At 51.1% G+C, this 121,896-nt stretch overlaps 1 protein-coding gene and 1 long non-coding RNA gene across 6 annotated transcripts; both read right to left on the bottom strand.

Moving 5' to 3' along the window:
* Positions 1 to 9,750: 9,750 nt before the first annotated feature.
* On the bottom strand, positions 9,751 to 40,268 carry Onecut1 (one cut homeobox 1). Of its 3 annotated transcripts, XR_015438771.1 has the most exons (3): positions 38,827 to 40,268; positions 37,509 to 37,932; positions 17,149 to 17,284 (listed from the first exon to the last, which is right to left on the bottom strand). XR_015438771.1 is itself a non-coding variant. In XM_004835377.3 (2 exons), the coding sequence occupies exons 1-2, from the start codon at positions 39,926 to 39,928 to the stop codon at positions 16,995 to 16,997; spliced, it is 1,392 nt and encodes a 463-aa protein (XP_004835434.1). In that variant the 5' UTR covers positions 39,929 to 40,266; the 3' UTR covers positions 9,751 to 16,994. The 3 variants fall into 3 exon arrangements, 2 of the variants coding, with proteins under 2 accessions (XP_004835434.1, XP_087036552.1); XM_004835377.3 differs by lacking the exon at positions 37,509 to 37,932 and having other exon boundaries at positions 9,751 to 17,284; positions 38,827 to 40,266; XM_087180426.1 differs by lacking the exons at positions 17,149 to 17,284; positions 37,509 to 37,932 and adding an exon at positions 17,310 to 18,024.
* Positions 40,269 to 48,395: 8,127 nt separating this feature from the next.
* Positions 48,396 to 52,697, bottom strand: LOC101700585 (uncharacterized). Of its 3 annotated transcripts, XR_015438757.1 has the most exons (3): positions 51,823 to 51,956; positions 51,650 to 51,678; positions 48,396 to 51,359 (listed from the first exon to the last, which is right to left on the bottom strand). It is a non-coding gene; the product is annotated as an uncharacterized LOC101700585 (long non-coding RNA). The 3 variants fall into 3 exon arrangements; XR_015438761.1 differs by lacking the exon at positions 51,650 to 51,678 and having other exon boundaries at positions 51,823 to 52,697; XR_015438752.1 differs by lacking the exon at positions 51,823 to 51,956 and having other exon boundaries at positions 51,650 to 51,816.
* Positions 52,698 to 121,896: the final 69,199 nt, after the last annotated feature.

Below are 121,896 nucleotides of genomic sequence, written 5' to 3'. Positions count from 1 at the left end.
CAAGGACCAGAGTTCGATCCCCAGTACCAAAACAAAACAAAACAAAACAAGAAGACAGATAAAACCCAAACAGAAGTGGTTGGGCATTGTAGGGGTGGAAAGAGAATGGAAAGAGAATCAGACTTCACGATGACAGCCCTGGGCCACCAAGGCCACCATTGAGGGTGACAGGAGATCTGGCCTCTGCCCTCCTGCCTTCTTGAGGGGCTTGGTCCAGGCGCTGGGGCCCTGGGACAAACCTGACAGCTGTGGCCTGCACTGCCCACCCTGCCTGGTACCTGAGGAGGCCGGCCTCAGTTTACCCTGCTCAGAGCCGGCCAGGAGTTTGAGCTTAATTCCTGGACCTGCAGGAACCCCGGGCCTGGTGACTTTGAGGGGACCTTGTGGACTCCATTTCTGAAGGCTGTGGAGTTCAGAGCCACATAGTCTCATAGTTGGCATTTGGCTTGCTATAGATTTACCTTTTCTTTTTGAAGCAACCTCATTACCTAAGTCTAGCCTTTCTCTGAAGAGAAGGGATAATTGTTCCTGAAGGGGAACAAACAAAAATTCTTTGTTATCCCAGCACTTGCTCTTCCATTCACTTGTGGGGATATATATTCGCTTGGTATTTCTGCATCTCTCTCTTTAAAAAAAAAAAAAAAATCTGTAAATTAATCTGGGCACATAGAACATGCTTATAGTCCCATGAGGAAAGAAAAGGAAGTGAACCTGAAGGTCCAGGCCAGCCTGGGCAACACAGCAAAGCTTTGGAGTGAGGAAGAGAGAGAGAGAGAGAGAGAGAGAGAGAGAGAGAGAGAGAGAGAGAGAGAGAGAGACAGAGACAGAGAGACAGAGATAGAGAAACAGAAACAGAGAGACAGAGACAGAGAAAGACAGAGACACAGAGAGAGACAGAGACAGAGAGAGACAGGGAGAGAGAGACAGAGACGGAGAGAGAGACAGACAGAGGGAGAGACAGACAGAGACACAGAGAGACAGAGACAGACAGAGAGACAGAGACAGAGAGAGACAGGGACAGAGAGAGACAGAGAGAGAGACAGAAACAGAAACAGAGAGACAGAGACAGGGACAGAGAGACAGAGAGACAGAGAGACAGAGACAGACAGAGAGAGAGAGACAGAGGCAGGGAGAGATAGAGAGACAGAGAGAAAGACAGAGATCGAGAGACAGAGACAGAGACAGAGAGACAGAGAGAAAGAGACAGAGAGACAGAGAGAGAGAGACAGACAGAGAGACAGACAGAGACAGACAGAGCGACAGACAGAGACAGAGAGATAGAGAGACAGAGAGAGATAGAGAGACAGAGAGACAGAGACAGACAGAGAGACAGAGACACAGAGACAGACAGAGACAGAGAGATAGAGAGAGACAGAGAGAGACAGAGACAGAGACAGAGACAGACTGAGACACAGAGAGAGAGAGAGAGAGAGAGAGAGAGAGAATGCTAGCTGCTCAGGAGGCTGAGGCAGGGAGGGGATGGCAAGTTTGAGGCCTGCCTGGGTAACTCAGCAGGACCCTGCTGACTTTTACAAACAACAATGTTGTTAAAAGGTGGGTGGGCTCCATGCTGGAGGGCCTGCTCAGCATGTGTGAGGTCCTGGCTTTAATCAAAAAGGAAAAAAGTATCTGCAACCAGTCTTCCTGCTTTCCCTTGGGTGAGGAAAACAAAGCCCCCCTTCCCCAGGCCCTGGTCGCTGCTGGAGCACACAGGTTACAGGTGGGCACTGCTTCCTGCCAGATGTGTCACGCATGTGCTGCAGCCTGGGACTCAGGCACCCTCGGAGGGGCCCCGGGAGGCTTCTCTCCCTGGCCTGGTCTCTGTCCTCTCCCCAGGGCCAGACGAGCGTGGCCCCCGCCCAGTGCTTCTGGCCAGGAGCGCAGAGCGACCCCTGCACCTCCCTCAGTGGGGCTCCGGCGGGGGGTTGGTCCCCATCCCCAGGTGACTGCGGCCGTCGGGCAGGACCAGTGCACAGATGCTGGCGACTGTGTGTCACCTCGAGTTTGCCATCTATGGAATTCGGCCTTTTCCACACAACAGAATCCTGGCACCTCAGGAACATTCAACCTGCACCTCAATCTTCCAGGCCTAACGCCGGGTTCGAGGTCACGCACAGAAACGAGTCAGAGGTCGGAGCCCAGAGGCCGGCAATGCAGGTGACCCGGCCACCGCAGCTGAGGAGGGGGAGCCACCAGGACACGGGCAGCTGTGACCCATGGTCCCGTGTGGGGCCCTAGCGCAGACAAAGCAACTGTAAAGGGCATTTCCTGGGACAGTTTGGACACTGTGAATGTTGCCTGGGAATTCCACGGTAGTGAGGAATGCTATTGTATCATATTACTTTTTGCTTTGTCTTTTTGAGATAGGGTCTCTTTATGTAGCCCAGGCTGACGGCCCTGAACTCACAGGGATCCTCCTGCTTCAGCCTCCCAGGTGCTGGGATTATACAGTTTCACTTGGTTAAATGTAAGGAATGTTATTTTGACTCTGAGAGATATTTTCTTTTCAAAGACTACACCGAAGTACAGAGCAACCTTTCTGCCCCTGCCCCTGAGCCCTGACAACTTAGAGGAGGATCCCCAGCTCAGGTCACGTTTTCAGCGTGGGTTTTCACTGTGGCTCCGGTTGCTTAAGATCGGGTGTTGCCACTGCTGCGGGGCCGCGTGGGCAGGAGTCTCAGTGGAGACGCTGCGGGTGGCCGCCTCCCGCGTGGCCCTCCCTGGACTCGGTCCGGCGGCGCCAGCAGGGCCCGGTTCTGGCATCACAGCGGGCCAGGCCTCACTGGCACCTGGTCTGGCACCGGGCAGCGGCCGGGGCCCAGCGCGCCGCGGGCCAGGGACCCGCGAGGACCGGGCCGCCCACCCGCTTCCTGCCCGCTGTGTTCCCGGGGTCTCGGTCCCGCGGCCAGGCGGCAGCTGCGGGCGGGGGGAGGCGGCGTCTCTGAAGCGAGCGCTTTCCGTGTGGCCCGAGGCCCGCAGTCGTGTTTGTGCGGGGTGAGGAAGCCCGGCCGGGCGCTCGGGGCCGCGCCTCGAAGTTTGGGAGAGCGCACGGGCCGCGCTCCGCGGTGCGGCGACGTCTGAAGGGCTCGGGCCCTGGGTTCGAATCTCAGGAAAAGCCCTCGGCGAACTTCGCATCTTCCTCACTGCCGGGCTGGCCGCCAGGGGTTAGGGGAGCTCCTCCCTCCAGGGTTTGCGGTGATTTTCCAGGATTCCCGGGTGAACGGTCAAGACCCGGAGCGCTTGGCCTGCTCTGCTCTCTCCGCGCCCAGGCGGGCGCGTGCTGCCACCTGCTGGCCACGGCGCGGACCGCAGGGAGGCCAGCACCCCTCTGCCCGCAGGGTCCTCTGCGACCTGTCCAGCAGAGGAAGCGACCTCAGCCGCTGCTCAGAGAAGGAACCCGGAACTCGGTTCTTAATCAAAACTTCAAACTTTTTGTAAATGATTTTGGACCCACAGGAAAGTGGGTGCGAAGTGCTGTTTCACTGTGGTTTTGCTTTTTGTTTCCCCAGTGACCGGAAGCGCATTTTCGTGTGTTTATCTTACTTGGAGAAACGTCCTTCCTAAGTTTTTGGCCATTTTATTTTATTTAAAAAAAATTTTTTTTTTTGGTACCTGGCATCGAACTCCGGTCCTTGCGCTTGAGCAGCAGGTGGAGAAACCACTGAGCTAAATCCCCAGCCCCTAGTTGCCCGTTTTAAATCGAGGTATTTGTCTCTCCATTGCTGAGTTGAAAATGATCTTTGCATTTGTGTCTGTCATCTTCCCATCACTGTCACCCGGGGCCTGACATCTAGTCCAGAGGAGAAAGGTTGGGGCTCTGGGTCAGTCCCGGCCAGCGGGCTCCAGGGCAGAAGCAGCAAGGTGCAACTGGGAGGCAGAAGGTGCTGCCGAGGGAGGGCAGCTGCTCCACCCACCGAACCCAGGAAGCCGAGAGCGCGCAGGAGCACTGGAGACCAAGGGGCCAGGGCCGGGCCAGGGCCGGGCCGGGCCCGACGTGTCTCCACGCCTTGCCGGACACGGGAAGAAGGCTGCTCTGCTAATCTCGGCCGGGGTTGCAGGCCAGTCAGGTGGACAGCAGACGGACATCACCACATTCTCTACACAAGTCCCTTGTCAGATGTGGAGTGGCAAATGCCTTTTCTGCTGTGGGCTGTTTTTCACTTTCTCAGTGGCGTCTTTAAAGCTCCATTGAGTTAAAGTTGAATTTATATATTTTTCTTTTGTCACTGTGCTTTTTTTTTTTTTTTTTTTGGTACCCGGGATCAAACTCGGGTCCTTGCGCTTGCGATGCAGACACCGGAACCGCTGAGCTACATCCCCTGCCCTTGTCGCTGAGCTTTTAGTATTGCACCTAGTAAACATCGCTTGATCCAAGGCCACAAAGATCACCCTTTGTTTTCTCCTAAAAACTCTATACTTTTAGGCGTCACGTTCAGGTCAGTGATCCATTCAGAGCTAATTTGTATATGTAGTAAAAGGAAGTGTCAACATCACTTAGCGTGTTGCCCAGCTGCTCTGGCACGACGGGTAAGGCCGCACTGACATAAGCTCAGCAGCACAGGAACTCGCCGCTCCTGCGTCCCTCTGGCCTCTCCTGTGAAGCTTGGTCTTGCGGTCAGCGTGGTTAGCCTCCAGACTCCAGTTATGCCGGTGTGGCTATGTTTGAAGAGGCGATTTCATCTGCACTTTGTTGGAGTTAGTAAAGCAGGTTACCCCACACAGGTGTGCAGAGCTCTTCGGCTCCCTGTGTGTATGTTGGGCCCAGCTTTTCCCTGCAGCTTTTTGGTGAGCTTCCCCATTCCTTCCTCTGTCACTCCCGAGGCAGCTGCAGTACTAAACACTCGTCCCTGATTGTTTTTGATGAAATGACTCAGGATGAGGAGGTGGGCATTGGGTGAGCTCCGAATCAGGTAAAATTTAAAGTCCTGGGATCAGCGACTCCTGGGGAGCTTCCCCAGTGCAAAGGGTGGACTCGGGATGCAGTCGGGCTTGGCAAGTGCTCTACAACAAAGGCGCACCTCCTAGCCCATGGCTGTTGGTTTTGAAGACTGATGCAAGTCTGTGGAGGAGAGAATGGGAAAAGTCCAAGGTAAGGTGTCACAAAGCTGGTTGTCCTTCCTGGCATTCAGCTGTCTTCTCTTTTTCTTTTTGTCTTGTTATTTTGAGAAAGGGCCTCAGTATGTAGTTCGTGCTGGCCCTGAACTCCCTATGTAGCCTCAGTTGATCTCGAATGTGAGGCGATCCTCCTGCCTCAGCCCCTCAAGTGCTGCGATTAGAGGTGTGCAGCACCATGCCCAACTTCAGCTGTTTTCCTTAAACTTTCCTCAGTGTTGTGAGTGAGCTATGCCATCCACATACACTGACACATTTGTGTCTTCCCACAATGTCAGAATTTGTTGAGTATCCGTAGATTTGCAAATGAAGTCAGTCTTATTGGCTTTGCTTAATGAGCATTGCAGAGTCTGCTTGGGGCTGTGACTGTGATGATCACAGGTCCTTTATTCCCTCCAGCCTGTAACATCTGTGGCACACAAGTCATGCAGCTCAGTCCAGGCAGCTGTGGTGGGTTAGGGAAGCTGGGCAGGAGTGAGGAGCCTGTGGATGCAGAGAGTGCCCGAGGCAGTCTGCACACAGGTGTCTCCAGGGTGGGGAAGGGGAAGGAGCTGATCCCGGCTGTCAGGGAGAGGGCAGCCTCAGTGTGAGGAGGCTGAGCTGCAGGGGATGAGGCAGGAATGTAGGACCGGGCCCTCTCTGGGCACCAGGAGTGACAGTGCCGCTGACCCCACTGCAGCCCCGGCGTTTCTCCCTCTGTGTCCCAGACGAGCTGGCTGCACTGTCTCTGGGGTGGACACTGGGCCCTTGAGGGCATCTCCCGGTCAGCTATAAGTGCACATGACAGGGGTAGAGGGATGACCACGCTGGGCACCAGGCCGCCCCAGCATATGTGTGTGGGAATTAAAACAGATTATCAGAGTAAAAGACACACCGCCTGCCACAAGTCTCCCTCAAAATCCCCTCCCCTGGCCTTCCCTGCATCCTATTGTTTCTGCCGATTTCTGAAGCCCCGAGGCCTCTCTCCTGGGTGGCCTTACGCATTGGGATCAAAGTCACAGTGAATGCTCCTGAATGGTGAGAGGCAGGCTCAAAAAACGTGCCTATGCATCCTCGTCCACCCCATTCCGCCACCAGATCTGACAGTGGGGCACTCTGGGTGTTCCCCGACGTCACAGTGACCACCAAAGGTAAACACTTCGCATTAATTCAGGACATCAAGGCAGCCTGGACAGCACAAAGACTCGAGACAGGACTCCAGCGCTGCTGCAGACAATGGCTGGAACGCAAGGATAGGTGTGTTTGAGGGGAGGGAGAGTATTTCAAGGGGGATTCAGGGCCATGTCTTTTATTGAGATAAGTTCACCAGCTATTTTGATCACACCGTGTTTATCTGAGGATGGAGTGTTTGGCTAGCTGGAGGGAGAGAGAGTGTGTGTGTGTCCGTGTGTGTTAGAAGAGGGGCCCCCCAAAGGCAGGCGAATAAATAAATACAGCAAAACCTTGGTTTGCAAGAATAATTCGTCCCACTTGTAATCCAAAGCACTTTATATCAAAGCAGGGAGAGGGAGAGAAGCCAGGCGTGGCCGTGTGGCGCTGGGAGTGATGTACTGCTCGCGCTGCAAGACAGCGCTTGTTTATCGAGTTAAAACTTCTTACAGATGTTTGCTTGTCTTGCAGAGCACTCTGGGACCGGGTTACTTGCAACCCAAGGCTTCAGTGTGATCATGCACTGAGAAGTGTGTGCCGCTGGGCACCACGGGGGAGGGGGGCACCTGTGCCACACGTCAGGCCCTCTGTGGGTGAGGGTGGGGACAGCATGACCGTCGCAGGCCAGGACAAGGCCACAGAGCCCAGGTGGGGTCTCGCAGGCCCTGGGGACCGGGCTCTGGGGACCGGGCCCTGGTTTGCCCTGACTGTGGTTCTGAGGATAAATCTCCTGTTCCCTGCTGTCAGCCAGGGATGAAGCATGAGCAGGAAGGGTGTGAGCGTCGGAAGCAGCACAGGGACAGAGCTGGGGCTGGCCTGGCAAAGCCCTGGTCTCCACGAGCCTGGGCGGACGAAATCCTATGTGGGAAGGAGGGGCGATTACACCACCACCCGACTGTCTCCAGAGCTGAGGGTGCACCCCAGTTCCCATCACCAGGCTCGCTCCATGGCCCTGCACGAGCCCCACGTGTCTGCAGCCAGGGCTGTGCTGCTGGGTCAAGGCCGAGCAGAGAGCCCAGCCTCCACCCTGTCCCGGGAAGCTGCTTCGGGCCTCTGAGCCCGGGCACAGCCCGCTGTGCGTAGGCTCGGGTGGGCCACCTCTCAGGGCCCAGGGTCTCTGGGGATTCTGTCAGAGCTCGGGGTCTGCTCAGTGGCCTGTGTGGGGCTGAGACCTGCATGTCTCATAAATCCCAGCAATGGGGCTGCCACCGCTGCTGCCCTCAGGTGATTTTTAGGAGCAAGACAGGGAGCTGGCGCAGTGGTCTCCCTGTGCTCTGAGACCCGAGCCGAGGAGTAATTAAAAGCAGCATTTGTTAAGCCTTGCTCTCCATCAGCATGCCACACAGGTCCCTTTCCTGTAGGCATTCTGTGCAGGGGAGGAGGCTGCGCCCTGGGACAGGAACCCACAGGCCAAAGCCACCGGGCCACTGCTGGTGCTCCTGCCACGGGAACCTCTCCTTCTCGTCACCTGCGTGGCTTAGGGACCAGAGCGTCGGCTCTAAGTCACTGGTCTCCAGGTGACACCTCAACGGTGAGCAGAGCTTTCTGAATGTCTCCCCCCCACCTCAGGCTGCCACCAGAGGTCAAACGAGGGAGTGGGGACACATCACAAGAAGAGTTTGCTGATGGAAAAGGGAATAAAGTTGATGCCTGGGGTTGAATTTGTGGATGTGTATTTTCTGTTATTCTTTAAAAGTATAGATGTCTATGTTCCGCTAGCTTGTTGCCAGGAGATCGGGTCTTGTTGCCGTTAGTGTTCTTATGTTTTGTTTTGGGAGGTGCCGGGGACCGAATCCCAACCTCATGCATGCTAGGCATGCACCCTACCCCTGAGCTCTACCCCACCCCGTGGTCAGACTTTGGCAGCTGTTTTCTCAGACTGTTGTGAAGAAAAGACAGCCTGACCTACAACTAGACTTTTTGTGTTTTGAAGAGGATTTTCCAGACCTCAAAGCAGAACCCTTAAAGATGAAGCCAAAGGCGAAAATACTCCTGCTTCTTGGTTTCTAAAGAACTGGCTAACCCTACCCCAACCCTACCCCGAATCCCAGCCCTAACTTTAACCTGTGTGGCCCAGGCTGGGGTGGCATTTGCAACCCCTCAGCACGTGCTGGTCTCCTTGATTTTGGTCACCAGTGGGGATGACCCTAGCCAGTGGAGTGCAGAGAGGAGCTGCACGGGCAGGCGGGCAGGCAGGAGAGCAGCGACAGGTTCCGCTGGTTGTGTGTGCCCTGCGTTGGGGCGACACCATTTCCGGAAGCAGGAGAAACACAGCAGCCCTGGAAGGTGCCCATTTCCTTCTGATTCCTCATGCAGGGCTGAATTTGTCACCCTCCCCAGGGGTCCTGTGGGCCTCTCAAGCCTCCTGAAATTAGCTGCACGCTGGGGACAGTGTTTCAGCACCTCCAGCAGCCTCTTTGGAGAAGGCTCAAGGTCGTCTTGCCCTTGACAGACTTCGGCCCAGACGCCTGTGGTTTGTTCCCAGTGTCCTGTTGTCCCCAGTGCCACAGGGGTGGAGCCTCAGCTCACCTTCTGCCGCACAGCCCTCCTGCCACTGCTGGGGCCTGTGTCAAGAAAGCAGTTCCATTTTTATACATGTGCATGAAAACGAAAACCTGGCTTCGGTGTGCTTGTTTCCTGTGGTGCATGGGAACAAATGAGAAAAAATCAAAACCAAAAAACTCTGGACACTGCATTTAACAGATAAGCTGAGGTTACTGAGGATTCATACGCCAGGTACTGTGCTATACTTCACCAACTTTTAATTTCGAATCCTCACAACTCTGGAAAATAGAGGTGCCCATTTTACAGATGAGGAAACCGAGGTGTTGGGAATTAGCAGGAAATCTAGGTCTAGTTCCCTTTGTCCTGAGCCTCTTGCTGGGGCGTTGAGGGTGTTGCTGTTGCCCTAGCCTCCAACTCTTGGGCTCAGGTGGTTCTTCTGCCTCAGCCCCTAAAGAGCTGGGATACAGATGTGCACAACCACACTTGGACCAGGCTTTCTGATCAGTCCCTATTAAATAAGTGTACTCTGTTCCCCAGCCCTCCCTCCTCTCTTGAGGTACACGGACACACACGTGTGCATCGTCACAGGAGCTAAGGGCTGTCATCGCTAATGATCATTTTTATTTCTTTAACCCCTAGAAGCTCAGTGTCCCACTTCTGTTTATTTTTTTCATTAAGACAGAGCCTCGCTGTGTAGTTCAGGGTGGACCTGAATTCACTGTGTCACCCAGGCTGGCCTTGAGCTCATGGTGATCCTCCTGCCTCAGCCTCCTGAGTGCTCTGAAGACAGATGTTCGCCACCACGGCTGGGTCTGTTTAAAGACATCTTCTGGCTCCACTAGAGACCACTTCCTGGGTTTCCCTTGATGGATCTTTCTGCAACCACGGCGGTGGCTTTTATCCTCTCAGCCTCACCCTTCAAAGAAAGCCCACGCTCTGCACACTTGGGACCACAGGTGGAATAAAAACAACAGGCAGCGAGAATTGTCTAAATTTAAAGTGCTGGAAAATCCAACATTTTATTGACTACATTTTGGTGACTACATAAATGCTGAAACATTTTAACATTGAAAAGCATGATGGGTCATCACTTGCTTTTTTTTTCTTTTTTTCTTTTTTGCTTAGCAAACACAGCAGATGATATTGCACGGTGTAAAGCGAGGACAGTAGCGAAGCTTCAAAAGAAACCGAAAGAAACCTTAATGCAGTACAGGAGCTACTCGGAAACAAAGCTGGAGGCGCTGGACGCACGCGCCCCACCACTACACACCAAAGTACAGAGGGAGAGACGACGTATCAGCAAACAACCATAATGGGTACAATAATCATTTCGTCTGAAATGTAGATGCAACATAGAAACTACCACTGTTTCCTAATTGACAAAGAAAACGACAGCAACATTTGTTTTTTTTTTTTTTTGTACCAGGGATCGAACTCGGGACCTTGCGCTTTCAAGGCAGGCGGCGGAACCACTGAGCTACATCCCCGGCCCCAACATTTGTTTTTTATCAAAAGTCTTCTAAGCCCCTCGTGGTTAGGTTTTTAATTATTTATTTATGGTTTTTTTTTCATTGCTAAGGAAGAACTCCCTTTGCTCGAGGAAGATTTTTCTATCCTACTGATCTTTTAAATTTTATTATTATTACCTGATGATTGTCTTAGGCACCCTCCTTACATCCTAAACCATCAAGCTAACTTGAACAGGGAAACTGAGTCACACTCAAACAATAGCTATGGTCAAAGGTGTGCCGAAAATGGGAAAGGGGAGAAGGGACAAGTCCAGGGGATGACGGGGGCTGATTCAGACTGGACACTAGACACAGAGACACATGAAGACAACTACCAAAGCAGCAGAAGACAATGTTTTAAAGTTTATTTTTTAAAAAAATACTTGTCACTTGGTTCAGGCAGCAAATCTAAAGTGAGCCCACAATGATTATGTAACAAATGCAGAACAAACCACAAAGAAATCAAGACGAACACAGAAGCAGAAAAAGTGACCTTGTGGATAGGACCCTGCTCTGCGCTGGCTGCCGAAGGCAGAGGGGATGGAACCCCCAAGCCTGCTGCTGGTCTCGGTGACATCCCCGCAGGGCATCCATAGGAGACACAAGGGACTCACCAATGTCACCAACATGCTAACACACAGCGAAATGTCACTAAGAAAATGTCCCTTTTGACCTGAAATCTAAGCCCTCCCTCTCCTTACCCAACCCAAACACACCTGTGAAAGAAATGAAGGTAAAACTTGTGTGGGAGGGAAGTATTTACATTATCGTGGGTGATGTGCTGCTAGAGAAACTTAGCTCAGCGAAGGAAAGCAAGCGGCAGGCCGGCTTTCCAAGGGTTCTGTGTTCGAGGGAGGGTCCTGTGTAGGGCCCTCTCCTCAGGAAGGGGTGGCGGGGAGCGGAGACGGGGGGCTCCTCCCCAGCCTGGCACCGAGAGGGGCCCTTCCAGAGCAGGAGCTGGGGAGGGTGCGACTGTGGGTAGCAGACTCCAAGAAACAACGTGGAGAGGAATCTGGAACTGTGAAGCCTCTTTCTTAAGTCAGAATGATAAACCGGGGCCAAACAACTCTGCTTTGCTGCTTCCTTGGCCTGCGAGGAGCCCCAGCTCTCTCTACAGGGCCCATGTTGCTTCACAGAGCACTGTGGCTCCAGGCCTTGCCTGGAAGCCGCTCAGGAACCTGGGCAAAGTAGGCAGATTTCCAAATTCAAGTTAGCTTGTCTCTTTACTTCTCATACCTGTGCGAATGACTAAAAGAAAAAGAAGTACCAAAGTACTTCACAAATGGGGTGCTTTGAAACAGGAAAAATGTCTTCAATTCTTTGGAATTTCAGGTCTTACCTGCCAAGTAAGTCTTTTTTCTAAAAACTAGTAACTTAAAGGAAAACATGAATATCGCCTTTCTCCTTTCTGAGCGACGCGTGCTCTTGGGCGTGGGGCAGCGGGGACTGGCAGTGTTTGCAGCGACCTGGATGCCTGCTAAGAAAGAGCTGAAGCACAGCCGGCAGCTGGTCTTAGCACTAAGAACCAGAAGGTCTCAGCGTAAAGCTTTGGCCGTTTTGCCTCTACTATATACACTGTTAGAACTACACAGTCATAAATTAAAGCAGTGATTAAATAAGCTCATATAAAATGTAATTAAATTAAAAAAAATCACAGCACATCATAGAGAAAAATAGGAACCAGTTTCACAAAAAGATTATATATATTTATATATATATATATGTATTTTTTTTACCCTGTGGAAACAAATTTTTTACAAAACACAAAAACCTTTGTAAGTAACTGTTGAAATGAAAAATCTTCTCTTATTCCGTTCTTGCATTTTTATATAACCCTAAACCCACCTGGGGGACATTTCCAGAAATTAAGTCTTCCTTGAGCAACAGAGCAGTTCTGCCGAGAAAATAAACCCCGAACCAAAGGTGGAGGGGAGGGAATATCCCAAACATACAAACTACAAAATAAATAAGAATTATAAAATTTTTCTTAAAAGTAACCTTAACAATTATCAAACTAGTAAGTTCTGCCTTATCACATAGACTCTCTATACAACATAACCCTAGACTTTATTACTATGAGGTATTTGGAGGAATTGGTAAAGGTGACACACGGCTCTCCTGGTGAGGGACCCAGGGGCTCAGGGAGGACTCAGAGGGATCGAGGAGGAGGAGGAGGAGAGGAGGAGGAGGAGGAGGAGGAGGAGGAGGAGGAGGAGGAGGAGGAGGAGGAGGAGGAGGAGCTTTGGTTTATCAGCAAAACATTGGGTTGGGGAGGTCATCCTTTGGTATCAAAGAAAGTTTCATTGCATGGTTGCATGGAAAAAGCACCACGGTGAATAATTATTCCTTTTTTTTTCATTAGTGGCCTTTCTAAGAGGCTGAGGTATTCAAAGAGTATAAGGAGAGAGAGGTTAACAGCGGTTTAACACTTTGGTTCAAGCAAGGCACTCATCCTAGGAGTTACAAAGTTTGCGAAATATTTGCTAGAGATTTACAAGAAGAACTAGCAGTAGTAAGAGCAGTGTTTCCTAACATTGTCGTCGTTGTCATATCATTATTAAGAATGAAGACGAGTTTGTACACTGAGTGAAGAGGGGACAGGGAGGTGGGGACAGGTGGGACAGGACGGGACGGGGGGGGGTTCCCTCTGCAGACAGGCCGTGCACGAAAGTATCTTTGGTATTCTTTGGTATCATCAATGTGATTAAAATCACCAATGGAAATCGAGTGAGGTAGCGTCTTTGGTTCACACTATAAATAGTAGATCTTTACACTTTTTTTTTTTTACACGTGGAAGTAGTTATTTCTTACTTTTCTGCTTCTTTGTCCTTTTACCATTTAGGAAATAGTTACCAAATGTACTGTAAAGCTAACCACACCACAGTAATAATCCAGAAGGCCCAATGGGTCTCAAAACAGCCTCTGGCATTTGAATGCACCCTAAACAACTGGATAGAAAAGGGAGAAGTGCTTTCTCTTTGTTTGCTGAATGCATAGATTTCATCCTTTATGTACAAGGAAGAGAGGATGGCTCCTAGGGAGAATACCCTCGAGCTTGTGGGAGAATGTCCTAGGACTCTTTGGTATAGCAGTTTGCATTTAACCTGCAAAGACGGGTTCTTCATGGGGGTGGCGATGGGGGTGGAATGAGTCCGAGCGAGCGGAGCATAGTGCTTTTGTGTTCCTGGAAAAGAAATGCTTTCTTGGGGATGTGACGAGTGACATGTTGTCAGAACTTCTGTACTTCCCCACACATTTTCTTTGGTCTTTGGGGTCTATTCCAGGGATTGGGACACCCAGTTCCTGATACTTGGATCTCTCTCTACCTGAACTTCTCCTGAAGTCTGGGCTTCTGGGGTGTCCAACATCACCCCCTCCAGCCTTCTTTCAGAAAAGCTTCCTGTTAGGAAAAGACCTGAATGGTTTATGGTGAGAACAGATTAACTTCCATTCTACCCCAAAAAATAAAAAGGTGTTATCTGAAGTGCAGTTTGGTAATTAACAGATGTGTAACTGGGTGAGTGTGGTGCCTTTCTAAGGCGAATTTTGCTACAGGGCAGAACAATGAGTGAGCAGATAGATAGCTGAGATCTGCCCTGTTGCATGTGGTGGATTAAAGAACAGGGGCTTAAATAAAGGCTGCACTAAGCCACCATGCGGGGCCGGAAGCATCTTTTTCCTCATGCCAGTTCAGAAGCAAGTGAAGAATCAGCCATATGTGATGCGAGACGTGCATTGTGGGAAGCAGAGTCTGTCCCTTACGATTTCTAAAAAGCAAAGCTTGTGAGTCTGCGTAGTCAAGTAAAAAGATGCGTTCCAGCCTCTGAGTTGTGCCTCTGCTTATGAGAGAATACATATCTGGCCCTGAAACCGTAAAGGGTGCAAATTCAACGCCGGTATGAAAATCATCTTTGGTGTTAGCAAGTAGGGGAACTGGTTATTTAAAAAACCACGGTGGTAGGATATTTAAAATGTAGTAACATTCTTTTAGACTGTGCCTACATGGGACCAAAATAATTGGTTGAAAATGCAAAATACGGTTGGATTAATTTGGGGTAAATCCAATAAAAACAAATGGAGGTTGTTTGAAATCAGTTTTTGTTTTTCCTGGGGAGGTAGAATTGGGTAAAAACGTGTGTAGACACAGCTTGGATTTCCCTGCTTTTGAATGCCTCATATTTTAAATAAATAAGGCTTTCCTCCCTCCTAAATTATAACTACATTATGTTGCTGCACCCGCGGCTCCCTCCATGTTTTTCTGTTACATTGTTGATAAGATTATATTTTTAGGAAATCTTGAAGGTGGCCTTTGAAACAGTCTCTTAATAGCTGAACTATAATTGTGCCATATTTAGAAGGGAAAAATTTTAGCTGGAATTTTGGATGAAATAAAAAAGTATGAAAGCCAACTACAGCGTGGCAAGGCAGATGCCGTATTCCAAGGGAGGGGAAGCAGGTCGTGTGGGGTCCTCTTGGAGGAGGGACAGAGCTGGCTGCTGGCTGAGCATCACCTCTCAGGTGCTGCCTGTTTAGACCTGGACAGACGTGGAGATCTGACCTTCAGGAGTTAGGTTTTGTGTCACGGTGATTTAATGTTTTGCTTTGGCATTTTACTGAATCTCAGTAAACACCTCACTGAGTTATTAGAACTTTTAGTTTTCTAGCTCTAGTTAGGTGTGGAAATTGACCAAGAGCACCGTACATGTGCAATTCAATTGAGTTCAGAGAGGTGTGGGAATCAGGAGACTCCCAGGGTACCAGTGGGGCTTTTTATTTTGGCCTTGATTTATAGACCCTCAGTTGAGTGATTTGAAGAAATAGAAATTTAAAACATCATATTTGGAAGCTCAGGTCTAGCTTTTTATCTGTCTCTGTTAGAGTGGAATCCATGTTATAAGATTTCCAGCTTAGTGCAGTAGCGAGAGAGAATGTCGTGGGCTTGGAGACTGCGGAATGAAACACACTGCTTCATCCTGACGGAAGCTCGGGCTGTGTCCCACCAGAACGTGCCTCCCCTGTGCAGTTCCATCCGCCCGCCAGTTCTCAGCAGCACCTGCTGTTTTGTGGCTGCTCTAGTCATAGTGCCTGGGGTTATCAATAAATCAGTTTGACTACTTTTTCAGGATGGTTACAAAACACCTGACAACTAATTTAAATTTAATTTAATTTGATTTGGGATAGGATCTCTTCTCTGTTTCGAGGGAGGTCTTGAACTCCTAGGCCCAAGTGGTCCTCCTGCCTCAGCCTCCTGAACAGCTGGGACTACAGGTGCATGCTTCCATACCTATTTTAGACAATTAATTTTAATAATGCACTGGTCTGCTCACTCTGTGTTTGTAAAGTATTTATTTTTTTTGTTTGGTACTGGTGATCGAACTTGGATCCTTGCACTTGCGAGGCAGGAGGTGGAACCACTGAGCTAAATCCCCGGCCCTGTGAAGTGTTCTTTAAAGGCATTTGGTGCCAAATACATAAAGCAAATTTAAGTCAAATTAACCTAAATTCTTATTGGTTGGTCTTTTGCTAAAAAGCATTATTTTAGCTGGGCATGGTGGTGCACGCCTGTAATCCCAGCACTTGGGAGGCTGAGGCAGGAGGATCTTGCTATGAGTTCAAGGCCAGCCTGGGCTACATAGTGAGACCCTGTCTCAAAAAACCAAAAAAAAAAAAAGCATCATTTTGAACCCATTTTCTAATTCAGTTACTTGGCCTTGTTAAACAGATTTCTTGTGTACAAGTGGGGCCCTACTTTGGAAACACCCTGGGCTTCTCAGCCGACAGGAGAGGATGGAGTCCTGCGCATTTCTCTACATAGGTGACACATGTGGGCCACTGGGTGTGTTTGGAGCACGGGCCTCTCCACCACGGTAGTCTCTGGCTCCCTGAAGCTACGTTCTTTCTTGCCAGTTCTGAAAATGCCTATTTCAAAGCTTCAAGAGTCATAAATTATAGTTGTGAGTCTGTGTGGCATGTGTGTTAAGCTAGATCAGTCCATATGTATAACTTTACATAGTATCTTGTGTAAAAATAGCTTTGCTTATTAAAATCGTTGCAATAAAATACCTGCACTATAATATTAAGTGTGTTCTTTGGTACCTAGGTGATTTTTTTTTAATGGATGGGCTCTTGTTTCATTTCTTAAAAAATATCTGAACACTCCTTAACAAACAAAGAGAATGCACTTGTTTGGGTGCTACTCAAATCTCCTCTGGTGGGTCCGGGCCTGCGCCTGGAGGCCCGGCGGCGACATCGCACTCCTGATCCGGCACCGCTCTGCACACCACCCTTCCTGACCACCGGCCCCGCCTGAGTCCCCTCACAGCGGCGTGCACGCGTGCTTGTTAGTGTGACGTGCGTACACGCCGGCGCATAGCACGGCGACACCAGACACCTGGACGTCCACTCCGCGGCTCGGGACCCCGGGCTCCAGGCCACTCACCGGCCGTGTGCGTGCGGCGACAGCAACCGCAGGCTGCAGGTGCTCGAGGCGGTGAAGCCACCCGCCCGTCCTTTCTCTGGCCACGCTGTCGCCCTCCCAAGTGCGCGTCCCCGAACAGTCAGGGTGCAGGGAGCTACGTCTTTGGTTTCTTTGGACTATAAATATCACTTTCTTTCTTCAAATATTTCTGAGTATAAACCTGCTCTCTTGAGGTCCTGGTCTTTAAAAATCTTCTCTTGTAGATTTAAAGCTTTTCCACCGAGGTTCGAGTCTGGTTCCCTTCATGCTTTGGTGCAGGTGCTGGAGGAGGAGGAGCTCCCGGAGGTGGCGCTGGCCTCGTCCTGCCACTTGTCCAGGCTCCTGCGCCGCGCGTTCATGAAGAAGTTGCTCACGGTGCTGAGCTCCAGCCCCAGCTGCTGCGAGATGGTGATCTGCAGCTCTTTGGACGGACGCTTGTTTTCCTTGAAGATGGCGTGGAGAGTTCGGCGCTGAACGTCGGTGAAGACCAGCCTGGGCTTCTTCGGGGCGTTGCCCCGGTCCTTCCCGTGCTCCTGCTCTTTCCTCTTGCAGGCTGCAAAGGAACAGGGACAGTGTTAGGACAAGGTCCCCGCGGTCTGCGGTCGGTCGGGAGCGCACGAGGGTGGGCGGGAGCGTGGGCAGGGCCAGCCACGCCCCCCAGGCCTAGCCTTTCCAGGCTTCCCCTGGTCCGCTGGCCTGGGAGGGGGCTGGGCGAGGCCTGAGCAGCAAGGGGACCGCTCGACACGCGACACGGGCGGCTTCCTCTGGGGGTGCGGAAGGGTCAGTGCCCCGCCTGGGTCCTCAGCCGAGGCCTCAGACAACCGCGCTGATCACCGGGACCTTTTACTGCTCCACCTGCAGAACGGATGTGGGAGCTGAGGTGACAGCACTGTGAGTTCCCGGACAGCCTGGGCAATTTAAACAAAACCGGAAACCGAACAAAATGAGAATGCTTACCTTGCTGGATTGCAGTAGAAGTAGCATGTGTAAAAGTTCATGCTAAAGGAGGCACTTTACAAACGCCAGGTATGAGGTATGATTGCAAAATATGGCGACTATTTAAATATTTTAATTACAGTAAAGGACAGACATATTACACAGAATCCCCCTCAAAATCCCCCCTAGCTTGGAACACACTCATCCCATTGTTCTTGCCTCTTTCTGAAGTCTTCTTGCGTCTTTTAGCTGTGCTGTTACAGCTGCCTCGATGTCCTGGGTGGATTGAGATGTTTCCCTTTCTTGTCATTTGGACTTTGGGAAGGGCCAGGAGTCGTATGCTGCCGGATGCGGTGACTAAGGTGGAAGAGGACGCAGCGTCATGTTTTTACGAGCTGCCTCCTTTGGATGGTGCTCGGCAGCAGCAGTCACCGTATTTCCAGTCTCACTTTGTAAAGACCCTCAGGAAAGAGGCCCCCAGAGCTGCTTCAGAAGGTGCCAGAAGGATGGGCTGTGTTTGAGGCAGGGAGCGCTGTGTAGGGGGTGAATGGTGCCTGTCTTTCACTGTCCTAAGTGTTTTAAATGTAAGCATTATCAGCAGGGGGTGGCGGCTGCTGGAACACGGAGAGCCCAAATGAAAGTTTAAAAGCCTAGCAAAAATTGCACTTGTTTCCAGACTCTGGGCTTGTTCCGGGAAAGCCTGCACCCAAGGCCTCTGTCTGTGGCCTCCCCAGCGTCCCACAGCCCTCCCTGCTTCTTCGTGGGTAGGAACCCCTCTTCCCTGCATCCAGGCTGGGCCGGACATGCCCACGGTCACGGTCACCTGGGGACCGCGTCCTCCTCTGGCTCCTGAAGCCCCACTCCCTCCCCATGCTCTCTGCTCATCTCACTGCTGCACTGTTCTTCCCTGCCCACTGCTGTGGCATTGCCAACTGCCTCCTCCCTCACCCCACCCCCACCCCAGGGGCATAGGACCCAGGTGCAGGCCTGGTGTCAGTCACAGCTCGTGTCCTGGCTCCCATGGAGTGGAGCTCTCGGCCGACACAGGCACGGAGGCAGCGCCACCTTCTCCGACCCGGTGAGCAGTGCCACCTGCTAGAACATTCTCTGTCTCTGCTTCGTGCCTGCTGCCTGGATTCTGCCCTGGGGTCCCCTCCGACCTTGGGCTCCACTCCAGCTACGGGGCTCAGTCCTGGACCAGCTCCAGGGGTAGTGGAAGCCGAAGACGCCTCCAGGCCAAGGTCTCCAGGATATCTCCTCAATGCAGGCTCCTTAGCAGACCTGCTTGAGGCTGGTGGCACAGCTCCGTGACAGCAGCGGCCCAGCATGTGTGAGGCTGGGGTTCTGTCCCCAGCCCCTAAAACAGTGCTGAGTGGGCAGGCCCTCCTGTTATGCATTACAGGTTGTGCAGGAGTCACCATGTGACCTTACATACACATTATAAAGCACACAGGAAATGTAGAATGAGGAAGGGCCAGCGGAACAGTGAACAGACCTGGGGATTCCCTTCTGCACCAGCTCACGCAGGCCCTGGGGGGTCTTCACCCTACTTCCAAGGCATTATTAACAAGAGCATGAGCAGGGAGCACTCCAAGGGTGATGGTGGGAGGCCCTGCCCGGTGGAGCGGTAGCATTCGTCCAGAAGGTGCGTGTGGGACAGCGTCCCTGGGCACCAGCTGTGTCCTGACCCACAAGAGATTCCCGCGTGGTGCCTGCCTGGGGACAGTCGAGTCCCCAAATCCTGTCACACAGGACACGGTGCACAATGCTGGTGCCCTGCTGCCCGGTCACTCGCTCACACCCACTGACAGGCCAGGTGTGGCAGCAGGGTTCACCTCCGAGGGGCAGGAGGGGGCACCTCAGAGGGGACCTCAAGGCCAGCCCAAGGGTAATGGAGGTTTGTGGAGCCAGCAAAAGGGCAGCTGTGTGCAGGCAGGGAACGTCCAGCGGCTGTGGTTGGTGGCCTGGACTCCGGCAGGGAGGATGCTGTGTGTGTAGAGTCAGAGGTGAGCGGGCGACTGGCAGGTTTGGGGCGGGGCTGCGGGGGGGGCCCCCCAAAAACCCTGCTGGTGGTGGCAGGGTCGGGGCCAGGTGCTGTTGCTCTCCCCACAGGCTCGCTGCTGCCAGGGCCCACTCTGGAAGGGGGATTTCAAGGCAGCCCAGCATTCCAGTTGTGGGTGTCGGGCATTCTGTCGCAGCAAAGAGGGAGTAAGGAGACACCAACCACGCAGGCAAGTGTGAGCAGACCGTATACCAAGTTCTCACACTCAGCGGCCCCTCCTGAGGATTCCGGTCTGCTACACAAGGCCCAAGGTCTCTCTTGTCTCTCGGAGTCCACAGCTACTGCTGACTTCCCGTTGCCATGAGCTGCGTCCTCTCCAGATTTTCCAAAAGAGCAGGTAAAGGTTGCACAACCAGCCAGTCCTGCACACAGCCCAGGCCCATGCTCGCTCGCCAGAACGGAGCAGCCGAAGCATGCGGGCCCTTGCCATCTTACGAGAGGAGCATCAGATGAAGCAGTGACAACCCTATCAGCTCACCAGCACACGAGCATCTGTCCTCCCGGGACTCACCGCCACTAAGCAACAGATCCTCACACTGTTTAAACTGAGTCTACGTTTGCATTAAATCGGTGGCCTACAGGTGTGTCCAGCTCCCACGCGGGGCCCATAAAGCGGCCTCCACCATAGATTGTCCGGGTAGACACTGGGGGAGCCTCGGTGACGGTTTGTGTGGCTGTTGAATGTGTAGGGAGGGGCAGGGCGGTGCTGACTCTGCCTGCTCCCACCTCACACTCACACCCAAGCCTCGGGGGTCAGTGTCACCCACGTTTGTGCGACTGGGTGAGTAAAATGCAGCGCTTACCAGCACAGCGCCTCAGACTCTCTCGCGTGCACTGTGAAGACAGCCACTGCTGCCATTAAGCAGAACGGAAGCTTTCAGCTGGCAGCCCCTCCCACCGAACCAGGCAAGGTCAGACACCTCACTACTTTATGCTCAAGTTGCCCTCCTTTTTTACCGTTATAATGAAAATACAGTAAGAAGTAAGGGCCGTTTCCCCAGTGGCATTCTACACGTCTTCCCCTTCACTCCGTGTGGCCCAGGCCAGGTGAGGCAGGCACAGGTCGTGTTGAGGACACTGTTAACCGCGTCCTGACGCTCTGGGCGTCCTGTCCTGGGATCTGCAGAGGGGGAGTGCACCCTGGGCTGGGCGTGATCAGCTGTGCCCTGCCCGGCAGCTCAGGGACGGATGGGGCTGTGCTTCTGGTCCTGTCATTTGTGAGTCAAGCGTCTGGATTAACTCTGTCGCCCAAGCTGGCTCCGGTTCCTTCTGGTAAAATGAAGGGTCTGACCAATGCCCTCCCAGCCCCTTCCAGGGCAGCCCCTCTTCCGGACGGTGCCAGGGCCACAGCACCCCCTGAGGGAGCAGCAGGGACCCACGCGTGTGCAGACACTTCCTGATGGGGCTGGAGGGCATGTGGCTGTGGACACACGACACGGTCTTTGGGCATCGCCGGGCCCTCACCTGCCTCACCTGGGCTACTCAGCAGCCCTTGCCCGGACTTGGTCTCTGAGCGCGGCTCCTGACTTCTGTGGGACTGGCAGCGTCCAAGCTGCACTCAGAGTAGCAGTGCTGCATACCACTTGCGAAACCGCCAGTGAGTTCTGACGGACGTGGCCAAGGACACAGCCTTGCAAGGAGCGGACCCCTGCATGGTCATCGGGAAGCAGTGACGTCCAGGGGAGTGGGCTGGGGCGACACAAATCCGGACTCTCCGCCAGGGAACCATCATGGCCTCGCCCTGCAGAGACACCCAGAAAGCCTTCGCTGGGCCCGGGGACTAGGAGGGATGAGAGGGTGCCCTCCCTTCCTGGGAGGTGGACACCTGAGAGGTGGGCTGACCACGTGGCACCTGGCCAGTCCCCGCCCTGCCTCCCCGCCCTGGGGACTGGGCCCTGGAGCCCAGGCCAAGGTGACGTCCAGCCGGAGGACAGGGCTGGCTGTCAGCCAGGGCTGTCTCCCTGTGGTGGGGAGGACGCTGCGTGCCACCAGGAAAGAGGGCCAGAAGGAAGGGGAGAAGGAGAAAGTGTGGGCACAAAGGGGACAGCCATCCGTGCTGCAGGACGGACTGGAGTGAGCCTAGTGTCCCGAGGGGCGTGGGGAACAGGGGCCAGCTGGCCCTGAGAGGACGCGGGAGATGGGCTGTCCCTGACCTCTCACACTTCCTGGCCTCCTTTGCTGCTGAATGGACTTCCCAGGATGGACACCGAGTCCACCCACAGACACAATTCGAACGGCTGGGGCTGGGGCTGTGGCTGTGCCTGGAGGGGTAAAGGGAGGCGGTTCGCTGGGCCTGAGGGGTGAGCCCTGCGTGAGCAGCTCTGAGGGAGCAAGGCGGGCCGGGCCGGGGTCAAGTCCTCAGGCACAGCCAGGACAGCAGAGAGCCCCACCAGCCCTTCCTATGGGATCCAGGATATCTCCGCTCCTTCCTACAGACAGGGTCCCTCTCTCATATTCTCTGGCATGGGCTGCTGTGGAGCCAGCCCCTGAGGAAGCGGGACTGTCCAGCCCCAGGGACGCTGGCCCTGTCTCCTGGATGACCACCTCCTCTCAATGTGCAGCCTTTTGGGGTCTCAGCCTGGAGGTCCCCAGTGCACAGGTGGGGACCCTGGCCAGCCTGAGGTTCTCCTGCTGACCTCAGAGGCACCGGGGGGCGTGGCCCAGGGTGGCCAGCTCCTGGCTGGAAGGTCAGCTTGAGGATGCTCATCTTAAACTGGAGAGATTACTGATTTCTAAATTCTTAAACTTCTGCTAATGCCTGATCTAAGAGGGTTTTCATACGTCAGAATCTCATTTAAATAAGATCCTCAATAGTTCGCACCCAATAACTGGAAATCCGCACCTCGGATGCCCCAGCTCAACGTTCACTCACCAGTGATCCACATGGATGGCACCCCGATGAATTATGTGCTTATTATGCATTTTCACTTCATATGGGCCTATTGTGAACTGTAAAGTTTATCGATCCTATTTCTATAATTAATAGCTGCATATATTACTTCATAATATTCACAGCAACCGAAAGTTACGAAATGGAATTCCTTTAAAAATCATCTACAGTTTTGACTTTCCATTAGGTCATCTGACATTTTGTACAATTAATTTCAGATTAATGAAGTTTTCCCTTGTTTGGATGTTTGGACAGTTGACTGTGGATTCGAACCCTGAGGGCTGCTCTGCCGGCGACCTGTAGTCTGCAGTGGGGTTCTTCTCCAGCGAGCTCTCTGAGGCCATGCCGCTCTGCCCCACCACCGTGCCCACCGGGCTGCTGCTGTCACCCACAGTTGTGACACTGCCAGCGCGCAGTGGGTGCCAGTGGACACACAGCACAGGCTGCACCTGTTGTCCCTTGCTCCTGCACACAGCACTCTGGCAGGGTGGAGTCAGGGGCTGCTTTCTGAGCTTCTCCACCCCGGGCACCTCCCTCCCCAGCAGAGTGAGTCCCGACTCACGCCACCTCCCCGGGCTGCAGGCCTCTCCCCCTCCTCACACTGGACCACAGATCACTGCCTCGCACACTCAGCACCCTCCTGGGTAAGCAAGCTGGATGTGGTCCCTGAGAAGATAGAGATGCTCATGACGCGCTTTGGCACTGGGTTCTGGGAGAGCCCTGATCCCCTACCACATATTCCTGAAGCAGCAGAACAGTGCTTGGGTGTCTCGGAAGGGGCCTGGGAGCTCCCCAAATGCTGCTGAGCCCTCGGCAGTGGCAGAGGCTGTGCCGCCCGCTCCCTGGGTGGGCAGGGAGAGGCTGGAGAAACGGAGCTGGGGGTGCAGGGGCGCAGCAGGGACCTGGGAATGAATGGAGCTCCGAGTTCCCTCCAAGGACACAGTGCCCAGGCGCGGGGGATGCCTTCCCGGTTGTGGCCCGTGTGTGGCTTGGCTGAATACCCAGGTGAGGAGGTTAGGTTTACAGGGAAGGATGGCGCAGACCCCCGGTCCTCGAGGTGGAAATCACAACAGTAAATTGATGGGAGAACCCGGGAAGGGCCACAGAGAAATTAAATTCGGGGGATGAAGGGCGTGGAGAAAGAATGCTCAGTAGACAGATCAAACTTGCCATGTGCTTCTTGTTCTCCAGCACCTGCCAGGCCGCGGCTTTCTGCTCTCGGGGCCTCTGGCAGCTGGTGCCTAGGCCCTTGCGAGTGCGCCCTCCACCCACCTGCTTTCGGGGCTGCAGGTCTGGGTCCTGGCTCCGGGGAGATGCCAGGAGCAGGGGAGCTTGGGATCCATCTCGAGATGCTGACTGACTTGGCCCACAGCAGCCTTGCCTGGCAAGCCTGAAAGCGCCCAGGGAATTCCAACACACCACCGCAGCTGAGAGGCACCGGGTCAACTCTGCCTGGGAGCTTCATCCCCACCCCCAACACACACACTGAGGATTGAACCGAGCGCTTCACTAGCTTTTTTCATTTTGAAAAATGCTACATTGCCCAGGCTGGGCTGGGACTTGCAATCCTCCTGCCTTAGCCTCCTAGGCCCGCCCCACTCACACTTGAGTCGCATAGACACCTTGTTAAGGTGCTGACTGAGTAGGGCAGGTGGGGCTGGGATTCTGAACATCTGGCCTGAACCAGGGTGCTCCATGCTGAGGAGTGGGGCCTGGACTCCCAGAGAACCCCAGCAGGGTGTGGTCTAAATATGTCAAAGTTGCCCGGGGGCCCGAAAGGCGGCTTATCCGGAGCCCCATCCTAGACCCACGGAATGAGATTCTGAGTGTAGGACTCATGCACAAAGCATTTAGGACAAGCTCCCCACGTAACTGAGACAACCACTAAGGCTGGAGCCACTGCTCTACATTTTGAATTTTTTTTTTGTACTGGGAATCGAACTCAGGTCCTGGCGCTTGTGCAGCAAGCGGCGAAACCACTGAGCTAAATCCCTGGCCCCATTTTGAATTATTTTAAAACTTTCCCAGCGTGCCAGGATCACCCCATATACTTGTCAGAAATGGAGGTTGATGGAGTCAGGATTTGGGGAGGCTGGCCTGGGAGGAATACCAGGGGGCCCTAGGAGCTCGGGTCTCTGGGCATCTGGTTTGTGGGGCCTTGTCCCCCAAAGAGCCTAGAGGTTCCGTCAGTGAGGCCCAATTATCCACCACACTGGCCCTGTCCAGTTGTAGCAAACGCTTGTTGCAGATTTTTGTTTTTTTTTTTTTTTTGGTACCGGGGATCGAACTTGGGACCTTGCGCTTGCGAGGCAGGTGCCGGAACCACTGAGCTAAATCCCCAGCCCTTGTTTTGCTTTTTGAGACAGGGTCTTGCTATGTCATTCAGGCTGGCCTTGAACTCAATGTGTAGCCCAGGCTGGCCTCAGACTCGTGGAGATGTTCCTGCCTCAGCCGGTGGCAGATTCTGAGTCACACAAACGTCACCATGCATTAGGCTCACTTCTTGGGCTTGTTAGACACAGACCCCTGGGTGCTGCCTGTGTCTGATCTAACAGGACCCGGGTGATGCTCCGGCAGCCTTGTGGGCCGGCAGGGGTGGGGCCGGCAAATGAATTCTGTCTACAAAAGCTTATGCGAGTTTATTTATTTTATGAATATGTGCAAAGCAAAGCACTCAGATACATTACCAGATTTGTCAAATAAGTGCGTGGTGTCTGTGAGAGGAGAGAGAAAATGAGAGTTCTCACTGTAGAGTAAAGAACACACAAATAGGGAACGAGTGAAGGCAAGAAAAAGCAGCAACGGGAGGTGGAGGTGCCACTGGCAGAAACCCATGATTTACGGAAACGGCACCAGCATTCACGTCAGTGTGTCTGCAGGTACATGTGGTCGGCGCATGAGATGAGTGTGCATCACATCCTGGCTTTGTCTGGGAGGCTGGACTCTGACACCCTACCCACCAAAATAAGCCAGGGCTCACCAAAGAAGTGGCAGATTCTAGGCTTGGGATGCTGAAGGCTCCAGATGAGCTTGGGACATCTTTTTAGGCCAGAAAGTTTAAAAAAAAAAAAAAAAAAAGGACATGGGAATCTGGCCACAGGGCTCCCATAGGAGTCAGGCCAAAGTGAGACCTGGCACAATTTGAGCACCAAAATATTGAAATGCAGTATGAATTACAAGCCATCAGGGGACAAAGGAAGTCACGAGTCCACTCAGGAGCAAGCAAGGGAGGAGGAGGCTGGTGCTCACTGCAGAAAGCCAGGGCCACCTGTCACATGGCAGGCAGCTGGACAGGGAAAACCACTGTGACAGCCCTGGGATGAAGACTGGATCGAGCGCAGATCAATAGTTATTAGATCTACGGGGAGCATCGAGGAGGAGAGGCAGCTTTGAGTGGTCTTGGAAGGTCTCGCACAGATTGCTTCCCGGCTGCAAGGGAGGGATGGCACCCCGAGATTATGCTGGGGGAGGTCAGGCAGCACTCTGGGTGGTCGGGATTAGCTCTGCCGCTGAGCCAGGGACAGAGTGTGGGCCCTCCGGGTGCGACCCTGAGGACACCCCCCACCACGCAGCTTCCTGGGCAAGAAGGACACCCGGAAACACAGGAGGGGTGTCTCACCACAGAGGGGCGCTTCCCCTCAGACACCCCGGGCCTGCAGGAGGAGACAAAGGAAGGCCACAGTCGTGCGCACACGAGAGGCAGTGAGGGAACAGGGCAGCAGGGCCTTGGGACGGGTGGGGCCCAGGCCCAGGGGACGTTACTTGGTCAAATGACCAAGCTGAGCTATGACCCCAGGAGAAGCTGCCAGAGGCTTGGGGAAAACACGTTTAGAGCGCCAGGGCCATGGTATGTGGAGCTAACCTTCAGACGGCTCTGGGGGAAACTGACGCTGCACAACCGAGAGGGAGAACACGGATAACGCGAACAGAGGTAAAATGTCAGCAACCAGTCAACTGGTTGATGTTAACAACTAGGTGCAGGGTATACTAATTTTCTTTGTTCTATTTCAACCTTTTATCATTTGAAATAACTTCCAAGTAAAAACTTAAAAATCGTGTGTTCAAGTAGTATTTAATGAGATGTGTTCACCTGTAAATTCTCTATCAGCTTAATTTTGTGAAAAAGAAAAAAAATTTAAATGTACTTTATATACGTGCTTTTAAAAAGCTAGAAGGGAACAATCCTATGTATAAGTAGGTATTATCTTTGGGTTATGGAACTATAAATGATTTGATTTTGTTTTATTGTGATAATGCTTCCATTTTTTCTAAGGTTTCTACATGCAACACTAATACCTGGAGAAAAATACTTTTGTAAGAGGAAACCAAATCATGTATAGTGTTTCAAGCTGCTGTCATTAATGATAGCAGAAATGAAACAAAAATATTCAGTGATACTGCAGAAAGGTTATGTGAATTATAATGATTCTAAAATATAGAATCATAAAAATTTGTCTAGCCAGTTTAGGACCAAACTGAAGTGCCTAAAAATAGAGGATTGGCTAAATAAATGAGAACACCTCTGTAAGCAGAAGGCCTAGGGGCAGAGTGCTTTCTGGTATCGAGTGCTGGGCAGCCGGGCAGCGCCTTTCTGAGAGCTGCAGCCGTCTTGGCTCTGTGCATCCCCTGCATCAACTTCTGCTCACAGTGTATTCGGGAGGGGGTGATTTATAAGTCTCGATTTTTCTCGTATGTGTTTTTAAATACTCCATCACAGACTTAGTAACAGGATTTTAGTTTAAAAAATTACAAAACAGAGCTGCCGAAATAGTGCATGTCTGTAATCCCAGCACTCGGGAGGCTGAGGCAGGAGGATCACTGCGAGCTCGAGGCCAGGCCAAACTAAACAGTGGGAGACCCTGTCTCAAAACAAAACAAAATTACAAAATAGTACACATGCATCACCCATGGGGAACAGAAGAAGATGTACACACAGAGAGGTCAGCGCAGGGAGGGCGGCCGTGTGTGAGTCTTGTGTTCTTTTCCCTTGAGTGGGATAGCACACTTTCACCACAGAAAAGAATTTGCATTCTTAAAAAAATTGGAATTAAAAAATAAGTTATAAAAGTAAGATACAAAGTGCTTCAGTTTAGTAAGTAAGCAGCAAATGGTAGGACGGTGTCTACTAAGGCAAGCGACACACCTGAGCAACCAGCACCCTGTGTGAAAATGAAGGCTGTCATGTGACACTGTCGGCGACTGCTGAACAATAAAGAACACACTGTAGGTGTACACAGCACAGGTGAGTCTGGAGGGGATTTTCCTGGAAAATCCAAATTTTTCCAATTTCCCCCGCATACCCATCTATGTTCTTCAACTTTTTAAAAATGAGGAGAAATACCATGTATTGAAACAAGTATGTGTTCACTGGCAGTAAAGTATTCATTGTTCTCGGTAAAAGCAAAACTTGCACACGTTAATGTGCATGTCTGCAGGGCTCATTCCCACCTGCCTGACTCAGGGCTCCAACCCAAGAGGCCAGGGTTGGGGCCTCTGTTTCCCCTCCTGTCCCCTCGCTGAGCGACGCAGGCTCCCGACCTTCTGTGACCACGGTGACCAGGCCGCTTCTGCTTGCTCACAGCAGGGCTGCTGCATGCAGGACTTGGCTCCCCAGCACCAGGAAGGGACAACTGGACCTGGGGAGCCAGGCCCATGCTGCTCGAATCACTGTCTCCGCCCTGCGGGATAGGTGTGGGCGAGGTGCCTCGGTGTACAACAGGCAGAGTGCAGCGCACCTGTCCGTGTCTGAGGCCTCAGTGACGTCACCTTGGCCTCCGGCAAAGGTGCTGCCTGCTCCCAGGCTTTGCCTGGAGACCTGTGCCTGCCCCAGCTGCAGTGACTCCCAGTGACCCCTCCTGCAGCACCACCCGCAGCAGCTTCCAGAAGCACACATCTGACCCTTCTCAGCGAGAGGGCTGCAGCTTCCTTAGGCTCCAGCTGCAGGACACAAGGGGCTCTGTCACCCCGCGGTCTGCTTTGCAGGCTCCTTCCCGCCGGCCCAGAACCATGCCCTGGCCCTGATCCCGCATGTGAAGGGCGCCCTGCTGCTCCCTCCTCTGTGCTCTGGCCGGCCCACCCCACCGAGTCTGGGTGAAGGAAGGCACAGGGACCTCTGAAGTGTGGAACACAGCCCTCGATGGAGCTTCGCAGGCGCGGTGGCCCGGGACTCTCCGGAGGACCTTGTTAAAACAGATTCAGACTCGGGAGATCTGGGGCAGAACCAGAACCTGAAGTTCTTTTTTATTTTTTCCTGCGCTACTGGAGGTGAACCCAGGGCCTCACACATGCTAGACAAGAGCTCTACTGAGTTACATTTCTAGCCCTTTTTCATTTATTCTGAGACAAGTTCTCACAAAGTTGCCCAGGCTGGCCTTGAACCTGCAATCTTCCTGCCTCAGCCTCCCGAATAGCTGGGATTATAGGTGTGCACCAGCCATCATGCCAGACTGAATGCCTGCATTTCTTAGCAGTTCCCAGGCAAGGCTGGCACTGTGGATCAGGACCAGCATGAGCAGGAAGGCCCTACAGAATAGTAATCACCTTTGCAGATGGAGGAGCATGTGGAATCAACCCCTCTGGCAGTGATCTTGAATTGTTAAGTGAATTTTTTGATTTAAAAAGACCAAAAGTCAAAGGTTATATACACACACCACACACCCAGTAAGGAAAGGAGCTATAAGGTTATTCCAGAAATAAAAGTAAAATAAATAAAAATGGTGAGCATACCTGTAATCTCAGCACTGGGGAGGCTGAGGCAGGAGGGTCACTACATGTTTGAGACCAACCTGGACTCCTTAGTGAGTTTTAGGCCAGCCTGAACTACATAATGAGACTCTGTCTCAAAAAAACAAACAAAAAATAAAAAACTCTCTTAAATTCTCAGTGCCAATATTGTAATTCTCACCATGAAGTTACACCAGATTCACCTGGGAAGCTTTTTACAAAGTGACCCATACTATAGTCTCCCCTTGCCTGTTCCACCAATCTGCCCGGTCCCCCGGAGGAATATCATGATACCCTGAAAACTGAAAAGCACTGCCCTGGAGACTCTTTGGTTACTCACAGGAAGGAAGAGTGTCATGGCTGTGCAGGGAGAAGCAGACTTGCAGGCTCCTGGTGATCCAGGTGCCAGAAACCAGAGATGGAGTCTGAGCCGGTGCTACTCCCAGCTGGCCTCTGCTGGGAAACCTCTTCATTTCTGACCCAGGTCTGACCTGTCATCCAAGTCTTCAAAGCTGTCCCTTCATAAGCTGGGGGGCGTGGCCCACGCCTACCAATCCAGCGCTCTGGGAGGCTAAGGCAGGGGGTTCACAAGTTTGAACCCAGCCTGAGCAACTTAGTGACTCAGCAAGAACCTGTCTCAAAATAGTTTTTTAAAAAAGGGCTGGGGATGTAGCTCTGTGCAAAGGCCCTGTGGTCAATTTCCAATACAACAAAACCAAAACCAAACCAAACCTACAACCAAAAAAGACTCCATCACACCTGGCTTCTCCTTCCTGAACACGTACATGAAACACACACACAACATACACAACACACACATACAATCACACATTAAAAGGAAAATGTGAAGTTGTCTTTCTTCTCACCAGAGAAAGGAAGGAAGGAAGGAAAAGAAAGATGAGAGAGAGAGAGATATTTTTGTTCTGAGGACCGGTGTATCTGCCGTTTGGATGTGGCTCAGCAAGAGTGCTTGCCTGGCTTGGGTGAGGCCTGGGTTCTGACTTTTCTTTCCCGGTCAACCCTTGAAGTTGCAGGGAAGTCGGCATCAGCACAGGGTGGGGCTGAACGCATACCAGTGCAGAACGTGCTGGGTTTACTTGGCCCAAACTGTCTGGGTTGGGGGCCAGGAAAAGACAGTTTCTTCCTCCCAGGGTTCAGAGAAGTGGTGTTTGCTGCCTGCAGAACAATGCGCATCATGGAAGACAGGGAGCGGAGGCAGAGAACAGAGGAAGCCACGGCCAGCGAAGACCCAGGACATTCGCCATGGGAGCCCTGCCGCAGGGTTTCTCCTCCACCAGCGCATTCTTCTCCTCCTCCCTCAGCAGTGCCGGAAATGGAACCCAGGGCCCTTGCACATGCGCACAAGTGTTCTGCTCCCCCAGTCCCATGTGTTTCTTAGTTCTTTGCATCACTTCTGTGGGCTTCTCTAAACAGGAAGCTACTTAGCCTTGCTTGCTTTTTAGCTTTTTAAAATGGCACTGTTTTGGCGTGGTTAGCTATCACTCGCTCAATTTTTAAAGTTTAACACAGTTTCTACGATGCCCCCTTGTGCCAAGTCTCCATGTTGGTGCCTCCCACGCTGCAGGAGCACATGGTTACTTAGCTGCAGGTCCCTCGTCAGCGCACACCGAGCCTGCTTCTGGCCTTTGCTCTTGAGAAGGATGCTTCTCTGCGGTCTCCTATGTCTCTGGAACAGCTGTGAGCTTAGCCAGACCAGGCCTGGTTATCACTGAAGCTCTAAAAGGTTCGCCATCGCTGGTCCAGGCTACAGATGAACCAGCAAGGTTCTAGGCACGTGTTGGCTCGAGGTTCTGAGCTGATGCCAACTTACGCTCCCGGCAGAGCGTGCAAGAGTTCCTGGTGAGCCTCACACTTGCCAACAGCTCGAGGTGCCTGGGACAGAGGCAGTCGGTCACAGAATGTGGGGCCCAGGAGGGAGGACCCTGGGGCAAAGGAGCCTGAGGCCCAGGAAGGTCAGGGGCCTCCATGAGGGGAGAGGGTTGGGGACCGCCAGAACCGTTCTCCAGGTTCTCCACCCTTCCCCTGACTCTCCATCCAGGGCACTTTCTTTCCCCCAGTAATTTAAGATGGCAGAGCATGATCCAGAAAATCAGTAATGACTCTACATATTATACAATTAGCAGATTTATTTGTAAAGCAGAGTTGTCTGACTGAAGTGGCTGATGACTGCTGACTGCAGCTTCTTTGCCTGTGACATGCACAGGGTGACAGGTAGGGGAGAAGGAAGGGAGGGAGGAAGACTGCACAACTCTGGCCGAGACACACACATCTCACGACGGCAAAAGGCACAGGTCTTCCGGGAGGAGTCCTGGCCACCTCACTGGTATCTTCCCAGGAAAATCCTGGGTGCATCCTTGAAAAAATAAATATTTTTGTGAAGAAGGCAAACCTCCGACTTCTGAAGCTCAAACTCAGTGTCCCTTTATGAGCATTCATAATTAAGCTATCCCGAGAGGCGAGCAACTGTGGCCTTAGCGGAGAGGCTGCAGTGAATGATGGGTCAGACTTGAAGGGTGTCTGTATGTGAAAGGCCAATTTGCGCACATGTGCACTCCGAGGGCCTCACCTCAGGTGTGGTGTGGCCCGAGCAGAGGAGCCTGTCCCGTCCAGTGGAGCAGCAGGCCGAGGCGGGAGGAAACTTACAGTGCTGGAAGCTGTGGGCCCCGGAACCTCTTTTCCCCATGCTGCCCCTCTGGCTGGCCACTCTCAGACAAGAGCCGCTTTGCATCGAGAACTACCTTCCCACCTAGCCGTGCCTGCAGCTGGTGCTAAGAGCGTCCTGTGAGGCCCCTCTGGGGATGTCAGGAGGCTGCACAGCTTTTACGACCCCAGGGTGGGGGCTTGGGGGGCAGAACACTGACGATGCTGCCCAGGGACGCTGAGTGGGACGCGGTTGCTTCTGGTTCAAGTCCTCCCCCAGCAGTCATCTGAACCAGCGCTAACGAGTGTGGAGTGCCATTACATAATCGCCCAGCTCACTGGATTAATGATGAAAAGAGGAACTGATTTTTCCAGTTGCGTCATTGGAAGTAAATGTTAACTTTCTTTCCGAGTCCTTAGTTAACCGCATTAGTGTGACAAATATGTCTTTGTCTAGCATAAGTAATTAGAATTTAATCACTTTAACTGGATCTTAATTACCCCAAATGAATTGAAAGGACATTTAATAGCAAAGATCAAATTGCCTTAATGAACGATTTTTGTGCTCCATCAATACTGCAATCGCGGAGCCACTCCTCTCGGCCCAGCCCAGGAACCGCGGTGGCCAGTTGGGGTCACTAGGTGGCGCTGCTCTCATTTGTTTACTTAATTTCCCCATTGATCTGTTGCAGGAGACTACAGGAAAGAAAGCGAAAAGCACATAGTTTATTGTGTTCTTCTGATAACCTCTTTTTGGGACTATGAGATCATCACCAGATGTGAAAACGACAGTGACTTCAGGGGCCGTTGATTCTGAGTGCCCATGGCGCACACAACGTCAGGTACCTGGAGACCACACTCCCTCCGGACAGCTGCCAGCGGGGGATGGAGTTTTAGTCAATGCATTACTTTTGGGTGAGCAGAGAGTCCTCAGATGCGAGTGACAGGCATGCTCTGGAACTGGCAAGATGAGACCTGAACACCAGAGCTCCACAGCATGGGAGGATCAGGGTCCTCAGCCCTGCAGGCCTGTCCCCGAGGACCAGCCCTACCTGAAGAGCGCAGCTGACGAGATGGTCTTCCCCATCAATAACTTTAAGTGAACAAATGGACAGAGAGACCTGGGCTCCGAGTCCAGCTCCCTCACTGCTTGCCATTCCCCCTGGCTGCTTCTTCAAGGAGAGCAAAAAAAACCCTCTCATAAGTCTTGAGTCAAAAAGAAATAAGTTTCCATAAGTAACTCTGAGAGCCCCTCAGGGAGGACACAGGCCTCTAATTCGAAGAAGTTTACCATGCATGGGGTGAATAATAAATTGGGGGCGTGTTATGAGGAGTCAGTCACTTCTCACTTCGGTCCACGGGCTGGGTTCCCACACTGGCTACAGAAGCTTGGGGTGGAGGTAAGAGCGTCTGGCTTCGACCCAGGAGTGCTGAGTTCCGCAGGCCCATGTTTTCCAGCTGTGATTCACAAACAAATCATCTACCTCACCGAAGAGAGCAGCAGGGCATGGTACAGCCATGAGGCCGCTGGTTCCCAAACTCACCTGCGCATCAAAATCTTCAGGGCTCTTGTGTCCCATGCAAATGACATCGGATATCTGGGGCACAGGCAGGCACTGTGAGTTTTCTTTCTCTCTTCAAGTCTGTGATCGAGTTGGTGACTCTCGGCATAGGCGGCGAGTGTTATGGGGAAACTCTAGAGCCCTGCACTCCGAACAAATGTGCAGCGCTCACTAAATCCCACACGAGGGGCTGGCACCTGAGGGTCCAGTCTCTTCCAGAGAAGAACGTGTCTAGAAGCTAATTTGTTCAATTTTATGGTACTGTAAGATCTTTGGGGAGAAAGATTTACAGATGACTCCATAGCAAGACTTTATGACAAATAATTTGTGTATTTCCGTCAAAACTGTCAGTTTGTCCTGCGATGGGCCTAGTCACCTCCCACACTCTGTCATCTCAGAGGAAATTAAGATTTAGCACAAGTACCATAGTGATAACACGCTTGCACTAGAATAAAAACCTACTGAAACAGATTTATGATTGTACATTAATTTCATTCACATTAGAAATATATTTTTCCTTTTTATTGAGTGAGGCTGGTATTTCTCATTGGAAACAATGTGCTTTCTTCTAAAGGTGCTTGTCTCACTTAAATAGAGACATGCCAAGAACCGTATTTAGCAAGTATCTGTTGTATGTTTTCCTGCAGCATAAGAAATGGACCCTCTGACAGCCATGGCTTCCACAAGCTCCTCCCTCGGTTGCCAGCCTGGGTTGGGGGCCATTTCAGTTGACCACAGTGCAGAAACCCCGCTCTGTGCTGATGGGCAGAGAAATGAAACCAGTCTTCTCATGCGAGCCTCCAGGCTGAGCCGCCTTGAAGTATGTGCTTAAATATTCCAGCGTGGGAGCGTTCAGGGGAGCAGGGCCTGCAAGGACCAGTTTCTACTGAGGCCAGCGACTGACACCGGGGAATCTCTTTTGAACTGCAAATCCCAATCAGCCTTGAGAATTTTTTCTTTCTTTTAACAAGAAAATCAGGAATCCATTTTACTCATATTTTAAAAGAACTGTCCCTCCTGAGAACTTCGGGAGCAGCCTCTATTTGATGAGCTGGCTTTGTCGAGGATGCGGAAATGATGACATCAAGCAGCTCGTGTACCCACCTCCTTAAAGACCTCGTATATTAGAGATGACTATAGATTTTCCCCAGCACAGATCAAAGGGACGGAATTGAGCGTTTTAGCGTAATGATCCAGCCCTGTCACACCCATAGGGACGCGCATTCGGAGCTGCAGCCGCGCAGGAAAGATCTGCCGCGCAGGAAAGATCTGCCGCCGGATGGCCGCGGGTGGGTTCACCTGCCTGCTGCCCTGGCCCAGCCTGTGTCTCTCCTTGGCGGGGCCTCGAGCGCTCATAAACTCCGGAATATCAGCCACGGATTTCCGATTTCTCACTGCAAGTTTTCAAAAGCTCCCGGGCCGCGGCACGGAGACAGGCGGCGGGGTCCTATCCGGGGTCCTGTCTGGGGTCTTGTCCGGGGTCCTGATGGCGTGCCCGCTCCATCCACCCCGGCAGCAAACAAAGACTTCTGCTCGGCCCGGCCTCCTCCCTCCTGCCTCGGGTCATTTTGCTGGGAGAGGAAACAAGGAAACAAAGGAGCCACTGATCCGCTGCGCCCCGGCCCCATCTCTGAACTGTGACCGCCTGTCACCTTCTCCGCGCCGACCCTGCTTTTCTTAGATAAAAACACACCAGCAAGAGCATCATTCAGACAGAAAACCCACGCGTGCACCTCGCCTGGAGAGGTTAGGGCTGGGGGCATGAAAATGTCTCCATTAGCTGGGTAACCCCAGCATTGTTGGGGACCTCAGGAGAGGCACAGGAAGCCCTCTCTTCCTCCTTCGCGCCCTCTTCCCATCAAAACAGTGACCCCAGCTCCCTTTCTCAAAATAAAGGCATCTCGCGTCCCACCCCTGCTGAGCTGGACAGCTGAGGTGCCGGGCGCCACCCCGCCGGCCCACAGGGGGCGCGCACGGCCTCCGCAGAGGGGAGGCCAGCTTAGAGGAAGCAGAGCCGCAAAAGCAGGGAGTAGGGTGCAGCCATCACGGAGGGCTCAAAGCTCGAGGATAAAAACACAGGCCTTGGACTTCGGGGGCTTCGCTGCTGCAACACAGCTGAGCTACTGCTGACTCCGTGCACCGCAGGGGTCAGCTGCCTGGCTGTGGTGCCCCGTGGGGCTGGGGGTGGGCACCGGGGGCAGCTCTGGCCCCTGGGCCCACTCTTTGCACACTTCTGAGGCGCTCCTGAAGGGCGTGGGGTTCACCTCTGTGGGCATGCTCACTGCAGGGACACCAAGGTCACCGAACAATAGCCGCCAAGTCCAGTCGCATGGGGTTTGGCAGCTCAGAGCTCCGCCACCGCCACCGCCTGTGCTCTCGAACCTGCTGCACTCCCTCTCATCTGAGCTCCCTAGCAGGCACTGCGCACAGGAACGAGGGCTCCTCAAGCTCGGAGACTGGGCCGCACACAGACCCTGGCCGGGTCCCACGAGTTCCTGAGGGTCCCCAGGGCACTGCCCTGGGCAGGCGCTGGAACTTCACAGGATGGGCGGAGGCGGGTCCAGGCCTCGCCCCAGGCCCCAAAGACACGGATGGTCGAGCCCCGCCGGCCCTTTGTTAGAGCAGCTGTGCAGCCCAGATGCGGCTCGGCCTCTACTCCCACCCTGCGCCCGCCTGGAGCTGCCAACTCCCGCGTCCCCACGCCTGGGCTGGCTTCTCTCCAGGGACCAAGCAAATGCAGCTCCTAGGCCTCGTACTTGCCCCGGGCCTGGCTCCCTCGGCCCAAAGAGGCCAGGGGACAGCCGAAAGGTCTGGCCGGGGTGAATAATTAACAAAAAGCAAATGGGCCTGTGTGGGGCTGTTATCAACCAATCTCGCCCAAGGCCATCCATGGCAAACACTGCCCAGGTTGGGCTGCACCAGACTTTCTCATGGGCACCTCCGGGGACAGCCCCACCTTTCTCCCACGGAGGGAGCAGACACTGGGACTGAGTCTGTGTGGGAGGATTCCTCACCTCCCCCAGGCCTGTATCCCCATCCTCGTCCCCAAACCACTGGGAGCCACAGTGCCACTCGGGTGCAGCAAGCATTGCCAGGAGGGAAGGAACACATGACGGTTTAAAGGTGGTTAATTTGGTGAGAACTCCCTCCCCTGTCGCCCGTCTTCCATCTGTGCTGTAACTTGGTGACCGGAAGGCGCTTCTCCGAACGCCCATACATGCAGAGGGGTCTGGAGCCCGGGACCTGGGAGCAAGGACCATGCATGAGGCCGGGCTCTGTGCAAGGGAGCGGGGCTGCCAGCATCCTCAGCCAGAGTCCCGAAGCCAGGCACCTGCTAGACACCTTTTGAGTCTTTAGAAAGTGACCTCGCTTGGAAGAAAGCAAGAAAGCAAACAAGAAAAAATGTTAAAACAAGGCTCCTTGTTATTCAGTGTCTTAGAACCAGGATGCGGCCGTGAGGATCTGCGGCACCAGACTGTTGCTGATGCACTGGCGTCATCCCACCCCTCTAAATTAATGACCCGGCACCGCTCCCTCTGGGCTGTAAGACACCCCTGGGTTTGGGGGGAAGAAGCCCTTCTCCAGCCTCTCACTTTCCACCTTTTCTAGGAAAAGGTAGGGCACCGCCACAGGCTGCTAGTTGTACAGGCAGGCGCCCCGTGATCTCCCGGGTCCCCTGAGCACCTGTCGGGCACCAAGCCCGCGCCTCTCTGGTCCCGAGGTCGGAGGGCCAGGCCCGAGCCTGGAAGGGAACTTGTCCTCCGTCCTTCCAGATGGCCCTAGGCAGTGCAATGCAGTCACCGAAGTCTGGAGTGAGTGCCTCCGGGCGGGCGGCAGGGTTATGCACTTTCCCGCGGGGTTCCCTTCCTCTCCATCTCAGTCCCCTTCCCCACCGCTCGCAGGCTTCGGGGTGAGAGGAGGCCCCACACTACTCTCGGCCTACCTGGGCTGGCTCAGAGGCGGTCCCTGTGCCCGCGGTCTTGGTCCTCCAGCAGCCGAGCGCGCGCGGCGCAGGCGCACAGGGCTGAAGAGCGGACGCGGCGACCGGGTCCGCGGGGCACCGTCCACTTCTACCCGCTTCCCGGTAGCCGAGGGCAGCCGTGGACAGAGCAGGGCTCCAGCGCCGGGCAGGGGCTCCGGGTGCCGCTGGAGTCCTGGGACCCGCCTGTCCCACGCTCAGGGGCGGGCACGCGGAGGGGAGGGCCCGCGGCCTTGCTTTGACTTTAGACTTCGAAATAGCTCAGCGCCCCCAGCTCTGAGCGGATTGACGGTCTCTCATCCTCCGGGGATGAATTAGTGGAGAAGGATCAGTTAATTAACAAGCCCTCATTCCGGCTTTCACTTTCTCTCCGCCGAGGCCTGAGCATCTGCGGAGAGGGGTTGGGGGCGAGGACTCGGAGTCAATCTCAGCTCGCCGCCGGCAGTTCGGGCCTTCACCTCCTCTCTTGTCTCCCTCTTCGGAGGTCTCGGCACCGCTTGGGTCCCCCCCACCCCCCAGCGCCTCTGGGCTTCGCTGTGTCTCGGCCTGTGGGCCTTTAGGGGAGCCAGGTGGGCGGCTCCCTGGGAAAGCCGGTGCAGGTCCGGCGCAGGAGACCCCGCTCAGACTCGGGGCCACTGGCTCATCCCCACCCTCCCGCGCGGACCTTCAGAAGACAACGTGAGCGGCGAAAGGGTCCTGGGCTCGGCTGAGAGGTCCCGGGGCGCTCAGCCCCTCTCCCAAGGACCTCGCACAGCGACCCCCCCCTCCAGCCCAGGAAGACCCAGGCGCAGAGGGCTCGGCAGAGGTCCCGCCGCGCACCTCGCCCCGCTGCGCACGCCTGTAGCGCGGTTCCGTGCAGCCGGCCCTGCGCCCACAGGCTGAGCGCAGCCGCCGAGCGGAGCGGCTGCAGCCGAGGCGGACAGGAGCTCCGCGCTCCGGCTCAGCGCCGGTGCCCACCTGGGCACGGCGAGCGCCAGAGCGCAGCTTCAGGTAGGCGTGTGGCGCCCCCTCCTCCCAAACCCCGGGTGCTGGGCCGAAAACCCTCGCCCGGACAGGTGTCCTGCCAGGTTCCAGGCTTCTTGTGGCCTCAGGCTGGGCGACCCTCCTGCGCTGTCCCAGAGCAGATGCGCCCGGAGCAGCCGAGTCCGGCGCCTCTCTGTCACAGTTCAGCGCACTGAGCCCTAGGGGAGGTGTGCCAGCCCTCCCAAGGACCCCTCTCCATGAAGAGCGGGGGTTCTCCAGTCCCCCCTCGCCCAGGCACCCAGCTCCCCGGCCAGCTCACCTGCCAAGCGGAGCGCCGACATGCGCTGGAACTCTGGCTCCTGCAGCCACTTCCACATCCTCCGGAAGGTCTCCCGGCCGGACTTGAGCTTGCTCCAGGGCTTGGGGTTGCGCAGCAGGTCCGAGAGGGTCCCCTGGGAGCGACAGAGCACCCTCTGCGCAAAGATGGCCTGGGGAATGCTGTAGCGTTTCAGCTCGGTGGTGATGCGTTGCGCCACCTCTTTGGTATTGATCTCTTCCATCTGCCCTGAATTACTTCCATTGCTGACTTGCGCGCCGGTCACCGAGGGGTTGGGCTCCCGGGCTGTGCCCAGGAGCTGTCCGTGGCCCTGGGCGTTGAGGTGGGCATGGGGGTGGTGCGGAGGGAGGCCGTTGATGGGCACCATGCCGGCCGAGGTGGGCGTGAGGTGCTGCTCGCCGTGGCGGCCGAGCATGGCCGGGTGGTGGGCTTCGAAGCCGTTGGGGGTGAGCATCTTGTCGGCGGGCATGGCGGGGCCCGGGTGGGCGTAGTGGGGGAGCCCTTGTTGGGAGTTGTGGATGCCACCCAGGCCCGACCCGGAGAGGGGCGAGAGGCTCTGGCCCATGCCGGCCACGTCCTTGTGGTAGGGGGTGTAGAGGTTGTTCATGGAGGCCAGCCCGCGCTCGTCGCGCATGAGGGTGAAGCTGCCGCTCACGTTGCCCGCCAGGCGCTGGTGGTGGTGCGGGGCGTGGTGGTGGTGATGGTGGTGGTGGTGGTGGGGGAACTTGTCCGACACGGTGGAGATGGGCGGCAGCGGCTGCAGCGGCGTGAGCGTGGTGTAGGTGGTGGGCATGCTCATACCTGGGGGTGTCTCGCAGGCCATGGTCATGGTGGGGTGCAGCGGCCCGGCCAGGCTGTGCTCGGGCGCGCGGGGGTGGTGGTGGTGGTAGTCGCCGCCGCCGCCGTCCAGCAGGGTGGCCATGCCCAGCGAGCGCGGGTGCGCGGGAGCCAGGTGGCTGCCGCGGTGGGCCACGGAGCCGCGCGCGTGGGGGCTGCCGCCCAGCAGGTCAGCGGGGGCGGGCACCGGCTCGTGGCTCACCGCGTGCAGCTCGCCAATCGCCTCCATGGTCAGCTGCGCGTTCATGGTGCTGCGGGCGAGGGCGCGGCGGACACCACATGGAGGGGACGGGCGCGGCGGGGCGCGGGTCCGGGTCACCTCGGCCGCCGGCGGCTGCGCTCCCGGTGGCTCTGCTTCTCCCGCGAGCGTGCACGTCCTGCCTCGCCTCTGCCCCCGCCTTGCCCCTGCGTCCTGGCTGACTTTAAATATTAATTTCCAGAAAGGCTGCGCGCCGTGGGGAGAGCGCGGCGCCCCCAGCCCGCCGGCCCCTCTCGGCCCTCTCCTCCTTAGAACGGCGAGGGGCCCCGCGCCCCCGCCGCGGCCCGCGCGACCGCCGCGGCTGCTGCCCGACCGCGCCGCCCGCCCGCTCGAGCCATGGCTCGGTTACTGTCGCAGCTCTGGGGCCGCGGTCGGCTCTCCGCGCCGCCGCCAGCCCGCCCCACCCCCCCCCCGGGGCGCTGCGCGCATGCGCGGGCGCGGCCCCCGCCCCCCGCCGCGAGCCCGGCCCACGGGCCCGGGTACAAATGTAGCGGGGCCGAGCGCTCGCTGGCGGCGCCCGAGGCCGGGGTGCGGCGCGCACGTGCGCGGGGCGGCGTGGGTCCGATCCCGGCGGCCTCGCTGCCCGCTCGCCGGCGCCGCGGCGCTGGGCTCCTCCTCCCGCGCCCGGACGCTCCCCCGGGCCCGGCCGCCGTGGGCGCGCTGTGAGCGGCAGCCATCGCCCTCGCGCCGCGGCCGCGCCTGAGCTGGGGCCGCGTCCTCCCTCCGCTCCGCACCCGCCGCGCTTCCTTTCCCGAGGGGCTGCCGGAAGTTGCCGCTGTCCCCACCCTTAGATGCTAGGCCGTGGCGCAGGCACCCTCAAGGCGCAGCTTGGCGGCTGCCCACCGCGCCCCCCCCGGGGTCCTCCTCCGCGCCCCGGTGCCAGGGGTCCCGACCGGGCCGTACCTCGTGGTCCAGACCCCCGGTTCCTCTCCCTCTCGGGTCGATAGGGGTGCGCGCCCCGGTGGGCTCCCCGCTAGCTTCCGGGTGCGGGCCGCGGTGGTTCCGAGCTTCTCCTCTGGCGAGCAGCCCCGGCGAAGAGGGTGGACGCGGGCAGGCGGGCGGGCGCGCGGGGCTCCGCCTGGCCCCGGGGACGCCGTCTTCCCGACGTGCCAGCGAAGCCTACAGATTTGAAAATCAATTCAGCGTCGGGCGTAATCGTGCCCTACCACAGTGACGCTCCAATCCGGGATGGACCCTGGTCCCAGGTCTGGTAGGGACTCGTGGGGAGGCCCCCAGTGCGGGGCTATACCCGACCACCACATGCCTTGGCTTTCTTTCATTGACAAAAGAGAGAAAAAATCCGTAACAAAAGGCAGAGCCGTGTCGCTTAGGTGCTTTCATCCCCTTGGAGAAAGGACAGATGTGCCCATTGTCCCGGCCCTTGGCAGTTACGGCCGGGTCAGCGCCGAGCCTCAGCCCAGAGCGAGCGCGTTCACAATGGGGACAGGAGCCCATCGGCCCAGTCCCGGGAGGAAGTGTGTGTGGCCTCGCTGCTGGGCCAGCGCAGATGCGGACTGGGTTGTTAGAACCGGGCCGGGGCCCAGCAGCCTATGTTTCCGCTTCGGATGTTCCTAGACCCTGAGAGGCAGGGGCTGAGTTGGCAGCGGTGGCGGTGCCTAGACCACAGGACAAATGTTTGGGAGGAGCCCCTTGGCCGGGTCCCCACCAGGTAGGGCGGGAGCAGCCCATCGCTCTGTCCGGGTCCTGTCACTGCCAGGCAGCACCATGAGCCAGGTGGATCAAGGTCGGGGTATTCTGGGCTGGCTAATCTGGCTGGCTGGGACCCACACTCTGGTCCTGTCTCAGTCACGTGTCTGGAGGCCCTGAAAGGGGGTCCCTCCCAAGGGACATTTAGGAGCTCGGAGTCTTGCTCCTCCGGAGGAAAAGGCTTTGGGGAACATACACGGCCAAAATGAACTCAGGAAACAAAACGACTGTATTTCAACTTATCTCTATATCCACCTCTTCATACACACAAATATGTAAGCATAAAACATGTTTGGTTTTTTTTGTACCGGGGATTGAACTCAGCATAACACATGTTTTTGATCTAATGGATCACAATATGCTGGTAAGAAATTGAATCATTTAAAAAAATTATTTCTGTTCTTTTTTTCGTATGGTACAGAGCCTCAGGCCTTCATGAGATGACAACAAACAATGGGTTAAAGTATCAGGCAGCCTTTGAGCTAAACTGCCCCCTCTTATTTTAATCCCATGGAAATGATTGATTTGCCCTTATGACAACTCTTCTCACAAGGCAGTGTGTTAAAGAAGTAAATGCCACCACGTGCACAAATTGTCCATGGTTTTCTCTTTGTGTAGCTAATTAGGGACTTGATCCCAGAAACCCTCTTTCCTCTGAGGCTCCTGGCTGAGCCCCTAGAGGCCACTAAAAGAGGTGAGGTGGCATCCAGTGAGCTCACCTCCCTCTCTGCACCCTCCTTTGTGAAAAGGGGACCCCTTGTCAAGTGCTGGTCCCCAAAGGAGAAGGGAAGAGAAAGATCTGGACAAGTGTGTTGAGCCTGCTCAATTCAGTGTTTGACCCTTTTTTCTGAAACATTTTTAAAAAATGCATGTGCAGGACTTGCTTCGGCTTGCAAATCTCATCTTTCTTGGCTTTTCACACCTTTTATTTAACAGCGGTTTCCCTGTCTTTGATGAGTTTTAGTGATTTTTCAGACTTGACCTCTCAAAAGTTTCCCAAGAGGGTGTAGGGAGGAGGATGCTCTTCTTGGGCCTAGTTCAGGTGAGTGGAGGCCCGGGGCACAAGAGGCATTGTCAGCTGCTGGAGGGCTGGAATGGCTTTCTGTCCTTTTGTCCTGTCCACCTGCCCAGCACAATGCCTGGCACCAGTTGGGTGCACTACAGAGGGTGAGAGAACTAACGTTCCTTGGAACTTAGGTCAATGTGTGCATGCTTGGGGGCTGCAGTTAGCTCCTCAGAGTTTGAGTAGCTTCAAGGAGTTGAAAGAAAGAAATAATGTTAACATCAGAAAATTACATACAAGCATATATGAAAAAAAGTGGAATAAGACTATTGACTGGATGCTTGTTGCTGGCAATGTTTTCAGTGTGGAAACAAGGCTTTCAGGATGTTTATTTTGTAAATGTTGAGAGAAGAGTCCTGGAGCAGGGGAGGGGGTATAGTTTGTCTTATGCTGGGTGGGCTAAAAGCTTGCCAGGCAATCCCACCCCGCTTAGAAAGGAAACAGAATAAGGCAGTTCCTCCTAATGTTGGCCACACCGGGCTTCTCTGGAACCTTTGGCTCAGAAGTAAAGTGTTGGGTCTCCTTTAAAGTGATAGGGATGTAGCACCTGGCCCAGCCCCAGTTTTGAATGTTTCTAGCCCCTCATTTGCTGGGCTGGCTCGAAGGGTGTGCCTCCCCACCGGGGTCCATTGAAGACTGGCTTCCTGGCTACAGCCTCAGGATAGGGCTGGGCCACACTGGGACCCTGGGGGTGGAACGTGGGTCCTGCTGGGGACTCCTGTCTTCCTCTCTGTCCTCCTACCTCCCAAAAATGTTAGGAATTGCTGCTGACTTAGAACATCAAGAAATCTAGAAGTCAGTGGCCTGGTGTTTTGCTATCAAAAACTGTTTTTAAAAAACCCCAACTGGTCACTGAGCAGGGGTGCAGCTCATTGGTAAGGTGCATGCCAGGTGCCAGGCCCCGAGTTCAAAGCCAGCACCATAAAGAAAAAAATTAGTGATGGTTTTTCATCTCTAGGGCCAAGGAAGGTTTGTAACCAATTATTCTAGCCCCATTCTTCAATCTTTAATCTTCTATTTAGCCATAGTTTTTACTGTTTGTTCACCCTCTCTTTTCCTTCTTAAGTTATGGTTTTTGCCCATGGAAACAGTATTTTTGACTTGGCATGTTTGTGCTTTCTTCTGTTCCATCTTTTAGTGAAAACTCAGGCCTCCAAATCCCAGAGAGAAGATTCTGTGCGAAGGATGGGCAGCTCTGCCAACAAGAGCAGCTCACTTCAGAGGCCCAGGACCTGCTGAGATCGATCGCCAAGGGGCTTCGGAGAGGCCTGGGCAATTGGCTGCACCCCGGGTGCTTTCTGGGCTGAGGAGGATGCTCTGCTCTCCCAGGCCCTGGGTGACCCACAGGCGGCTGCTCCTGGGTTGCCCACCTTGGTGAGGGCTGGTCAAGGCTCTGGTCCCAGAGTGCTGGAGGAAGAGGGGGTCCTGAGGAGTCTTTGCATGGAGGGGGGCGTTCCTTAGGGTCCCGCACTGAACTGGGGGTCCCATTGGCAGCCACCAGCTGTCAGTGGTGTTTCTTCTGTGGTCATGCCTGTGTATCATGGAAATGTGTCACGAAGGAGCCAGCCCGGGCTGTGGGAGGCGGGGAAGTGTCATGCTTCCCTTTCAGGGCCTGGCATTTGGGGCTGCGGCTCCTGATTAGCCCTGGGCCGGGCTGGAAAGGACTGGCTTCCTGCTGTTCAATAAGGGGAATTTGGAGGGGTGCAGGGGCAGTGTCACCCTTGAGGTCTCCAGGCACAGCTCCTACTCCGGAGGTCTGTGGAAGGCTGGAGCCTGGCTCCCGGGCCGGCCCGGATGCTGTGTGCTGAGCGCACTGTGAGGGGTGAGGCTGACGGCCGAGAGCAGCTGCACCCGGGAAGGAAACTCTTTAAACAAATCATTTTGGTGTCTAATCAATTAGTGTTTGCGCAGTCAAGTACCATAGATTTAACAGAATAATCGTTATTGTCCTTGTCTTTATTTGACCCACAGACACCTAGAAGATTTAAAAATAAAACCCCGGTGTTCCAGGCTCCTCGCCCGCCCCTGGCCTGCGCCTCTCTCCCGCGCCACTTGCCGGGCCTGGCTGGCTGCCTGCTCCTCCTCCCCCTCTGGAACAGTGCAGTTCCACTCTCTCTTTCGGGGTAGGCGCCTTGCGCTGTCCCCTTTGGCCTCAGCACCATCCAGGCGTGGGATTATGGAGTCGGCGGGCGTCCTCGTCTCTCTGGCCCCTGCTCTCTTGCTCCTTCCTGAAGCAGTCCAGGACCTAGGGGTCCTAGGGGTGCGCCTCTGGTTTCCATGGAGCTCAGAAGACCTGCTCTTGCAGGGAGCTGGGGGAGGGGGGCCTTCTGTGACTGTCACCTCCCAGCTCAGCTCTCTGGGCCTGGCTGGCTAATCGGGTGAGGAGCACCAGGGGTCTGGGCACGAGGGTCTCCAGAGCTCCCACTTAGCCAAGCCTGTGTCCCCCACACTGTGGCCCGTGTATGGGCCTGCAGGAGTCCCAGAGGGGTGGAGGGATGATCACCAGGCTGGAGGCCAGAGGAGGGGCTGTGGGGCTGTGGACAACTTTGGGGGAAGCAGGTGGCCAAGGGGACCCGTATCTTCTGGATCCCTCAACATTTAGGGGAGTATTGCGGCAGTAGGTGGAGGCTGATGGGGCAGTGGGGCTGTGTACTATGAGGCCCTTCTAAAAGGGGGAGCGGGGAGTGAGCTGGAAGTGACCACTCCTTCATCCACCTGGGGCCCAGGGCTTGAGTTGGCTTTGGGGGCCTGAGCAGAACTCCCCACTGCTCCTGGACCTGTCCTGCACTTCCCATCTCCATCATCAGCCTGAGAAACTTAGCCCTTAACAATAGATGATTATAATGTACTTGGCTAATGCCTGTATTTTCCTGTTTAACATACATTAATCCAAGTAACAAAAAAATCAATATTGCTAACAACATTGCAAACAAATCCTAGTCTCTCTCACAGAAAACCCTTCTCGGATTTTCAGTCACTCCTACCCCCTTGAAGTTTGTTATTCCCCTTTGGTCCACTGGTAGCTCCTGGAATTTGATCCTTCCTTTGACAGGCCTTCTCTAAAATCCCAGATTTTTATTTTCTTTTGCTATGAGTGGGGGCACATTCTGGGACCCTTGAAGTCCTAGCCTCCTCTCTCCGGGGGGCATTTGAGCACTGGAAGTCTTCAAACTCCGTGTCCCTTTCAGCATAAGAATGCCCAAAGTCGCTGGCCAGTGGCCACAGTTTGTGTTGTTCCCCTGCCTGACAGAGCCCTGGAGGTGCCAATCCGAGGAGCTCTGGGCCTGAGACCCTACACCCAACTCTTCCTGCCCTTCGGCCCATGCTAATGTCAGGGGGGCAGGGGTTCATGATTCTTAGTATTATTGTTTAAAATTGGTGTTTCCACCTGGAGGGAATAAACCAGAAGAGCTGGCTAATGAAGGAACTTAAGTTTGCAAAGCACTGAATAATTTAGTATTGTATTTCAAGGAAAAAAATAGCTTTCTTAAATCATCCCCACAATATAAATTGCAGACTTACAGTATAGTCCTGGCAAGTCTAAATTTTTAAAGGAGCAATATTCAAAGAGACATAGATGTCTGTATTAATTATTTATTCGCCGGTGCCTTCCTCCGTTTCTAACTTATTATTAATTAGGCGCCTCTAGTCTTGCGCACAGCGCTCCACTGAGCCGATTGCAGCTTTAAATATGAATTAAAAGCAAATCCAAGCTACTGTAATGCGAAAATTATTCCGTGTCTTGCATGGCAGAGATGAATAGCTGCGTGGATCAATACCGTGAAACTCGGCTCCCAACGACAGGGTTATTGATAGCTTATATTAATGATGTTAATGATGGAAAAAGGAAAACAACGGTCCACCCGACTTAGAAACTTTTTAGCCGCTGAAACCCCGCAATAAAAACGGGAAGGGGGCAGGAATCGGGCTTAAGTGTAATAAGAAAATTATTTATGAAACCGGATAAATGACTTCAGAGCCCTGATGCATTTGAACCAAAGGCTCCTGGCTCCGGGCAGCCTGGGCTCCGGCTGGGGAGACCGCGAAAGCCCCAGGGCGAGGAGCGGCGCAGGGACCCTGGGCCTCCGGTGCGCGCCTCCGGTCCCTGGGGTCCCCCGGGCGCCGCGCGGGAGCGCCGGGAGGCTGCTCTCGGCCCGGGGAGCCGGGTTAGTGCGGCCCAGGGCCACGGCTTTGGCCCGATTTCCTCACTGGTTGTCCTGGCGCAGGCCGGGAGGAGGGTCCAGCGCCCAGGCCGCGGGGGGCGGGAAGAGTTGGGTGTGAGGTTCAACCCTGCCGCCTTGGCCAGAGCCCGCGGAGCCCCCCAATGCACACCATGGCCGGCACCTGACCCGGAGAGGCCGCTCCCAGGCCGGGCTGAGCCCCCGGTGCCTCAGTGGCCCTGGCTTCGTGGAGCCCTGGCGGCGCCCGGCTCAGAGCAGCGATCCTCGAGGTCCTGGTGGTGTGCGCCCCGCCCCCCGCCCCAATATCGACCACTGTCCCTTTCCCCCTAGCCGAGGGCCACAGAGGGAGGAGGGCGCAGGGTGAGGAAGCGAAAGGTTAAATCCTGACCCCGAGGACGGCAGGAAAGGTCAGAGCTCCAGGGTCAGTGCGGCCGCGGTCCCCTCCCCCTCCGCGGGGTGCAGCGCCATCGGGTCCCCTCCCCCAGGCTGGTGCGCGCGCGCGCGCGAGTGTGTGTGTGTGTGTGTGTGTGTGTGAGCGTGTGTGTGTCCGCGCCCTGGACCACCCTGTGGGCTTGGAACAAGAGCTTAGAGGCCTTGGAGCCCAAAGGGAGCAGCGGCGGCAGCCAGAGGTGTGGCACTCACACAAGCAGCTGCCACCTGAAGCACCTGTCCGGCTCCTCAGCGGGTCTCTTAAAGTCCCCTCCCCCTCCCCTCCCCCTCCCCCTCCCTCCCCCTCGTCCTTCACAACTGTCGCTTCCATTTCTCCTCAGTCTCTTGTTTCTCCTCCATACTGCCTCTCGTTCCTTCTTCCCTTCCCTCTCCGCTTCTCCTTTCTTCTTTCCCTCCTTCCCCTTCTTTTCCTCTACCCTTTCCTTACCTTTGCTCCCAGATCTCTGTCCTCCCGCCTGCCCTTCTCTAGGTCGAGCCTGGCACAGGCCCCAGCACCTCAGGACTCACAGGGCGGTGCCAGCTCCATTTGGCACCAACATAAACTAATGGTGCTCTTGAAAACAGGGAGACAGGTGAGCGTCAGGGTGTGGAGGACACCCCCACGCTTGGGGGACTGAGGCCCTCAGGTGCAGCTCCCCCGTATTGGAGCCCACTCAGGCCTGAGCTGGCCTCCATATTCCTGGAGGGAGGGCAAAGTGCCTCTTGCTAAGATTTTTTTGGGTTATTTTTTATTCTATTAAAAATATTTAAGCAAAGTGAGTCTCAGGATCTATAGCCCTAAAAACACTGGCTGAGCCTTAGCTGTATCTTGGGCACCAGGGATGGCTAAGTGGAAACCATGATCCAGACAACTAGAGGACACCTAGACACCGGGACAGCTAAGAGCTGCAGCTCAGCTCAGCTGCCTGGCTTCAAAGTCCACAGCCGTGGCCTGTTTCAGAGGAGCTGGCTGCACAGGCTGCCTCACCCCCACCGCTCTGAGGCCAGCGGCTCTTTTTCGCAAAAGGAAACACAACAGACACTGCAAAAAATCACTTGATTCTGGAAAAAAAAATCAATATCGAAATTGGATTTATTGTCTGCTTACGTGATTAAAAATGACAAAGTGTTGGCTTTTATTTTCATAAAAAGACAGAGGGCTGAACAAAATAATTTACTATCGAGTTCTGCTGGTTCCATTGGCCTGGCAGGAGAGGCAGGAGGCTGACGGGGTGCTGGGGAGCCGAGAGCTCTGCCAGAGGACCTGCTCCAAGGTGCAGCGAGGAGGAGGAGAATTTCCTCCTCTCCTATGGGCTGAAGCGCCAAGCCAGCTGCATAGCTCTCAGTTCTGCCTCCTTCCAAAGAAATGCTGGGGAGCAGCCCGCCCCTAACTTTTAAACTCCAGTGCAGGTCCCAGTCTTTTTCCCTTAAATAACACTGAGGATATTGCCGCTTTCTTGCTTTCTGGACAAGTGGCAGCGAGTGTTGCTGGCTTGCTCAGCCTGCCTCCTGGATCCACAGCTGCCCGGGAGCCCACGACACAGGTTCTGGGTGCCCTTGTGTGTGTGTCATCTGGCCGAGTGTCCTACGAGGCCCCCAGGCTGTCAGTCTGGGCTGAGACCAGGAGAAAGTGTTCTCTCTGCGGCAGGATGCTCCAAGCATGGCGGGCGGTGCTTGCATTCCAGGAACACCATCGCTTTGGGTGCAGGCAGACAACACACACCAGCGTTATCTATGTTAGAAACAAAAAGGAAAAGCCGAGGCAAATACAGCCCTACAATGCGACCCCGTCCATACTCCCCACCGTCCAGAAGCTGAAGGACCTCCAAGCGAACCCATCTGGGAACAAGGCTCTGCCTAACTGCCCAGCGAGGCCAGTAGTGGGGGAAACAGCACCTGGGACGATCACCCCAAGCCAGTCTGCTGGAGCCCCTGAAGGGATTCGGATTTTGGGAGCTGATGCTGTTGGGGCCGCACTTGCCCAGTGCTCTTTGGAAACCGGCCCTTGGCCTTTCTCTCCATCTGCACCCAACCTCAAGGTGCTGTATCCTCCTCGGAGGCGCCAGGGACAAGGTTCTGCTAAGGGTGTCCATGTCTCTGGGTCCAGGGCTTCAGGGGCCGCAGATGGGACCCAATGTTCTGGAAGAAGGCTGCAGAAGGGCTCGGCTTCGGCTCCCTTTGCCTGGGGGGGGGCTCACACACCCTGGCTGGGTGGGTCAGGTCTTCTGTCCCCCATGATGCCCACCCGCTGGAATAGAGGCCACCTGGTGCAAGGCAGAGGTCGGCCTAGGTTTGGCGGCACTGGCTCCTCCCAGTGCAAGAGGGCTGAATCTGCTGCCAGCAGCTTCCCGGGAACAAACCCTTCAGGTCCTCTCTGTAGCCAGGACAGCTCCAGCCCGACAGCAGCTGGCCTGGGGTCAGAGGTCAGCCTTCTCTGGATACTGAGTGGCCACTGCATGAGGGACAGTGGACCTCATGGCACCCACTCCCTGCTCTGCCCCGCTGCGACAGCATGGGTCTGGAAGGGGTGGAGTGGGATAGGGCAGTGAAATTTAGGAAATCATAGCCAGACAGTAAAGCCTCTCATTTAGACTTTTTTTTTGAGGCGGGGAGGTGTGAATGATTTCTCCAAGTGTCTGTGTTGGGGCAGTGGTGACCAAAGGATCGAGGAGCAATCTGTTTGCATCATTTCATTGCCTACCATGGCCAGAGCTGAAAAGAAGTTGCTAGAAAGGTTCTGAGAGGCAAATGAGTGGGCAGTTTCATTCCAAAGAGGCTGACCTTTTGCTGGCCCGCAGAACAAAAAGCAGATTTCTACACGAGTCCAGTGGGCCCCCGTAAGGAACGCACCTCTGCACTTCCTGGAGCAGAGGACTCTGTGTGCCGTCACAGCCTTGTGGAAGGTTCCCAGCCTCAGCTCTAGCTGACAACAGAGCAGCCAGTAGTTAGAATTCGCTCTCCAACGAAAGCCGTGGTCAATAGAATTCTTGGTATCAAATGAGCAATAATTTGCTGTGGCTACAAGTTGGATAATGAAAGATGTTAGTGGGATCAATAAGAAATGAAAACACTTTTACTTACATCTTGAGTTACTGTTTTAAGAGAGCAAGAGAGGCAACAAACCCAAAGCTAAGTTCAGAGCCTTCCTCTCCAGAACACAGCCAGAGGAAAGGTCGCGTGTGGCCGCCCCTCTGGAGCAGCAGGCCTCTCTACCTTGTCCTGCTCACTGGAGAGACTTCTGCCGAGGTTAACTCCCTAGAAACCACTCTTGATTTCAGTAGAGTGCTACCCCCCACAGGTGGATATAAATTATAAATTGTTTTCCGCCAGGACCAAAGGCCACCTAATCGGCTGTACTTTGCTGAAAGACTATGCAAATGTCCCCAAGCTGAATTGTCACTTGAAAGGCCTCAAATATCCACTTGACCACGCCATCGCCATCCACGCACCAGGGCTTCTGCTTTGGTTGTACATAGAGTGTCAGGGAAGCAATTTCTTTGGATTTATTTCGTATTGTCATTACAATCTGGAAAATTCAGAGCCTAATCTCTTTCTTTTTTTCAGGTAAATTACTCTCCTGTCTTCTGTCACTGTCGTTTCATCTGTCCAGCATATTTCCAGTCGGTGTTGGATTTAATTTTCCTCCCCAGTCTGCTTTCCAACTATCGAATTCCGAATTTTCTTACTTATCTGGTGGTTAAGATATGAAACGATCAGAGAAATAACGTATTTTTAAAAATACCAAGATTTTTCAAATGAGAAAAACACCTCGAGTGATCTGCATAAAACAGGAGAAACGAAAAGGCTCAGGGCCAGACAGGTTCGGAACCAGTATCAGCCACGAACACTCAGGGAAGTACGCCTGGACGCCTCTTTGAGGGTAGGAGAGTGCGTTCTCTCTTCACTAGAGAAACAAAGCAAACCCGAAATTCTGCCACCGCCGCCGGAACGCCCCGTTCAGAGGGACGGCGGGACGCGCAGGGTTGGCCTTCAGTTGCGCAAGGTCAGGCCGGGAGGGCTCGGCTTTCCTGGGGTCGGGCTGGATGTGGAGAGGCGCCAGGTTCAGACGCCGTGTCCCGGACGGGAAGGGCTGCCGAGCTCGTCTGGGGCAATCCCGGGCTGCTCGGTGGGCCGGAGGCGCGGGCGCGCGCCAGGCCCAGCGGGACGCCCCACGCGCACCGCGCGGCCCGGAGCTCACGGACCGGTCGGGGCTCGCGGGGCGGGGCGGAAGCGGGGAGTAGCGCGGGGGAGGAACCCTCAGCCCCGCGAGCCCGGAACCCTCAGCCCCGCGAGCCCCTCCCCGCCGCCCAAGCCCGGGAGGCCCCTTACCCCGAGGGCGCGTCGCGTCCAGGATGCGCCTCCAGGAGGGAGGGAAGCGGGGTCAGTGTGCTCCGTTTCGCGCAGGAGCCGGGAGCGGGAGCGCGGTTCGCAGCCCGGGTCCTCGCCCTGCGGTGCCCACCCCTGCCCGCGGGGAGCGGGCCGCGGCGCCGCGCAGGTGGTACCTGTCCTCCGCGCGGTCCGCGGCGGGGCCCTGGGCGCCCTCGGCTCCTTTCGCGGTGCCGGCGGAGATCGTCTCCCGCCGCGTTCCGCGCTCGCCCGCGCACACGTCTGCGGCCGTGAGCAGCCCGGTCCCCCGGGCACCGAGGGAGGAAGGCAGAGCCCGGGAGCGCCCGGCCTCGCCTGCGCGGTCTCGGCGTGGAGTCGGGCGCGGCGGGGCGCGGGCCCGCTATGCAAATCGGCGCGATCGAAGGTTCGATCCGTGCGCGGAAGTCGATGTCAGGCCCTGTGCATTAGAAGGCCGCGCCTGCGGGGGAGGCGGATTTTTTTTTTTTTTGCTTCCATGTATATTTTCCTGCACTAATTAAAAAAGAAGGAAGGAAAAAAACCAGTGAAGATGGGGCCTAGTCGGCTGGGCCTGGAGCCCACGCGCGCTGGCCGGAGGGGTGGCCGGGTACCAGCGGCGGCGTGCACGGTGCCGAAACCCAGCCTCTGGGCTTCGCAGGCCGGCCGCGGGGGCTGGGCAGCGAGGCCGCGGGCCCTGATGCCGGCTGCGGATCAATACCGCGCTGCAATCCCAGCAATTGTAGGCCCGAAGCTTTGATTTTAAAGAAATAGGAGCCGGCGCGGAGGCAGTGCGGCTGGGCCTCTGGGCGCCCACCTCTGGGCCGCAGGCCCCGCGCAGCAGCGGCCGCAGGCCGGGCGTGCCAAGCGCACCGGGCCCCGGGGCTGGCATCCGGGCCTAGGGCCGGGGAGGCTGGACTCCGGCCCAGAAAAGGAGCGATGGGGGTCCCTGCGCCTCCTTCTAGGGCAGGCGGGGCCACCTCCAGGCTGCCTGGAGCTCTGGACCCCGAGGCAGCTAGGGGACCAGGACTCCGCTCCCCCGGGAGCGCGCAGCCCCGACCCCGTGCCCCGACCCCACTCCAGTGGGGACCGCCTGGCCGAGCCTGGCCATGCCGCCCGCCGCCCGCAGCTTCTGGCTCTCCTGAAAATGACCATCTGTCATTCAATTAAGGTTTCAGGGCAGCTGATGGGGAGCCGGGGTCAGCGACCCCAGGACAAAACGGCCTGCTGCCTCGGGTGGGAGAAGTTCAAATGTTAAATGCGCAACATTGTGCCCCGTCCAGTCTCGTCCCTCACTGGGCCTCGGGTCCAGCCTCGGAGAGCAGCGGGGTGAAGGGCAGCGGTCATTAGCACTTAGATTTCAGCTCCGGACCCGGCTCCTTCTGTTGGGCTATTTTAACCAGAGAACCTTTAACCCTGCACACCGGCCCTCTCCAGGGAAGGACAGATTGTCTAAGGGAGGCAGAGGGGGATCAGAGGAGTGGGCAGAAAGAGGTTGCCGGTCCATTCTCCCTGGCCAAGCTACCGGCACGCCTGCAGGAGAGAAGAGAGTTCATTGTCGCCAAAGCAAGCTGAAAGGTCTTCAGAAAGTTTTATTGTTTGAGTTTCAGAGAAGAGGTGCGTTTCTTAAAGATGACCGGGGCTGCTGGACAGGGTGGCAGTGTGGGTCTGCAAAACTCCCACTTTCCCCCAACCTAGCCAGGTGAGAGTGTAACCAGCTCCAGCTAGCTGCAGGCCACTGGGCTGGGAGTGGGACAGTGCTGTGTCCCTGTGAGGGTCATTTACAGCTGCAAATAGCTGGAGCAGTTGGCCTTACCCTTCTGAGACTTTCCTCTAATAAATCGAGGGAAAGAGAATCGTGAGTAATGCAATTTACAAAAGACAGGAAGCACCCACAGGCTGTGGGCATTGGCATTAATGTGCTTGGCCTCTCCCCACCAGACAGGGAGAAACAGCCACATCCTTAGCAGTTTTCCGTGGAAGATTCAATGTGCCTCTTAATTACTAACCGTGAAGCCTGAAAATAGCTCTATTATCGAGATCCCATTTCAGGCTTGGAGATGGAGGTCCTTGAGCAGGATGGTTAGCCACATAGGAAAGACCTGGGACTCCCAGCGTCCTCCTGTGAAGCCTAGTCCCTACATTTTGGAAGGCACTATCAGGTAATCAATGAATCAATCAGACATTCAGCACTGAAGCACCTTAGCAAATTTTTCATTGGATCACGATGAATAATGCATGGCCCTCCAGTATATTGACTGTGGTAAATGGTCTTTAAGGTAGGGTGCGGCAACAAGTGCCTTTAAATAAAATCAAAATAAAAAGTTTACCACAATCATAATAAATTGCTCAGTCATCTTCTATTGACCCACATCGCATCTTTCTGCAGGAGCATTTGGAGTTATTTCCCCCCCTTACAAACAGACCAGAACAAATTGATGAATTGAGCTTTCACTATGCTAATTTAGACATTATAAATATTTAATTAACATCCCTAATAGCCAGTCATAGAGGGCCTAGCTCTACTTTACACTCTTCTTAATCTAAAGTAAATGCTTTTCCCATTAGTAGCCCCATGCCATTTTAGCAACGTCCTCGGTAAAAGGGCCCTCATCAGTCTAAAAAGGGGGACTCAGCAGCCTGTGTTGGGTGGGGGCTTGGAAAGGACCTGGGAGGGGCCCAGGCTTGTGGACTCCGCCTTTCCCAGTTCCTGTTTAAACGAGGCTGTTCTAGAAGTAGGAAGCAGCGCTCGAGGCCACATTTTCAAGATAAGGTAATCTTTTGAGGTTGAACCAGAATAAAATGTCTTATTATTTTTAAATTTAAATTTTTATTAATCCATGTCTGCCATACACAATGACCACATTCCTCAGTGCATGTATACAACACAGCTCAATTCTTTTTATTCCCCTCCTCTCTCTGCAGTCCTTGACCCCCTTCCCATTTGCAAAAGATTTGTCGCTTGGTTTTTTGTTATCAGTCTTTTATTTTGCTCTTTGCTTTACTAGTATCTTGGGTTTCTCATATAAGAGAAACCATGTGACATTAAAGAGTATGTGTTTCAGTAAGGTTTAGATTAAAAAGTGGATCACACATAACGGATGGGAAATTTCCACCCATGGAATACAACAGGTTTCCCCATAAAGAGTGGTGCAGTGAAAGGCATTCTGAGTCCAGAGTCAAAGAACTTATGTTCACATTTGTGGCCCTCACTAGCGGTGGTGCTCTAGGCGGGGATGCAGCCCCTCTGAGCCGAGGCTTCCTCTTTTAAGGTAGAGATCATTACATCTGGGCCTCAGAGCTGGAGCCTGAACTGGAGAAGAAAGAACTTGCTTGGCCTACAGTACACGCTCAGTAAACCCTGGGTGAATTTGTAAATGATGGTCTGGATTCATTCACCTTTCTCTGTTCTTGTGATCTCTGCAATTCTGTCATTGAAGCACAGTGCTGCAAAAGGGCTTTTGGCAAATGTGGTCTGTCTCATCATTCCTTGGTCCAGTAGGGGAAGCTGGGGCTGACCCGACAAACCTGGCAGAGCAGATACTGGAACCCAGCTGTTGCAAGGCCCTGAGTCATAAACTCTGATTTCTGAAATGTCCTTCCACCACAGTCCTTGTGCAGTTTAGAAAGATTCCAGAAGCAGCATTATATTTCCTTGGGGGCAGGAATCAGGTCAGAACTGAGAGTTCAAGAAATTGGAAACTCTGCAGGCTGCTCCGACTCTGGGGCCAGAATCTGCAGATGCAGGACATTAGCACAAATAACCTGGAGAAGGGAGAAGACGCTGCAGGTGATGTATAGCTTGGGGAAGACAGCCATCCTAGCCGGGGAGTGTTTCTCAAGGAATTTCAGAAAATGGAATTGATTTGTTGCATGTTGCTGGTTATAGAGAAAATAGCAACCCTGAATTATTGTTTTTGTTTGCTAGTGCAGAGTAAATATGTGCAACTTAATATAATATGTGCATCAGTACTGACACAATAGATATTTGTCCAGTTGGAGCAGACATTCTAGTGAAATCACATACTTTTGATTTTGGATGCAAATCATATTCTCCCTTTTGTTTCTGGTGCTCAGTGGAAGGCCTGGCTAGAGAGGCCTCCCGGGCTGGGAGCAGGCAGGAGTGGCCCTTTCTACCTCTGCCCTCTTCCTCCTGGGGCCTGTGTCTCCTCCCTGTCCTTTTCTTTGTCATTCCAGCGCCCAACCCCCAGTATTTTGTTTTGAGACCCCAGGGGAGTGTTTGTGACAAGTGGCCTTCAGGGGTGTGTCCGGGCACCCACTCCGCTCGCTCATGGGATGCTTGGTGTGGCTCAGAGAAAGAACTCGTGCAGGATTCCTGGGCCTCCTGTGCCGTGGCTGAGGGAGGAGCTTTGAGCATTGCCTAGGGAAGGCCGCCCTCAAATTCTCAGAACCAGGGAGGAGGGACAGCCGGAAAAGCTTCAAGCTTGCTTGGCCAACCCCTGCCCAAGAAGTAGGCTCTGTTGCAAATCCGAGGGGTGTGACTGTTGGATGCCTTGCAGAGGTCAGAAGCAGCTTGGAGAGAGGGTGGGTAGGTCCCGGGGGACAAGGAATTGTCCCTGAAGGCTTTTCCTAGGAGCAGCCTTTTCAGTGTGGGGAGAGGGAGCTGGGCAGGTGATGTGAGGATGGGGAGGCTGTAGGGGTCCAGGGAAGCTGACCCCCGGTGAAGGCTGTGACATGTGGTGTAGCCCAAGCAGGAAGCTAGTGGAGCCCATGAGGGAGCTGTGGCGAGGAGGGCGTGGCTGTTATCACTAACGCAGCTGGAACCGCCAAACTTCTTGGCAGGTGAGTCAGAGGACCCGATGTGTTTATTGCTTAGGAAAATAACGGGGACAGGGATGCCAACCTCAAAATGACAACAACAAACGAACACAAAACTGTCATCCACATTTTCGATGTAGAAAACCTTAATCCATGAATGAGTTTCTCACAGTTCTGATCCCATTATCTTCTGATTTCATTGCAGAGAACTGACGGCATCAAACTTGAGGAGTTTTCTGTTTATGACTATTTCTGTCACCTTTCCCTTCCATCACAACACAGGGCCCATGGTTATGCCTTGGGTGCTGCTGTTGCTCTGCAGTGAACTTGGTTTGCTTGCTTGGGGTGGACAATCTTGTCCTGGAGTGGAGATGCTGCCTCAGTCTGAAGCGTAGCTTTGGTGGCAGTGGGAGCCAGTCATAGTCCCCAAAGGGACTCAAAAATCCTCTGAGTAGTGTGCATGTCATTGTCTTCTCAAGAGTGTCCCCAGCCCTGGGGCAGGGTCAGGTGTCCTACACTGAACCCCACACAAGGACTTCTTGTGAGCCACCTGTAGATGTCCCTTCCCCTGGATGTCTCTCAGAGGCCCCTCCTGGCCTCTCTGATAGGTCCCCCCACCCCTGCTCTTCTGCAGGGTCTTTCCCTCTTCTCCCTCAGGCTCACAGGCCACCCCTTTAGAGGCCTGTTCCCAGAGGAAGCCCTATGTAGGGGATGTAGTGTGGGCTCCCTCTCTAGCTGCATGTCTCTGGAAGGGAATCCCCACAGGAATTTTGGGGGAAGCTTCCATCTCCATAGACTTGAGGAATACAATGTACCCCCTACTGTACATGAAATTTGGGGTCAGCCAGGACTGCAGAGCAGAGTGAGAGCCCCTGAGCTCACCTGGTCTGTCTGTCCCCAAGCTCCAGCAGGAACTATCCATCATTATTTTTAGTGCTGGTGGCCAGTGTAGTCCTCCTAAGCTTAGGGGAGTCTGATTCTAAGTAATAATTAAATTCCGTGCCCACTCCATGGCCATTGAACCTTTCTTCTGTGGTAACAAAACCCGTGTGGTTGGACACAGCAATGAGCCCAGGTAGGCAGCTGTATCTCCCAGCTCTCTTGCAGAAAGCAGTAGTGGCTCATGAGAAGTAAGTGGGTATCGTGTGCTAGGACTTCCAGGAAGTGCTTTGAAGGAGCCAGAATCAGGTGAGATGTGTGACCTTTGACCCTTGTCCCCCTTATGCCTGAATCATGGACTTGATGGCTGGAGCTGTAGTGATCTTCTTGGAGTATGAGGCAATTTTGAGGATAAAAGCTGTGTGCTAAAGATGGTGCAGCAGAAAGGTAGAAGGAGTCTGGTTCCCCATGACGATGGCCATCTTTCAGCCCGTGGTGTGCACTCTTTTTCATGAGAGAGAAATAGGCGTCTATCGCATGTCAGCACGGGTTATATCAGATCTGTGAATAGCAGCTGAGCGTGTTCCTAAGTGACGCGACTGACCTTAGAATCTGGTAGTCCTAGCAGGGCTGTGATGATGTTTTGAGTCGCTCCATAAGAAGGACATCGTATTTGTGCACGCTTTTCCCTTTGATAGTCTGCAACTTGTCGTGGAGGGGTGGTCATTTCTCCCTTCCTCTTATTGCATACAGGTGACTTTGGTTTCTTGTTACGAATCCTAACCCTGGTTTATGTTCTACATCTTCCCATTCATATGTTCTCTTTTATTTTCTGTTGTTTCTTGTAAGAAATGGGTTTGGATTTTCTTGTGTTTCTTAAACCAGACTTAATGATTACTGATACTTGTAAGCTTCCAGCGACTTTGTTCGGTCTTCGTTTAGTTATGTCCGAGCATTTCCATTTTGAAGCATCTATTTTCCAATGGTAAAATGTTTTATCTTTATTTCTTCTGTAGTGATGTAAGGCAGAAATAAAAATAAAGCAATTTATGCATGCACTAGTAAGTTATCAGTGGATTTTATTTCAAGACAGCAAAGAGGACATAACAAATACCTAGTACCAAAGAGGGTTTGGGGTCTGGCTGGTTGAAATGCTCTTGGCCTTGCACCTTGCATCATCCCTGGCTGCTGAGGCAGCAGCATCCACACAGGGCTTCGGGCAGTAGGAAGGTGTGCGTGTCCGCTGGGGAGGTGGATGTTGCTGGGAGCCAGGCTGCCATATGTGTGGCCATGAGGCATGTAGTCCCTGTCTCCTCTGAAACTTACAGCATTGGCTTTTCTGCTGTGATACATCCCCTTCCACTTGAAATTTATTGATATAAACAATCCTCAAATCTGCAGAAACTCTGTTCGCCTGCCCTTGGCATTTCTTGTTGCTCTTCCTTTCCTTCTGGAGCATGGCTTCCAGCCATGGACTTGTTACACAGTCGGGCCCAGGCATATGACACAACACTCGCGTCCTGGCTCACGGAACTAAGACAAATTTGGTTTCCTGAAACACATGAGTGAACACACAATCCTTTCCCTTCCTGTATGTGATTTAGAAATTCAAAACTCATAGGCACTGCAGTTGTAGAACCTGAGAGGAGAGTGAATCCTATAAGGGCCAGTAAAATGGGAAGAGACAGAGCCAATGCTTTAAGGAAAAAAGAAACACCCTTAGACATACGGTGCTTCTTAAATTTGTGTTATAAAATCCATTGTTTTAAAATAGACAAAAATAAATGACCAAAAATCAAGTTCCAGCAACTTGTCTGGATTACAGAGCATGGCTCATAAACTTTAGGTTGTTAGGAAAAGCCGGGTTTGAGGGAAGAGAGTGAGTTAGCCGTGCTTTACCTAGTGCAAATCAGAGTGAGAGTCCACTACAGAAAACATGCTAGGTATGAATTTGTTTGGATAGAGAAGGTCTCCAAATGCAATAGGAAGTCGCTGGCCAGTGCTTCATGTTGAATTCAAGCAGGCACAAGTATTTGGAGTTTTCAACGCCTCTGGGTAACCTTATTTTCCTTATTCCTAGAAAAATCTGTGATTATTAACAAGGGATTAAATACAATGAGACATTTTCTTTTACAAATTAACTTTAGGATTCAAATGAAAATAAATTTTGACCCATATTGGTAAGAATATTCTATTTGTCTTTCTGAGGTCTTAGTTTTGTTCTAAAATGTCAAAGATCCCTAACTAGATATTTGACATTAGAAAATTAATGAAAGCCTCTTATCGATGGGGGTGGTTTATGTATTTCAAGACCTTCTTACCATAATGACAATACAAATACAATTTTTCTCCATAGAGATAATCCTGAATTGGGATAATGTCATAATTTTCAGAGATATTAGAAGATGGCAGAGACATTTAAAATGTAGGTTTAAACTTGAATGTAAGAGATGTAACATCCTAGTTCTTAAAATTTTCTGCAAAACAGGACCTACATTTGGTGGTGACTCTGTAGGAAAAATTATATCCTGAAATTCCATTAATGATCAATGTGGAGTAGATATGGCCACTTCATGTGTTATGACCTTTCTATGTGCTTCAATTTTCCAATTGTCGTAACTTGAATTTTTTTTTGGTACAGGGGATTGAACTCAGGACCTTGGTCTTGTGAGGCAGGCAGTGGCACCACTGAGCTAAATCCCCGGCCCTAAATTTTCCTGTTGTCAAAGAAGAACAAGATATTTGCCTGCTTGTTCCAAATTTTAACTTATAAGGCTTAAACACGGGAATAATGTTAGGTTTAAATGAAAAGATAGAGATGGTTGGTCTTAGGACAATTCTTCCTTTTGGCTGGATAATCCTTTTTATTCATTCTTTTTGGATGGTATGCCATCTCCCTTCTGCTAACTCCAACAAAGTTTGAATATATTTGCTCAAAATCAATAAATGTGTCTGTAAGATAGGCTAATTTGATGGTTAAGGCAAAGTAGATGAAGGCTACAGGGGCACAAGGCGAGATGGAAAATCGGGCAGGGGTTGGGCCATGCAGACTATCGCAGACAGTGATGGAGACATTGTGTTGTCTTCCAAGTTCAGAGTGTAGTCATTGAAAACAAAGATGAAAGAAAGAAGAGGGGAAGAAGAAGATGGAGGAGGAGGAGAAGGAAGAAAGAAGAAAGAAAAGGGAGAAGGAGAAGGAGAAGAAGGAAGATTGCAGAGCTCAGGATTGAACCCAGGGCCTGGTACATGCTCGGCAAATGCTGTACCACTGAGCCACATTCCAGCCCTAAGGCCTGCAATAGATTGAAGCATGTTGTAATTTGTGTTTTAAAAGGTCCCCTCTGGCTGCTCTCTGGGGAATAGGAGGTGAGGGATCAAGAATGGAAGAGGGCCATTTGTAGGACTGCTGCAGTCTCACACGAAGGGGAGGGTTTGGCCCAAGGCAGTGGCAATGGTGGGCAAAAAAATGGGAACTTTTGGAAAGAAAGTGAGCTTAGAGCAGCGGCAGTGGGACTGGAAGGCAGCAGTGAGGGAAACACAGGCAACCACGGATGCCTCTGGTGTCATTCAGTGACCCGAGGAGACTAGGGAGGAGTGGGTTTCTTGAGAGGGGAAAGAGGGAGAAGCCCACAGGCCTCACTCCATCTCTATTTGAGGAACCTTTCATACCTCCTTGTCTCTCGCTATGAGAGATGGCGAAATACAGGCAGGCTATGGGGTTCAGCTCAATGCTGTGTGGCGGGCGGAGTTGTGCGCTCATTGTATGCCACACTGGATCTGTTTTTCTGAAGGCCTCATGTTCTAAAGGATTTAAACTCCTCTACATAAGCATTCTTAGCAGCGATGTTCCTAAGAGCTCGAAGTGGAAGCACCTCAAGTGTTCACGAACTGACCACGGGACAGCAAACTACAGGATCTTGTTCAGCAATGCAAAGCAAGTTGCAATGTGAATAACGATGAAATGATGGCTTGAGTGAAAGAAGCCAGACCCCGAGGGGTGCACAGTGCATGATTTCGTTCCTATGAAATATCCAAAGTAGACAAGTCTGTAGAGCTGGAGAAAGATCAGTGGTCGACAGCGTCTGGTGCTGGAGAGGGGTGGGAGGTGAATGCCAGGGTGCAGAATTCCTTTTCCGAGTGATGAGAATGTTCTGGAATTAGGTAGCCACAATGGTTTCTTAACATCTGAGCAGAGTAAAAGCCACTAACTTTATCACTTGGAAAGATGTATTTTATGGTATATTTCAATAAAATAAGATGGATGCATCGTATGTATTTTGCAGCTAGTTAAATATGCGAAAGATACAAATACAAAAAAATGAGTTCAGCTTGTTTGTTTAGGTCTATTTCCGAGTTCTTTATTCTGTTCCATGGATCTGTGCGCATGTTCCTTAGCTAACATCACACTGTCATGGTTACTAGTATATATATAGCAAGCCTAGGATTTCTTCTTCTTTTTTTTTTTTTTTAAAAACAGAGGCTTTTAATCTTGATCCTGTTTTCTTCTTTTATTAAAAAAATTTTTTTTTCTGGTACTGGGGATCGAACTCAGGACCTTGTACTTATGAGACAGGCACGGAGCCACTGAGCAAATCCTCGGCCCCTTCCCTCTTTATTCTTTTGGTCAAGACTGTTTTAGGTACTTTAGGGCCTGTTTCTTTCCATATAAATTTTTAGAATAAGCTTATCTTCAATTAGAAAACTCTTGCTTGGACTTTAAAAGGAGTTGACATTGAACCTTCATGTCAGCTTGAAAATTGTCTTCTTTGTTGAGCTTTCCAATTCATGAATGCATTATTTATTTCTATGTATTTAAATTTCTTTCGATTTTTTGATTATAGTTTTGTGATCTTCAGCATGTAGGGCCTGTGAATGTTTAATATGTAAATACTTCATTTTCTTTGAGGTGACTATAAATGGCATCGCATTTTAAATTTCAGTTTCTACGTGTTCTTTGTGATTGTGTATGTATGTGGCTGAGTTTACTCCATGGAATTTTTTTTTTTCTGGTGGTAAGGAGATTGAACTCAGGATCTTTGCACTGAGCTACATCTCCACTCCTTTTTAGAACTTTTTTGAAAAAAGAGTTTGAAATAGAGTCTTGCTAAGTCACTAAGCTGCCCAGGCTTGGCTTGAACTTGTCATCCTCCTGTCTCAGCCTCCCAGAGTCCTGGGATGACAAGTGTGGGACACCACACCTGGCTTCCTCGGATTTCCATGCTATTTTCAAATAGGGATAAGATTTGTTTCTCATTCTAATCCCTATTTTTAAACTTTCTGTTTCTGAACTTGTTGCATGGCTAAATATGAGTGGTGACTGCGGACATGTTACTTTGTTCCTAATCTTAAAGGTAAAACATTTGGTTCTCACCATAAGGTATCATATTAGTTAAGAGCTTGTTATAGTACTCTTTATCAAGTTGAGGTTAAAAGGAGCTTTGCTGGGCTTCATCGGAGATATTGTTGATTTTTGCTGAAAAGAGTTGTTGTGTTCACACCCTTCCCGTTATGTTACCCACATTTTTCCCAAAACATTTCTTTAAACCTCATGGTCTTTATCAGTGTGATATGTGAAAGAGTGTCTCACGGTTAGTCTTTTAATGTTTTTATGTGAGCAAATTTATCTATTGTTTTCTTTACATGTAGTTTTTGAAATTTTTATCATTTCCTGTCATGTACTTCTTATTCCAGTTTTGTGATTTCCTTACATGTTTGACCCACTTGTGATTTAATTTCTGTTTAAACCTCTGTCTGTGCTCTGTCGTGGTCTTCCCCAATACAGACTACCTGGCAAAAGATGTTCCAGGAGGGTATGCTTTTTTTTTTCCTGTCTGCAACCAGTGCCAATACCACCACCAGCTTCTCCCGGCAGTCACAGTCTGCGTTAGTTCTGATTCCAAGGTCAGATTTCCAAGGTCAGCGCTGGTGGTCTGTGAGGAAACACACCGCAGGCGTGAGCGACCGGTGAGGGAGGCCGAGGTGCAGCCTGAGGCGGAGACCCGGATTCAGGAATTAACTCACTTCAGGAGTTTGTGACTTAGAGAAGTTGCTGAGTTCCACAGGATCTAAATTTTTCCTTTGTAAAATGAGGAGTTTACATCAAAGTCTCTCTAATCATCCCTTGCCCGAACTTCCGAGTCTGCAGGTGCGTGTCGTGCAATCTTTAGGCTCGCAACTAGAAACGAGTTATAAACACTTTTCCAGCACAGTGTTTAATTTGCCCGTGTGAGAAGCTTGTAGACAATGTTTGTTCCAGCATGGTGCTCATCTTCCTGATCTAAACACATTCCATTGCTGTTTCTCTTGTCGATTGTTCTGGTAGCGTGGGACGATGCAGCACAAAAACCAGCAAAGCCCGTGGCCAGGTCATCCTCTTGCTCTCGTCACGCGGGCACCTGAGTGGAAAAGCTCCGTAGCACACCCTGTGCCTGCGGCTCCGGGTCACACCGCGTCTGCGTGGCGGGAGGGACCCCCGGACCCGGCCACCCCCGGTGCGGGGTCCCCGTGCAGTGGAGGCGAAGTGGGAAGCACCGGTAGCTCTTGCTTTCCCTGCTCATGCGTTTGCACATTCGCCACGTGGGACTGCCGTGGCCGGGTGGGAAGGTCCCTGCCGGAACCTTGAGTTCCCCCCGTGTGACCCTCACAGAGCAAGTGCTTGTGTGACGCATTCCTGGAGTAGGGCAAAATACACAGCCGCCAATCGCCAGTTCAGAATAACTAAAATTCCTTACTGGTATTTCTCAGAAATGTGGCAGGCATTCACACAGTCCGAGGAAACACTTTTTCTATTAGTATGTGTTTGTGATACGTGATAGTTAACATTTGTTTTAGGGAATTGAAATTACTGTATATATATGTAATTTCTTGATTTTAAAAACCTCTTTACGCCCTCTCTCCCCTTTCTTCCTTTCCCTGATCCTGATCCCCTTTCTCTTCTCCAAAAAGTCTGCCTGTTTCCTACCACCTCTCCTTTTCTTTACTCTTTTTCTTTTTTTGGTACTGGGGATCGAACTCAGGACCTTGTGCTTGCAAGGCAGGTGCAGTGCCACACTGAGCTAAATCCCAGGTTCTTTTTTTTTTACTCTTTAATTATAAGAGAAACCATTTGATATTTAGCTATCTGTGCCTGCCTTATTTCACTTAACATTGTGATCTCACAATCTGTCCTTTTCCCTGTAAATAACCTGATTTCATTCTTCTTTATGGCTGAATAGTATTCCACTATCTGTACACACTGAATTTTCTTTATCCATCCATTTTTGACAGGCTTCTAGGCTGTTTTCAGGGCTTAGCTATTTTGATTCGCACCACTATAAATATGGATCTGTTGCATCACTATAGTATGCTGTATTTAACTCTGTCGGGAACATAGCCAGGAGAGGAATAGCTAGGCCAAATGGAATTTCTATTTTTAGTTCTTTGAGGAATCTCCATACTGATTTCCATAGTGGTCATATAATTTACATTCCTAATAATAATGTAGAAGGGCTCCTTGTCTGCCTTTCACCAGCATTGTGTTTTTTGTGTTCTTAGTGATTGCCATTCTGACTGAGGTAAGGTGGAATCTCAGTATTACTTTGGTTTGCATTTCCCTAGTGGCTAAAGATGATAAACATTTTTTGTATACTTATTGGCCATTTGTACTTCATCTTTTCAGAAGTATCCCATTCATTTGCCCATTTTTTGATCGGGTCATCCATTTTCTGCGGGTTAAGTTTTTGAGTTCTTTGTATATTCTAGATAGTCATCCTCTGTCAGAAGAGTAGCTGGCTATTTCCTTCCGTTCTGTGGGTGGTCTCTTCACTCTGTCGATGGTTTCCTTTCTGTGCAGAAGCAGCTTTTAAATTTGATGCAGTCCCACTTGTTGGCTCTTGGAGTTCTTTCTTGGCTATTGGCGTTCTGTTAGGAAGTCCTCGCCTGTGCCTATGGCTCCAGGGCTCCCCATGTTGTCTGGAAACAGAGCTGGAAACTCTCTCTCTGTTCCCACCCCTTGTCCGGAGATCTGGCAGCTGTAGAGCATCTTGCCCGTAGTTCTCCACCAGGTCCCAGGCGCTGTCCCCTCCTGCCTCGCTGTCCAGGCCTTTACGTAGCTCCCTCTTTCCTGGGGACCAGGGAGGAGGTGGAATTGAGGGGAACGTTCTGGCACTGTCTTTGGGCGGGGAGGGGCAGAGGAGGCTGTGCATGCCCCATATTAACATTTCCCATCACTTTGTATTAACAGGGTCACACAGACTAGATGCTGGGCACATTTTCATCGAATAAATGCATGAACTAGGATAATTTTCATATCAAAGAAATCACTTCACGACCAGTCAGCTAACAAGAAAATCTAAGGAAACTGTGTAATATCGGCTCCATTGTGCTGTCAAGTTGCACCAGCAGCTCTCAAGGTGTCTGCACTGAAATTGTTGTGGCTGGCGTGGCAGTTTTCCTGGGTGCGGAGTACGGCGTTGCAGCAAAAAATGCTGCTTCGATTCCAGGGACGGACGGAATATGGAAGTGGCCTCATGAATGGCTGCGTTGGACTTATGGTGCTTTTATTAAAAGTAACAGGAGGCACAGTAATTATATTCATTTTGTTCTAGAATGCTCGTCTACATGTTTCAGACCCGTCTACAAGGCGATGTACAATCTTCTCTGCCTGGCTCCCGTCATCTCGGCGTCGGGCGACCGTCTTGGGCTGTTGGGTGGAGGCTGCCTGATTGTAGCACAGAAAGCCCTGCACATCGGCCCAGCCCTGGCAACCAGGTGTCTGAATCTCCATGTGCAGGGCCATCCCGGCTCCAGGAGGTTCTCAAAACACAGCAGCAGCATCCATTTCTTTTGTCTGTGTTTAACCCAGGTCTTTCTGTACTCTAGCTGTGTGGATTTATATTCTTATGATGTTGCAGAAATAACTTTTCTTTGCATGCTTTCAATATTTTATATCATCAAATAATTGTTATTCTTTTAAAAACCTTGGCAAGTCTCCTGGAGTTGCTCCCGCTTATGGTTCTGCCTTTCTGAATCCAGTCTATTCAAAGCCTGTCATATCTTAATGTCTTTTCTGCCAAGCTGCGAGACAGAGCAACACCCCTTCTCCAGCAACTGCATTTTACTCCTTAATAATCTCTCCGCAGACACAGGAAGACTGCCTTGTCTTGTCTAGTTCTTTATTTCTGATATTTTACTTCTTGCCCAAATCTTCGCTCTTCCTCTTCAGACCACCCTTCCACTTAGTCATCAATTGTTGCCTTGAATACTGGTGTTCTTCAACAACAATCCATAAAGACAGGTATTCTGTGCTGCCACAGAGGAAGCATTCTAAGATGCCATTAATTTAGATTATTTACTTGAAATCTGTGAGAGTTGGATTGGGCTTTCTATTATCCACTAAAGAGATGTGCTCATTCTAGTGAAGAGTGCAAACAAAATGTATAAGGATGGAAGGAAGGGAGGTGAAAAAGGCAATTAGAAATAGAATTATATATCCAAGTTTTTAAAGTCAGTATCATTTAATCTCCACATTACTACTGCTGTAATGTTTGTATGTTTCTATTAATGCACATCCAATGGTGCCGTTTCTGTTTTTATTGTCTTAGTCTATGCATATACAGACATACATACTCATATTTACATACGTATATGCATAAACCTGTCTATGTAATACAGTTACAGGTGCTTCTAAACAAATCAGAGAAATTTATATACAAAATGGGAGCAGTATAGCTAGCCAGGTATGGGGCTCATGCCTGTAATCCAGCTACTCAGAAGGCTGAAACAGGAGGATCACAAGAGCAAGACCAGCCTGGGGAACGTAGAGAGATGCCATCTCAAAGTAGAAGAAAATAAAATGGGCTGGAGAGGTAGCTCCATGCCAAGGCCCTGGGTTCAGTCCCCAGTACAGCTCCTGCTGCAGCAGTATAGGTAAAGGAAATGAAGACACAACAGGGGGCCGGAGATGTAGCTCAGTGGTGCAGTGCCTGTCAGGCAAATGTGAGGTCCTGAGTTTGATCCCTGGTACCAAAAGAACCCCCCCAAACCCCAAACTCCTTCCTCATATACTGGTTCGTCATAGGATGCTCCAGTGCTGGCGGTTCCCACACAGTTCTATGCATCAACACACTTCTGGAGCCACAGCTGTGCTCTACATTCAGTGCACACATTAGTCGCGGTGTGGAAACAGCCTACGTGGCCTCCAGAGAGTAGATGGACAAAGAAAACCAGGCACGGGAACTGCAGGGCACCCTACTTGGCCATCGGAAGCAGGAAATCCTGCCAGTGTGACGGGGACGCTGCTCTGGCGGTCACTGTGTCCAGTGACAAGCTGGGGAGGGAAGGCCTCCCTCACTTGGTGTCTGGTGAGCCGTGTGTTTCGGCCTCCCCAGGAGAAAGAGACTGCGGTGTGGGACTGCCCATGGGTGACTCAGAGCACAGTGAGGCTCTGTGGATTGCCAAAAGCCAGAAGAAGCACTTTGAGACTTTTGTGCCTTAACGAATGACAAATGTCTGAGGAGACATGTATGTTTGCTGGGGTGTGAATATTGTACGATGCGTACATAGATCACAGCACCACACCCCATGAACATGCACCCATTTTACATGTCAGCTAAAAATTAAAATCCTATGTGCTCAGTACACACGTTAAACACAGATGGAGAGCGTTGTAACTTTCTTCCTTTGGGCTCCATTTGATAGAACATTTAAAGACATTTCCGTCCCATAGATCGGCCTGATTTTTTTTGCCACGGTGCGCTGTGTGGATGTGCTGTGATTTCCTAACTGCTCCTCTGAGGGTGGACATTTAGTTTTCTTCTGATGATTGCCTGCAGAGAGTAACGCGTAGCTGTGTGCGTGTGTGCGTGTGTGTGTGTGTGTTTGTGCATTCCCAGCAGTGGAATTGTAGGACTGAAGAACACACAACTGCATCGAGCACCTTTAAACAGATTTGCCAAAATATTCCCCCTCACCATGGGCTGATCGCTGCCTTTCCTTTCGGCAGTGTGTGAAATGCCCCTCTCTCCACCCCTCATAAGACTGCATGTTTTGAGTAACAAAACTGCGCTGTCTGGCAAGAACTCAAGGAGTTACTTGAGGTACTGGGCTCTTTACAGCCCCGGCAGCGCTTTCCACTGCAAGCTTGCAGGTCCCACCGAGGGTCACTTCCTCCTCCTCTGGCATGGGCTGGAGATGGGAGCCAGGGGCTCCTGCCCGGACTTCCCTAGAATGCGCTGCTGCCGACAGAGGGTGTGCCAGTGGGGTGGGTCCTGGGAGGGGTGATGGTGTTAGGTCAGGGAAGGCTCAGGTTCGCCATCTCCCATCAGTCCACAGGAGTGGAGGTGGGTGCAGGCTGGGAAACTCGGGATCTCTGGGAAATAATGACTGCCCCGCAAAAAGCAGAGGGATCTGGAGACTTACTTGTATGTGGCTCTTGACAGAACAGGGTTTATAGTTTCCGTCCCTATTAGCTTGTTTGCATGAAGCGGCAGCCCTGCACAATAGGGAAAAACTTGGGCCGTGTGTAGTCTGACTTCCAGTTCTGCTACCTGCAGCAAGGTGACAGGGCCTCGGTCTCCCCATCTGTACTCGGAACATGAGCCCTGCCTGCTTTGGGCTCCTGGCAAGGCCTGACTGAGTTATCCTTTGTAGAGCAAGAAGAACAGCACCTGCAGAACAGCACCTCGCATAGCGGCACCGGTGAGCGACACCAGTGAGGCGGTGGTGAGCTCCCTTCCACATCGGGAGGGTGTGCCCCATGTTTCCCCAGGGGTCACAGGCCTCTGGTGATTCCGGAAAGCCTTTTCCTGAGCTTGGAAGTGACGATCAGCGGCTGAGCAGATGGGATGGGGGGCACAGGGGTGCCGTGAAGGGCGGCAGGTACCCGGAGCCCTGATCGGGTAGCATGTGGGGACCACAGCTGGCCGCAAGTGGGGACGGGCGGTGGAGCCCCAGCCTTGCAAGCTCTCTGAGCTCATGGAGGTGGTGGTCCTCCTGTCTCAGTCTCCCCGAATGCTGGGATTACGGGTGTGTGCCACCACGCCTGGCTTCATTGTAATTTTTATTTGCATATTTATTCTCATAGTTTAGTTTAACCCATTATTTTTATGCATACATTTTTTTTTGTGTGTGTAGGTAAAATCCCATCCACACATTTAAAAAATTTCTCCCCACCTGTAATTCAAACCTAGTATTCTCACTTGTTCCATCTCTCGATGCACAGTGTTTAGTGACTGCACAGTGCTCCAACATGTGACAGGAGCAAAGCATCCTGCTGTTCTGAGAAGTGTGGCAGATTTTCATTCACATAGTTGAGGCTCTGAGTGAGTTTGATGAGAAAGCCTTTGTGTTTTGGATGATTTCCTTTGGCTGGCAGTGAAGAGTGAGTTATGCACAGTTCTAGTGTTCTTGCTGCCTCTGCTGTTAGATCGTTTTTCCAAACCTTTGCATTGTATTCCTGCCAGACAGTGGTGAGGATTGGGAGCCTGGGATTCCAGGCTTTGCTGGAGTCTTTTCCAGATCCTAGGGAGAGCCCTTCCCATGCTTCCTGCAGCCTGTTCACTGCATCCTGGGCTGTGGGGCTCCGGGAAGACACAGCTCAGGAGGAGTGGGGGCTGAGATCCTGTGAAGGCCCTGTGCGGAGGACAGAGCTGCCTGCCTTCAGGCTGCAGGAGGAGGCACAGCACTCGGCACCCCAGCTGTGTGGCCAGAGCACCTCTTTTTCCTGCTTCCTCTCTCTGCCGGAGCCACTTCTGACTTCACTGTCAAGAAAATAATGATTTCTGCACACAAGAATTCACTCTGAGAGAAACTGAGTCCATTCTGATTTTCTTTGGCTATGAGATGATGTATGCATCAGCTCTGGTGTGACTGAAGTGCAGTGAATGTCTAGGGTTAGGAAATGTGTTACAGCAGAGACACACTGCCACGAATCCTCGCCCTCCAAATCCTCCCTCATGCTGAACACACTCATCCCAGCCTTTTTGCCGCTTTCTGAAGCAGCTCTGGAGTCCTCTTCCTTGAGTGTCTTCAGTTGTGCTGTTTTGGCTGCCCTGATATCCTGAATGGATTCAAAATGTTTCCCTTTCTTGATCATTTTGACTTTGGGGAAGGGCCAGAAGTCTCACTGTGCCAGATCTGGTGACTAAGGTGGATGAGGACACAGTTATGTTTGCAAGCCTGTCTTGCTTTGGATGGTGCTGAGCAGCAGAAGTCACCACCTTGTTATCTTACCTTGTGAAGACTCTCAGGAAAGAGGATTTCAGAGCTGCTTCACAAAGTGGCCAGAATCATGGGGCAAGTGTGTCTGAAGCCAGGGGGAGGATTTTGAGGGGGATTCATGGCAATGTGTCTTTTACTGTAATAAGTTTTAAAACTTAAACATTCACCGTACACTTTGATCACACCTCGTATTGAATACTTCATCCAGTTCACAAACACGGGCATGCGCCACGCCCTGGGCTGGTTCCTGGTGACAGGAAGTGCAGAGCACGTGACAGGCCTGTTGGGTTTTCTCCATCTTGTCCATCTTGGGTTGGGGGAGTGGTGGCAGCCACAGCTACTGTTAGTGACACTGAAGGTCACCGTGACTGTCGGTGCCTGAGACCTTGCTGCCGGGGACCGTGGGCTCTGTGGGGGCTCAGGTACTGAGGGCAGGTGGGCACTGGCTTCTCCCTGGCTGTGTGTGGCTGAGTGGAGCTGGCGCGGTGCCCTGTGGGGCCAGAGTGTTAACGACACATGCTGCCCCTCCCGCCACTGGCCCTGCTCCCCATTAGTGTCCCCCAGGATCTGCCACTGCCCCAATGTCCCATGCAGAGCCTCTGGGAGCCACCATCCATCATCGGTGACTCTTTAAAAAGAGATTTTGGAGGTGGCAGGGTAATGGAGCGGCCGTGTGGAGCACGTCTGGCACCAGAGGCCATGCTGATGATGGAGCGATGGCACTCAGTCCAGGCTGGGGCTGGCACCGGGCAGGCTGGGGAGGCCTGGGAGCCTTGAGGGCGGGGCACCTGAGAACAGGCAGGAGGGACGCACCTGCGGCCAAGTTTTGGTGACAAAGCATGCTGTGCCCTGTGTGCGGTGGCAGATGCTGTGGGCTTCTCCTCAGCCCTGAAGCCCAGCAGGGCATGGAGTCGCAGCGAGCTGCAGCTCGTCATGGGTGCCATGCTGTCCCGAGTCTAAGGACCGTCCCTTCCCCTAGCCACTGTCCGCCCACAAGGAGTCGCCCCAGGCAGTCTGTGCAACCGTTAGATGGAAGGACACGCCCGTCTCAGGTCTCAGCTCTGGGAATCTGGCAACAGCCCCGCGGTAATACAGGGCCCTGAATGACCTCCGAGAGCCCATTTGACAGTGAACTGCTTTTGTAAGCTGGGAGAGTTCAAATACTCTTGGATAAAATTTCTCGATATAAAACTTTGTGTCTGATTTATTAATTTTATAAGCATATTCATTATTATTACTATTATTGAGCTAATGAATTCAGCTTGGCACTGGATGACCATATAATTGGAGAAATAAAATTCTCTCTCTGAATGCTGAACTCGTTGGCAATTGGTAATTTGACTACTCCAGCCAGTTCTATTATTAATTTCAGGGTTGTTCAGTTCAGCTTCAATTAAAATCAAACATTTATTTTATTACTTTCAATTGAATTGCACTGAATTGTTACCGCCGAATGGGTAATGTGGGTAATATATGCACACAGTAATAGATTCAATGGTAATGAAATCCAAGCAGGAAGGCTCTGTCCCACCCCTGACCTTGTGCGTCTGCTCCTCCCTGTGGCAGCTGTTTTCAGGTTTAATCGTGGACCCCTGAGAGATTTATCCCAGATCTATCTGTACATTTATATCTTTTTATAGCTCTACCCATACTTGATTTCATTTTGCATAAATGGGAGCATAGTACAGACACCTTTCCTGGCTTTGCTTTTTACTTGATGTTATACCCTTGTATTTGTGGGTCCGGGGACTGAACTGGTGCTGAGTAACATGCCCAGCCAGAGTGGGTCTGCTCTGAACTGCACAGCATCCCAGTGTGACCCCAGCGTGTGTGGAGCACCTCCCATGAGCAGGGTGCGGCCTTGGTGTCCCTGGGCCCCAGTGTGATGGAGAAGCATCCGGTGCAGACAGAGGTCAGAAGAGGCCATGCTGCAGGCGGAGCTGTGAGCAGGTGCCAAGCACAGATGGGGGCCACCTTCTGAAAGACGAGAGCATCCCCCTGGCAGCGGAGGGTCTGAGCCAGGCACTGACGGTTGTTAGGTCTCTGACAGGTGCCTGCATGGCTCACGATGCCCAGGCGGGGGTTGGGAGGTGGGTACACTCAGAGCAAGGGGTGCTATGGCATGGTGAGTAGCAGGATGGGGGCACGGGGCAGGTGGTCTTGGTGGGTCCTGGGATAAAGCTGGAAAGATGGCCCTGTGTTTTGAGTGTCAGAGTGAGGAGTGGATAGTGTGTGTAGGTGTGTGTCCCCAAGTGTGCACACAGGTGTGTGCCTGTGTGTGCGTGTGTGTAGCAGTCGGAGGCCTGCTGGGTAGGTGGGGACAGGGACGGGGAGGGACAGCTTCTGTGTGGGCAGCTTGGACCAGGGGTGGGCTCTGTGGGGAGGAGAGAGTGGGACTGGATCCCCTGGACGGCAGAGCCAGGCTTCCTGGGAAGTAGGGCAGCAGCTCTGGCGCTTCATTAGCCATTCCAGAGCTATTCTCTGAGGAAGCCGGAGTTCAGAATTCCTGATGAGGTCGGTGTGACTGACAATCCATTTCGGGAATACCTTTAATAGAACAGTCACGCACACTTATTTCAGCGGGGACACAGGACACCATTAATTTGCAGAAGAAAAATACCGTGGGGTGCAGCTGCTGGCCATGTGGCTGTCGCTGAGGCGGCTGACTGGAGGTCACCGAGTCACTGCGCCCCGGGACTTCGACTGGGCGGAGCTCACGCTGCAACACTCAGCTGTGAGCTTGCACAGCGGGAGCGCTCACAACCTTTAAGAGCAGCAAACCAGGAGGCTGAAATGCTCCCAGCACCTCACAAGTGAAGCCCACACAGGTGACATTTTGTGAGGCCGCTTCCTTAGCCAGGCTCTGGTATGATGCGCCCGCCCATGGCGACCAGAGGACCTGACTTGCTTTTCCTCATTACTTTGGGGTCTCACAATTCCAAGTGGTTCCCCATTAGCAAACTGGAAGCTCTCTAATTAGCACGAGTTTACTTGTCAAACTCAAGTTGATTCAATTCTTAAAATAGTACACCACGTTTCTGTCAGCCCATGAGACCTTTTTTTTTTTAAAAAAAAACCAGACCTCTCCTTACACACAGCACCATTAGTGAAATTAGTAGCCTTTCCTACGGCCCCCAGTAAATCGTTGTTTTCCTTGATCAAACTTTCCGGCCTCATGGACCACAGCCATGATTCCTCACCCACAGGCAGGACAGGCAGTTTCTGCCGTCCCTGCATTCTGCAGTTCATCTCGGTTCAGGTGAAGATGCGAGGCCCATTGTGTGAGCCACCTTTCTGCTGCCGGACCCAGGCGCCCAGCTGGCCTTCCCTCACCAATGACAACCACGACATTTAATAAAGGCCACGTGGCAACTGCGCCGAGAGCCACACTAACAGCTGGCGCCAAGTTAAACCGTGTGACCCTGGATGGGAGCTGGGCTCCCATCAGCCTTGGTTCCTGATGCGCCGTCTTTCCTTTCTGCCCGTCCACATGGTCAGCAGCAACCGGCCTCGAGTGATGGGCACAGCGATTGCACTAAAACAGGGTGTGAGCCCTGGCGCCTTCAGCTCTGCCTCCCTGGCTGGCGGGTTGGAAGGAACCCTTTCTCTCCCAGCCAACTGGTATGGTGGGTCTGTGGATGCACACCTGCTCCGGCCCTATTCCTGGGATGCTGTCCGAAGTGCGTCACACTCAGCAGTGCGTAGCATGATCCTTGCTCCGGGGCGGGGGAGGAGTCGAAGTTCCATACAGGCTCCTCCTGCTCTCTGAGCTTGCTTGCTTCTGGTGGAGAACGTCTTTCTGTGCTTGCCGGCGGATTGTGTTGCTGCACTCCCACCTGCTAGGGTGCCAGACGGGCTGCTGACTCTCAGAATGTTTCCATCTTTATAATTTCCCTCCTTAATTTGGGTTTGGGGTTGGTTTTTTGTTCTTTCTCAAGTATCTTAGGATTTCTTGTAAGGTTATTTATTTGGGTTTGCTCTGTTTCCCTAATGTGTGCATTGATTGTGATGAATTTTCCTCTTAGGACTGCTTTTATAGTGTCCCAGAGGTTTTGTTGAGTTGTACCATCATTGCCATTAACTTCCAGAAAATTTAAAATTTCTTCTTTGATTTCTTCTGTGACCCATCGGTTGTTTAGGAGTACGTTGTTAATTTTCCAGGAGCTTTTTGCCTTTTCCAAAATTTCTTCTGTTGTTGATTTCCATTTTCACTGGATGAGGGTATTCTTGGGGTGATATCAGTTCTTTTATGTTTACTTAAGCAGGCTTCGTGGAGTGGAAATCAACAAAATTGGGATGGAAAAAGCTAAAAAAAAAACAACAACAAATCGAAGATCTGGTTCTTCAAAAGAATAACTAAAATAGGCCTTTAACAAGGCCCACCAAGACAGAGAGAGAAAAGACTCACATCAAAAAATTATATTCCAAGGCCCAGGACTGTAGCTCAGTGGTGCCATGCTTGCCTGGCAAGCACAAGGTCCTGAGTCTGATCCCTGGTATGAGGGGCGGGGGAGTAAAAAATTACATTCCAACACATTAGCAAATTTTGAAGAAATAGACAGATTGCTAGACACATACAAACTACCAAAACGAACACAAGGAGACATAAATATGCTTAGCAACCCAATAACAAGCAATGAAATTGACTCAATAATAAAGAAATCTACCAACTAAGAAAAGCCCAGGACCTGATGGATTCTTGGCTGAATTCTCCAAAAGCTTTAAGACTATTATATCACCAACTCTTCTAGCTCTTCAAAGAAAGTGAAAGGGATGGAGTCCTCCAAGATTGAACTACCGAATCCAGTGTGAACCTGATCCCCAAACGGGTTAAAAACCCAACTAAAAATGAGAACTACAGGCCAGTCTTGTTAATGAACATAGATGCAAAAATCTTCAACAAGATATTGGCAAATAGAATGCAGCACATTATTAAAAAGATCATACAGCATGACTAAGTAGGTTTCACCCCAGAGATGCAAGGATGGTTCAACATACGTAAGTCAATAAATGTAATACATCACATAAACAGGAGCAAGGTCAAAAACCACATGATCATATCAATGGATGCAGAAAAGGCTTTTGACAAAATCTAACACCTTCATGATAAAAACCTTAAGAAAACAAGTATAAAAAGACCATACCTGAATATGATAAAGGCTATTTATGGCAAATGAACAGCAAGCATCATATTAAATGGGGAGAAACTAAAAGAATTCCTTCTAAAATCAGGAACAAGACAAGGATGTCCACTATCATCTCTTCTATTCAATACAGTACTTGAAACGTTAGCCAGAGCAATTAGGAAAGAGAAAGACTTAAAAGAGATACATACAGGAAAGGAACAACTCAAATTATCATTATTTTCTGATGACATGATACTCTACATAGAAGACCCAAAGAACACCAAATAACTCCTAGAAGTAATAATCAACTTCAGCAAAGTAGCAGGATACAAGATCAACACACAAAAATCATTGGCAGTTTTGTATACCAACAAGGAATGGGATGAGAAAGATAATATGAAAACATTATCACTCATAATAGCTTCAAGAAAAAAAAATATCTAGGAATTAATCTAACTAAGGAAGTGAAAGGCTTCTGCAAAGAAAACTACAGTACACTGAAGAAGGAGACTGAAGAGGACATCAGAAAATGGAAAGATGTCCCCTGCTCCTGGGTAGGTAGAACCAATATTGTCAAAATGGCCATACTCCCAAACTGTTACACAGACTCAGTGCAGTCCCAATCGGAATACCAGCAGCATACTTCACAGATCTGGAGAAAACAATCCTAAAATTCATACGGAACCAGAAGAGACCCAGAATAGCAAAAGCAATTTTGGGGAACAAGAACAAAGCAGGAGGCATAGAATTATTTGACTTCAAGCTATACTACAAAGCGATAGTGATAAAAACGGCATGGTGCTGGAACAAAAACAGACCTGTGGATCAAGAATTGAGGGCACAGAAACTTCTCCAGACGCATTCAACTATCTTATCTTTGACAAAGAGACCAAAAGCAGACGTTGGAGGAAAGATAGCCTAGTTAACAAGTGAGCTGGGAAAACTGATTATCTGTATGCAGAAGATTGAAACTGACCCTTAGTGCTCACCATGTACTAAATTAAAACCAAAATGGATCAAAGATCTGTGCATTAAAACAGAAATATTAAACCTCCTGGAAGATAAAATAGATAAAACACCTGAAGACATAGGTGCAGGAAGGAATTTTCTAAACAGAACCTCAGTTGCACAAGAAATACCAAAAATGAACAAATGGGATTATATGAGACTGAAAAGCTTCAGTACAGCAGAAGAATCAATCAATAGAGTGAAGATTGAGAAAAACTTTTTGCCAGCTATTCCTCAGGCAGAGGACCAATATCTAGAATATACAAAGAACTCAAAAAACCTAATCCACCTAAAATTAAAAACCCAATCAAGAAATGGACAAGAGAAATGAATGGACCCTTCACAGAGGAAGAAATACAAACAGTTAACAAATATATGAGAAAATGTTCAACATCTCTGGCCATTAGAGAAATGCAAATTAAAACAACTGAAATTGGAAATTCCATATGAACCAGCTGTCCCCCCGCTAGGGACCTTCCCCAAAGAGCTGCAGACACACCTGCAAACCAAGGTTTATAGCAACACAATTCCTAACACCTAAATCCTGGAAATAGCAGATGAATGATAAAGAAAATGTGGCATCTATACATAATGGAATACTACTCAGCTATAGAGAATGACAAAGTTGACACATTTGTTGGAAAATGGATGCACCTAGACAATATAATGTTGAGTGAAATAAACCAGACATACAAGCTTAAATACTGATTAAATACTTAATACTTAAAGCTTACATACTTCAATATCTCTCATCTGAGTGAGGCAAAGAACAAACAAAGAAAATGATACAGGATGGATAGAAAGGGGTGGGGGATAGATCTCTTGCAATAGATAGGTGGTCCAAGAGAGCAGCGGTGAGGGGTCAGGTGAAAGGCAAGGAGAAATAAGTAGAATCAAGATATATGACCTCAATGGAACCTAATAACCTCAATGAATGTAAACATTATATGCCGTGACAGGAGCTAAGTTGAATAATATCAACAAGCATGGAAAAGAGGTTGGCGAACCAGTTTTGGGGGAGGGAATGAGATTAGAAAAAGAAATGACCTGTAATACTTACGTGTAACCACTCCCAAGATGATTGTACACTGCATGAATTGCAAATACTTACTAACAAAAAATAAATAAAAATTTTTTTTTGGTCCCAGGGATCGAACTTAGGACAGTGTGCTTCCAAGGCAGGCGCGGTGCCACTGAGGCACATCCTCAGCCAAAAAATAAATAAATTCACAAAATAGAAAAGGAGAATATTTTCAGGCCCTGCGCGTTGTCCCTGGTCACCATCATCGCAGACGAACTGACAGACACTCTTCAACGCCTGGAGCTCATACGGCCTCTGGGGGAAGCTCTGGTGCTTCCCGGGTGCGGGGAGTTTGTGTGCTTTCTCAACTTGACCGGTCCAGGTGCGGGGACAGGCGGAGGACGCGGAGCTGCCAGTTCTAGGTATCTTATCACAGTCAGAACTCTTTCCCTTTCCTTTCATCTCCTTTCTCTTTCTCTCTCCTCTTTCTTGTAGAACTGGGGATTGAATCCAGGCCTTTGCATTGAGCTACATCCCCAGTTCTTTTTTTTGAACATTTTTTATCTTGAGGCATGGACTCCCTAAGTCACTGAGCTGCCCAGGCTGGGCTCCAACTTGAGACCCTCCTGTCTCAGCCTCCCAGAGCGCTGGGGGTCACAGGTGTGAGGAACCGGGCCCAGCCTGGAGTATTTTAATTGCTTAAGAGGAGTTCATTGCCAAGAACCTTCCACACGCATTTCTGTAGAACAGAGGCTGTCCTTGTTCCAAATGATGCATGTTTGCTTTGTTTGCTCTCACGGAGACTGGGCATCCCTCTGGCGGGTGGGCGCCTCTTGTCTTCAGCCCTTCCATAGCAGGGCTCAGCGCTGTCGCCTTCCTGCTGCTGACCGAGGGGATGCCACCCACGGGCGTGGGTCTCTCAGCTCCTGTCCTGGTCCCGCAGGCACTCTCTGGGCCTCTGAGGGGTGAGTGTGTTTGAAGACAGTGCTGAGGACAGCTCCGGGGGCCGCGGTCATCCAGGGCCGGGAGGAGGGTGGGGCCATGGGCAGCAGGGGTGGCCCCACTGCACCACCTGGAAGCAGCGCCCGGCCGGCTCCAGTCTCTCTGCAGGGGCGACGCCTTCAGAGTGTCTTGGAGCGGCCAGGCGTGGCGGCCGGTGGCGGTGGCAGTACCCAGAGAGGCCCAAGGCCTTGAAGGTGGTCACGGAGACACAGGGTTCATCACACCATCCTCTCTGCTTTTATAGTGGTTTGAAAATTTCCATATGCAAAGCTAAAAAAGATCTTAACTTTCTTGCGATGTTCACTTATGGCTGTGAACTGAAGTGACAGAAGGGGACCATTGTTCATGATCGTTCACTGTGTGACAGGCAAATTTGCAGCAAACATTTTAATGTTAATTTCTATGGCACTCAAAAAGGATCCAATGTGAGCTCCATTTTCTTCCTGCTCCTCAGACTTTTCACTCACAGGACCAGTGGGGCTTGGTGTCGGAGTTAAGCTCTGGTCAGCTCCAGTCTCCAGAAGGGAGGCCTGGCGTGTGATTCTCTGACTCAGGTGATTGAGTTGTATGGGATATTTAAATGAAAAAATTTATTGCACTGGGCATGGTGGTGTTCATCTGTAATCCCAGCACTCAGAAGGCTGAGGCAGGAGGATCACCTCGAGTTCGAGGCCAGCCTGGGCTACATAGTGAGTTCAGGGCCAACCTGAACAACAAAGGGAGACCCAAAAAACCTAAAAAAAAAAAAAAAATTAAAAAAAATTTATTACAGTAAAAGACACACATGAACACCCCCCAAAACCCTCCCCCTCACTTCTAACATGCTTAGCCCACCATCCTCGCCAGTTTCTGCAGCAGTGCAGGAGTCCTCTTTCCTGAGGGTCTTTAGTTCCACTGACCTGGCCATTTTGATGTCCTGAACTGATTGAAAGGCTTTCCCTTTCACGGTCATTGTGACTTGGGGAAGAACCAGAAGCTGCACGGTGCCAGATCTGGTGAATAAAGTGGGTAAGGACACTGCGTCATGTTTTTAGGAGCTGCCTTTCTGTTGGATGGTGCTCAGCAGCAGCAGCATTCACCACATTTTTGACCACACCTCACAAAGACCCTCAGGAAAGAGGACTCCAGAGCAGCTTCAGAAACTGCCAAGAACCAAGGGGTGAGTGTGTTAGAAGTGAGGAGGAGGATTTTGAAGGAAATTAATGATAATGTGCCTTTTAGTGTAATAAAGTCTAACAATTTAATCTTCATCCTATTTTTAAATTACCGCTTTTACCTAAGATATTGTGTGGTTCTTGAAGGAAAAAGGCCCCTCTGGCATTCTTTCGGTGGTTGTGGATTGGAGAAAGGGTGCTGTGAGAGGAGGGTGGGTTTAGCCACTGTCCCATCCTTGAGTTTCCCACAACGGGAACTGAACCAGGTTCCTGCACATGCTGAGAGCGTGTCGTGCTCCATGGAGAGGCCTGCAGACCCCCGGGAGTTCCAGTCCTGTTCTTCCAAGCGTGCTTGGGGTTCGGAGTTCGAGACCCCATACCTTTAAGAGGGCTGCCTCTCGCAGCCAGGAGAAGAGGGTGCTCAGGAAGGGTACAGCAGGGCAGGAGATTAAACACCCAACATGTTCGGAGTCCCCAAGGGTTCGAGGGATTGATGACTCTTTCAGGAGTGTGCTGCCCAGCTGACGGACACTCAACACTGCAGCCCGAGACCTCCACAAAGGGGGAACCAACTCCTGTTCACTGAGTCACTACTGTGAGGTCAGAGGTGCTGTGCAGAAGCAGAGTGGTGGACAAGAGCGAGGCGGGAAGAAGCCACTTTGGGTGTAACTCATTTGCATCCAAGAGACGTTTGGGATGAGAGTGCTTGGGGGACATTTTTATAAAACAACAAACCTCTCGGTGATGTGAGAGCTGCCTCTGCCGTAGGGCGTATCCCAGATGGACATGGGGCACAGACCTGGTTAGACTAATCCTCGGGCTGAATCAAACGGAGACCCGCACACTGGGAGGCTGAGGCAGGAGGATTGCAAGTTCAAGCACTGCCTCAAAAGAAAAACTTTAAAAAAAGAACTGGGGATGTGGCTCATCATGAAGGCCCTGGGTTCAATTCCCAGGACTGGGCTAAAAAACAAAGATTATTTTCAGAGACGGTGGCTTGAAGTGGCAGAGACAGACAGCCCACTCGGCTGTGGGTTCTAAAGGGATGGCCCTGGGAGGGCTCCCTCTAGAGGACATGGGCACCGTCACAGCCCTGGAGCTGCTCTGCTCACAGCGCTGGGTTGGGGTCACAGGTGCCCTGGGGCTGCCCGGCAGTCGCCCTGTCGCCAGCTCTTCCTCTGGTGCCCGGTCATGCCCTTCTCCAGGGACGCACAGAATCGGCTCCCGAAGCTGTTCTGACGCTGGGCCGATGCTGGCTCCCTCCCCCGGCTCGAGTGAAGGTTAGGGAGGTTGGCCGTGGGAATGCTGGGGCCCTGTGGCCTCTCTCTGCTGGTATCCAGGCCTGCTGGGCTTTGCTGCCAGGGTCCCCAGGTCCCCTACAGCTGGACAGGGATGGAAGGGCTTTCCAAGAGGGCCTCATCTCCTTGTGGTGTGGGTCTGGGTGTCCCCGAAGAGTCTCGTGTGTGTGGGAGGTGTCTTGCTCCCAGGTGCTGTTCTCACCCTTGGATGAGCTCCTGGCTGACTGCTGTGGCGGTGGGCCTGGTTGGAGGTTGGCACTGTGGGGAGACCTGGCAGGGTGTGCTCTTATTCCCGACTCCTCTGTCCTCCCTCTCCTTCCCAGCTGCCATGGGTGAGAACCTTTCCTCTGCTATGCCCTCCCACCATGCCACTTCTGCTCCGGAACCAGCCAGTCAAGGAGTGACCCCCTGAAACAGTGAGCCCAAATAACCCATCTTTCTTTAGGTTTTGGGTGTTGGGTATTTTGTCCCAGCGAGGGAAAGTGACTAAGACACCTGGACTTGCACATCGGCTGGGTAAACCAGAGGCTGAGGCCCCAGGCTCTTGTGGGAAGAAACATCCAGATGCCCTTGGGCCGGTCATCTCAAAGCCTGGGCCAGTTGACCCTTGTGGTCCTTTTATCCTAAACATCTGTGGAGGTGTGGAATTTTCTGGAAGTTAGTAGAGTTTCCTTGGGATGTAGCCCATCGCTAGAGATCCCCATGAGATCGGGTAAAAGCATTGTTATGAAAATACAAATAAGATTATTTCTAAACTGGCTGCTTTGGATGTTCTGAGCCCAGAGGGAGCAAGAAATCCAGCCCCAAATAATCCACCGTGCTCCTGATGTCAAAGGGGAGACGACTCTAGAAAGCCACGCGGGTTTCTCAGGAGCTGCTTTCGGGCTGTGTGGGGAGCAGCCATGGCGCAGGTCATTGCTGGATTCTCTCTGTCCTCTGGTAGCTTGTGATCTGGGGGACCTGGGGGACTCAAGCACTTCAAGGGAGGAAGGAGACACATGGAGGGAGGTGGAGTTTGAGGAGGAGCAGCCAGGGGAAGCGTTTGGAATCAGAACGAGAGCACACAGAAGCAAGTTTTAAAAGCCCAAGGCTGCTGGGGTCCTTCCTGGATCTGCTTTGGTGCCGACAGGCACTAGGGCTCCCTCAGGTCACTGCCTTAGGATGCGCGTTATACAGCACGGAGTCCCAGAGCAGAACGTAAGGCTCCCAGACTGATTCAGGGCTCGGGACGGGAGGGCCGTGTGGGCGAGGGCTGCAGCAGTGCTTCAGGTGGTCCAGGTTTGAACTGGAACCACAGGGTGGTGGGGAGCCCCTTGGGGACACTGTCTTGTGGGCCACATCCTCCCCATCCTCAGAGGAAATGGGGCCGTCACCAGCAAGAGAGTTACTTGCGACAGCCAGCGGCAGCAGCTCAGGCCACGCCCCAGACGGCGGAAGTGCAGGCAGGGGTGGAAGAGGAATTTCATCCCATGGATATAGAGGCAGTGTTGAAAGTAATCATGCTCAGCTTCACAGATGCCCAGTTCAAATACAAACGACGACAGCCACGGTTTATTGCGTTTTCACTACTTTCCATTTGACCTCGCTCAAATCCCATGGCAACCCTGCATTGTGGGCACTGTGGCTCCACGTGACAGATGAAAAAACTAAGTCTGAGGGCATCAGCTCACCTGCCCAGGTAGGCAGTCGATACCTACAGAGGGCTGGGTTGGAGCAGAGAGGCTTCCAGGGAGTCTGTCTGATTTTAAGTCTTATTTCCTATGCAGTCAACGAGATTTGTCCATGAGCTGTTATGTTTGTTATGTTATATTTACTTTAAAAAATTATTTTATTTTTTGTTCACTTTTTGAGACAGGGTTTTGCTATACAGTTTAGGCTGGCCTTGGACTCACTATGTAGCCCAGGCTGGCCTGGAACTCACAGAGATCCTCCTGCTCCAGCCTCTGAAGTGCTGGGATTACAGGTGTGCAGCATCATGCCCGACTTAATTTTTTTAAACATTTAAAACACCTTATTTGTATTGTGACAAGCGGCACACATGTTACATTGTATTTACAATGTTTGCCAGTGCTTTTTATTTCTCGGTCCCAGGGATTGAACTCAGGACAGTGCTTGCCAGGCAGGCACAGCGCCATGAGCTACATCCCCAGGCCTTGCCAATGCGTTTTAAGAAAAATAGGAATTTTGAAGTATTTTAAGGTCTATGCATAAAATATTTAAGGTCAGATTAGTGCAGTACTGGTGAGGTCCCGCAGCCTTGTGCCGGGTTCCTGAAGACCACTGGGACAGATGTTATCCTGTAACCCTAGGGTGGCCCGGCAGGAGGAAGGGGCCATCAGAGGAGGAGCAGGGGACTGTGCCAGGCTAGCCGGCTCCTAAGGAAAGCAGGCTATTCAGCGCCAGTCCCGGAGGCCCAGCAGCATGGCGCTGGGCCTGCTGGGCTCTGGGGGCTCCCTGGCCGAGGTCCGTGGCCACCAAGAGCCAGAGCGGCCTTGTGGTGGGTCACAGCTTACCGTCACGGAACCCGCTGGGCTCTGTCTCTCCGGGGTGTTGCCGCCTCCCTGCACGGCCACACTGAGGACCAGGCCTCCCTCCCGGAAGCCTTGGGGACAGACCTGAGCAAACCAGAGTGGGACAGTGAAAGGCTCAGGTCTCTTCCCTGGAAGACTGCCAGGCACTGTCCCCAGGGGCTGCCCTGGGTCTCGTGCTGCTGTCCCCGCTGCCACTGTCCCTGCCCTCCACCCCCAGCGCCGCTGGCCTCCAGACCCTGTGCAGGTGCGGAAGGCAGCACTTCTCCTTGGGGACACTCCAGGCCCCGCCAACACTGCCCCAAGCTGTGAGCGCCATGGAGCGCGGAAGCAGCATCTCCGGAGTCACCTGTGGCACCTGGGGCAGGAGATCTGCAGAGGAGGACCCCTGAAGGGCAGAGGGGCACTGGGGATGGAGTGGAGGACACTGGGATGGGGGTGGTCCCTTCCTGGGTCACCCTCAGGGCCCAGGGAGGTGTCTGAGAGCCAAAAAAGGGCCGGGGCAATCGAAATACACGGTGAGCCCTTAAATTAGGAAGACTTATTAGAGGAAAAGACAAGTCACGGTGAATCGCCTCAGGGTGTGGCCCTCATGTCTGACCCGCTCACCCCGTTGCTCTCTCTCGCCATCTCTGAGGCAGCTCTGGAGGCCTCTTTCCTGAGCGTCTTCATGAGTAGGGATCAAGACTAAGGTGGATGCTGCTGCTAGCGCATTTGTTGCCTGTGCTTCCGAGGTGTTATCCAAAAAGCCTTGCCTGACCCAGCGTCACAAAGCGTTCACCCTGTGCTTTCTTCTAGGAGTTTGGGTGCGACATTTAGGTCTCGCTGTGTGTGGCAGGGAATTCGGCCCCCTGCTTTGTTGCATACAGGGGCTTGGGCACAGGACAAGGAGCCGTAGCATTTGGGAATTTAAAGCTTTTGTGGCCCTCGCCATGCTCACCAGTTTTTGAAGAGTGGTTTTGAGACCCAGTAACCTTGCTCTGCAGAGAGGCGGCTCTGGGGGCTCAGCTCATGCGCAGTTAGAGAGGGCGAAGCTTGCTGAGTGAGGAGTCTCCCCTTTAATTTGGCCACTACCCAGGGTCTTCCTTAGAATTTATTTTAAGAGCTATACATATTGTAGCAATGCTTTTCTTTAGCTTTATCCGAAAATGGTGCACACATGTGGCAAAATCTTTGGGGTATCTTTCTCCAGTCTTTTCTCTATGACCTGGGGCAGGGCACCCATTTTCTAGGAAAAGTTGGCAACCCATAAGGTGAAAAGACTGCAGCAAAAGCTGAGAAAGATTTGCCGTCCCCTGTGACTTTGTTTGTTTGTTTTGCAGATTTTGTATTAGCCCATGTTTGCAGCACATAATGATCGCACTCATCTAGGGGAGTCGGTACGTGCACAGAACAGCACAATTCTTTGTTGCCCCTCTGCCCCTTCCCCCCATCTCTCGGACCCCTGTTAAGTGCACATTCTGACCTCAGGCTACTGCCCAGCCCTGTGACAGAGCAGATGCCAGCCTCTCATGCTGCTCCTTCTCCGGGAGCCTCCCTGGTGCAGGCTCCTCCCAGTTTTCCTGAAGGTACCATCTGGGTTCAATGCTGGGCCCGACTTTCGTCCCTGTGGTTACCTTAGCTGCAGTGAGTCCCCACTCTGCAGGTCTGCGTGGTCCCTGCTGTCGGGAAATTCTGGGGACGTCACCATCCTCCCTGGGGAACGGTGCTAGGATGGCTCAGGGAGCTGGGAGAGGCGGCTGCGCCCTACAGTGACACGCAAGACAGCCTGGAGTAGGAATCCGGTCCTGGGGGACAAGGGGCAGCCACGATGACCCTGGGGTACAGGCACTCCACAGGCACCCTGGAAAAGGAGCCTGAGGGACAGGGCCTTGCAGGCAACAGGACCAGGCGAAGCAGGGAGCCCACCCCATGGTTCTCGGGGCCAAGGGAGGCCTGGCCAGGCACAGGCTGAGGACTACCGGGTGTGCACTGGCTGAGCAGCCACTGGTGCCTGGCAAAGGGGATGCAGTGACATTGGGAACAGTCCTTGTCCCAGGAGAACTCATGACAACACGCGCTGGATTTCCTGGAGATTTCGTGGCAATGCCACTTGTGGACCAAAGGTTGTCCTCAGGTGTACACATGGCACTCCGGAGTGCAAGGGATGGGGTGTCTGACTACAGACCAGAGACATGGAAGAGCGTGGCTTTCGGGAAGGCCAGTGGCTTAGTGGAGAGGAGGGAGAGGCCTGGGTGGGGGACTTGGGGCAGGGGCAGCAGGGCAGGGAAGACATGAGGTGGTCGGATCACTGAGGTCTCTGAGTTTCATGTGGATGGCGAGGTATTGATTTACAAAGTGGTTATGAAGGAGTTACACAACCATGCACAGCTTTAAAAATAGTCGCCCTGGCACGTATGAAGGATACCTTACGTTCAACTCCCTAGAGTCAGAGCCCAAGGCAGGAGGCTTGCATAAGTCATTGACTGGGAGAGTGTTGTCAGGGAAAAAGGATTTGAAGAGAGTGAAGGAAGTGGGACAGAGCAGGGAAAAAAGCCAGAAGGATGTGGCTCAGGGAAGAATTCAACCTCAGCTCGAGCTCATGGGGGTCCCTGGAGTGAGTTCTGTGACACTCTTGTAATTTGGTAAACTGGATGGTCGATGTGATTGGCTCCAGAGCTACCTAGAGGATCAGTGAAGCTCACTTCTGTGTGTGTCTGGGGGTCATGGAGACATGACCTTGGTACTCTGTCCGGTGCCTGCCCTTCCTCTCTGGTGCTGCGTTCCTGCTCTGCTTCCCAATTGCCATGAGCTAAGGAGCTCTGCTCCACCATGCCCTCTGCCATGATGCTCCTGTCCTGGAGCCGGGCGACCATGGACTGAACCCTTTCAAACCATGAACCAGATGAACCTCTCCTACTTTAAGTTGCTGGTGTCTGCTATTTTGTCCAGCAATGGGAAAGTTGACCAGTATATCTTTGTTGTCCCCAAGGGGTGGATGACACCCCAGGCATCTCCAGGCAAGGATGCTCCCTCCTCAAGGACAGTCCTCCAGCAGAGGGAGTGGGTGTGGGGTGCGGGCAGCTGAAACCTGCAGCGCCCAAGGGATAAATGCAGCAGTGGGGCTCCAACAGCACCCACTATAGAGGATGAGCACGATCACTCTGCCAGGAGTGGGGAGCCACTGGGGGTGCCCAGGAAGTGTATAATGCATGGCAGTGGACAGAGGGGGAGATGGAAGAATGGTGAGGCAGAACCGATGGAACTGGGTGACGAGTGGATGGGGCAGTGGTGGAGGAGAGAGGATTCGGGTGTCTACGTTGGAGATGTGGGTGGCTTCCTGTTGTCAGGTGCCTGTTGCTTAGGGGTCCAGGCCAGTGAAGATGAGAGTTCTTGTGAGCATTGGTTGGCAGGTGGAAGTCCCCTGCTGAGGGTGTGAGAGTTTTGGATGCTGTAGGAGCCCGGCAGCAGGGTGAGGGTGGAGGAATCTCTGGGGAGGGGGGACAGGGACAACACCTATGGCACCCTATGGTGCCTTGTCCCCAAGGGAGGGAGCTCAGAGGGTGTTGAGCTGAGCTGTGTGTGCTGACGAGGTGCTCACTCAGGGCCAGGTCCCACTGATGTCACCAACAAAATCAGCAGGATGAGGATGACAGTCACCCTCCTTGACACTGCCTTGGAGACCCTCAGGTGAGATGCCTAGGAGGCCTGGGTGTCCTTCTGCTGTTCAGGAGAGGAGCATGCTCACCGAACAGGCCTGGCTGGTGGCCCGGGGACAGGTAGGTAGAGAGTCCTCTCACTGTCAGTGCCCTGTGGTCCCCAACCTTATGGACTCCCAGAGGAATTTTGTCACCAGGAGACTCTCTTGTTAAATCGGTGGAAGGCAGGGAATATCTGGGACTCCCAGATAAAACATGCCCTCAGAATGTTTTATTTGGCCAGGTAAATTTGGATGTGGGGCAAGGGAAAGGCTTTGACGGTGCCTGAGTTCCCTCCACAGAGCTTGTGCTGACCCATGCCCTCGCCTGGCTCCCGGTTTTCCCGGAGTGCTGGCCCCTTCGCTTCTCCCCGATTCTCGTTTGGGGACGGTGGCAGTTAGACGGCTCTACCTGCCACCCTGGTGATTCAGCCAGCAGCACGGGCAGGTTCTGGTGCAGTGCTCTGAGACAGAGACCTGTGGACAGACCGACCCAGAGCTGCCTCCCTGTAGCAGGAAGCTTGGGTTCTGTGCAATCTACTGAGGTGTCACTTGCACAGTGCAATTTGTCAGTGCCATCCCCTGAGGAGTGGCCTCCTCCCTCCTCCACTTCGGTCCCCTCCCCTGCCCTTGCCGTGGGCGACCTTCGCCTGGCTTCCTGTCCCGAAGCTTCGCCTTCTCCAGAGTAAACAGGAAAGTGGTGCTCAGTCTTAGCCAGGCCTGCGGATGTGCCGCGTCCTCCTGCTTCCACGGAAGATGCTTAAGAAACAGGCACAGCGTGGTGGCTGGTGGGATGGGGTGCTCTTCCCGCCTCCTGAAGTCGTGGGACAGTTCGGTTCACACCTGACGGCCTGGTCACGCACCCCTGGAGCACTTGCTTTGGGGCACGTTTTGGTGGCTCTGGGGTTTCTGGGATCAGACTTCTTTGTCTCCTGGGTCTTGGGGCCAAGGGGCTGTTAACCAAGCCCAGCAGTGGTGGTGGAAACAGTCACGTCCTGCTTGGCCCTGCAGCTCTTCCTCCCGCTCCCCTGGCCGTCCTGAGCTGACCCCTCTACTCTGCCACCTCAGGGTCCGCACCACTGGCGCCCACCCACAGCAGGGTGGCGATGGGAAGTGGGCTCTGCTGTCAGCTCCACCGCCGGCCCTGCCCTCCTGGGTCTTCACCCAGGGATGCCCCCAGGACAGTGTGACTCTCATCCAAGAGAACTCTGGGACTTTACCTTTGTTCTAGCTGGCCAGAAGGAGGAAAGAGCTGCCCTCTAGGATCTGTGGAGAAGGGCCGGCAGGAGGGCTGGGATGGAGTGGTGGATGCTGTGTTACTCAGGGGCAGCCTGGACGGGGTGGGGGGGGCCTTTCCCGGGAGGGCGTTCATGTTAGAAAACTCTCTGAACCGGCAGGAAGTAGGAGGAAGGCAGCAAGTGTGCCCCAGTAGCAGACAGAGGTCCGTGACAGCCTGTCGGTGACGTGGCTTCCTTCTTTCTCACAGCACCTGGCAGGCAGGGCACCCTGCTTGGAAGCTGTGGGTGAGACAGCTGTGTGGCTCACTCTGGAACTCAGCTGTGCACTGGGAGGGCCGCCTGTGAAGGCAGGCTCCTCACGGCCTTTGGTCCTGGACATCGAGCTATGCCCCTAGCCTTTGTTAAACAGCCTGTATTTTGAGACAGTCTTTCTAAGTTGCTCAGGCTCAGCTTGAACTTGCTATCCTCCTGCCTCAGCCTCCCAAAAGCTGGGATCACAGGGGTGGACTGCCAGGCCCAGCATAGAACTGGGGGGGCGGGTTCTGAGGGTGCCATACCCCTGGGAATGCAGCAGAGTCTCTACCCCGTTCTTCTGGCCTCCTCAGTACATGTAGCTATTTCCATCCTCTAGAATTTGGCCTCTCGTTTCCACTCAGCCCATCACACCCTGGGGGTACTGGGCCCCACCGGGTGACCCTTGGCCCCCACTGACTTCATTTCTGTGTTTGCAGCCTGGATCCCCCGATCACCGGATTATTTCTTACTCCTGTTCCCTTCAGCTGCAGAGTGACCATGCAACCCCACTCTCTTGGGACTGACATCGGAAGGTCACCAGCTGACCCTGTCCACTGACTTCCTGAGTGCCCGGCTTACCTGACCGCTCAGCAGTGCCCAGCTGTGCTTCACTCTGACCTTCGGGGGGCTGCAGAGACACAGCAGGTGGTGACCCCGTCCCCCACACTCCCCCCTGGGCGGGGCCTGGGGATAAGGAGGTGGGGACTAGGCAGTAGGTGTGTGGCCTGGCTCCCCAGGGCCGGGGCAGGATGCCGGTCGGCCCTTAGCATTTTCATGTGCTGGTTTCTCTTGCCTTGTAGTTTTGGGAAACATGTTTTGGGGCTCACGGAGGCTTCTGTGGCATTCCGGGGAGCAGCCAGTCTCCCCAAGAGCTGTCCTTTCTTCCGTGTGGGTGGCCAGAGATTCAGGCCTGGGCAAGGGTGGGCGGCCAGCATGAGGGGCACAGCTAAGGAGGTGGCCCTCGCTCAGCTCTTGCAGGGCCCGGGATGAGGCATCTTTAGGTCTTGTGTGCTGGCCCTGCCCACCTCACCTTCTTCCAGCTTGGCTAGGCATTCATGAGTCAAGGGAGTGGGCATTGGAGAAGGCACCACACTTCATTAAGATAGGAAGAAAGCCTGCAGCACGTTCCCTGTTGACAAAGCCAGGCCGCTTTCGTTGTCATCGGTGGGGAAGATAAACCGGAATTGTCTGTCTGGGGTCCAGTTTGGACGTATTAGCATCCCTGGGGGAAGCGTCAGCAGGTGCAGCCCACAGGCCACGGACTGGGAGTCAGTGCGACGGCGCTCGTTGAAAAGACTTCTGTGGCACTTAGCAGGGTGTGATTTTAATTCATTCTTTGTCCCTTGGTAATCATAAAGTGCTTTCAGGCTGTGAATATCCATTTGTGACCAGCATGCTCATACTTCATGTGGGGCCGCATTTAATGGCCGTGGCGATGACAGAGCTCCCCAGGGAACTGGGAGGCACAGGTCCTTGCTTGTGGGGAGAAACACCACGGGTACCAAGCCTCCCATTGCTCCACCCTTGCGTTGTGTATCTGAGTGCTTGGCTGTAGGGAGGGCTGTGTGTGCACACCCCTGCAGCCTCAGCTGAGAAGTGCAGCACTTGGCTATCTGGAGTTTTATTAACACAGTTTCATTTAATCCTTGCAGCAGCCCTATGACACCTACTGACACTGTTGTGTGGTGGAAAGTGCACAAACCTGCCCTGACTGTCTGAATTCTGCCCTGCCCTGCCCATTAACCAGCTGTACCACCACGTGTAAATAACAATCCCCGAGCCTCAGTTTCCCCATGGTGAAATGGGGGTGACCAGCCTGCCCCAGGGCTGCGGGAGGATTGAAGGAGAGAACATCCCTGTGCTGGTGCAGTGCATGGTACCCAGTGGGAGCGTGACAGCTGCTGGCCTTCCCTGCCTGGGCCCCGCTGGGCTGGGTGCTCATCAGCAGCCCCCAGCCTTGAGGGCCTGCAGACACAGTGGCTTGGGACAGTGCTGGACAGTGGCGTCCTGGCTGGAAATCGGTGCGCTTTGCGGGAGACCCATGCTAAAGGGCATTGCTGAGAATTTTAGACTGCATCGAGGCTCGAGCGGTGTTGTGTTCGGATGTGACATGGCCCCAGAGCCTCATGCATTTGGAGGGTGATGGGGTTCTGGAGTTCTGTAGCCGACTGGCTGTTGAAAGGCAGAGGCTGGCAGAAAGAGGCGGATCACGGGGCGTGGCCTGGCCCGGCCGCCCTTCTCTCTCTGCTTCTGAGTGTCACGGCCTTGGCGGCCTTGACAGCCTTTAAGGCCTTGACTCAAGCGGCTTTCCCTCTGCCCAGACCCTTGCCCCCTGCCAAGCGCACTCTTCCTGCCTTGGAGAGCCAGCATGGACCGAGGCTTCTGCAGCGTGACCCGAACCCTCTCTCTAAGCTGTGGGTGCCGGGTGTTGTGTCCCAGTGGCGGGGACAGTGACCGGACAAGGGCTGTAGCCCTGGGCAGCCTCCTTTCTTCTTCCAGCTGCCGCTCAGGCCCGGATGGAGAGGATGGCAAGCCAGGCTCCTGCTGACCCTCACCCCTCGCCCGGGATCTGAGCTCTTTGCCTTCCTCCTCTCTCTCCACCCGATGTTAGGTGGCGTCTCCTTCCTGAGCCCGCCACTCGGAGCTGTCGGGGACATAGCTGTCCCCCGTCCTCCTGTCTCCTGGGGACAGCAGTCTGATTTACCAACAGAGCCCAGAGAAGATGCCGGAGATTCGACCCTGAGGGTCTGAGGTCAGACCTGGGAGTCTTTGGGGCCATCTTGGGCGGCCATGGTCCCCTGCTCTGGACAGAGGGCCCGAGGGTCTGTCCTGGCTCTTCCATTTGTCAGTGAAAGGCACTGGGAGCCGTCTGGACTCAGGGCACCTCACGTGGGACAGGTAGGTCGGAGCCAACCATGTGGGATTTTTCTTTTCTTTTTTGAGACAGGGACTCGCTTTGTAGCTCAGGCTGGCCTTGAAGTCACTAGGTAGATCAGGCTGGCCTCACACTGGCAGCAATCCTCCTGCCTCAGCTTCCCGAGTGCTGGGATTACACACATGGGCAACCGCACTTGGGTTTATGAAGGATTTGTCTTCTGGAAGAATAAGCCAGCAGGGTGATGACAGGAAGACTTGGTTATCCTGGCCACCAGGAGCTGCTTCCCTGGTCCTCCTGCCAGGAGGTAACCCCAGGCCACTTCTGCTGCCCTCTGTCCTCCCTCTGGGAATCTGGGGGGCAGGGTCAGGGGATCATCTGTGTCCTGGGGGATGTGAGTTCAACCCTGACCCTCTGGGGTTCTCCTCAGTCTGCTCCCAGCCCAGCCTGTGCTGTGGGCCCTCAGCTGAGATGGCCCCTGAGCGCCCTGGAGCATCCTGAGGGGTGAAACCCGCCGGGCCTGGATTTAGTTTACAGTCCTAGAGACAGATTTAGTCTCCACCCTGCCGGTGTCTCAGTCCTCACTGATGAATTTCCCTGCAGCTGCTCCAGAGTCCCCAGTCTCGAGTGCTGTGCTCCCAGCGGGCGCAGGCTTGGCCAGGCTGCTGCTGTCCCTGTAGCCCGCTGTCCTTCTGGCCCCACACGCTTGCTGTCTTCCTCTCTCCTGCCCTCTCTCATGACTGCGCTGGGGGCTCTGCAGGGCACAGCTCCCTGGCTGCTGCGTCCCACCTGGGTCATAAGTTGCCCAGAAGATGCCTTTCTACAAAAGGTTTTCATTTCCCTGTTTTCTTAGCAATGAATGCCATCCTAGTCCAGGCCTACGACAGACAGACAGACAGGAGCAGAGCAAACCAAAGATGGGTTGCAGACAAGGGCCTGCCAGGCCAGGGGCGGGGTTTCTTGGGGCCAAGAGCCCAGTCTCCGCCACTTCCTGCTTTCCTTCTCCCATCTTCCTTCCTGTCTCTTCCCTGCCTTTTCTCTCTCTCACCCTCCCTCCTTCCCTCTCTGCCTCTCTTCCTACTAGCTGACACTTCTCCTCAGTGATGGAGACGGGGCATTCTAGGAAAAACACAAATGAGGAGCTACAGGGACGTCCTTTCTACCCCGGTAGCGCAAACCAGTTTAAATGAGGATGGCTTTGAGGATAGAATGATAAGAAAGTGCAAGGCCACCCATCACACTAGGTTTTAGAGCTCCCAGTAAATCGCCGGAGTGCGTGGAAGGGGCCACCCCAGCCCTTCGTCCCAGTAAGCCACCTTTGAAACAGCAGCTCCCCCCATCTTCAGAGCGTGGGTGAGACCCTGAGCATGAGCAGGGCTCGGAGCAGTTGCTGGCTGAGGCTCCCAGGGGGCTGTTGGAGATCCTGCCTTGACCTCCTGGGATTTCCATGGCGAGGGCCCTGATGATGGCTCCTGGAGAGGGGCGGGGTGAAAGGACACGCTGGGGAGGCATTTGTGTCAGTTTGCAGAGAAAAAGGCTAAGGGTGGCAAGGACCAGGGCTTTTTAAAGAGCTTCAGGGAGCACTAGGGCCGTAAGTAGCTGGCCTGGCCAGTGACTGGACGCACACAGTCCATCCTCTGAGACAGTGCCAGCCCAGGATGCCCTGTTCAAGGTGATGATGGGGCCTTGGGATTATGCAACCCCTCTTCCTGCATCCACGCAGCTCCCAGCTTTGCTGAGCTCTTATCCACACTGCTGGCCTCCCTGGCTTTGAGCTTTGGCACGTCGGGGCTGGGCTTGTCCTCTGGGTTGGCCTCCTTCCGGTGGTTCCCACCACAGCGGCCCCAGACTGTGAACGTTGGTCCAGCCCACCCTGCCTCACGGACTGATTTATGGTGTGGCGGCCAGAGGCCACTGAGGACCTTGCTGGGGTGGTGACTGCGCCCCTGGGTGCCCTCGTGTAGGTTTAAGTCTGGCAGACTCGGCGGTAAGGGTTTATCACTCCTAGTTCTACTGGCATCACCAGGCCCAGCAACAGTGAAGGGCTGAGATCGAACCACTAGGCCATCAGACTCAGTCTAGGTCACTGTCTCCTCCAGTTCTGTGCTTTCTCCTCCTGTGCCTGCAGGAGCTCCTGGTGGACCAGCCAGGTGTTTGTGAAGCTGCATTCTTTCGGCAGACGTGATGAGCCATAACTTCTAATAACACAGCTACCTTTCTCCAGGTCCTCAGGCCGAGCGAAGGGGCTCTGTTGTGATTTATCGCTCGCTGGGGACCTTTGATAAGTGACCACTGAATGGCTCCTCATTGCTCAAAACTCCCAGTTCTGCAGCCTAAATCTTCTCCAACCCTAACACAAGCCACCTCTGTTCCGGGGAAAATGAAGCAGGCCTGCTTGCTAAACTACTTTGGCATAAAAAATATCATAAATGGGAGAGGAGAAAATCTTGTTTGCTGAAGGCTGCTGGGTGAATCGGCTCTTGGCCTTTTGATAGAATCTTTGAAATGGAAATGGCCAGCTGCTTGGGCTCCTGCTTAGTGACCCCTTCTGCACAAAGTCAATTGCACCTGCCACAGAGCAGTGACCCCACCTCTGGACATAGACACCATTTCCATTTTTTTCTAACCTTTCCCCCCTCCTGGTGCATTTGTTACTGTGAACATTTTTTACTATTCAGATAAAAGACATCATTTTTTAAAAGAGAGCCCTTTGCATCAAAGAACTGTGACTCATAATGATTTCAAAATAGCAGGGAAGTGTCTGTCTTCAACTCTTCTCTCCATCCAAGCCTTTAAATGTACTGTGCGGTGTGAAAAGGCCCCGAAGAGACGATACTGTCCAGCAGAGCTTGGGGGTGTTACTGTTCCTACTCTTTCCTTGCACTTGAAGGCGGAAGCAAAGGAAAAATGATCCCCACTTTCCTATGAACAAAAGGAGAAAAAGAAAGGTAACTTCTGCTTATGTGATTGTGAATCTAAGGAAATAAATAAACGCCTGTGTGTGCCGTCTCTGGAGCAATTCTGAACTGGAATTGGGGTCTTCTTAAGGGGCGGGATGGGTGCCCTGTCCCTGCGGCTGGGGAGGGACAGGAAGGCCCGCCCACCATCCCCTCTCTCTGCCCCACTTCCAGCCCTACCTGGGTGGTGCCAGTTACACCTCATGAAATCTTCATCAAGATTTGAGCTTCAAATGTGTGCTCTGCTTTGATACTGGCCACAGCTGGACAAAGAGTAATCATAAGCACAACAGACAGCAAGACAAAGTAAGAGAGTCCTGCGCTGTCACCTGCCCCTTGGGGAAAGTTCTCCATCCCATTGGGTTCACACCCTGTTCCTCCCCAAAAAGGAGAAGAAAACCCTCAGACAAACCACGCCAGGGGACACTGCAGGGTCCCTTCTCCTCTCTACAGTGCGCGATTGTTCACAGGCAACATTCTATCCTCCCATCCACTCTCACTGGGTGCAAATCTGTTTCCACAAATCACCGACCATCCATTCCTTTACTGATAACAGATCACGTTTTTTCATGTTGCTGTCCAGACCTCATACTTTTAATTTTATGAATGCAAAACGTCACATTGATTTCGTATTACTCAACCTTCCCATTTTGCCTCAAATTGGTATAGGAAATTCATGCAGAAGGAAAGGTTAACAAACACTTCATCACGTGGCCACTCCGATTTGCCTTTGGGGCGATGAAATGCTGGCTCCTGAGTCACCCAGGGTCCTGGGCGGGGACGGAGAGGAGCGGGGATCTTGGGATTGTGCGACACACTCACGGGAAGGGTGAGCTGTGGCTTAGAAAAGCCCAGCTAATCTTCTTTGAGCTTCTCTTTTATTCTGCTTTTAAAAAGCTGGCAGAACAGTGAGAAAGCCTCCCGGCCTGCTGCAGCGCGTTGGCAGCATCTTCTACCAAAGCCCTGTTTTCATCCTGATAACCGGAATCAAAAGGCCCAGGAGACGAGGGCGTCCCCAATAGAGATCACAGCTTCCAGTGGTTGCTGGCGACTGACAGGGTGGCCTCTGTGAGGCAGGGCCGTTGCTCCTGGAGGAGCAGTCTTCCTGACCCCTGTGGCCCCGAGGGAGGCGTCAGACCTCCTGGGTGCCACTGCCCTCTTAGAGCCAAACCCTTATTTTGAGCCGTGCCTCAGGGTGACACGCCACTTGACAAGATGGGTCTTCGGGAGCTGCCTTTAGAAAGCTGGAAAATGTTTCTAAATTTCTACATGTATGATTGAGTTTTCAAAACTTTGTATTTCACCAGTGTGGCTAAGCCTTTGGCCCGGCCCCTGGATCAACTAAGGCCTGGATTTATGTTGACATTTTCTCTGCCCTTGTGCCTGAGACACAACAGATGATCAGTGTATGTTTGTTGAATGAATGAGTGAACACAGACGTCTAGATAGAGGGTAAATCAATGTACTTCCTAACAACTGTTTCACTATACTATCAGTAATTGTGGCTTTAAAAATTAAAGAAAAATGGGAATATTGAAAAGTTTTGGGAGTATATAGAGATCTGCATCCTTCCCCTACAACTAATTCTCATTGTGAATTTAGACAAGTCTTTTGGTGCTAAGGTTCACAGTCTCCACAGGGGTAAAATGAGGCTATACATGCTTTATCCGGTGTGTAGCAGCCTGCATGACTCTGCCTGGCCCTGCGGCAGCGGCCTTCGCTGCCTCCCTTGGAGGCCAGGATCTGCTCATTTGGTGTCCACACTGCAGGGGCAGCAGGAAGCCCTGGGCAGATGTCGGCACCTCTGGAGGTGCTGTGTGTCCCGGGGTCCTCTCTTCTCCCACTGCTCTTAGGGACTGGACTTCAGGGAGGACAGGGCGGCCCAGGCACAGATGGTGCCAGCAAGATGGGTTTTGGTGACTTCCCCTTTCATTTGAACCCTTGTTATTGTAAATGCTGCCTATGTAACACGTGTACCTGAAACTGTAGCTCTTCCCTTACAGAAATACAAAATAAAACTGCCAAATGCCTGTCTTCTTTGATGCTGACTGTGTTGGTGAATGCCCAAACTGTCACCTGGGAAGCTGAACCAGGACTCCAGGGCTTGTCCTGACCTCCCCGGAGCCCACACCCACGCTCCTCAGCAGAGCTCCTCTCAATCTCTGGGTTTCCTCTGCTTCTCCCAGTCTGCAAGGCCATGCCCCTGGCCTGAGTTCCCACAGCTTTTCCTCCTCTCTGGGCTTTCAAGCTCTATGCTTGTCCTTCTCTGATGTTTTTGCTGAAGGATGTGTCTTCTGGGTTGGAAACTGATCTGTCTCCCGCTCTGCTTCCTCCTTTGAATGGCCCACCAGGCATTTCGCGTCCTGACCCAAACCCTTTCCTGTTCTGAGAGCCTTGGTGCCCTGGGCCTGGGTGACAATCCCAACCTCTGCCCTGTCCTCTGGGTCTCCGCGGAGGTGCCAGGCGTCCTACCTGCGGAGAGAGCTCCTGTCCTTCCCCACATCCCTGCCAAGTGCTCCCTCGTGGGGAGTCTCCCCATCTCCACCTGACCTGAATGTGCCCTCCTCCTCCTGAGGCATTGGCCTTTTCTTCTGAAAAAGCAGATTGGAGAAACTGAGGCTCAGAGAAACTTAATGTGTCCAGAATCAGCTAATAAACAGTGAAACTGGGGGCCAGGACCCCAGGGCCAGTAAATACAGAACCAGGATTCAGAGCCATGTGTGATCCTAAGTACTGTGGTGCTTACTATGAGTACTATGCTGGAGGTGGGAAATAAGTTTCACATCTCTGGGCAGTTTGGGTTAATAGTGCTGCCTGCAGCAAAGGCTTCTGGGGCTGCTTCCTGGCTGAAGTGTGCCACTATCGATTAGTAATGCCTGCCGTAGGGAAAGGAGTGGGCATGATAGGCATTTGTGCCATGCCAATGCTGCACTGCACAATATTGTAATGCTCTTTTTTTTTTCTTACAAATGAAGAACAGGACTTCTTACAGGTCAAAAGGATCAAGGGAAGAGCTCAGGTCTCCCTAAGAGGGACAAACCACTAGCCACTGGGCTCTTGAAGAATGCCAGAAAAGCAGCTGTGCAAATCACTCCTGGTCTCTCTGTACCCATGTGCCCTGCCATGGAGAGGCTGTGGCCAGCGGGCCATTGTGCACACTTGTAGCTGGGGGCCAGGACGGGCTCTCCAGAACTTTCTCTGGCACACACCTTCACCACTGGGTACATGGGAACCCAACGTACTTTTGACAGCTGGATCCCAGGAGGGGCAGGGTGGAGGGTGAGGCTCAGCTCCCCTCCAGGGTCAGTGTCCACTCTGCCGTGTCCTCCTCAAGCCCACTGGGCTGAAATCCATGTGAAGATCTGGGACTTGTCCCATGCATCTGTGCTCCTTCTCTGTCCTGTCCAGCACACTGTCGCAGTGGCTCAGACCATGTCACTGTGGGAGGCCCAGCCTTCTCAAGGCAGAAGGCCTGGCCTATTCTCTACCCAGTGAGCTCCCTTCCTTGCCTGTCGGCTGCCGCTGCCTAGCACTGGGCCTTCCCTCTGAAGCTTTGGCAACCTTCTTAGTGCTGTTGTGGTGGAGGATTTTCTTTCACCTTGGGTGGGGGGCTACACCAGGGCTGTACTTTCACCCAACTTCCCTTGAATCTCAGAAAGGAACACACGTGGACCTACATCCCCGTGGACCCTTGCAGCCTGAAATCCAGGAGAACAGGAAAGAGGCGGTGTGTAAACCAGGATTCTGGCTTACGTTTCAAGATGCTGGGTTCCCGGTTTGAGATTCTGGGTGGCAAGCAGAGTCTTTGGGTTCCTGTCTGGGTCACACTGGTGCACTGGCGTCTGGTCAACCCCTCAGGATTAGACTCCAATCTTGGCCTGCTTCTGGTAATTTCTCCTCTCTTCCCTGAGCCTCCCTGGCCACCTCTTCTAGCCCCATGGGTTTTGATGCTGTGTATGCTGCAGACCATGCAACCGGGGACTCCCAGCGTCACACCTCCAGGCCCCCTGCAGCCCAATCTTAGACATTTACATTCACCGCCGCTCAGCGTTCTGCCCGGATGTTCAAAGGAGCATTTCAGACTTAAATATCAGAGACTCTGATTTTACCTCTAGTCTGTTTCTTCCTTCGTCTTCTGCTCTCAGCATCATTAGGTGAGAACTGTTTTTCTTCACACTTCCATCAACGCACAGTGCACCAGCAAGCTTTTCAGTTCCACCCTCAAAATATCCTCCAACCCTGACTGTCTCACCACCTCTACCACTGCCCTTGTCATCCTGACTCCTCCAACTCTTAATTAGATGAGCAATAGCCTCCTTACTTTTTTCAGTATTTCTACCTTCATTGACCTCTATTTATTTTCCATAAGCCGCCAGTGTGGTATTTGAAAATACAGATCTTGATTTTAGAGAAGTTTTAGGTGAAAGGCACCGAGAGTCCCCATCATCCGTCTTCCCTCAATGCAGCCGCTGCATAGCCATGTTCCCCTTGAGTGGGCGCTGTCACAACCTGTGACCCGAGGCAATGGTTCACATCAGGGTGGACTCTCAGTGATGTAGTCTGTGTGTTTGGACAAATGTACAATGCCACGCACCCACATGTAACACCATATGGAGCAGTTTCCCTGCCCTAAGCATCCCCTGTGTGGGGCTTATTCATCCCCCCTCTCCCAGTCTCTGGCAACTGCTGATATTCTTTGCTGTTTTCATAATTTTGCCATTTCCAGAATGTCATATAGTGGGAATCATACAAATCGTAGCCTTTGACCTTGGCTTCTTTCAATTAGTAAGTTTCTTCTTTGTTGTTTCACTGTTTGAAAACTCATTTCTTTTTAGGGCTGAATAATATTCCATTCCATTGTCTGGATGTACCATAGTTTACTTATTCATTTTTCTTATTGTTTCCAAGGTTTTGCAACTATGAACACAGCTTCTATAAACATACATTTGCAGGTTTTTGTGTGACACATGTTTTCAACTTGTTTGGGCAAACAACAAAAATGTGATTGCCACGTTTTATTGTAAGGGAGTGTTTAGTTTTGTAAGAAACTGTCAAACTGTCTTCTGAAGTGATTGTACCATTTTTTATTTCTCCAGGAAATGAGTAAATTCTTGTTGTTTTCCACAGAATTATTTTTAGATATGTAACATATACCAGTGTCACAGAAATAAAAAGATCATGAGAGACAGTTATGAACAATTGCATACCAACTGATTGGTTAACATAGAAAAATGAATAAATTGCTAGAAACATATAACCTGTTAAAATTGAATCAAGAAGAAGTGGACAGCCAAACAGATCAGTAGCAGGCAAGGTGTCAACAAAGGAAATCCATAGACAGAGAACTTCACTGGTGAATTCCACCAACCAAGTACCAGATTTTAAAACACTTTTCCAAAGAATAAAGGAGAGTACTTGTAAGTCCCTTTATGAAGCTAATATCAAAGACAGACAAAGATACTATAAAAAAAGAAAATTACAGGCTGATATGCCTGATGAACATGGATGCAAAAGTCTTCAACAAAACTTTAGCAAACTGGGGCCAGGGATTTAGCTCAGTGGTTTTGCTGCCTGCTGAGCAAGCACAATGACCTGAGTTCAATTTCTGGTACCAAAAAAATAAAAAATAAAAATAAAACATTAGCAAACTGAATTCAATAGCACATTAAAGAATCCTATGCCGTTATCAAGAAGCGTTTGTTCTGGGATGCAAGGATGTTTCAATATGCACAAATCAATGACAACACATTAATAAAATAATGATCTCTTAATAGATGCAAAAAAGATAATCTGAAAAAATTCAGTATTTTTAAATGATAAAACCCTCAACAAATTAAGTATAGAAATAATAATGTACCTCAACTTAAAAAAGGTCATATATGACAAGTACAGGCTATATCATACCCAATGTTTGTCTTAGTTACTTTTCTTGTTGCTGAAACAACATACTTGACACCCAAAGTTAAAGGAGGAAAGGTTTATTTAGCTCACAGTTTATAATCAGCTTGCTCCAAAGCAGGGTGGCACATGGCAGACAGGCATCAGAGAGGAGAAACAGTTCATGGCAGGCAGAAGGTAGCAAAGCAACAAGGGACCACCACAGCTCTTTCTGTCCCTTTTATCTTATGCAGGCTACTTGGGGCGGGCAGCACTCACACCCTTAATCCTAGTGCCCTTGATCCTAGCATTGCACCATGAAGCAATTCCAGCGTCACACACTCTAGATCCAGCCACCACTGAAAAAGCCCCACCTATGACTGCATGAGGCTTTGGGGGGACATCTAGACACAGCCATAACAGTGTTGAAAACCTGAAATCTTTTTATTCTAAGACCAAGAAATGATGCTAACTCTCATTACTTCTATCCAACAAAGTACAAGAATACTTAGACAGATCAATTAGGCAAGAAAAAAGGATTTAGTTTAGAAAGGAAGAATTTTGTAAATGGCATGATATTATACATAGAACCTGAAGACTTCATGCACAAAACTGTTTAAACTAATGAACAAATTCTATAAAGTTGCAGGATAGAAAATTAACATAAAGTATCAGATGCATTTCCATACATCCATAAGGAATTATCCCTCCAAAAATTCCATTTACAAGGGCATCAAAATAAATAAAATAATTAGGAATAAATTAATCAAGGAAGTAAAAGGACTGTACCCTGTAAACTTAAAAACACTGATAAAAAAATGAAGATACAAATACATGGAAAAGCATCCCATGTTCATAGACTGGAACAATTAATATGGTCAAAATATCCACAGTATTCAAAGCAGTCTATAGATTTAATGAAGTCTCTATTAAGATTCTGATGACATTTTTTGCAAAAGTAGAAAAAAATCCTAAAATTGATATGAAACATGGAAGTCCTGAATAGTAAAAACAATTTTGAGCAAGAAGAATGAAGCCAAAGACATCAGACTTCCTGATTTCAAGATAATTACAAAGATAGTAATCAAAACAGCATGAGACTCACATAAAGACAGATATATAGACAATGGGACAGAATGAAGATGCCAGAAATCAACCCATGTGTACAGATTTGACTGAGCTCTGACATGAATGCCAAGAACACACAACACAGAAAAGGCAGTCTTGCATGAATGAAAGTTGGATATCCACCTGTAAAAGAACGGAGTTGGGCTACACCAGAAATAAAAATCTACTCAATACGGATTAAAGACATAAACATAAGACCCGAAGGTAAAATTCCTAGAAGAAACCCTAGGGAAACAGATCTTTGACACTGGTCTGGGCAATGATATTTCCGGTTGTGACAGCAAAAGCAGAGGAAATAAAACAAAAATGGGATGATATAAGTCCAAAAGACTGCATAATGCAGGAAGCAACCAATGACATGGAAAGGTGACCATGGGGTGAAAGGAAATGGTTCACATGTCTGGTAAAAGATTAAAGTCACAAGGAAGCTGTACAACTCCTTTGCAAAAAACCCAACCCAATCCAACCTCACTCAACCCCAACCAATGCAAACAAACTCAACTCACACCAAACCCAACCAAACCAAAGGACACAAAACAAATGACCCAATAAAAAATGGACAAAGAAACTAAATAGTCATTCTCCATAGGAGACATACAAAAGGCTAACAGATGCACGAAAAGGTTTTCACATCACGAGTCATGAGGATGTGTGAGTCAAAACCACAAGGAGATATCACTTCACCTCTGTTAAGTGTGCTATTATGAGAAAAACAAAGACATCAGATGTTGGTTAGGGTATGGAGGAAAGAGAATCCTCCATATTGGTGGGATTGCGAATTGGTGCAGCCATGATGGAAAGCAGTATGGAGGTTTCTCAAAAAATTAAAAGATATAATTGCCATATAATACATCAATCTTAGTGCAAAATGAAAAATTCCCCTTCTTGGTATCTTCCTGAAAGAATTAAAAAATCATAACACAGCAATATATGTGCACCCATGTTTATAGCAGCACAATCTGTAATAGCTAAATCTTGGAAACAGCACAAATGCCCATCAACTGATGAATGGATAAAGATGTATTTTTTTCCCATTAAGTTTATTAGTACATTTTAGGTATAAAATTCAGTTACATTCATCATTGGGATCTTGTACCATTACATGAGTATCTTTGTTCTTATTTTTTCCCCTGGGCCTGCCCTCCCTTCACCCCCTCCACCTTTCCCTATTTGCAAAGACTTTGTTTCCATTTTTTTCCTTTTCTTATATTTTTTCTTTTCCCTTCTTTCATTTCCCCTACCCCTCCCACTTGCCCTGCTCCTTTAGACCTTTACTTCCTATTACACAATATCAATTTTCCTTTTTTAAAATTACAATATCAAGATCTAGGAGACATTATCACAGATTTTACAGAATTTAAAAGGATATAGAAAGCATATTACAAAAATCTTTTTAAAAATAAATTTGACAACTTCTAAGAAGCACCTTGGAAGACAAATTAATGAAACTAACTCTGGAGGAAATATAAAATTTGAATATCACCTATTAAAGAAAGTATATTCTTAGCTTGAAAATCCACCTATATGACAACAATAGGCTCATATACATTTTAACTGATGAATTATATCAAACATTTAAAGCAGAAAAAAGAAGGAACACTTCTCCCCTCATTTTAGGAAATCAACATTGTGCTAATCCTAAAACTGGATAAAGATTAATAGAAGAAAAAAGTATGAACATAGATAGAAATATGTTTAACAAAACAAACTATTAGAAGTCAGATCTGGCAGTATGTAGAAAGTGGTTTTATTATAGGGATGGCAGTGTTGGTTCAGCATTGGAAGATCCACCCCCATAAGTCATCATTTTAACAGGAAAGGAAAAAGCCAAATGATCCTGTCACTAGTTGGAGAAAAAGTATTGGACTAAATTCTACAGCTGTTCATGGTAAAAGCTATCAGGAGACTAGAAGTAGAACAGAACCTTCTCAACAGATCAAAGACATGTACTCCATACTTCCAGCAAAAATGCCTTATATGAATGGAGAAGATACAATGCTTTCTCCCTAAGGTGGGGAACAAGGGCAGATATGCCTACTCTTCATCTGTCCATTAAACTTTGAAACATAGGCCCAAACCAAAATAGTCTGCCAATAAAATGACACAATTAGGATAGGATGGTAAAATCTTTATATGTAGATGAAAAGATCATCTACAGAGAAAATACTAAGAAATCTCAAGGAGCCCCTAGAACTTGTATTTGAATTTAGCAGGATTAGAAAATACAAGGTATATATAAAAATTCAGGTCTATGTATACTTGCTATAAATGAAGAATTGGATATTGAAATTTAAAAGTTATGTAGGAGTACAAGGACCTAGAAAAGTGAAAAGAAAAAGAAAAAAAACTAGTGTTGGAAGACATTTAGTACCTAATTTTAAGGCTTCCTCTAAAGCTACAGTAATCAAGGCAGTGTTGTAAGGAAAGACATATAGATCATTGGAATAAAACAGAGAATCTAGAAATAGAACCACACATATATGGTCCACTAAGTTTTGAAAGATTATTTAACATTAACATTTTATAGAACACAAACTCAATTCAAGAGCAGAGGAAAAGATAGTGTCTTCAGCAAATGGCACTAGAACACCTGGTATCTGTATATAAAAAATTAACTTCAACCCTTTATTTCCATACATAAAAATAACTTGAAAGGATCTATGAACCTAAATATGAAAGACTAAAACTATAAAACTTTAAGAAGAAATTATAAGGGAAAATGTTTATGAATTTAGGTTAGGCAAGAATTTCCTAGGATTTAAAAAACATGATGTATAAAAAGAAAAAAATTGATAAATGAGATTCCATCAAAATTTAGAACTTTAAATGACATTGTTAAAATGAAAAGTAGTCCTTAAACAGACCATATTTATAAAACATATAACCTACAACCAGGATATATAAAGAACTCTTACAGATCATTAATAGACAACCCAATTAAAAAGTAGACACGAGAAGATGATAAATAGCCAGTACAGCACAAGGAAATGTGTACAACACTAGAATCAAAAAAATACTAATCAGTACAATAACAAGATTGAGTTATACACTCATTAGGGAGATGAAGTTAAAAGTTTTAAAGCCTTGTCATGACTTTTTCTTTTTGTTGGATTCTCCCCCTTTGTGATTAATTTGTCACGCCCAATGGATTCATTCTGCTGGGTTTCCTGGGGTTGTGATCCTCATTGTCTTTTCCTAGGGTATTGTCTAAAATTTTTTGGAGTGCTGGTTTGGTATTCATGAAGTTCCTGAGGTGCTCTTTATCATGAAAGTATCTTATTTCACCATCAATTTTGAAGATAGTTTTGCAGGGTACATCAATCTGGGTTGGAGGCTGTTTTCCTTTAGGGCTTGAAATACATTCCTCCAAGCTCTTCTTGCCTTGAGTGTTTGCATTGAGAAGTCTGCTGTGATTCTGATGGGCTTTCCTTTGTCTGTGATTTGTTTCTTTTCTCTCACTGCTTGTAGAATTTTATTCTTCTGTTGGATTTGTGGAATCCTAACTATTATATGCCTATGTGTAGATTTTTTTTGATCAAGGGTAGCTGGAGTCCTATATGCGTCACTTATCTTATATGAAGTTCTTTTCCCCTGCTTGGGAAGTTTTCTGCCATCACTTCTGTGAATAGTTTTTTAATGTCATCTGCACTCTCTCCTCTTTCTTCATTGAATCCGATCAGTCTTATGTTATTCTTTTTTGCATCATCTAGCAGCTGCTGGATTGATTTCTTGTGTTCCTTTACAATTTTAAAGGAATTTTTCTTTTCCTGGTCATTAATTGCAATTTTATCTTCTATATCTGAAATTCTATCCTCACATTGGTTCATTCTGCTGTGCAGACTTTCGATGGAGTTTTTAATCTCCTGGAAATCTGTTTGCATCTGTTTTATGGATTCCATTTGTTTCCTATGTTGGGATTCCATCATGTTCCTCAGATCCTCTATTTTTTTAAATCTGTGTCCTCTCTAGATTTATTAATCATGTCTTGCACTATGAGCACAATCTTTACTGTTATCTGAGTAATTATTTCTGATTTCATTTCTCCCAGATCCTCTTTTGTTGCCAGTTCAGAGAGTCCAGGTGGTTGAGTATCAGATTGTTTCATCTTGTTTCCCTTTGGGGTTGCTGTAGGTGACCTGGAAGTCTGTTTTTGAGGCTTGTTTACATGTCTTCTCATTTCCACGGGGAGGGGGTTGCTTCTGGTGCCTGTGCGGCTCACCTTCTCTGCCCTAGGAGTGTGGAATGGCGGTGGGGGAGCTTCCTTCCGGGTGCCAGGACTCTGTTTAAGTTCTTTATATATTCTAGATAGTAGTCCTTTGTCTAAGGAACAGCTGGTGAAAATTTTTTCCCACATTGTGGGTTGCCTCTTCACATTGTTGTTGGTTTCTCTTGTGAACAGTCACTTTTTCAAAAAAGAAATTACAATGGACAGTAAATACATAAAAATGGCCTATATCCTTAGTCATCAAGGAGTATAAATCAACCTATAGTGAGAGTCCACCTCACCCTAGTTAGGATGTCTATTATCACAACAACAACAACAACAGAATAACAAATGTGGGCAAGTCTGAGTAGAAGTCTTTTCTACTATTGGTGGGAATGTAAATGAGTGCAGCCACTATGAAATGGTGTGCTGAGTCCTCAGAAAGGTAAAAATAGAACCCCAATATGCTCCAGTTATCCTATTCCCGGGTGTCTGTCTTCCCTGAGGTTATCTGTAGACTCTGACCAGATTTGGAACTACTTAGAGTCTAGAGAAGTGCTTTTCTGGGTTGTGTTGAAGCAGTTTCTAGAATGTATATGTGCTAGAAGATTACTTATGGGATGGGCGTTGAAACAGTTTGCAGTACATGCTAAGTGGTAGAGGACTATTTATTAAGAAACAAAGCCCAGTAAGTGTTGCATGGCATGCTGCTGTTTGTGCATCGCCATGCTGTGCTGTGGGTGGACAGCTCCAGCATCCCCACAGCTGGGAGGAAGCCACAGGTGAGGTGGGTTCATATCTCAGATCCCACCGCTCAGCTTAGACTGAACCCCGAGCACTGCACCCTTCATAAGGGCTTTACACTCTTGTTCCTGGTCTTGCGGCTGGGAAGCAGGCTCCACATACAGATGCTGTTCTGTGCCAGTGCCCTTCCTGGGTCTGCAACTACAGCATGACTCAGCCTGGAGTTTTCTCCTGTAAGGAAGTAGTTTTCTATGTGGAGCCACCCAGATTCTAAAGAGTTGAAGCTCACCATCAAGAGCTCGGTTGAGTGACCCACCTGGAACTGTTTAGACTTCATCAATGCTCTTCATAACTCACAACCTTGACAGGTTACTGGCAGGACTTTCCAAATCTCATAATTGTGTTTGGTTTTGTCCTTGCTTCACCAGGTCCCTCTCATAGGCTGACAGTTTAGCAAATGTTTCTAGAGCTACCAGCTTCGGCGGTGGCCACTGTGGTATACCCCGAATGTGGGATGCACGTGGTCTTGGCTTTGCCGTGGATCAGCTGTGTGACCTTGGCAGATCTATGCTGTCAGATCTGGTAAGAAAGATAATATACACAATAGGAACCGCTTCACAAGGCTGTGGAGATGATATGAGAACATGGCTCATAGGTAAAGAATTGGGCACAGTACCACATTCCATACACAACAATCCAATGCCAGTGACTATAGTTTTATAATAAGTCTGAAGAAGATGGGAGCATGCAGAGGATGGAAGGATCGCGAGCTATCAGCCCTAAGTTGCAGGGTGCATCCACCACCTGAGTTCCTCTGTAATGGGTGGATCTGGGGGGAGAAGACCTTGAAATGACCTGTGTCATTATTTGACTTATCATCTCACTTGGTCAGGAAGGCGGCCCAAGACAGGGGCTCTGGTGGACATGTGGAGAGCTGGGGTGTGGTACAAACGATTACAACCTTTGGGAAGGCTCGTTTTTGTATTTTCAGGTGGGGGCCAGCAGCACTCAACAGATCAACAGTCTCCCAATCACTTCCGTTGACTGGACTGAGGAATTGGGCTAAAAATAGAAGACATTTATTTCTATGGTTTACATCATGCTTTATTTTATATATTATACATGTACTGTATATATTTATCTGTATATTTATCTATATATATATCTATTTCCTGGCTATAAAATATATGCTTCTTATAAAATATTAAACCCAGGGTCGGGGATTTAGCTCAGTGGTTCAATTGCCTGCCTCACAAGCGCAAAGTTCAAGTTCTATTCCTGGTACCAAAAAAGCCCACAAAACCCCGAAATATTAAAATACATAAAGAAAAAAGTCCCCTGGAATTCCATCTCCAAGAGATGATTATTATCGAGAGTTTAGTGTCTATTTTCCTTGATTTAAAAAAGTGCATATACTCACATATGTGCATTTTACAAAAATGGGCTCATCCTATTCAATCTGTTCTACAGTTCTGGTTTACATTTCACCACAATGTAGGGACATTTTTCTGAATTAGTTTCTGTAAATCTACATTTCTTTTTAAGGATCACACCGTTGTTACCACATTGCTTCATCGTACATTACCTATGCATCCTTCCCTTGGTAGAAGTTTAGAGTGGTTATTACCTTTTCACTGCCGTTACACAACATTCCAAGCAGTGTTCACTCAGACATCTTTGCCTTCCCATATCGTGGAAAGCAGTAGGTTTTCTGGGTGGAGAGGTGAGCACGGGCAGCATTTGGTGTGGTGCCCTCGTGCCTTCCGCTGAGTTGGAACCAGGATGGCGCCAGCCCTGGGTGCTGGGAGGGTGAGCTGCTCACTCAGGTCTCTTCCTCGTGGACGACAGAAAAGCTGCTGCAGGTTCTGGTAGGACGCTTGCGCGCTGGAGCTGCAGAAGGTCGTTTGTGTGGCCAGCGTAGCCCCTCTGACCAAATCACAGCTCATGGGTGGATCCTCCAGGGGTGGAGAGGGACGAGGAGCCCCTTCCAGTGTCAGAACACATAAACACGGAAGATGAACCACAGAGCGGCTCTTTCCCCTAATAAACGACACCTTGGTGTGGCGACACATTTCCACACCGTGTCGACATCAGGGCTGGGGACCGAGGAAGCCCTTCCCGTTCCTGGGGCAAAACAGCTCGGAACTGAGCCCCGTGCCCTCCGCATCCTTCTCCTACCCACCTCTGACCCCCGCCCAAGGCTGGAGTGCTTTGCACCTAAGAACAAACACTGGTGCAGCATCGCTGCAAACCGCACAGTGGAGCCTTCCGTACTTCAGCGGAGGAAGGGCCCGGCTGGGGGCTGCTGGCGGGGTTTCAGGGTGCTTTAGTGCGGATTGACCTGCAGCTTAATCCGCAGCGATCGTCTGTAACGTGCTTTGCCAGCTCGAGCACCCGGAACTCTAACTGTTCTAAATTAAACTATAGGGACCGGACAGCACACGTTTCCATCACAACGACAGAACACCGCCCCAGGCCTGTGGGGATCCGTCAGGCCCGGCCAGGAGGGCTTGCGCTGTAGGGGAGAGGGAGAGGGTGCGCTCAGGAGGGGTTTTGTTTTTTGAACTAATACATAAAGACGAAAACTGAACATAGTAGTAGGGTGCCATGTAACGCCTTACTCTCTGGATGCATAGGGTCAGGAGGGCGTGGGGTGGAGTGGAACAGGCTCTGTTTACACACAAGGTAAAACCCAGTGGTCACCCCAGCCCGCGTGCGTGCGCATTTGAATAGAACAATATTTATCTACTATTAAAGAGATAACTGAATCCCCTCGCATTTTGTCCATCAGCACTGATGTTAAAACACAGATTGAAATGATCCCGGAGACGGGGAGGGTTTTGATCAGCCTGAAAAGCCTCTAGGAATCGTCTGTTCCAACACACAGAGGCTCTGTGCTTGTAGCAAAAGGCCACTCACTTTTCTTGTGTTTCTCCTCAGGATGCTCCGTCTGAAGTCAGCGTGGAGACGGGGAGGCTGCTGGGCCCACAGCAGAGGCTGTGGCTCCTTGCTGACTGAGAGCGGGTAATATCTTTTCACCTCATTCTTTTCTCAAACGTGAAAACAATCAGAATTGCCAAAAGATGAAAAAAATCACCTTCTTCTTCATACATTTAAAAATGTAAAAATAAAGTGAATTCGCTATACACATATACACTCAACACCAAAATATATAAGTAAATGACTCTTGCATACTCTGCAAACTCAAAGATAGTTGTTGTTAATTTCCTAGTGTCAGGCTGGGGATTTAGCTCAGTGGTTCAGCTGCCTGTCCTCCAAGCACAAGGTCCCGAGTTTGCTCCCCGGAACCAAAAAAAAAAAAAAAATTTCCTAGTGTCTTCTGCCAGCATGGATGCATGTATTTTATGCAAATAGAGTAACACATACTGTCTTGTTCTTTGCCTCTTGGATTTAACACACATGTATCCAACTTAATGCATCTCTAAGTCCCTTTCCAGGAGTAACTCTAGTTTATTCTTTTTAATAGCTATATAATATTCCACTCAACAGATGCCTAATAATTTATATAGTGTTTTATAAGTAAGTATTGAGGTTGTTTATGGCCTTTACTACTGAAATCATTGTACAGTTTTATACATATATTTATGCACAGGATAAATTCTGACAGTTGTATTGAGGGATCCAAAGGTGTTCACAAGAGGGAAGACTTGCATACTCACTTCATGAGGTCAGAACTACCCTGACACCAAATTCAGAGGATTCTACAAGGGAAAGTAGGCCCACATCCCTGATGAACACAGGTTAATAATCATCAATAAAATACTAGCTTAACAAATTGAGCAGCCTTAAAATGCTCACACACCGTGACCAAATGGAATTCATTTTGGGAAGCAAGGATTGTTTAATAAACACAACCAAAGTGAAGAAAAAATCCACAAGATCATCTCAACAGATGCAGAAGAAGCACTTGATAAAACTCAACACTCTTCTTGATAAAAATTAGGTATAGAGGCCAGGTGTGGTGGCATATGCACGCCTGTGATCCCAGCACTTGGGAGGCTGAGGCAGGAGGATCACTGTGAGTTTGAGGCCGGCCTGGCCTACACAGTGAGTTCAAGACCAGTCTGAACTACATAGCGAGACCCTGTCTCAAAAAAAAAAATTAGGTATAGGAGCAATGTATTTCAACATAAAAAAGGTCATCTACAAGAAGCCCATAGCTGACCCCATACTTACTGGTGAAAAACTGAAGCTCTCCCCTTAAAATCAGGAACAGGCGAAGGTGCCCATTCTTGCCATTTCTGTTCAGCATGACACAAAAGTCCTATCTGGAGCAATTAGAAGGAAAAAGGAAAAAAAAGTATCCAAATTAGAAAAGAAGAAGTAAAATTGCCTCCGTTTACAGAGAGCATGATCTTATATGTAAAAATTTAAGGACTTCCCTAAAACTGTTAGGACTGATATATGAATTTAGTAGTCTCAAGATGCAACTGAAAATCAAGTATCAGTCACATTCCTCTACATTAACAATGAACTGTTGCCAAAAGAAACTACCAATAATCTCATAAAAATAGCATCAAAAAGAATAACATACTAGGACACATTTAAACCAGGAGGTGAAATATCTGCACCCTGCAAACTTCAAAGTATTGATGAAGTAAATTACAGAGGACACAAAGAAGTGGAAGGCATCCTCCATTCTAGGACTGGAAGAAGGAACGTAGCTGAAGGGTCCACATGATTCAAGGCAAGCTCCAGATTCGATTTGGTTCCTATTAGAATCCAAGGCACTTTCCACAGAGGTAGGAAAAGACACTGAAGTGGCTTCTGGTGGTGGTGTGGGTGCCCGGCCTGCAGTCACCAGCTCCTCACTTTCTGTCCCCTCGTGCCGCCTGTGGCCCCGTGGCCAGTTCTGCCAACTCGAGGGCACAGTCCACAGGGCAGGCTGTGATGCGGGGCTCCCGCTGCCACAGCACCCCCAGAAGACCCAGGGGCCAAGCTTGTGTGCCTCCTCCAGCCCTGGTCCCTGGAGCCCCCGGAGCCACTGTCCCTCCTGGCCAACTCGGGCCACTCTGCACCTTGTTTCTCCTCAGCACAGGGCAACAGAGGTGCTGCCTGGTCCACCAGCTGGCAGGCCGACGTGGACAGCGCCACGGCCCGGGAGGGAAGTCAGCCCTGAGAGGCTGCAGCTCCAGGGAGGACAACCGATGGGCCAGCAGCACCAGTCCCAGGAGAAGCTATCATACACTGCAAAATAATGTGGGTCCCATCTGAAAGTGACTCTTCCACAGCATGCTGGGATTGGAGAGGAATCCAGTGCACAGCCCACCATATTTGATAGGAAAACCTGATAGAAAACAAACAAGGAACTGAATAGACGTTTTCCAATGGCAGCATACAAATGGCTGGCGTGAGAGGCGCTCAGCTTCTCTCCCCTCTGGGGCCTGCGGGTCACAGCAGGGAGGTACTGCTGTGCACCTGTGAGGATGGCCGTCATGCCAAATCCTCCAGAGGTGGCAGACGCTTGAGGGTGCGGAGAAGGGTGTTTCAGCACGTCTGGACCTGGAGACTAGACGCTGAATGAAGTAAGCAGTACACGGGAAGTCAGATGCTGCGTGAGCTAACTGCTGTGATCCACTGGGCCAGTCTGAAGGTAGGCAAATGCAGAGGGGTGCCAGGGAGAGGGAGAGGGTGTTGATGGGCACAAGGTATCAGCAGTACAAGACGAGCTCTAACCCTCAGGGTGGTGGCCGCTGGTGACAAGGGAGGACTGGACAGCAGCTCTCCAGTGCCCTCCTCTTCTTTCCCTGAGGGGACTTCGGGAGGGGGTGCCGACATGCTGCTAGCTTGCGTGGTGGTTATTTCACAATGTACACATGTAGCAAAGCATCATGTGCTAAGAATTTAAAGGGTACAAAATAAAAGGTGAATAAAAAATGGGGGGATGGACACGATCAAAATCTGTGATTCACATTGAAAGCCAATATTTTGCAAAGTTAATAGGCACTAATAAAAATATATTTCAACAAAAGCAAAACAAAACACACCAGGCCAGGTGTGGTGGCGCACACCTGTAATCCCAGCATTTGGGAGGCTGAGGCAGGAGTGAGCCTGGGCTATAGAGAGAGGTCAAGGCCAGCTTGAACTACACAGCAAAACCCTATTTCAAAAAACCAACAAAACAAATCCAAAAACAGAACATTCCAAACTAAACTAAACTAAACCCCTCAAACAAAAATAAAGTTTGTTTTAATCTATATACCAATGTACACTTCCAATTTTGTGGCATTTTTCACCAACACGATTTATTTGTAACTTTCCTCTCCCTCATACCTGCATCAAATCTGCTTGTTAACCCTGGAAGCTTTTTTGGGGGGGTCAGTTTCTTTAGTTAGCTAGGAAGGACGTGTTTCTTTCCATGTGTTTACTGGCTATTGGAAATTCTTCTGGCGATTGTCTGCTCATAATCTTTGAGTAATTTTCTATGGGATTGCTTGTCTTTTTCTAATCAATATATTGAGTTTTGCTTCTTTATCAACCCGATATCTGTCAAGTATTTTCTAAGTCCATCATCTTTGACTTAAGCTATGGCATCTTTTGCTGTACAAAAGTTAAAAACCTTTATGTAGTCAATTATGTTTATATTTTAGCATCCCTGTTTTGCCTATTAAAATCTCATCCACTCCAAGCTTGTACCAATGTTATCCTAGTTTTCCTTTTAATATATTCTTAAAATCTTTTGTGTTTGACTTGTTAATCTATCCAGAGTTAAGTTCTATACTGTGTGCCAACAAGATCTAACTCTGTTCTCTGTCAGTAAAAACTGAATAACCCCAACTTCTCCACAGGGGTGAGAAAATGCTTGAGGTTCTCACTGTGCTCCGTGCAGTTATGTAAGTGTGTATCCAGTCCCATGCCTGCTAAGAGTATGAGGCTCGTTTACTCACAATGTCCAGTAATTTAGCAAATGAGTGCATTTACGGCAAAGCTGAACCCTGAAGGCCCAGTGACTTCAGTATCTTTCTTAATCAGCCCTGCCCATTGTGAAGCCGTTCTCTCCTCTCCCACGTCTGACCTGCCATCCTCTGGGTCTGCTTCAGGCTAATGTCTTGATTACATAAGGCTGTTTTCTCACTTTGCCAAGAGTGGGACCCTCCCAGGTGTGGGCTCAGCTTGTTTTCCTGTGCAGAGTGGCTTGGGCTCACTTTCCTCTTTGCTCTGGATTTGACACTGTGTCCTAACTTTTGGCTTTGGGCTCCCTCTTGGCTCACACATGGTTCCCTGTGTGGAACCTGGGCCTGGAGGGTCAGGGGCCACCTGGAACTGCCCTTGCAGCACAGCCTTCTGTTACCAACTTCCGGTTTCCTTCAAGCCCTGCCCTGGAACCAGCTCCTCCTGGCACACAGGAGCTCAGCCTTGGTGGGGGGTCCTGGCTGGTTTGGGGAGGCACACACCCAGCTCTTTCTGGAGACTGGTGCTTGCACTTAACTCTGCTCAATCACTCAGTCAGGCCTGGGGACACCTCTCAAAAGAGGTGACAGCTGGACAGAGACCAAAAGGACCAAAGTTTGTTTACACCTGGAGGTTGTACCTCAGCCCCACCGTAAAGGAAGCATGGGGCCCGTGCCCAGTGAAATAAGCGCAAGAGCTTTCATTACACTGTTATTTCTAACAGTGAAAAACTGTAAACCGAAATGCTCACAAAAAGGAAATGATAAAAGGAATATAGTCAGATTATGCAGGAATGATTAGCCCTAAAACAAATGAACCAGTGCTAAAATGTATCAAGATGAGCGAATCTTGAAAGCATCATGATGAATGAAAACAGCATGCCGCAGAAGGGTGAATGCTGGGTGAAATATGCCATCATGAAAGCGGAAAACAACGCTCGGTGATGTGTGCATGTAGAATAAAACAAGAGGGTCTCTGGATGGTGGTCACCTGGGATGGGAAGGCACAAGAATGGGACTTGGGAGGAGGAAGAGGGGGTTTTCAAGTGTACCTGCTTTATTTCTTTAAAAACAATGTAATAAAATATGGAAAATACTCATATCCGTTAGACAGGAGCGGCAGAGGCATGGATGCCCCTCATATGTGCAGAGGATAATACCATTCATGGAGCTGTGTGCTGTTCTCTGTCAGCTTGAAGAATTTAATTAAAGGAGAGTGAACAGGCTCTTAGGTGGGTAAACACGGGTCCTATGTGTTTGTTTTAAGGATATTTGCCATTGTGGATTACTTTGAATGGCTTGGATTCATTTTTGTGTTCTCTCCAGATTTTACACAATGTCTTTTCTCTTCTTTCCAAGTACCCTGGAACCCTTTTAAGAGGGGAAAGAAGGAACAACTCTTTGGGGTGACTTCTGGTGGTTGTAAACTTTGCCTTTGGGTCCCTTTGAGACTCTGCAAAATCCCCCACAGGCCACTGTCTGGGTGGGAGGCAGGGACTTCCAAGGCCCATGTCACCACATGGATCTCTTTGGCTAGGATGAGTTGCACTGTGATAAATCTATTGGAATGCGAAAATACCATAAATGCATTTGGTACAGCTCATGCACCAAGCCTCATAGCTGAGCAACATTGTACAGTTGCTCCCCTGTAGTGGACAGGCTCCAGAACACCCGCAGGGACCCTAAACATTAGATGCTCGTATCCTTGATCCAACATGGCACAGAGCTTGCATATCCTCCTACAAACTTAGCCGATCCCCCAGTTACTGCAATACCTGAGACACCGTGGATGCTAGGTGAATAATTGTTGTCGCGTATTGCTTGGAGAATAATGACAGGAAATGTCTGTGTGTGCTCAGCACAGATGCCATTCTTTCCTGAGTGTTTTCCATCCAAGGTTTGTTGAGCCAGCTTTGAAGGGCCACTGTTTGGGGTGGGGTGTCTGCTGTGTACCCTTGGAGCTGGGGCTGGCTGGGACTGCAGCTCCTGAGGCCTTTTCTGTGCTGGGTGCAGTGAGAGAGGATTGTGCCACATATTGCTGGACCAGGAAAAGATTAACATTGAAAATTTGCAGCCTGGCTTCTACTGAACGTGTATTGATTTTTTTTGCGTATTATAAAGTTGAACCATTGCAGTCAGCCATTGTTAGTAGGGGACCATTTGTATTCGTTTGCATGTTCGTGTTCAAAGGTATCCTTTGAACTAAGGCCCCGAAACAAAAGGCAATCGGAAAACACCTGGTTTAGGCAATCCTTTGTCTGCATTGCTTGTTTCCATCATTCCTTTTTTTGCTTTGAAGAAACAGACTCCACCAAGGCTGCCACGGTGAGCTTGCCTTATGGGGACCAGGCCTCTCTCCTTTCCTCGGCTCTCAGCTCTGGCAGCGTCCGCTCTGTCTGCATGATCTTTGGTCTCGGAGGTCTCTTTCGGAGACGTCTTCAGAGCCTGTGCTCTGCGGTGGTAAAGGCTTCTCTGATCCGAGCCTTGAATCAGCTCGGTTTTCCCTATAGCAGGTCACTCGGCATTGCCCTCCACTTCTTCCTGTCTTTTGCCTCCTGGCCCATTCTCTAGCTCTGTTTCCATGTGTTCTCTCTAAGCCGCAGGCTCATCTCCACGCTGCTGGCTCTTGTCCTTTATTGTCTGCCAGATGCATTCTTGTAAAGTAGTTTTCTTTTGCACCGACCCGAGCACATGATCTGCCCATCCAAAAACTACAAGTAATTTCTCACCTTCAAAATAAAATTTCTTTTAAAACATCACCTCTGCTAGTCCTGCCCATCTGCATAATTTCCCTTTCTTTGCTTGACCCCTTATTTCAATCCCTCTCTCAGCACCTTTGCTCTGTCCTTTCGCTAACACCCAACAATCTGGGCTACTTAACAGGCAGCCCATGCAGTGTCGCCTAAGCCTTCTGTATCTATTGATGCTGCTAAACTATATCCCAATATTTGTCATGTAATGCCCCTACATACAGAGTATAGTGAATTAGTAATTTAATTGAATTATTATTCACAGTGGGCCATTATACTATTGTGTGCCCTTTGTCCATGTGAAAGCAGTCTATTGAGATCATAATCTCTTTAGTGCAGGAATAGTGGCAGGCTTGCTTCACAATGCCATTTGCTTATGGAGGCTTTAATACATTGTCCCACCTCATGAGAGCAGCCGTTCCACGGGAACTTTAGACTGGCAAAGTCACATGCTTTCTGTGAATCCAGAGAATCAGTAAACTCTGGGATGAATCTCCTTTCAGAGGCAGTGGTGAATATAAAGTCTCCTTGGCATAAGAGATATTTGACCTTACTTCTCTAGCCAATGGAGGAAGGAATGCTACTTGGCTATTTTTGAGGTTTTCTAGACTTTCAGGGGTCCCCATTTAAATCATAGGATACAAGAACGTGGTGTAAATGTTTCCATGTTTGACTCTAACACAGCTCCTGCCTGCCTGGAATAACCCCCTTTCTGACACAGCTGATTAGTAAATTAGGCATCATCACTGGAACACGGGCTTCATCAGGTCTAGTATGGAACAAGTGTTTAACCAAGCTCTTTCTGCCCATCTCATGCTTCCTTTTAGGACATGCTAAGGCCAGAGAGCCTCTTATGATGACATGAAAAAGGAGGAGTAGCAATACCCAGCTCTACTTCTTTGCCTAAAAGTAATAAAGGGATAACTAAATCCATTTTGCATAATGAGATGGACAAGGACCTTTTGGGGCCCAGAGATGGAATCTTACTGTTGACACCTAAAATGTCCCCCAGAAGTCTTATGTATTCAAAGACGGGGCCTTTGGAAGGTGCTGGGGTCAGGGAATGCTGTGCTTATTATCGGGCTAATCCGTTCATGAGCTCATAGCTGAATGTACCATGAGGAGGTGTGGCCTGGTCAGAGAGGTGGTCACTTGGGTGTGTTCTTGTTCTGGCTCCTCTTCTCTTTGTGCTTTCTGGCTGCCGTGGGTTGAGCAGCCAGGCTCCTCAGCTACACTGTTGCTGTCTTGGAGCCAGCCAAACTTGGACTAAACCCACTGAAACCGTGAGGCAAATTAAACCTCTCCTCCTTTCAGTTTAGGGTGGTGGGTGTTTTGTTCCAACAACCAGCAAGTAACTAATACAGTTTTCTCCAGCTGCAGTGGGTCTTCATTTGTACATTTGGGGCAACTGGGTTTTTGGCTTTTCTCCAAAAGCCTCGAGTCTTTGTTCTATGGGGAAACAGGAGAAAAGCCTTTTGGCTCACCTCAGGGCCTTCCTGCATGAAATTATGTGGATTTCTCTGGCCCCCACTCTGTAGAGCACCTGGGACATCTGTGGACAGCCTTGCCTGGGTGTCAGTTTCTCTTGTCCGTGCCTCCCAGTGGTCCTTTTATCTCGTGCATGCTCACTTGCAGCCTTTAGGAACAGGGTAAAATCATTAGAGGATGCTTCCTCTGCCTATGTGGGCTCAGGGTGTGTGTGTGGGGGCTGCTGGCCACACTTTCTCTGGGAGACACCTGTCTGTCCTGAGATTTCAGGCCACCAATTTGCACTGCAGCCTCAGCTCTCACAGGTTCAGGAATGATGGCTCAAAGTCTGTGAGACAATGCAATTCCATTTTCATAATATGTAGAATCATGATTCAAATGATTGAATGATATCTGTACCACTTTCATTTTAATGGTGGTGAGAATGTTCTTTCCATCTTTTTATATCTTAAGTGAAAGTTGGAATTCAGCAGCTATTATTGATGAAACTTCAAGTCCTCTTCTATACAGCCCCTACTTAGTGCTACTTACTATAAAATTTTTTAACAGTTTTGTGGCCAGCTTGATAAGAAGGCCAGAATTCAGCCAATCCGCAAAAACTGATCATAGCGCAAGGCTGTACCTATCCGGTATAAGGCAGTGGGTTTTGACCTGGAGCCATTTCCATTGGATTGGAAGGAACTGCCCAAAATGCTGCGCTGAAAGGGTTGAGAGACAAACCTGACCCTTGCATCCTAGGGGTGTCTGGTGGGGTGGGGAGACCAATGGACAGTGCCCTGGTGTGTATCCCAGCTGTGGAGTCAGGGTAAGGAGGGAACTAATCTAGGGAAGCAACACACCTAGTTCTCACCCAGGAAAACCTGGCAGTCCTACGGGAGAGGAGCAGTGGGAGTGGGCGGGGCAGTTGCAGACTTTCAGGGAAAGGAGGAGCAGGGTGAGGGATTTCAGGAGTGAGGGAGCCTGTGATCCTCGTGGCCTTGGGAGGTGGAGCCGGTCAGGCTCAGGAGGGCGAAGCCAGGTCCAGCTCTGAGCTTAGTGATGAGGCGCTCACAAGCAGACTCCTGCCATGCCAGGGAAGGGCTGCAGGGGGACCGAGGGGCTGCGTGGTCACAAGGTAGCTGATGATGGAAAGCGAGATGAGCTGCCTGCTGAGTGAGGGCTGGGGAAGAGAGGGCCAGGTGCTGGCAGATGGAGAGAGCTGCCTGGGGTAGCTTCTGGTTTGAAAGTGCAACAGTGAAAAGCATTGGTGACCTTCAGCCTTCTCTTTATGAAAGTGTTAGGGCTGAGCATGGTGGTGCACACGCGCAATCCTAGCACTCGGGGAGGCTGAGGTAGGAGCATCATACGTTTTTTTCCCCTAGTACCCAGAATTGAACTCAGGACATGGCACTTGTCAGACAGGCACAGTGCCACTGAGCTAAACTTTTGGGCCCTAGGAGGCTTATAAGTGTGAGCCCAGCCTGGGCAACTGGACAACTTTTAAGACCCTGTCTTAAAAAAAAATGCGTAAGTTTTAAAAAATCCCCAAATAAAAAACCCAAGGATGTGGCTCAGTGCAAAGGCTGCAGGTTTAATCCCGAGTATAAAAACAGTTAGAAATAAAGAATATAAAGTACTTTGTGTTTTGCCATGTTATGAGCAGTGTGGTGAAGACGTTTGGGAATGATACACTGTGCCTTGCGGAAGGGAAAGATGCCCTGCGCCGGCGAGGGAGAACAGCGCACGCGCGGACTGAGGCGGTTTCTACAGGGAAACCAAGTGGAGAACTCCCCGCCCGCTCGTGGGGGTTAACTGCAGGCAACGCTGCAGTCAGAGGAAGCGGAGACTGACTTCTCGAACCCCTCAGACTCCCCTGCCCACTCAGCTATCCCAGAGGAGCGCTCCAGCCGCACATGGGCACCTCCGGGTTCCGGGCCCTCTCTCCCCTGCCCCTCGGACATTCGCTCTGCTGGCAGCCGCTCTTCCGGGGCCTCGCCCTCCCTGCAGAGTGAGTCTCCTGCGCCAGGCAGATTCTGTTTCCCCCATCGGTCACCTCGGATCCTCTGCTCTCTCCCATCTCCCTGGCCTCCCAGTCAAGCTGCTCCGTTCTAGGTCTGCCTTTGCAGGGAGTGCGCTGCATGCAGGCCAGCCAACACCTTCCTTCCTAAGGGGGAAAAGCCAAGAGGCGGGGATCACATCAGCCCAGGACTGACCTGGCAGAGGCACCTTCAAGACTCAACAGCCTCTCTCTTCCCAGCGGAAGGGAGGGCAATGTCTTCAGGAAGCTCAGGGAGATGTTTCTGTTTACAGTGACTGAAGAAGAGAATCCCAGGCTAGGCAGCAACAAATGGTCGTCACAGATATTAAAATTTCTAAAGCCTAAAACCTTCCTGCGGTCCTAATTTATAGTTAGAAGATTGCACCTACGAGAGGCACCCAGAGGAGACGGACACCCATCCCCTCTGGGAATCGTTCCTCTGACATAATGTGGTTTGCTGGCTCACGGCATTTGCAATTACACAATTAAATTAAAGAACTTGAGAAATGGCACTCTTACAAGTTAATTAATGCTGGTGGTAGAAGCACACACAGGGAAATAAATAAAATTTGCATTTGCTAAATGATAGAGTGAAGCTAATGATAGATGTGAAAGCTGTTTGCTTGGAGTCTTTCTAATAAAAATAAGACTCTTTGGGCTTTGGAGAAGCATAGTTTTGTGTTTTTCAGGATGGGAAGTGCTACAGCTCTGACGAGGTCTCTGTACAGGCTCCCCAGCCGGAATATTAGACCCCCAGGTGGATCTCAACGGTGAGACCAGCCTGTGTAATTCTCCTGCCTCAGCCTCCCAGAGTGCTGGGATCGCAGGTGTGCACTGCCATGGCAGGCTCATTGCTTCATAATTTCTGGATAAAGAGTAGCTTAAAGCCAAAGAGTGGAGCAGTTAGGACCACAGACTTCTGGCCAGTTTGCCTGGTGTGACATTGTGTCCTAGATACCTGCTTGCTGGCAGCGGTGCCCCGTTTCCTGCTTGGTGTCCTCATCTGTGAGCAGGGGTAAGAGCAGCAGCTTTACCTCAGGTAACTAGGAAGTGTCCCTGAGAGGATGGTTCCTCAGCACCAAGACCCCAGTGCATGGTTCCTGTCAAGAAATGTTATTGTTGGGGGCCGGAGATTTAGCCCAGTGGTTCTGCCACCTGCCTTGCAAGCACAAGGACCCGAGTTCGATCCCTGGTGCCCCCCCAAAAGAAATGTTATTGTTAAACACTGACTGCCAGGACCACACTGGAGTCTGAAGGATGCACCTTCAGGACTGGCCATTCGCAATTCCTAATGGACCTGGAAATTTAGTTTTTAAAATTTTTTATTTTTGGCTGTGTTGGGAATTGAACTCAGGGCCTTGTGCTTGCTAGGCAGGTGCTTTACACTGAGCCACATGCTTAGGGTTGGCAGAGGCTCCATCTGAGTGGGTGTGGATGGAGCGAGCATGCAGTGGCAGGTGCCAGTGCTCAGTGCCCCCCAACCCTCGGGGGTCACTTCTAGGGGCACCCCTCCCTGTGGGGAGGGTGCTGTCCTGTGCTTCACAGGATGTGACAGTGTCCTGGCCTCTGCCCAGATTCCTGCAGCACCACTGATGGCCACGACGAGCAGAGATGTCTCCAGGCTTGGGGCAGTGCCCTGGGGGCAAAGCTGCTCCCTCTGCGGCCCCTCCATGGAGGGAGAGGTGGCCTGGAAGGTTTGCTCTGGACTCGGGGCTTACTGTGAACCCGCTGACCACCTCCATGTGACTGACGCTGTCAGCAAGTCCGTTCCTGCAGGGGTGTTCATCAGGTGCTGCTCTGCACATACATATCCGTGTCCATCTGAGAAGTGCGTGTGTGCATGTGTGTACCTGTGGTGCATGTGTGTAGAGTGTGTGTGTGTGTGTGTGTAGTGTGTGGCACCCTCTGGGAAGGACCTCACATCTTCAGGGACCTCACAGCAGCTGGGCCAGCAGCCCAGGGCCTGCAGGTGCCAGGCAGGAAATTCTCTCTGGACTTGGGAACACAGGAGCAAGCTGCCCCGGGCTGGCACCTCGTTGGGCACTGTGTCCGAGGATCCCTCTTCATCTCAGGCAGAGGCTGAC

Source organism: Heterocephalus glaber, unplaced genomic scaffold, assembly GCF_053883595.1.
Source record: "Heterocephalus glaber isolate CG9 unplaced genomic scaffold, H.glaber_assembly_v1.0 deba00000122, whole genome shotgun sequence".
NCBI lineage: Eukaryota > Metazoa > Chordata > Mammalia > Rodentia > Bathyergidae > Heterocephalus > Heterocephalus glaber.
The sequence above is the reverse complement of the archived record's forward strand: the minus strand, read 5'-3'. Positions and strand labels throughout refer to the sequence as shown.

Coding starts and splice junctions, on each gene's coding strand:
- Onecut1 (XM_004835377.3), bottom strand. CDS start 39,928: ATGAACGCGCAGCTGACCATGGAGGCGATTGGCGAGCTGCACGCGGTG. Junction 17,285..38,826: donor GTCGGCGCTCCGCTTGGCAG/GTGAGCTGGCCG, acceptor GTTCCTTTGCAG/CCTGCAAGAGGAAAGAGCAG.